General features: G+C 41.5%; 5 protein-coding genes and 3 long non-coding RNA genes across 15 annotated transcripts; 5 read left to right on the top strand and 3 right to left on the bottom strand.

Annotated features, from left to right (window-relative positions):
• The first annotated feature begins 3,508 nt into the window (after positions 1-3,508).
• Positions 3,509-12,766, top strand: tank (TRAF family member-associated NFKB activator). Of its 2 annotated transcripts, none has more exons than XM_049017381.1 (8): positions 3,509-3,531; positions 6,714-6,846; positions 6,930-7,041; positions 7,289-7,401; positions 8,831-8,892; positions 8,993-9,111; positions 9,643-10,043; positions 12,407-12,766. In XM_049017381.1, the coding sequence occupies exons 2-8, from the start codon at positions 6,757-6,759 to the stop codon at positions 12,551-12,553; spliced, it is 1,044 nt and encodes a 347-aa protein (XP_048873338.1). In that variant the 5' UTR covers positions 3,509-3,531; positions 6,714-6,756; the 3' UTR covers positions 12,554-12,766. The 2 variants fall into 2 exon arrangements, with proteins under 2 accessions (XP_048873338.1, XP_048873329.1); XM_049017372.1 differs by lacking the exon at positions 3,509-3,531 and adding an exon at positions 4,258-4,467.
• A 5,576-nt stretch (positions 12,767-18,342) lies between these two features.
• LOC125747064 (uncharacterized) lies at positions 18,343-38,973 on the top strand. 2 transcript variants are annotated; one of them, XR_007399165.1, is made up of 12 exons: positions 18,343-18,397; positions 19,966-20,144; positions 20,633-20,702; positions 20,820-20,969; positions 26,215-26,523; positions 27,184-27,275; positions 27,632-27,727; positions 28,691-28,786; positions 29,071-29,144; positions 30,198-30,418; positions 37,021-37,130; positions 38,341-38,973. It is a non-coding gene; the product is annotated as an uncharacterized LOC125747064 (long non-coding RNA). The 2 variants fall into 2 exon arrangements; XR_007399166.1 differs by having other exon boundaries at positions 26,215-26,378.
• Positions 38,001-40,672, bottom strand: LOC125747070 (uncharacterized). Its single transcript, XR_007399167.1, has 3 exons — positions 40,452-40,672; positions 38,270-38,448; positions 38,001-38,171 (listed from the first exon to the last, which is right to left on the bottom strand). It is a non-coding gene; the product is annotated as an uncharacterized LOC125747070 (long non-coding RNA).
• A 118-nt stretch (positions 40,673-40,790) lies between these two features.
• tbr1b (T-box brain transcription factor 1b) lies at positions 40,791-46,164 on the top strand. The gene is made up of 6 exons (XM_049021783.1): positions 40,791-41,614; positions 42,009-42,163; positions 42,410-42,531; positions 42,937-43,095; positions 43,198-43,259; positions 44,408-46,164. Exons 1-6 carry the CDS (start codon positions 40,923-40,925, stop codon positions 45,246-45,248), a joined length of 2,031 nt encoding a protein of 676 aa, XP_048877740.1. The 5' UTR covers positions 40,791-40,922; the 3' UTR covers positions 45,249-46,164.
• A 3,623-nt stretch (positions 46,165-49,787) lies between these two features.
• On the top strand, positions 49,788-90,603 carry LOC125747039 (sodium-driven chloride bicarbonate exchanger-like). 6 transcript variants are annotated; one of them, XM_049021759.1, is made up of 27 exons: positions 49,789-49,827; positions 51,795-51,852; positions 68,803-68,884; positions 70,264-70,407; positions 70,984-71,122; positions 71,711-71,871; positions 73,098-73,286; positions 75,692-75,780; positions 76,772-76,929; positions 77,529-77,616; positions 78,978-79,124; positions 79,233-79,333; positions 80,766-80,940; positions 81,108-81,241; positions 81,699-81,944; positions 82,521-82,626; positions 83,342-83,503; positions 83,930-84,043; positions 84,207-84,368; positions 84,619-84,870; positions 85,232-85,300; positions 85,408-85,581; positions 85,795-85,917; positions 86,838-86,902; positions 87,268-87,378; positions 87,844-87,881; positions 88,734-90,603. In XM_049021759.1, the coding sequence occupies exons 1-26, from the start codon at positions 49,823-49,825 to the stop codon at positions 87,854-87,856; spliced, it is 3,267 nt and encodes a 1,088-aa protein (XP_048877716.1). In that variant the 5' UTR covers positions 49,789-49,822; the 3' UTR covers positions 87,857-87,881; positions 88,734-90,603. The 6 variants fall into 6 exon arrangements, with proteins under 6 accessions (XP_048877678.1, XP_048877716.1, XP_048877725.1 ...); XM_049021768.1 differs by having other exon boundaries at positions 88,737-90,603; XM_049021721.1 differs by lacking the exon at positions 87,844-87,881 and having other exon boundaries at positions 49,788-49,827.
• Positions 90,604-98,957: 8,354 nt separating this feature from the next.
• On the top strand, positions 98,958-103,740 carry LOC125744638 (uncharacterized). Its single transcript, XR_007398466.1, has 3 exons — positions 98,958-99,422; positions 101,074-101,182; positions 102,766-103,740. It is a non-coding gene; the product is annotated as an uncharacterized LOC125744638 (long non-coding RNA).
• Positions 100,046-103,312, bottom strand: gcgb (glucagon b). Its single transcript, XM_049016662.1, has 6 exons — positions 103,231-103,312; positions 102,740-102,856; positions 102,073-102,228; positions 101,121-101,237; positions 100,381-100,527; positions 100,046-100,180 (listed from the first exon to the last, which is right to left on the bottom strand). The coding sequence occupies exons 2-6, from the start codon at positions 102,832-102,834 to the stop codon at positions 100,156-100,158; spliced, it is 540 nt and encodes a 179-aa protein (XP_048872619.1). The 5' UTR covers positions 102,835-102,856; positions 103,231-103,312; the 3' UTR covers positions 100,046-100,155.
• A 745-nt stretch (positions 103,741-104,485) lies between the features above and the next one.
• LOC125747356 (fibroblast activation protein, alpha) lies at positions 104,486-116,088 on the bottom strand. The gene is made up of 26 exons (XM_049022549.1): positions 115,575-116,088; positions 115,262-115,346; positions 114,494-114,589; positions 114,300-114,394; positions 114,047-114,121; positions 113,887-113,939; positions 113,507-113,579; positions 113,171-113,291; positions 112,750-112,904; positions 112,248-112,345; positions 111,397-111,526; positions 110,442-110,480; positions 110,211-110,309; positions 110,026-110,096; positions 109,732-109,785; positions 109,532-109,656; positions 109,282-109,332; positions 109,072-109,170; positions 108,249-108,318; positions 107,703-107,897; positions 106,906-106,960; positions 106,709-106,808; positions 106,554-106,612; positions 106,384-106,456; positions 105,940-106,013; positions 104,486-104,963 (listed from the first exon to the last, which is right to left on the bottom strand). The coding sequence occupies exons 1-26, from the start codon at positions 115,578-115,580 to the stop codon at positions 104,850-104,852; spliced, it is 2,265 nt and encodes a 754-aa protein (XP_048878506.1). The 5' UTR covers positions 115,581-116,088; the 3' UTR covers positions 104,486-104,849.
• Positions 116,089-117,443: the final 1,355 nt, after the last annotated feature.

The following is a 117,443-nucleotide window of genomic DNA, read 5'->3' on the forward strand; positions in this document are numbered from 1 at the left end:
GCTCCCTGGCCAATGAAATCTGAGGCTTCTACACAGACCAGGAACCGGGGACCACCTGGTCAGTCTGCTTTCCGTCACCATGCTGCCCCGCCCCTTTAATTCTGTTCGAAAACCCTGAGCAAGCAGACCGCAACAATCCGACTACACATTGCTTTTGAACATGTTGTTAATTATACTGTCAAACATTTGGCTGGTTATTTTTTATTTTTTTTTACAGAGCCCTGGGATAATCCAATATGTGACTTATCGTCTTCTTCAGCAGCTGCTCAACCAATCTTCGACGACAGACGCGAGAGGAAAGATAAACACAGTTGAGGAAGCTGAACTCAGAGTCGGGAGCCAAAGGAAGAAGTTTTCACGAATGTCACAAAACTATCTGCGCATTCGTTATTATGAACCATTGTATTTATTTAGCTTTTAATATAATAGGCTTTATGTTTGTAAGTACAAGTTGTCCATAAGTCAGATGTTCTTAACCGGGGAACTGTCAGTATCCATTTATAAACAGGAAATGGATATACTGTGAGACTATGCGTTAGGTTTGATAAACAGCTTGCAATAATAACAGTGATCATAATGTATATGTTAGGGTGAGTTCAGCTATCAACTCACTCACCCCACACTTCATGCCCATAACAGCCATTTAATCAAATGAAGAAGTCCGCTCATGTATACACAGTTCCGATTTCAGTTTCGTAAAAGATTGACGTAATTAACCTAACGATGATCCTACAAATCTTACAATGAATTTGAGCGGAATGGGTCGGTGGGCTAAGTCTCTGTGTCTGTGTCTGTGCTCAGAAAGTCACTGGACCGAGCCTCGACAGAACAGTCACATGTCCGTAGGCCCTTGAGCAAAGCGCTTAACCCCCAGCTCCAGGAGGGCTGCACACTGGCTGACCCTGTGCTTTGACCCCCCCAAGCTATGGTGAGCATGATGTGGTCAGCAAAATGAATCATTCCGATGTGCAAATATAGCATTCATCATAAAGGGATGCCTTTGCTTATATTGCTTCAATATATAAAAACATTAAAAGTTAGTTTAAACAATCCTTCGATAACAACTATGATTTCGTTAACAAAATCCACCAACGACCATTCAAGTCTACCCACTGGCCTGAGCCTACAACTCATATTAAGATAAAGTACCTGACTTGCAGTTAAATTTGACGACTCTTTAGTGAATTGTCTATGCACATAGTATATCTGTTTTATTATGTAATAAACATGCGAAGACTGCAGATCTTAAACGGAGAAGCAGAACAAAATAGATAGACATAACATTGATTAGAATTATATATAATGACTACACTTGCATTATATATGTATATAATAAAACTGCATGTAATTTTCATTTTATATATTAAACTAAGATGCAAATTGTCCATGCCTGTGTGGCACAGGCTTCTTGGAGATTTGGAGAGTGAGAATCTGGAATTTGTGACCTCAGAGGTTGAATGTTTCCAGGTTCCAGGTTCCCGCCACGGCAGAAACGCGGGCCGATAGTTGGGCCGACACCAACCAGCATGGATCTGCGGGAAAAAATGAGAAGGGGTCAGTCTGTGACTCTGCTCTGCAGTCTCTGTGGGCTCCGACATAACGAAGGCATGACTTTTTTTAAGGGTTTGCGAATAACTCATCCAGCTGTCCCGCAATATGGATATATACATCTAACAAAGGTATTTATTTTTAACAACTTCAGTTAATCTGTGCCGTTTTTGTCCTGCATTGATTATCTTGCTTATGTATTTCATTCAGCTGCAACAGAAAGTGAAGCACCTCAGACCTGCAGCAAACCTAGCACCTTTTGACCCAAATTACATGTCTCACGTGTTCAGACTTCAGGGATACCAGCCCATCTCTCGGGGGGTGGGGGGGGGGGGGGAGGAGGGAGGTGGCACATTCCTTTCTGCTGTCTGAGGTGCTATTTGTCTCACAGTGAGAGATTATTTTGAAAAAGAATCAGGAGGTGTCAATCATTCCCATGCTTTGTCCTTACCGATCACTTTAACCACTATAGAACGCAAAATAATTCAACCCACAAAATTACCGTTGAACAAACTGCCAGGTCCTCCAATATTTTATGCATATATAGCCTCTGATTTTCACATTAAAGTAGAAAAGACTCAAAAACTCTACGGTAAAACTTGTTTTGTTCTCAATGGAAATTATTCCAAATAAAATAAAACAAGTATTAAAACAAGTGTACCCCCCATAATTAGCTCAGTGACAGTGCGACAACTTTAGATGTAGCTATGTAGATGTAGTACATACTTTAAATTCCATATGACCTCCGTGTATTGACGTTATTTTTTCCGTTACCTATAGCTGCCACCTAGTGGTTTTTGTAGGACAATTCAATTAGCTACATCCATTACCGCCGATTTAAAGGTCAAGTAGAAACTCACGTAAATCACAACGATATAAAGTGTTTTATAGGCGAGATTCACTGATTGAAAAAAAGTCAGAATAAATACCTTATAACCTTTGAGAACGAGTATCTATCAATTGTCTGCAAATGATAAGCTATCTCGCAATTTTGGGAAACGCGACATTGTTTTTTAATAAGTTTCCTTTACAAATTTTACACATTTTATGATAGGACTATAGGCCTACACATAGACTTAGCATATTTCATGATTTAAAAATAACAACTTATAGCTGAACAAAATGAACAGTTTTCATATGGTAGCAAAAATTTCTAAGTTGTGACAGATGGCACGAAAATGTAATTAGTTTTACTTGGTTACTATTTGCGCGCTGTAAACTATGAAATTATGTAGCTCAGAGTAAAAATTTGTGCTTTATTAAGAAACAAAGCGTGATCTCTTTGGGCACATCTGCTCGAATTATTAAAAATCACACTTCAAAAACTCCTCTCATGTCAGCTCCCGATAGATTAATTAAGCATTTTGTGCAACATTTGACAGGGGATGCACTAAACACCTGCTACAGAATTGTCCACTGTACACACACACTGCTGGTCAGACATCTACCTGAACCAAACATGCTGTTCTATCGAGTGCATATTAAATCCACGATGCGAAGGAAAAAAAAAAAAAAAAAAAAAACTTTTTCACTTGTTTTTTTAGGTAAAAAAAAAGTCTTCTGAGATATACTTTTCAGACACATAGTTTCTAAACAATTTATAGTTTACAGGGAAATTGCTTATTAACGCGGTATTTTTTTCTAAATAATTTCCGCAGATTAATAATGTAAACTGCTATCACAATACGGGCGAAACTTTTTAAAACGCTTAAAGTGCATAAAGGCTTAACGTAGCGTAGCTTTAAAGTATAATATGGCTTAACGTAGCCTGAAGTTCTATAATAACGCCGGAAAAACAAATTTCTTTCACGTAGATACACCATATTATATCAAATATCAAGAAAAAGCCCAAAGACAATTACATAATTCGTGTTACGCTTGTTGTTACGCTCAGTAGAAACCAATTATAAGGAAATACTTCAAATTGACTTACTGCACCAACACAACTCAGGACAACGAAATTTCTCTCACACTTCGCTGATAGTAAGTACATTATACATTTGATATTCATGCATTTGGCAATAAATACTTAGGACCAGTGACATGCGTTGTTGTTCTGGTATGCTAAGGAACATTAACTTAATTTCACTATAGTGTCCCAAAACGTCTTGTACGGGCTACTCGAAACATTTACTAACGTATTAACTTATGTGTTTATGTTTCTGCTATTTGCACGTGTGGTATCATGACAGATCCCGTTTAATGATTGATAAGCCAAGAAACCGTTATCGACCACAGAAGAACTTTTAATACTAATACTCATAGAATGGCTCGGGTGCACACCGCCGCAAATGCAACCTACAAAAAGCCACTTTGGAAACCCAGTGTTTAACCGCCCGTTCATTTCCATTCCTGTTACATCCTTTGAATTATTATTATAAATGTGTGCACATGTGAATATTTGTATTTGCAAATACACACTTATGGCTGTTCATTTACTCCAACACTTATCTGCATCAGATATCTTTCCGCAAGCATGTTGTTCTGAACCCTCAATAGATCCCGCTCTTCGTTGCATGCAGCGCCGCTCCTAATCAATTTTTTATCAACGCTTTGCTTGTACATATGCCGTTATATGTTATAAACATGTATATTTGTGTATATATGTTCCATTGTATATAATATTCATATATGTTACATGCAGATATCTATGCTGAAACAACGGGCAGCACGATCCGGCTGCAAAGAAGCTGATTGGTGCGGCTGCGCCAAGGCGGAAGTCAGAGGCGCGCGGGGGGATTCCCCGTGGGAAGTTCCCAGCGCTTTATTAAACACGCAAAATGTACATTTGCACGAAAGGCGCCGCTTCCTCTCGCGTCTGTTGTAGAAAACTTTTCCTCCAAGAATAAAAACCGTGTAAGCAGTGTGAAAAGGGGGCACTTTCTAGATGTAGGTCGTTTCGATCGTTTTCGAGTTAAGGTAAGGTAGCCTCCAGTTTACTGTTGCCAGCTTCTTCTTTACGACCGAAAGTTTTCTACCGCTTCTTTCCGATCGCGATTACTATTGTGACACTAATATGCGTAGATGTTAATAATGTCACTGGCAAGGCCGAATTTTTTGGCACTTATAGAGCAGATATTCACAATTAATCTCCACTCGTAGCTCGCAATGCGGACACTAACTCCCATTGTATGAATATTAAGTCAGCTATATAAGTAAACTCGGCAATCTCCGATTGCTACAGTATAGTATGTGGCCATTAAAGAACAGGCCTGCTTGTGTTTAGTGTATCCGTGTATGTTCGTCGGATAATACTGTGGAATTTTACTGTAAGTCTATAGGCGGAGGACATTGCCATACGTGATGTAATTCTTTCGACTTTACTTGTTTACTTCTTGCAGTGTTTCCGGATTTAATATTTTAAAATATAACATTCTATTTGATATGTTGTTGATCTGACTTGGCGAGTCCCTTCCTGGTTCCCGGTTCCCTGAGGGATATATTTATCAGGAATAATTATTAAGACATGAGTTTGATCGCTCGGTATCACGTTAAAATAATTAACATCATATTATCATGGGTTCTAATACGTTACCTTAATTACTTGTCGTTTCTGACACTTTTTGCTGTGCTTTTTAAATTGGCTCTGTATCAGGTTACGCACTGTTAGACATAGAATGGTGGACGATGAAAATAACATTTGTTTCTCTTTCTGTTTATATCATCTAATCTCATTGCGTTCTAACTGAGTAATGAAGATACCCAGGCAACTTTTGGCCAGTGCCTGAAAAACCTAGTGTATAGTCTGATAGATACTTGCTGCACACATCTGCAGACATTAACTGATTTCTTAACAAATTTGCAGTAGGCTTGTTTTATAGCTATTATTGGTTTTTATCTCTCAAGGTTACATTTCTGTGAAGTAGGAGTTTACCATATTTAATAAGCAAATTGGCTTTTGTGTTTTGTGTGTGTATTTAGCCGTAGAGTTAACGTTTTGGCATTGCTCGGTGTGTACTAGGCACTAAACTAAATGCAATATCTCTCTTCTGATCAAGGTTTGATGTAGGACTTTGATATGAAAAATGGTTATGTGATTATATTCATCGCATATGAATATCGTTATGTCAGATCTAGGCTGTTTCCTGGCTGTGCAAAGGTAATAAAATGCAGAGCCATTGGAATTCTACATTTGTAATGAAGTTCACTGCTAAAGAAACCTGAATGATTCTGAATGTCATACTGGCGAACTTAAGCAGACTTTATGTCCGGGTAGGCTCAGCCAATGACAGGAACATGTCGTTTGAAATGAGGTTCTTATAGAAATTGAATAATATTTGTGTGCGCAGTCACACAATTAACTGATGAGGTTTGGTAAGGGTTGGCCTTTGTATTTGATTTATTTGTGTTAAAAGAAGGTGTTCTGAAAAGGGAATCCTGTCATATACAGAGTTAAATATGAAATATCTTCAGAAAACCCTTCAGTAAACTTAAGTGATTTAATTATTTAACCTTCTCAAGGTTTTTTGGGCCATTTGTCGCCAAACTCTGTCCAATTCAAAATAGAGCCGCAATGTGCAGCTCCACACCACATGATTTATTTACTAATTATTTAGTGAAGAGCTGCAAGACATAAGAATACGCAGATCAATTAGACTCAAAGAGCTGTTAAACCTGTATGCTCTTAACTAACCTTATCAAAAATATTTTTAATTAGATCCAATTATGAGTACATTTGAAAACGACCTTGCATATATTTAATTTGAAGAACTATCCACCATATTTACACTGTATTTTGTAATAAGTGTGTTGTTACCGTCATTATAGTAACCACATCGTTGAAAGTAATACAAGTAAGATTAACACATTTTCAAAATGCAAACTCTCACATATATTGCATACTTTGCTAATTTAATTTAATAATTGGAACATTATGAATATATCCATCTTAAGTAAAATGTGTAATCCCCGCTTTCTTGACCTCTTGTGATAAGTGCTGTGTTGCAGTTGTCCTGTATACTTTATGCCTTTTCTCACAAATGGTTTGAAAACCCAATGCTTTGGGTTCGGTCTCATGCTTGTATTTGAAACAGAAATGAAGCCAGAACAAGGTCATATTTCATGTCAAAGTCCAGACGGATAAAGACTTTTCTTTACCGATGAGATTGCTGTAGAAAGGTTGTTTCTTCCCCTGTTACAATAACGGTTCCTGTCTGTGGATTCAGGGCTCCTATTGGCTGCGTCAGTAATGGTACCGGGGCGAAAGGTATGGAGAGAGACTCGCTCACCAAAGCCTTTGAAGCCTACAGACAAGCTACTATCGAGAGAACCCATGTCCAGCGGGAACTTCAGCAAACGGTACGAAGACTCGTGGTGTCGTGAGTCAGGCTGTGCCCCCCCCCCCCTTTTTTTTCTCTAACAAAACAATTTTGCTTCTTTAGACAGAATATTACAAACAATACACTCAAAACCTCCAGCAGCAGATAGAAGAGCAGAGGCTACACATCCTGAGGCTCGAAGCTGAGCTGCGAGTGGCGACGAGGCGCACTTCAGGTTGGTGCCACTCCTACTGGATCCTCCTGCTCCTCCTCTTCCTCCTCATGTGTCCTTTCATGTCCACCAGGCTTCCTTTATGCTGTAGAAGCAGTCCGAATGACTGTCTGCCTCTTAGCTTTTCCCCCTACATTAAAAAAACAAACATTAGACTTTTTTCCCCCCTCATTCAGTGTTACTGCATATAAAATACATAATGAAGTGGATGTGTATCGATGGTGGTTTAATTATTGGCTTGTTTTGTCAGGAGAAAAGTGTTGTGAGACTGCCCTTGGAAAACAGGAAGTAGAGACCTTGTCATCCTGCGACCACCACCCTGACAACACTCCATCCAACTCCCAGCAGAGAAAACAGTTCCTGGTACACTCTTTCTTGCACAATCTATAGCCCATTATAGCGCCTCCTATAATCAATTGCATTGCATGTGAGTGTGTTGAGTGTCAGTGTTGAATGTCACAGTGTTAAAAACATAGTGTTAAAAATCTGCCATGTTTGAGAAAGCTCTTGTCCCAGAGGTGCAAGAGCTTCTTTTTAATTGTCTATATTTCACACATGTGGTCTCTTTTGATTTTAGTATAATGCAAAGGCATAATATGCAACATACCCTAATGAATATTGTTGAACATCCTTTCTCTTCTTTTTTATATACTTCATAAACCAGGTAAAAAATAATTCAGGAAAAATGCATTTTTTTTGACCCAGTCTCACAGTTTGCTTAAGAAATCTCCCATGTGTCCATATATTCATCCTACTTCATTCTGGGTTGTGGTAGGAAATACTGATCAATTGGCATAAAACTAGTTGTTACTCCTTGTAAGCCAAGTTTGTATGCAGTAGTTGTGATATTAATTGTTTGTCGTGGTCTCAACTGTTGCCGTTAGTTCTGAGAGCAGTGGAACGACTTGGCATCATGGATACAGTACTGAGCTTGGAGAGAACTTTGGTTTCTTTACTGCACACATCCTGTGTAAACTCACCTTGTTTCCGGGTTAATGGTCATGTAAAGAAACACTTTAGGAATAGCTCTTGGGAAAGTAGTATAAAAAATTTTCAGTAGGTGGTGCTATAGGATAGCACCCTCTTGTGTCCTTCAGTATGCCCGAATCAAATGAGTCTCACTGAGCCGAGTCATATTCATTTGCGATTCATTTCAATCAGACATGGAAATCAATAGTTAAATACTTAAAAGTAACTTTTTTTAGGAACGTTTTGCTGTGTTTCATGGGTATGTATGTAATTTATCAGTAAAGATATTTATAGAAAGATACCTTTGAGAGAACATAATAGCAGTTTTTCTCAAATTTGCTAATTTGAGTGCATGTCCTAATCGTGTATCAAGAAGTTTGTTTTTCCAGAGTGTAAAGAATTAGAAAAATATGTAAATATCAGTGCTCGTTAAAGAGAAATTCCATGTCACAGTATTCTCTTTTGAAAGCATTTCTGAGAAGTTCACTTTTTTTGTGGAGTTTCAGGATTGCTTAAGCCCAGACGTTCCACTATCATGGCTGGGTATGTCTGTGAAACATTAGAAGTTCCACTGTGCATTTGTCCATTGCCCATTCTCTCGCTTCTCATGCTCTCGGACATTTGTGTGTTTTCATTCCCTTTTGATGTATCAGTCTTCTTTTGCTTTCAAAAATAGATCTTACATTTCTTTGTTTACTGATTTTTTTTTCTTCGCACTTTGCCAAAGAAACTTGACATCCTAACATCGTCTCTCTTTTTTTCTGTCTGAATCCGTTGCCCTTTGACGTGTCAATGGCGTTGCCCCATTTCGGTGTTAACAAAGGACTACGCAGAATCCTTGGAGATGCCCCCATGTGCGTTGCTCATGGCTAGCACTGCGGAAAAGTAAGTCGTCCGTCTTTAAGCTCCGCGTGCTGTTTTTGTATCATCGGCGAAGGTTTCTGAGAAAGCCTTCTATCTCACAGCTCTCTTCTCTGCTCCTCAGTGGCGAAGTTCTTGACACGTTTCAGAAACTTCAAGGAACGTTGCAGCTGATCCAGAAATTAACCAGGAAACAAAACGATCACCTGAAGAAAATGTATCGGGGGAGTGACTCCGCAAACGGTAATGCTGGTACTTATGTATAGGGTACCTTGAAATTATGTTTATTTATTTTTTTAATTATTTGGACGGGGGGTCATACTGCTGTTGTTTCAAAAGCTGAAGACGGCAGCAATACAGCAGTAATTTAATTAGTTAAGGCAGGATATGTTGAGTAACAATTGCTTAAAGCTGTCATAGCCTTACACGAATACCTACAAATTTCTGCTTAATTAAGGGAACGCAATCACAGCAACACACAATGCAGGAATGCTTTTGTGTGAGGGTGCGGTGAATTGAGTACTTCCACAATTACAGACTTGAAAACAGAATATGTGGGAAATGCTGGGTACGATTGTGACATTTGTAGCAAGCTCTGTTAACAACGTGATGACCCGTCAGTCAGGGAAACATATGTCATTTGGGTCATTATCTAAAAAATTAGTTTGACCTCCGAAAACCAAATTCAGGATTGCTATCTGTGTGATGCAGTTGGAGGGACGAAGAATGTGTAGATATACTGTTTACGTTGTTGGGTTCGGATCGTTCGTCCAGAGCCCCAGTTCTCGATGCCCATCCAGTGCACGGATGGGACAGCCGAACAGGCCGAGGGCCCCTTCACATCCTCCATCAGGTCTGAAGTGTTGGGCGATGAGCTGGCCAGCAGCTCCTTGGCCTCCCGAGGAGCCTGTCAGGAGGACCCAGACTTCAACGACTCCCTGAGTAAATTGTCCGTCAGATTCCCCCCGCCAACAGACAGTGAGTACGAGTTCCTAAACAGCGCCCCGGAGAAACCCATGCAGCCCATCAGTGTCCGGAAAGGCCTGGCCGACGTCGCGGGCGTCTCCGGTACAAGCGAAGATGGCACGCTGAAGTTCCTGTATCCCAGCTCTGTGGTGAATGCAGCCTCCCCCTCTACCTCCCTCTCTCCGGAGGCCGTCCGTGGACCCCAGCAGGTAACAGTGGGTTGTCTTCTGAGCTTATGCTCGTCTCCATCTCAGCCCAAGTGGCGTGCATTCCACTCCGGGATCATTCTGACAGGGCTGAAAGGAACCACACCCAGTTTGCAGACCTCACAGGTCGGCTCGTGCAGATACCAGCGGCCGGCACTGCCACGCATGCTATAAATCGCATATTAAGTAGATTATTAATAATGTGGGGAAGCCGGTAATTTGGCTCGCAGTCAAATCCAGTGGTTTATGGTGGTGTGGGGCTTGATAACGATGCTGGCTATCACCTGTTAGCCTTAAGAAGAAGGATTGACATGGGGGGGGGGGTGTTTTAAATGTTGCCAAAAGGAACAGGAAAAATGTATTTCTGCGACCTAGTGTCACGGTGTACTTAAGGAAGATTCAACTGTCCAAATGTCCATTCTAGTGAGTGTTTGTTGTAGGAAATCGACCTTGAAGACTGTGATAAAGATGATTTAATAATTAATATTGTCATGAATAATAATGATGACGTTTGTGCATTATACAATCTGTACTAATGCATTTGCTTATGTCTAAGTGCTACATACAATAACCTTTTTCATATTGCAAACACGCACAGCACATAGGCAGAACAACTGAAGATGTTACTGAAAAAGATGAGGGTTACTGGGGTTCTTCTGCGGTCACCTGCTGCCTTTTTTCTTTAGTCTGAAATATTTCGCAGTAGGACAAATATGATAGGAAGGACTTCCCATGTTCAGTGGGTGCTTCACACTATTAACAGACGAGCTTAAATGAAAAAACGACCATTTATAGCTCAGCTTTGAGGCGCTGGAGCATTTTACGGAATCCAAAGCATCCCTCGGGTTATTGCACGTTATATTACAGTTAAATTTGTGCTTGAATCCAGTTTCTTTTCTACTGTTTAAATCATTTATTATTTTTCATCGGAATAGTTTTTTTTTTGTTTGTTTTCTGACGGCAAGGTCTGGCTTTACATTCTCCGAATATGAGTTATACTGCGAAAATCTCATATAAGATTTGAAGTTAGGAATTATATCTGTTGTCTTAAGCAACAAAGGGGGGGGGGGGATTGGTGTTGTGCCTTTTCACAGCGTGGGCTAGGGGGTTAGATAATTGACACATCTTTCGATAATAATGTGTTGAAGACCCCCCTGCTATGAAAAGACGACAGGTCACATCGAAAGCAGATGTTATTCTGCGATGTTATTGGTCGGCGCATGCGTCATGTGAACGCCACGCTGAAGACAACCGTGAGCTGGCGAGTGTAGCATTCTTCCAAAGTTATTTACCACCGTTGCCTCCGGTGGAAAACTACCGTTGTATTCTGATGGTCCACCACTTTAAGAGAGTGCTGATCCTGTTTTACGGACCTGATGCAAGCATCTTGTTTTGTAGTGATTTTGTCTGATGTGTTTGTCAAGTGTTAAATATAGTTATATAGAAATAATTCACTGAATTATTATCTGAGAGTGCTTGTAATATTTAAATCGATCACGAATGGCAGTTTACATTTGGTAATGTAAGGACTGGAATTCAATTATCCTCAGCACCTCTCCCACTAGTGTTCAGTTCGACTGTAAATGGTTAATCCACTGTGAAACATTTGCACACTGAATGCATAACGCACATATGACGCACAGATTTTCATTTGGGAGAGTGAAGATGTGTAACATAAGCAGAAATATAGTTTTGTTATTGATTTATGTAGTATTTCATCTGCTTTACTCTAACTTCCCCATACTGGTGAAGCAATAATGTCTATATACTGGAAGAATCAAAGTCCACTTTTTGAGTTTTTTTTTTGCATGCAACTGAATCATAGAACGTGTGTGAAACTTGCATTGATTTGTACTAAAATGGTAATGCCAGACTGACACAAATGAAAATAAATAACTAAAAAAGCATCTTTATGCAGTAAGGACTGGAATTATCTCCCCTGAAGGGGAAACATTAGATTAGTAGCTATTAAAACATGTGACGCTGAAAGAAAAATATTGAGGCTTTTGAAATGTAACACGCCACATCAGTGAAATAGGTGACAGAAGTCAGTTTATTATATCCTTGATGTGCCAGGGCCATCTAGGATAGGGGAAGAAAATTCACATGCACGTGAATTCAGTGCTTATTTGTTTTATTTTATATTTCCTTACATAAGCATGAAAAAATGAGCGGCATGTGGTCACAAGGGCGGCGCCGTGGAGTCATGGGAATCGCACCCCAGTCAGGGATAGTGGAGCGGACTCCCAAGTGTGAGGGGACCTCGGCACGGTTCTGTGCGGACGAACAGCGCGGGGGGGTGTGCTCGCGTGTCGCTGATGGGGTAGTTGTTGACTTGATAACCGAAGCGCCTGTCTGCCTTGCAGGCCCTGTGGAGCCCAAAGCCCTGCGATGCTGCGGTCCAGGGCGCGGACGACGAATACTGCACCTTCTGCGCCTCCACCGTGCCCCAGGGGCACATGTTAAGCCACCTGAACTCACACTTCCAGAAAAACGCAAGCAACGGACACTAGCGGGCCTCGTGGGCCTCCATGGGCTCCCTGTGGGGCTTTGTCCATCTCCACTCCCCGATGGCAAACTTGTGTGCCCCTCCCCATACCTATTTAATTTGTCATTTTGGTGTACTTCAGTGTCTTCAAAAACTGAATGAAATCTGTTGAATTCAATATCAGACTGTGGTATTATCTGATAAATTCACTGTGTGTAATAAAACTCCTAATGATCAAGTACTGCTTACATGTCACCCCCACCCTCCGTTTGTCATACATGTTTTTTTTTTTTTTTTTTTTTAACGTCCATTAAGTGAACTAGAATCATCTCACACAAGCCCATCCAACTGGGTCATGCTGAATGGTTTCAGTATGTGAACTGGATCCAGTAGATTAGCATGATGAATCACCACAAAAGGCTTCGCCATATCGTAAGCTTGTCTTCCACGGGCCCAGTTTCGATGGCAGTATCAACAAAATCAGCGTTTCTGCCGCGTTCGGTACGCGCTCGTCGTTTACCACCAGGAGGCTTCCGGGTCCAGGACGTCGACAAGCAACTCGATGGATCCGTTCGCCGCTGCCCGGTGGATCACTGGGTCTGAAGTCCTCGCTGGCCGCAATTAAGAGGTGAGACCTTTGTAATAAGTTGGACAATGCGTTTTGAGATGTGATACCACAGAAGCAACACATTGTCACATGTTCATTTCAAGTGATTTCCCCCCCCACCCCCATCTGCGATTTTAGGTGGAAAGTGTTTTGGGAGAAAATATTTGAAATGATTGTGAATTCAGGTAACTGTTTTAAAGTAAGGATCTTTTTCTATTTATAACTGCATGACTAGCATATACAGTTTGTTTGATAATGGCTAATGGTTTTATTAAGTTTTAAAGCCCATATTGTATTAATAAGCTGGCAAGGCAAAGTCGATGCCAGAAACGGTTTGGGGTATTTGGGTTTTCCTCAATTTTGAGAGCCACTGAACTTGGCTGAATGTACACCACCAGTTTGAACCAATTTCGTTAGTTCAGTCTATTAAACAATTTATGGTAAGTAGCATCGCTCACTAGCCGTATGGTCCGTATTGGCCTGTTGAAAGCGTTCGTTAAAATCTCAATTATTTGAAAATTTGTTAGTAATTTCCCTCCAAGCCTCAACTCGGATGCATTTTATGCTGTTGTTTGCATTCCTCGTGTATTTAGGTTTAAATAATGTTTATTTTAATGCCTTTAATTGTAATGAAATACACCATCGAATTTTACTCGATAATATCATAATACCTATTGTAAATTCGTGTTTCATACTGATTCAAAAAATAAACGCTCCAGTGCAAATAGAAACAAATGTTTCATTTTAAATCTCACAATAGACATTGTATTTAAGTGTTTTCTATTATATTCTGTATTAATATTTTTAAAGCGGTAGACAGAGAAGACATTTGTTAATGGTGTGCGGTAGCATCTCGCCTACAAACAGCCTTTGATTAAGGGGTATGTTTATTAACAGCTTCGCAAACAAATGTAATAATTTTCACAAACTTGCAAGATGATGTGTTAAAGGAATAGAGGGGAAATGCGCGTATTTAAAACGCAGTCTCGTACAAAGAAGACCTTGTAGCCCCTCGATACGGACTGGTAACACTTGCGCTGAGTCGATGAGCTGGTGTGAAGTTTGGTTGTTATTAGGTTTGTATTGAGCGCAGCGATCGTATTTCATGGGCGTGTTTTCTAAAAAAAAACAGGTTGTCAGATTTTCATTGTAATTTGGTTTGTTGAAATTGCTTATCATTATAACGGACTTTTAAAATATCGGATACAGCGTTCTTAATGCTCTATGCAACGCTGTTTTACGGATTCCGAATATATTACTTAAGCCAACAGATGGTGGAACATACCATGAAAATAGTTGAATAACTGAACAATATTAAGCATTTATTCAGAATACGTTATAATAAACATCCAAAATATAGAGATATAATTGCATTTTTATTGCCTGTATGTTTATCAATGCAAGGTAAGCCAGAATTGGGAGGGGGTTCTGGCGTTAATTAAGGGTACTTGCAGCACTCCAATGTGTGAAAAGATTGGGACTGATTGTTTATTACACGGAACGGTTTTATTCCTAGTTTGTTTAAACATAGATCGTCGGAGCTGGTGGGTCCTTTTACATTAATCTGCATCGATCGTCGGGATCGCGTTTGAATGGATTAAATTTTGTTTGAACCGCGAAATCAAATGATCGGAATGTAACACAATGTTTTAAAGCCTACAGAAACCTACTTATGGTTGTTTGTTGGATGTCACACGTCCGCGCAGACGGTATATTTCTTGAACATGTAGTTTGAATGCATAATTGATGTCGCCGGGCGGGGTGGCGATGGCGGGGAGCTCGTTTTACAAAACTAATAACATATTTTCCGACATGGAGGAGAAAATGCTGGGAGAAAGCACAACATGTTGAGCAATGTTGCCTGTGTTATGCATCGCATTTACAATTTCGCTCGCTCTATTTTAATTCCGCGCTATGTGCCATGCATAACGTAGGCCCGAAAACTTGAATCAACATACACGGCCTGATTTCTCATTTCTCACATAGAATTATGGCCAGTGAATACAGTATTTATTGTGAAAGTGTAGCGAATACAAGGAAAGCAGTCTCCCTAATGATTTTGCTTTGAAAATCTGTGAAGAGACGGTGAACATTGCGCAGACAGTATGGTGTTCTCTCTGGAACCAGGGACAGCTGCTTGCACATAATTATGTTGTCATTGCTTGTTATTTGGAAGGGATAAGCTACACTGACAGATACCGAGTCCATGTTTTTTGGTTAATAAAGTAATATAGATGCTACATAGTAAAATGGGCCTAAAAACTCACGGGAATATGCGTTTCTCGCCTTGTAGCTCTTGATCTACTTTAACTCATCGATTTATTTATTTATTCTGGAAAGGACTCCCATCTTTGTGCTGTATGGTATTTGTCTGCTCCAGCAGGTACGATTTGGTGGCGGGTTTGTGGAATAGAATAAGAGGAAAAAGAGGGACACGGATTGAAAGGGAGAAGCAGCAGGCTGATTACGAGGTGTCAAAATTGCCAGGAGCAAAAAGGTGAAAGCAATCAGGGGTGAGAAGAGTGCAGCATTCGTGAGGGGCAACTAATTATCCATCTCATTTGAGGAGAGCAGCATTGGAGGCAGCACTCGCCCGCTGAACGGTGACAGATTGGAGCGGAGGAGAGGGGAGGTGTTAGAACAATGGAGCCCAGCTCACAATCATTACTGCATGCTAATCAGAGTCGGTGCTGCACCGCGGTCTGAGCTGCAGAGTTCAGGGGAAAAAAAGTAAGACATCAGCTTCAGGGGAGCTCGCTTGCCTCCAGTATTTGGAAATGAAGGGGGGAAAAAACGGAAGAGTCCAGCGTTTTTACACGAAATCATTTTCCCAAAGGCCAAAAGTTCCTCTAAGATATAACTGAGAAGTCGACTGAGACCAGTGCTATTACCTTCCCATGAATTTGAGTGCAGCGATCCCCCCATAGATGATATTTTTCTGCAAGTTTATTAGATAGTGACGACTTGGAATTTCACAATTAAAACCAAAATAAACAGATATGGAAGCTTATTGACTCCCGCTCGTCAGTGTACATTTAAATAACGATTTTCAGTTGTTAGCACTGATAATAAAAAACGAGACAAGTAAATCAGACCAATAATATACATTTAAAAAATACCATATCAACATCCATATTTGATGTCAATCAGCTGCTTACATTTATCTCCTGGTAGTGACATTAATTGAACATGATTTTTGGGACATCTGCTGTACTGTAATTCATGCTGATTATATTTATTGATGCCACCTTATGTCTTACTATACAGATGAGAGATACTGAGATCAAGTTATTCCCGTTTTCAGTTTTTCAGAAAATCGAAATCAAGCGCAAACCAAAATGTTTCCGTTCCTCCCTTCTGGAGATCGGAGATGCATACCTATTTATATAATTTTGGGGCGCTCGGAACTAGATACTGGTAATTGCATTTTTTAATGCAGAACATGTTTAGATAACGCAAGTAAAACAATTTCATGTGCAAACATATTATTTCCGTATGGACTTTTGGACTTGTGATTTGCGCTTGCAAATACAACTGTATATATTTTAAAACTCTTGAAACAAAGTGTTTACTCAGTTATATTTTACTGACATTTCGCTTAGGTGACATTTCGCTTAGGCCAATAAGACTAAAATGTCGTTATATTTAGTAAGCCTACACAAAAATTCATCAATGTGATTTGATAATACTGCAACCTAAAAATTTCTGAGTAGCATATGAAAGAATTAAATAGTAGGCCTACCGTGTAGCGTATTTGAAACAAAATATTAAATTTTTGTTCGCTTCTGAAAAATGTAGGCATATTACCAAAATTAATTAAATTGAAAAACGCGCTATGAGTTTACACCAATGACCTTGATTGTGCGTATTATGAAAATGTTTTAATTTATGGAATTTACGGTAACGTTAGTCTATTATTTTTTTAAATGTTTACTTAGGAAAAAGAAACTAAAAATAAAGATTTTTTTAAACTAGCTTAAGCCTTAAAATACCCCTCCCACATACTTTAAACACATGTAAACTTATTAAAACACACTTTGTAAACACATGATATGTGAATGTTGGACTAAGGATATGAGTAACATAATAATTATATGTAGTGTGTGTGTGTGTGTGTGTGTGTGTGTATATATATATATATATATATATATATATATATATATATATATATATATATATATATATATATATATATATATATATATATATATATATATATATATATATATATATATATACACACACACACACACACACACAGTGATGGGCTGCCCCCCCGTCCTGGGTTGTTCCCTGCTTCGTGCCCGTAGCTTCCGGGATAGGCTCCGGACCCCCCGCGACCTAGAAGGATAAGCGGTTCGGAAAATGGATGGATGGATGTGTATATATATATATATACACACATCGCAGAAAACTGTGATGCTTCGGGGGAAAATCCGCGATATAGCAGGGGCGCGATAGCTGAACCGCGATATATAGCGGGGATTACTGTACACGAAATGTTATTACACCTACTTTTACTGCTTTGTTATATTGACAAAGGGTATTCGTTGTAGCAAAAATATTCCGCTAACATAAAATACTAACCGCCAATATAGGCCTATTCCATTACATACGGTAATTCCTGCTCAGTAATTACAATAAAATTATTTTACACCTGTCACAGAAAATGGATGGATGGATATGACCTTAAAATCGTTCTAAAGTTAGACTACTCATTCAATGCATTACATCTTCAGTTATCTAATTCAAATTATTAATCAACACTCTCAATATTTGTAAGTACTGTACACTTAGGCTAACGCATTTACAGAGTTTCAAATTTACTAGTAAAATGATCCTTATGGCAATAATCGTGGCTTAGGTGAATGAAAATGTTTAGGTCTATTGACTTTATTATACCACTATCTGACAACAGTGTCTCATTAGTGAGGCTCCATGGTGGCCGTGATACCTATATACAGTATAGGACTATATTTCATAGGTCGCTTAAGTCAAATATTTATGATGGGTGTAACTGCAATAACAATAATGCAAATTAACATACAAATCATCAAAAGTGCATATACAGCCCGTATGTTGTATCCGTTCCATAACACGGAAGCACTTATAATGACCAAACAAAGTGTTCAAAATACATTTACAAACATTTATGAGACGCGATCTTCCCGTCGTCTGCAGCAAAGCGGAATCAGTAGTGATGAGCCGGAAGTAAACGGTGCAATCGAAAGTCGCGAGCTAGGGGAAGGCGGGGTGTAAAATGTGAGTGCATATGTACTTTCGAGGTTATATGGATAACAGCAGAAACGGCGTGTTAATTTAAACGTAACATTATGATGGGTGACTGTTGTATAAACGCCTGCAAGCTAGTTTCTATAAATGGACTATTTGGCGTATTGTGCGCTTCGGCGCGCGAACTTCCGCTGACGTCATGCGGCGGTTGCATTAATGCTGCGGCGTGCTGGGTCCCCGTAGCAGGCGCGGTGTAAACTGCGGTGCATGTCACTGTACTGCTGTCTCTCATATGCTATGGAAAATGTGTATGAGGTGTTTAGGAAATAAGGAAAACGTTAGGAAACATGGAAATGTGCATATAATAAAAACATTTAAAAAATGAGGATAGTGGTCTGTTTATTTATTAATAATTATAAAATATCAATGGGTTATTCAAACTGGCTGACTGCTACACGAAGCATTGGTTTAAAATTCAGTATTAAGACGTTTTATTCCACACAATTTATGGATTGATGGGCAATTTGCATTGCTTATTTTTAGTAAAGGGTAGTAAGGGAGCAAGATCACACTGATGTCTTGAGACAAGTCATCACAGAAAGTACAAGTTACCTGGCTGGCACAGTCAATGAAATCTGAAGGATAAAGCTGTAATTTGCATATCTAATTTAGGGATGGTAGTTAGTAAAGTGAACACAGGAGCGCATCTCCCACTCATGTTGAGTTTACTGTGTGGAATTTGTAGAATAACACAGAGTGTTGGTTTATTTTTTTGTCGAGTGTTACTCAATGTGATAGATACATAAAGCTGAAAAATGAAAAGCAGCTTCCATCCATCCATCCATTTTCTAACCACTAAATAGGGATTATATATTATACTAGGTGTAATATATCTAAATTATACAGTGTAATAAATATACTAAATATAACAAAATATAAAATACCAAAAACCAATAATGCGCAAGGCAGTGTGCAAAAATGCAAGAGAGTTAACTGGGAGAGGCAGACACACAAGGAGAAAGACGGAGAGTTAGTATGAATGTGTGCAATAGTAGAACGTCCATTATTGTGTTGTCGTTGAGAAGTCATCGCTTGTGGATGAAAGTTTCTCTTGAAGTATTCAGTCCAGGCTTTGAGACTGCAGAGGCGTCTCCATGACCTCAACAGTCTAAGCAGTTCGTGTGTGCGGTGGGTGGAGTCACAGGTGATCCTGAAGGCTCGGGTTATGCACCTTGCAGAGTTTCCCGCTGGTGCATTCAGCTGAGCTCACCACCCGCTGCAGGGCCTTATCTTCCTGTATGGTGCAGTATCCATTCTAGATAGACAAGATGCTCTCTGTTATTCCAGAGTAGAAATGCTGTAAAATGATGGGGGAGACCTTGAACCTCCAGAGTCTCCGCAGGTGGTAGAAGTGCTGTCTGGCTCTGCCAGTGAGGACGTCCGTGTGAGTGCTCCAGTTGATATCTGCAGTGTTTTGGACACTGTTGTCCTTAAAACACCTCACTCTCCACCAGGGATCCACAGATCTGAATCGGGGTGTAGCTCCTCCTCCGTGGCCTAAAATTTATAACCATCTCCTTGGTCTAGTCCTTGTTCAGGGAGAGGTGATTCTCCTGCCACCACGTCACTAGGCTTTCCACCTCACTGAGGGAAGCCCTCTCATCATTTTGGGAGATCAGGTCCACCACAACTGTGCCATTGGAAAACTTCATAGTGGAGTTGGAGTCCCGTCTAGCCAAGCAGTTGGAGGTGCAAAGGGAGTACAGAAGCAGACTCGGTACACATCCCTGGGGGGCCCCTTTGTTAAGTGTGAGTGTGTTGGAGGTCACATCACCCACTCTTCACTGTCTGTGCTCTCCAATTTGCAGCTGCCAGTTTCCCTCAAAATTCTAAAGTTAAAATGCATCATGTATACTCTGTGCACTGATATGTCTTTTCAAACTTATGTACTATAATCGCTAAATTGTTGCTAGATATTTTTCTGCTTCTGTGTCAAATGGCATAGTTGGCACAGACAACGAGATTTCCGAGTCAGCTTGCACGAGCTCAAGTCAGACCTGTAGCTGTGGAAGCCTGCAGAAAATGCCCAGAATACATAAGTAAATGGAACAGAAATGACATCAGATGCACTGGAAAAATGTCACATTATTCAATGTGGCTCGATATCGTTAGACTGGATTAAGCAATTGAGAAATCCATTATGAAGATAAATCTTTGAGGTGCCTGTCATACATTAACAAACTCTCACAAATTCTGCACTTGTAGATAATCTTTATGCTGATTCTCATCCATCTTCTATATGGTGTGTCATGGTGTCAGCCTGGAGCTAATGCAGGTAAGCACAGGGAAGACCATGGATGGGACGCGACGTGTCATGTCTGTCATATAACGTACATAATGGGAAATTTAGAAATGCTAATTCATTTAAGCTGCATGTAATTTTGGACTGTAGGAGGAAACCTGAGCAAACAGGAGGAGAACATGCAAGCTGCACGCACAAAGAAATGGTGGCGGGAATCGAAACCCCCCAAGCTGGGAGGTGTGAGGCAACAGTGATACCCACTGTGCCAGCATGCTGGCCTCCTACAGTGAAAATGTACAGGTGAATTGTTACCTGCATGATGGCGAATGGTTCCTTGCATTTGGTAAACAAATATTTTCGGAGAGCCTGGACGACGTAACGTTGTTTTCTTAGCAAGTCTAGCAGTGTTCTAATTTTTGAGCCTTTTTAAAAAAACAATTCATAATTTTAACTTCTTGTGTTTTTGGTTAGTACTGCGCAGATGGAGTCTTTGTAAAACAAATAAGACCTTTTGTTTGCATGCTAGCAGCCTGTTTTTTTTGCATTTTTTTCTCCTCTTCAGCCAGAAACCTGAACTTTGGATGTGACGGTGTAGTTGAGCGTAAAAACAAAATTTCATTTGCCGGCTACTAATAATTAGGGTATGAAGAGGAGAAGCACATTGTACTTGGCAGGCAAAGTTATTCTGTGATTTTTTTTTGGAGCCAAGTTGGAAAGGAAGTGGAATGGGCCGCAGGAAAACTGGGGGGGGTGAATCATTGTAGCAGGTAATTTAATCTTCCACACAGTGGCGTGCAGAGCAGAGTGAGAGTACCGTCGTGCACACACCCAGCTGACAAGAATCCTTTCAGGTGACCATACTGTTTCACAACACTGGAGTTTACAGCCAATCAATGTTAGGTCCAGTTAATTAGATAATAGTTACAATTAACTGAACTCTGGTGACACTTTTTGTACCTAATAGGTAAAGGAGAAGAACGTTAAAATTTAAAACCGTAATATGATTAAAATATTCTCACATTTATGAGACGTTTTTTTAAACAGTGCATGTCCTACTGTTGGGAGAATGCAACGATGTGATTGGTTAAGCATGATGGAAAACTGGCAGTATACAAGTGTACCCTTCAGATAAACCAATTAAAACTGTAAGACCCAAGATTGGCCACAGTGATGTAACTTGTCTTTTGACATAAAGTGGGTCATCGTTGCTTGCAACACATAATGTGCAAATATTCTTCCATTTGTCATAAAGTTTTTTTTGTGTGTTTTCCAGACACGTGTGGACAAATGTGTCTATGTGTGGAAAGTCAAGAGGAGTGAGCAAATAGGGGCACGTTAAATGAGTTCTTGAGCCTCATTAGTCAGAAGATAGCAGTGACAGCTCAGCATATTTGTTCATGATGACCCGGGGGGGGGGGGGGGGGGGGTCAATGCACCTATGAATCTAGGAATTTGTGTTGCTCATGGACTGTACAGCTGTGTCCTCTGCATTTTACAAATGAACAAGGAACCACCTGATGAAATGAAATAGATTGATTGGTTGACTTATGGTTTATTGCTGCCATAAGGCCTAAGATTATCGTATTTCATTATTCCAGATTTGTGAGTAATGCATGGAGTACCTGTAATATGACAGTTTTGGAAATGCAATAGTCCACAATTCTCCACATTGTGTTTTATGTTTTATTTGTTCTCCATCTCATATCCAACATCAGCTACGTACTGAGAAAAAAACGTCGAAAAGCATGGAAACATCTTTATTTATTCTTGGTCAATTTGTTTAGCTGCTTTATATGGACACAAATATATATTTATACCATTTTTTGGTCCAGTTTGGGATCTGGGTGGGATGTTAGCGAAGTGGGTTTTTACAGTCACGTTGAACAAACAGTGATGAGAATCTATGCTGCGGTATCGTCCTGCTGTGAACTAAGGCAGTCTGGGGATTAAAAGGCAAAAAACAAAGAGAATGCTGGTTAATTAGAAAGGAAGACACATTCTTGAATTAGTATGTGGTGTTAATTACCAGGAAGTCTGGAGTAGTCCTGTAATTACCACCAATATTTTTGACGTTTAAAGAGTGGAGGTGAACTACATGCGTAGTTGCTTGGAAAGTTTAGGGTGTGATAATGCATTTTGTTGTTCGATCTGCAGGAACTCTGGTCAACTTCGAGACATGGCTTGTGGGGGCTGTCTTGGCTGAGGACCGTAGCTTTTTACTTAACCCTTTGATTTATCATCTATTTATTAAGTTGAAGGCTGAAGTTGAAGGAAGATGCCCAATGAGGCTGACCACTCAGGACAACTGACCTCATTATTTATGTAGTATGACAAGAACTATGTCAACCTATAATGGACACTTTGCTCTAAGTGGGTCTTCATTGTATTTGTGCGTACTGGGACCAAGTGAGCAAAATTTCAGGATAGCCCTGACGATAATGCGCTCATTAAAATGCCAGGCGCTTCGTTTAGGCTCTGAGGGAAGCCAAAACATCGCAGCCAAGAAGGATGAAGGGAACCACAGATTTTTGTGTGTGACTCAGTACACTCGCCCTGATCCTCCTACAGTAGCTGCAGGATTTTCCTCACGTGAGGCGGCGTGTTGTGGCCGCCTTTGATTCTAACAGGACTAGAAAGTGCCCTCCCCAGAAAAGTGTTTGTTTCCCTGGTGATTCGAAGCCCCCCATTTTTTTTTTTTTTTGGAGAGCCGATCTGGCGCCCGGCGGCGAGCTATGACAGAGGCTGTGGTGAGATCGCACCCAGGGCCCCCAGAGGGGGGAGGTTGGGGACGAGGGGGGCTCCCAAGTTCGGCGGGAGTGGTAGCCGGACGGCATTTGAAGATCTCGCCAGGCTCACCGAACCGGCTCATTTGTCGGGTGTCACTGCGTATTAAACGCAAGCGGCCACGCTGTTTGCGCGGACACTTCGCGGCCACGAAACCCGGTGACGCTGGTGCCGGGGCTCCACATGGTACTCCTGCGGGGAAATGAATGGGGCTTGGGTTTTTGGGAACGAAGCACGACTCCTAAAATATAATAAAATTTCAATTTCCACTTAGGACAATTAATAATAAAAAAAACGGAACCAAAGAGTAATACTATAAATACTTTCATGGTGTGTTGCTGCTACCTCGATAGTGGGAGAAATGGCAAAAATAAATTAACCGCGGCAATGCTGCTGTTGGAGTCTCTGATTTTCGCCGGTGGGGCTTTTTCATTACAGCGGCTGAAAACTGGGGAGGATGGGGGGGGGGGGGGGGTGAAAATTGTGCCTCGCGAAGCAAGGGGTTAAGCCAGCATGAAAGAATTCATTCCCAGTTTAATGACCTTGCCTTACTGGGCGAGGACGACGCGGAACATGCTTCTGACTTGTACTGAATTTGCCAATTAACACCTCCGCTAACAGGCTGCCTCTGTACATCAGAGGGGAGAGCTCCGCCTGCAGCTTGTTTTTCCCCCCACCTCCTCCCTTAATATTCAGGACTTAAATAAACTGTTAGGCAATACGACTCCGCTGCCTCCAATTCACAAGGAATCGAGCATCTGAATTAATGGCGCCTTTAAAGAATTGTTTTAAACATCTATTTGCGAGACGGGCGTTAGGCTTCGGATACGATCTTTTAAAATCAGATAAAGCGTGTCATGTTTTTTTCCCTCCCCCTGAATAAATCCTCGTGTACTTCATGAAATTTCTATTTTCACACATGTCCATATGGCCTTGCGTAGACACAATTAGAACAGGGACTGGTTTCCAAGATACTCGCTCCGATAGTATGCTTTCAGTCTTTTGTTTTCTGTCGTATAGGGCGCGCAGAAAGGGAGGAATCACGGACGTTCAGATGTTTATCGTGGGATCGAATAAACACCCAGTCTTTTACCTTCCCTCTTTTTGCACAATATGGTCCTCCACCGTGTCTGTCCCCTCCAAAGCCTCTCTCCTGTGCTGCCAGAAAACACCTTGCGTGGTGTGAATCTCCAGCACCTAGCAAAAACCTCCAAGGAGATTGTTTTCCTTCGAGTCCCTTTTGCAGGTAGAAGTCATCTACCCTCCCCTCGCGGGTCTCCATGATTAAGACGTTACAAGATCATAAACACCTTTGGCTGAGTGTAATGTGGACATTCTCACATCAGGTTGAATTTAAAATGCCCAGAAAGGGCATTCTACACCAATATGAACATACAGTATAATAAATCGCCACAGCGACTCCAGTCACACACTAACGCCTGGGTTCACAAGTCATTAGCAGGTATTTCAATGAAATGTATTAATGGAAGGATAGCTAAATAATTGATACCAGTTCACACCATAGGAAAGGTGGAGTAATCTATCTAATTGTGTTAACAAATTTGCAGAGGAGGAACTTGGTGTATAACACATTGTGGTTCGAGCAAAGCCATTGTTACAATGACAAATGGCTTCTCCTAACACTTTGTAAACAAAAGAGCCTCAAATTCTGATATGTTGTTGGTGGCCCTGCCTAAACAAGATCAACATAATTTCTTGAAAGCTCCAAATCTATGTATTTTTCTCTTTATTTAATCGTACATGGCGTTTCCTCAAAGGTTATCAGTGCACAGATTAAAAATATATAAATATAGCCATTTGACGACTATACAGTTGTCCCGTATACATGCGCGTGAACCTTGTTATTGAGGTTTGCTCACAAATCAAACTATTTATGCAGTGTTAGGAAACCATCTGGCTTGGGCAAAGTTGATCCGCATGCTGGCAGAGAGGGTCTCTGACTGACACCTCTTCACATCAGTGGGTGGACGACTTCATTAAGCGCCCAGTTTCGCGGCTCCAATCTGGAGATCGCGGCTGAGCTTTCCGCATCTACCGATTCTATATAGTGTCTTATGCATAGCCTACATATATACTGTACATGCGCACTTGCATCCACGCATCTGCACTTTAATATGTAGATACGCGCGGAGTTTTAGGTAATGACAGCCTCATGGATGTTTTCTATCCGAATTCGAGTGAGGTGAAATGTGGGCGGGGTGATTGCAAACCTGGATTTTCTCCTGTACTCGATGGTGTGCATTGGGGCTCTAACTTGTTTTGGTGCAAAACCTGTTAAAATGGCACACCATATGTAATGTTCCCGGTTTTCGTGCCCCCCACCCCCCAGGGCTCCAGCTCGTGTGCCAGTGCGCCCAGTCTTTCCTTGTCTTTGGGGTTTTGGTAATTACTTCAGTAGAACAGATTTTTCTATTAAAAAACTCTTTCATTCAAGGACAGCTGTCTTTTAATTGCAGTATCTATTAAAACGGAAAAGAACGGGGGCCCCATATTTATGTCTATGGGTCTTAAAACGAAGACGGGCCGAAATGAGGTGCTCAAACACGGCGAACTTGATAAGATTCCGGTCTCTATTATTCTCCCATTTTTACCCACGTAAATAAGACATTAATATAACCTAGAATAATAGGACAATTACATGGAGGGGTGGAGTTGCAATAAACGACATGCAGTTTATGACAGGTGTACTGATGATCTGGAAGAAATTTTGTTAATTCCTTTTTTTCTGCTTTTAATTTAGCGCAAGACAAATAGTGGGCGTATTTTCTTCACAGCTTTTTCTACCTGGGGACCACGAACGCAATTTTCTCCTGCCGCACCCGTGACAGCTACCTGCGAAGTGTTCCCAGTGCCCCAATCTGCAAGTTATCTTTGGATACCGCGATAAAGCCCATTGTCTGCAAGGTGGCTGTTTGCTTGTTGCCTTGCCCCGCAACCCGCCGCTGTTTTGCTTTCACACCGCCATTACAGTCACACGGATAATTGGAGGAATCAAAAGGGAAGACGAGAGCAGACTTTGTCACCGGTTAGCCTCTTGCTGTCTTATTAGGTAACCATCCATGTGTAAATCCAAAATGAATTATTTCCCCGCACATATTTTTTTTTCCGGCAATAAACTTGTGGTTGATTTTGAGCGTCGGTGTTTCTTTTCTCTGCATATACACTGGCAAATAAACACGACAAATATGACGCCTTCTAGATAAATCTTTAGCTTGCAAAGTGACCTTCGCCATTCATTTTATCGGTGTGCATTACTAAGCAGCAGTCCACTCGCCAGAATTGCTCCTCCGACTTTCAACTTCTGGAAGTACGTATTGCACACCTATTATTAAGATCAAAATTCAGAAGGGAGTTACTGTTTAAAAAGAAAATTATTGAGTACTAAACTCGGAATTAATGGAGGGATTGCCGTGTGATAATGTCAGGTGTTTAAGATATTGGTAGACACCACAGCCAGACATACTTAGCAATAATTACTCTCCCATCTTGAAAAATATGGAACACTGCTGTGTAATGAGGATGTGCTTTATCTCATTTTAAAAATTATATTGGTATATCTAATGACTTAATGACTGCTTTTCCATGTCTGTGGTTAGATATTTGAGCAGTAGATGCAAATTAAGTCCTGCAGCTGTGGATTTTCCTTATGTCTGATCCGGGGTGACTTTGGCGTACTCACTGTCGTTTCCTTTTCCCCAATGCACCCCAGGCCCCTCCTAGCAGATGCCCGGGCAACAGTTGCAGCTGGGCAAGAGTGCGTCTCCCATGCAGTTCTCATGCCCCTCATTTAATAGTCAACAGGTAAGACGGAGAAGCGTCCAGGCAGAATGTAACACCATCATTACGGCGTGAGCAGCCCCTGAATGTAAAGGAAACGTAGGGTGTCCTTTGAATGATCCTGTTCAGTCAATCTGGCAACCAGTTTGCACTAGTCTGGTGCTGTATATTTTTATGAGGCGTAATAAAAACCCTTAGTAGATATATCAGTAATGCATCTCTTATGTCTTGCATTTTAAGTTATAGCTTATGATGCACGTTGCATCTCTTTCGCTTACAGTTGCGTAACATGACCGCGCGAAAAGGCTGTGTAAAAAGTGATAGACGTTTTCAGTTTTCCTAAAAACTACTCTGGTTTTGTATGTTTGTCGCTTGTCCAGGCTTAAAGAAGAGGAGAGGAGTGTTTGTATTCTGGGGCAAAGGTGTTGATGACCGTAGAACAGGAAATTTGCATCGATTTGCACGTCATGCCTTGCGTAAGGAAGCAAGCTACCATTACAACTGCATATAAATTCACTTAGATGTGTTGTTTTCTGTGAATTATATAATTAACGTGGGAAAAATATATTTTTTGACCGCGTCATACTACTTGAAGAAAGGAGTTTTGAACGTAAACATTTTGTTTGATGCATTTTTTTTTAATTGATCATAGTGACTTTTATGGAAGTACATATTGTGTTTATAACGCCAATGTTAGTGGCCATTTTATACTCCCATATACTGACGAAACTGGTGTTATTTGACATAGAGGTTAAAAGTTTAACATAAAGCCAAACGAGGGACAGACGCAGCATTGTACGAACGTGTAGGACTTTGGATGATGCGCCAGTACGTTTAGCTGTAGCACTACAGTAAAAAAATATAGAGACTGGGGTCACTTGCCTTAACCTGTTGCGAACACAGTGATAGCACTGTTGACTGATGTCCAATAGTTAATGTGTTTGAGCCCATCTTCCATCAAAGTGTGAAATAAACATTAATTAACAGATGTTTTCATTTAATTTCTTTAATAAGTAGAGTTGTTAAATAAGTGTTTTGGTGGCCCAATTACAGTGTGTTAACATTTTTTAAAAATAAAAAGCAGCAGTTATGGAGAATATTAATAAATGATATGTAAAATAACATAAATATATAATCTTAATGATACAGGTATGGCCTTCTTTCCTTACTGAAATTGAAATGTTTATATATATCGTGCACAGTGAGAAGAACACAGTTTGGTTTTAAATAAATGGATTTTGAATATTTTACTAATTATTTCGATTTTTTTGTTTTACAGTCAATAGTGTGTGTTTGTGTGGGTTTTTCTTGCCCAGTAGACTATGTACAACTTCCGACAAAGGTTTGTGTCACTCTACAATGAAGTTCTGGGCTTGATCAGGTCAGCGTTCACTCAAGTCTTTGGTATCTTATTGTCATTGTTGTTCCATGGAGTGTAGGGGCTCGTTATGGTACTTGATGGCCACGAGATGTGGGAGTGTCTGCCTGCTTGGTAATGATTGGTCAGCTTTACTGCGTGAGCGACGGCTTCCTAGGTACATTACAGTCACGCCTATCCAAGTAACGTCCACGATTTCATGTTTAGTCATCCATCCCTGTTGGCACGTTTGTTTGTTTTGTGTGGGCAAAATATTTTTCATACCCATCATTAATAAAGATGTTGTTAATGCTAAAAAAAGGCACGGTAAATGTGGGTTTTTAAAAATGCAGATGCTTGTTAGTGTGGTCGGCGTCGAGCACACGTATCAAAAATATCGACTATGAATAAATACTGGGTTTTTAAGGTCTGCGTTCCCCCTCCCAACTTTCTCCGTTTTAGGGTTTCGGCTTTGAATGAGGCAATGGAGCCAGGCCTCTTGCGAGAATGTAGCACGGACCTGAGCAGGCAGAGAGGTAAGGATGTGCAATGGTTAGTGTGTATATGCTCCATGGCCGTGTGGCTAGCTACCCTCAAGCTACCCATGGGTAGGGCCTCCTTTTGCCTCCAGAGCTGCTTCAAGGCTCCTACTTGCCACTTCGTACACCACTGTTGGACTGAGCTGTTAATTTTGCACTTGTGGCCTTTCCGTTAGCTTTAACGAGTCTGGCCGTTCTCTTCTAACCTCTCTCATTAACAAGGTGTTTTTGGCCACAGAACTGCTGCTTGCTGGATGTTTTTTGTTTATCGCACCATCCTCTGTAAACCATAGACACAGTAGTGTGTGAAAATCCCAGGAAGGTGGCTGCTTCTAAGATGCTGGAACCACCACGTCTGGCGCCAACAATCACACTATGTTAAAAATCACTTAGAACATAAATCTTAGCCATTCTAACGCATATTCAAACAGTAACCTCTTGACCCTGTCGGTGTCCTGTTTGTATTCAGTTGTAACCACCTGACTTGCTGCACTTAGCGTTGACCGACAGGTGTTCCTAATAAACTGGACAGTGAGTATGTATATATATAACATAATACAGGGATGTTTACATAATATAGCAGCTTCCTTCTTTGTTGAAGCACTGGCATCACAGCAGCTACCCCTCAGCGTCCGAGGTCTTCCACGCTACGGCGGCCATTTTGTGGTGACACCTTTGTCTATTTTAGCAGTTGTCACCCGCTTAGTCAAATACCTTTACTGTGAAGAGGGGAAAAAAGTATAAGGGAAAAAGACAATGTTAACGAAAGGCTCAACGGCTTCTAACACTCCGCAAATTGCTTCCTGATCGAGCCCGGAGGCCCGTCGAGGTTTTAATTGATATTTAAAGTGTTGGTAAGTCAGTGTCGAGTGATGAAAGGGTAAAATGTGACTCAGTCAAGGTGTGGTAATAGAATGAAAAGCTGAGAGCTGGCTTTATCCGCCGCTAACGATGCGCCCCTCCGAAGATAGCGGGAAGCTATAGGCGCCTTATTTTATTTTTAGTCCGATGTTGCGCTTAAGCTTCCTTCATGCTCTGTGAGTCTTACAGAGGTCTTCGTCCTCCGCGTGGGCAACATCTCACTCAGAAGAAGCAGGAGAGGTCGCCCATCAAGGGGCCAGGAAGGGACCAGGGCCCCACTGCAGGGACCCACAGACCTACGGCGGGCCTGTTGGACAGTACCGTCGCTGCAGACTATGGATCTGACCTCCTGCATCGAAAGAAGGTTACAAACATCTCATAGGCTTTTCCCCAGAGGGACATCTTCCTGGGTGAGAATTAAAAAAAAAAGAATTAATTGTGCTTTTTGCTTTGTTTATATGGATGAATTAATAGCCATTAATAATCATTATAGCTCTTTTTAGTATAACTTTCTGAATGCAAAACTGAGGACCCAAAGTTCATTTAAATGTGTCATGTGTGGCGAGTAGGACCTGATCTGCTGAGGTTATTTATCTGTTGCCTGAGTAATATGATCACATGTGTTAGTCCCCTTAAGTGGCCTCTCTTTTTTGACGTGAGCAAGTAATGAGATACTGACATTTTATTCACTGTCTGGGTGGTGGGGGGGCGACAGAAGGAAAAAGAAAAAAAAAAACAAACCTGGGATTTTTGAACTTAGCCTCTTAACTTAGCTGAGTTCCTCGACTCGAATTCCAGAATGATCATTAACCTTTGGATTCATGTGTGTGCTGCCCCCCCCCCCCCCTTTTTCAGCCTGGACATTTTTTCGTTTTCTATTTGCTTCCAAGCCCCATATGTCAGTTTCCTATTTCCTGCCTACAGACAGCAGGGAGCGGTTCTATTATCACCCTCGCAGAGCTGTCTGTGAATGTGAGACGCAATTCCATTTCACTTTGCCACAGGGAGGCCGACCAAGAGACACCGTGCGACATGCGGAAATTGGCTCAGGGCTCCCCGTACTGCGGCCGGGCTCCAGTCATGCGACAGGATGCTTTTCCGGGCGAAAGTTCGGCTTCCGTGTTCAGAGCAGATCCGGTGCTCTGAGTGAACGTGAGGGACTAACGCATCCAGTCGCGTAGGATCCCATAAACCGCATTTCGGCGTCCTGGCCTGCCGGTTCCGGGAGGCAGGCCGTGGGGTGCGTGCGTCGCGTTCCGTCAGTGGGCATCGCTGCTACCCTTTAGGAATTTTCTCCTGGATCTCATCACGTTACCTCTGTAAACGAGACCAGGCGACAGCCGCTAATCAGTCAGCCTGACTTTTCACACTGTGTTGCCAATGAGAACCACGCCAACCTTCCGGTCTGCTCATGTAACGGGGACACTTACATGGCCTTTGCATCCAGCATCTCCAACAGAAATTTCCTCCCTTCATCCTCTTACTAGAACTGGGCATGAGATTGTTTCCTATCATGCAAAATGCATCAGAGGAGTAACCGCGTTCATTACTGTGGAAGTCTGAAGTCATCAAAGAAAATGTTTAAAGCTATTTGTCCCTGTACCAAATGTACATTTGCTCAAAAAAAAAACACTATTAAATTGCATGCAAATGAACAGTAATACACTATACAAAATAACAAGAATTTCTTCTTCTCTCTATAAAAGATACTGATATCTTGTCGGATGACTAGAAGATCAAAGCTTTGGTTCCCAAACCTCTCCTCAGGGGCACCCCAACCATTGTATTCATTCAATTTCACCTCTTAAATCATTAACAAAGTCAGTAATAAATAGTAATAATTTGATGAGGTAAAGATCACTCAAACATAGTAAGCTAGGGGGCAAGTGGACGAATTTCGATTCACCTCCGAATTGTCATCTTAGCATAAACAGCGAAATAAAATAAAACACTTTGCTCTGTTTGCATACAAACAGCTATGGGATGCTGTGCTTTGGCGATCATTGTTCCGTAGCGCAAAAGTTCCCTGAACCGCACAGCTCTTCGCCTTTTATTTTGGCGTAAATATCTTATGCAGATTTCAGAGCTTTAGCAGTGTCTGAGTTGTGTGAGAAACGCCGTATCATTTTGACCCCCCGGCACAGACATGCTTCACAGAGACTTTCCTGTTTTTTTTTTTTTTTTTTAAATCCTCTACATTTCAGGCCAAATAAATAGAAATTCTCTGAGGGCCTGGAACAGAAATGCACACACCGGACGCCATCTCCCTTCTTAAGCTCAAATTGATGTTTTATAAATAATTCCGTCGCTACAAACATCAAGGCCACAATCACAACGGTCCAGTCATATTCATCCGTCATAAGTCAGCGCGGTCGGACCGGCGCCTTTCATCGGAAATGGCCTTAAAAAGTGCGGCTTTCTTGAATTTTTTATGCCGTACGCACACCGGGGAGGCCGGCTGATGTTCCTCAGCTGTGGACGGGTGCCGGCTCATGGCAGCAGGGGGAACAGAGTGGCCGCGGCCCCCGTGCTCATGCGGACCCCTTAATTTTTAACGAGACCCGGCAACACGTCGGACAGTCGATAATCGGTCATTTGCAGGTGATAAAAGTCACAGTTTTTCAGGCCGTGCTCTCGTATTCTTCACCTATTTATCAAGCTTTACATGATAGGCATTTATCTCACAGGACTGAAGTATGAAGTCACAGTCTGCCTGATTGCTGGATTTTTTAGTCCATTTGTGGGTCGTGCTGTCTGAACTCATGCTAGGTATCTAATATGCTAGACCCCCTCTTTTCTCTGCTGGCACTGGAAGGGACGTCTTTCCAGTTAAGGGTACATCGTTACCACATTGTGGGGACTCACACAGCCTCACATAGCTTCCCATCAATAGTCTGTAAGTGCCCAACCAGTGCAGGATCGCAGTGGACCTGGAGCCTTTCCCGGGAAGCACAGGGCACAAGTCGGGGGGCAGTCTGGATCGGATGACTCAGCACCTCATTTTATTATCATCATCACAATTTTTTTGCAGTGAAGATGGTCGCTTCTGATTTTTGAGACGTGCTTTGCGGAATCCAGGTTGTTGCGTGAAGGAACGTAATGCGACATTAATAAATCAGACAGAGTCGTCACAAATCCTCCTTATTCTCAGTCTAGCTATCACAACATTTAACGTTGATTCTTTCGAATTTCGCACTTTGCATTTTTCCCCTTCGGATTCGGGGCTACCTCTTTTGTTTAAGTTCTTCTTTGTCATTGTTACTTTATATCAAAACAATCCTTTTATTGGGGGAGACAATTATAGTTTGGAAGAGGGGGCTGAAATTGTGAAACAATACAGAATTAAGCAGGGAGGGGAGATATATACCAAATGGACGGAACAGTTGTGTCATAGTTGTGCTGTAATTTTTTTCATATATCGAAGCGGCCTGGGATTTCTATGTTTTATCGTCTCCTTCCCAGCTACCGCATCTGAATGCCTTGTGTATAAAAGTGTTAATTGAAAAACATTTATTTGAGGGGTCCAGAGAAAAAGACAGCAGGAATAACACATGTAAATAACATTTGGCCCAATAGCGGGGCTTCTGCTTTCATCCGAGAGCCAACTGTAGATGGAAGGAAAAAAAAAAGATGCAGCCGAAATATGGATATCCACGCTGGGAGATATTAAAACACAGGAAGACATTTGCATACGTAAAGCCTCAATCGCTGCTTAAAACTTAAACCCTTATATTTATACGCTGAAATGAAACGGATATTTATTCAGAGTTAGGTATATTAACAAATTCTATATTGTGTCTTGTAATTAACTTTTTGGATTTTTAAGGTCAGTTTTGTTTGTGCTTCCAAGCATCATCAGCCCCAGATCATGATTATTATTATTAGTGTGTTATGATTTTACACCATGATCAGGCTGCAGGACACGCTTATAAATCTATACACAGTAAAAGCCTCTTCTAATGGAGGGGGCTGATTACTCAGAGAGGCCACGTTCCCTTTTTAATTAGTCTCTCTGGGCTGAGGACGGGGGGGGGCTGTGCTGGCCGGGCCTGTGACTGTATGATGTGGTGACCCAGACGTGCTCTTAAACCCCATCCGCAGCGCTACGCCATCAAGCCGTGCACCTCTGGGGTCGGCGAATGGGCGGAGGGACGCATGGCGACTGTCTGCTGTGACGGCACTCGATAATGTTATGCATTTTACTGTTACGTATGAAATACAAAACAAAACAAAAAAATTATGGGCGAATTTAATTACCTAAAACACACTTTTCTGTATTGGGTAATAAATCTAAGCTGTAAGTTAGCTTAACCTGAGCTGTATTCTGTGCTTTTTTAACTTGTAATATACTTATGTGCTTATAAATAATGTATTACGCAAATAGAATTTTCTGGTACACATTACCATCACGCTAAAGCTGAGTTATTTGGTTTAAAATGATGTTGTTTTTCTCCCACCATACCAAATGGTCAGTAGTCTCCACTCTAGGGCATTATAACCAAGTGGCTGTAAGTGGTAACTGCTGTTATGGGTAAACCTTTTAACTGGGTGACAATGACAGGTCAATGCAGTCATGGGTGAATCACAGCAGCACACGCAGGACCTCAGACCTTCTGTAATCCCTAAGCGGCATTTTCATGGCTTTTAAATGCAGTGTTTGTCATTGGTGGTGATTTAATAGTGGAGCACCTGGTGAATACACGTTCTGTGACGTCATAATGAAACTCACACAAAGGCAATCTGCCGTGCGGTATCCACAAGACCGGATGGTCACATCTCCTGCATTGTCATGAAGGTGTATCAAATTGTTACAATAATGGATAGTCGCGCGAAACATTCTTTAATTTTTTTTTTTGTCTGTGATTTCATCTGTGATTTTTTTTTCTTCTGCAGGCATAATTATGAGAGAAAAGAAAGTGCCCCCCCAGGGACAACATGGCCATGCTTTTGGGGGGGGGGGGGAGCTAATAAGGGTTTAAAAGCCACAACTGCCCAGGCAGCCTTCTGTAGACCACCAGCTGCCTTTCTTTCCACACAGAACCCTGATTTTTTCTGACAGTGGAGTTCTGGGGGTGACGAGAGACAACAGGGGTGAGAGGTCGTGTTCAGATTCGGTTTAAACAAAGCCGCAATTACGCAGATTCTCTTAATAAGAAGTGGACCGTCCTGCCACACTTCCTTCAACTTAATAAAAAAGACTTTGCGTTGATTTATAGGTACAGCTGCCAAACTGACATCTGGCAAACAACATATAAATAACTTAGATGCCATCTTGAATGCATCCCCATGAAAATTTTAGTGACACTGTAATATAAGCCACTACCTGTCATGAATCTCTAATAACCTTGGCGATACGCTTTTGGGTTCAGTACCCAACCTCGCCTCTGCCCTGACAGCCACATGTTTATCCATCCGACATGAGAGGGGCTATTTTATAGTCAGAAAAAGCAATCGCATCTGACTGGGGCAGCGTTCCCGGTCTCCGGATCCTCACTGGCTGTAATTTCCTTGTCATTTTCCATGCCTGGTCACGTCATTGATAGTGACAGTGCTGGGCATTAGGTAAATTCCCTAAGGCTCGCGCTTTCTTTCAGCCCCACCCCGAGTGGTCGGTCAGGACAGGCGGCAGCGGCGGGCGCCCGGTAAGGTACGGCGGAGATTCGGATCTGGCCGGGAGCGACGCCTTTTATGGGTCGAACGTCCGGCTGAGGCGGACGCGGGCTGGCAAGCAGACGTGTCGCCCCTCAGTCAAAACGTCTGTCAGTGACCGTGTGACCGGCGGGAGTGTCTTTCATTAAGGACTCTGGCACGGAGCCAGAGGTAGATATGCAGGTGCAAGATGTGCAGAATATTAGGCCTCTGCTTTAGGGGGGTGGGGGGCGGGGGTGTTTACTGACCAGCCTGACACTTTGCAGCTGTGCTGTGTTCGAGCTCGTTATCGACGTCCCCGTACTGATCAATGCTGGTACAGGGCTTGGTTCTGGGATGGGGACCAAAGCAATCGTCTGATCCTGGCCAATTGAACAAGCCGCCCATCTGATCCTCTGGTCATATATATATATATATATATATATATATATATATATATATATATATATATATATATATATATATATATATATATATATATATATATATATATATATATATATATATATATTCTATATATATATATATATATATAAATATATATATATATATTTTCTATATATATATATATATATAGAAAAAAAAAATATATATATATAGAAAAATATAGAAAAAAAAAAAACCAGACCTGTTAGCCATTTTGGTGCCCAGCCCCCCTTATATATAAGGTGCCCAACGCTAATATAGGTGTCTAAATCGGTGCCTGAGCCTTCCCTTCATCCAGACTCACCAGCCTTTGTTTATGCCCAAACTGAGTAGTTAAGTCCTCTCTAACACACACAAAGAGGTCCTGAGGGATGGAACGGTCTTGCCATTAATGATGACTCTGGCTCCTGGGTGATTTTGACCACAGAGCAGGCTAATATGTGCAGTGCACTGGAGCAAACGCTCATGGAGGACAACCTGCCACTCAGTGGTTTACCTCGTGAGCAGTTAAAAAAAAAAAGAGCCCTGTTTGCTTATTATATGATAATGCCCAAAAGTGAAGAATAATCCTGTAATGAGTGGTAGATGGCCGCCTGCTTTGATTGGGCACAGGCAAGTCCATGCTTGTGTGTTTCAGGAGAATAGATTACTGGACCTTATTCCACTGCGGGTAATGACCTCTCTCGTTAGCCTCGCAGATGTAAGCCTCATCATTAGGACGGCAGCCCCTCCACCTCTCTGCGGAACCTGAGTAACAGGACACCCCCGAATTTCACACTTTCCGGCCTCTGTGTTTACACATAATTTCAGTACGACGTGGTGTTCGCTTGTCGTCGGCCGCCGAACAGGAAGTCGTATCGGAGATGGTCATGTGACGGATGGTTATGACACGGTTTTGCTTTCTTGCTGTTCATTTATATTACCTATTTTTTTTAAGGTTCTAATATACGGACTGGGCATGATTTCTGAATGCTGTATGTCTCAGGAAGGACGACCTAAAGGGCCATGACACTGCCACTTTCCGGTGCTTTCCTGGGAAAATTCCAGGTACTATGCCATGCAAGTCACTGTTGCCATTCAGGAAAGTCATTTGTTTAAACCATAAAATGACTACATAAGTAGATAGGACCCAGTCGATTTGTGTTTTGTGGCACAGCTGTTCACTGCCCACGAAGGATGTGTATGCAGATATTATCCAACAGCTGTAACAATTAATGAACGTAATATTGACTAAGAGGTACTTGTGGGTAAAAAATACCAGCGGTGTACTTTTTCGTCGTCGATCATGTGACCATTTGCTGAGCACATTAGACTGTACATTTCTCACTGTCACTACCGTGCCAATCTTCTCTCATCTGTGACTTGCCCGGACAGATGCTTTCAAACTTCCACTGGAGGGCTGAATGGGGGGAGAGGGGAAGTGATGTGGGTGACCTCAGTATCACTGTCAGATGATGTCAGATGGAGACACCAGGGCTGGCTAAGATCGGAGGCCTTGTCTGTGTAGCCAGTGCTGCTTGGCGGGTTTGGTCATCACTGCTCCAGTGTGTCAGTTCCTCACTGGAAAGTAGCTCGCCCTGAGCTGATTTTAGACTGCAGTTGAACAGGACATGAGTTCTCCAGCCCCCACACAGCAGCTCACTGGAACACCCGTGGGTTAGGATGTACCTTAATCTTGCCAGATAATATGTATTCATTCTGCACCTCCCTTCCACCAAAATGCAGCCCCACAGTTTATTCAATACAAATCACAAAAATGGCTTAATTATTCTGGCAGAAACATTACAAGGCTGTAAATGCAATGGATCTTGCACGTTTCACAAAAAAAAAATGGCTTAATTATTCTGGCAGGATCATTGCAAGGCTGTAAATGCAATGGATCTTGCACGTTTCATTTTTCCAGCACAGGGAGAAAAAAAAGGAGATGGGTCGCAGACAGGTTGATAAATCCTTGGAGTTGATTTTCTGTGCTACTATAGTTATAACTAGTTATCTAACGCGGACTGTCAAACTGCGTGAGTCATACAATAAAAGATGCAAAAGCTGTCGTCTGTCACCACCCAGAATGCGCAGCCAGAGACTCGAGCCCTGCATGTGAAGGATGCATTAATCAAACCGTTTCGTTGACGTCGGCGGCCAACCTGAGTAAAGTAGTATAAAAGTGATAATTAATTCAAGCGTATTACCCAATGTGCATATTATTGGGTCCTTCCCTTCCATTCCTTTTCATTGATATTTTTTCTTGTTTTTCTTGCAGGATGCGACGATCTTTTGCAATGGAGGCTGCGACGACTTCTGATATTGCCCGCAATATGTTGGATGTGGGGCTCCCGCAGTGAATCTCATGTCTGTGTGGGTTCATATCCTGTTAGGGTGAATCCATTTTAAAATGTTTACTGAAGCAGGGCCATCTACAAGGACAGAACTTTGTCTTGCAAATAGACTTGATGTCCTTAACAGCAGTGTACAGTATTGCGCTGATAATTCCCAGTATTGTGCCCATTTTGATGTTGCTGTACTGAATCAAAATGTTCTGTTATTCTGTCATTTTGTTTTCGATATTTGTTTAGGCGAGAAAATGTATATCAAAAGACATATGTAATGCAAATATGCAAAATTATATGACGTATCAAGATCTTGTATTAAAATGCATTTGCCCATACCTGTACACCTGCAGAGTCCGTGTAATGTTGTGAAACTTGTCTAGCTGTGAAGAGTCTTTTTAAATTGTCATTATTTTTAACTTATTCTGGACATAGCTGTTTTTTCTGCGACATGCCTGTGTTACAGTTTGCTGCTTTTTACACCGAGTGCGTACAAAGGTCTCCATATTTAATCTCAGTTTCGTGTCTTTGGTTTTAAATATGTGGTTTCACAATTAAATATACTACGCACCAAGACTACTATTAAGTCTATTTTATAACGGCCTGCAGCGCAAAACTAAATATACAGGCTGCAACAGACAAGCGGAATAAAGCGAATGCGCGACTATAAAAAACCCCCACATCCAACATGCTTAAAATCGCCAGACTTCATTTTCGTGTTTTTATGCCTCAAACAAAAAAAATCATGTTGTGTCTATAACGGTCACTACTATTACTCAACAGGTATTAGACATTCCTAGAGGTGATAAATCATTTTTTTCCCGAAATTAAACATCACCTTGAAACATCTGCGTTAAATCCGTATGCATCATTTATTTTCTTACATCACACTCATGAAGGTCCCACTTTAGTAATTAGCAGGTGCTCATTTACACGCACACACACATATATATTTGCGTATATATATATAAAAAAATTACATGCATCATATTTTTCTCTTAAGGTCCAGGGGCCATTCTTACATTATTATTTCCATATTTAAATGGAAAATGCACAGCGACAACATGCTTATCTTGAGCATGTCTAAGCGCAATCGTAATACATTTTAAGGTAACCGCACTTAAAATCCACAATAAAACCGGGGGTTCTATGGCGAGGGATGAACAGCAGTCTGTTTTCCGGGATTTTGGCAAGGATCCTGTCACAGTCCCCTATACATCATGAAGTCTCTCGCTCATAAAAATAATTGGCCTATATCGTGCTGAGAACATGCATTTTTCCCTCGAGTATTATCCCCCCCCAGAAATGAATTAAACTTAAAGAATACCAGCTTTAGTTGACCATGTTGACAAATTGAAAATATGCGGATGCATTCATTTGGACGTGATTTGGATTAAAGCTGAATACACAAAATGTTTACGTTTATGCTGAAGAGAAAATAATGCGCTGCGCGGCTATACCGGAGGCGGTCAAACCGTTAACAAATTTAAGCTTATGGACTTTTGCTATTTATGTCTATATTTAGCAAACTCATAAAGGATTTTGAAATTCATGCAAAGTCATTTAAATGTGACCATGTATTCCGATTAATCGGCCGCTATAACTGCACTTGGATAAAATATTCTACTTATTGCTTAACATTTCATTGAGCACGACTTTTTTTTGCATGATTTGCTAATAAAAAATGTGTTTTTTGTTACGATGATATAAGTATTCATTTGGCAAATGCATTTGGTACGAAAACCCTCTTCAGTCATACGTCTAAGTAGCCTGTTTGCATTAAATATTTATTTGTCCTGGGACCAGTAACCTATCTTTAAAGGTACTGGGAGATTTCACGCTATATCACAAGCATTTTAAGGCATGAGCACTAGCTCTCATATTCGGTGTTTTAATAATAAATTATTATCGTTTCACTGCGTGATCAACACACTTCGCTACTTCTACTAAATGAACAGACACATATTTACCCATAATCATAAAAAGTACACAAAATCTAAGAAGTGTCAGTAAACAAATCGTTCACAATACAATGATTACCTACCATTTTAGAGTTTTATCTTTCATATCCTACGAACATGAACATAAAATACTAGTATTGACATAACTAATTTGCCAAACTACTGGAAATACATATAGCTGAAAGTCAGTTATATACATATAGACATAACTGAGGATCGAAACGACCTTATCGCATCCAGAAGCATCTCTTGATATTTGCTATATGCATTGAAATGAGAGCTCAGATGATTATCCTAATTAAAGTCCGTCTAATTAAATTACTGTCACGGGCTAACCAATAGCAAAAGTCGTTTCATTAGCGTTGCTGGCAGAAAGATCAAAAGCGAATCGTTCCTGATTGCAGCGTAGTGTCAATTGGCTCATTTGTCGTCTAACTGAAAACCTAGTTAAAACCGCAGGAAGGCGTTTTCTCTCTAACTCGATTTGTGGGGCGTTGAGTTAAGCGAGTGGATATTTCACAAAGGTTGCGTGAGTCGCCGTTTGTAACTGAGCTATGCAGCTGGGGCATTGTATCTCGCCGTCCATCATGCTCTCCAAAAAATTTCTGAATGTGGGCAGTGGTTTTCCCAACTCAGATGGATCCGAGCTAGCCATACAGGACCACCCTGTTATGTCCGCTAGTGACAACCTGGAGAGTAGTTCACCTCTGAAAAAAAATTCCAGTGGGATGACGAATCAGTCGGAGGGAGACAATTTTCCTGACTCCAAGGACGCACCGGGGGACGTCCAGAGAAGCAAACTCTCTCCTGTTCTGGAAGGAGTCTCTGAAATTCGTCACAATTTCGATGGATCTGCAGCAGAACGGTATCTCCTGTCTCAATCCAACCAGCCTCAGCCAGTATCTGCGTCTCCCAGTGCCATGTTCCCCTATCCGAGTCAACACGGACCAACGCATCCCGCCTTTTCAATCGGGAGTCCGAACCGCTATATGCCTCATCACCCGGTGATAACCAATGGAGCGTACAACAGCCTTTTGACCAACACCTCTCCGCAAGGCTACCCAACAGCGGGTTACCCTTACGCGCAACAGTATGGACACACTTACCAAGGGGGGGCTTTTTACCAGTTCTCCTCGACACAAGCTGGGCTCGTGCCTGGAAAAGCTCAAGTCTATCTGTGCAACAGGGCTCTGTGGCTGAAGTTTCACAGACATCAGACAGAAATGATTATCACGAAGCAAGGAAGGTGAGTGAATACGAAAACACAAAATTAACCGTTTTTATTGTATTTATGGTAGTTGTTTATTTTTACGTTGTATTATTATTATTGTTGTTGTTGTTGTTGTTGTTCTCATAGGCTTCTGTATCTACAACATTATTTTGGGAAATATTACTTGGTTTATCATCAGTTTAATAATAATAAAAATGCCGAGTAAATTACCTGAAGATCCGTCGGATGTTTTCAAATACGTAATGCATAAAAATATCAATACATAGTTTTAAATGAATTGTGCTTAATTGCTCTGCTTTAAATGAATATATGTAATATTTCAAAAATATTTATCGATCGAAATTATCTCTATCTGTGTCGGTATATTTTACAATCGACTGACAATTTGTTCAATCGCATTTTGTTCTAGGCGAATGTTCCCGTTTCTTAGTTTTAATATTTCTGGTCTGGACCCGACGGCTCATTACAATATTTTTGTGGATGTAATTCTTGCCGACCCCAACCACTGGAGATTTCAAGGAGGAAAGTGGGTTCCGTGTGGTAAAGCGGATACAAATGTCACAGGCAAGTTCTCCTAATTAAGTTTCTAAGCAAGTATAGTTCCGAATTGTGTGTGCGGTGGCGATATTGATTATTTTGTCGAGAGTCAGCGCTCCATCATCCCTTCAGTCTGAAAACGAGCTTCATAAATCTTGCTTCGCACCTTTCCTTAAATACTAAAACGAGCTAAAAGCTAATGTCCATATAGATATTTATATTGTTTTAGAAAAAGGTAAATAACAATATTTCCGTTATACTGTTGCCCTCCAGGAAACAGAGTATACATGCACCCAGATTCCCCGAACACCGGCGCCCACTGGATGCGCCAAGAAATTTCCTTTGGAAAACTTAAATTAACAAACAATAAAGGCGCCTCAAATAATACAGGACAGGTAAGTTTCGGCTCTTCAAAACTTGCAAATGAAACACAAGCTATTACGTAGGCCTAACGTTTTATTGTCAAATTAAAAATTCAGAAATGCGCGTATGCTGTGTAATACAAATAGCCTATTTATAATGTATCGGAATGATTTCGGTCCAATTTATATATTTCCATAAAAATAAAATCGCATCTCACAACGCCATAGCAAACCAGTATTTCCTTGAGCAAAAAAAAAAAAAAAGATGCGATGTGAAAAATTCAGATTTTCACACTATGCCATATTACGGTTCGCCAAGCGAGTGGCCTGAAAGTATGTACACCCTTTTCTGCGCTCGCGAAAGGGACTGAAAAGGATGTGACAGTCGTTAACACCTACGTCTTTTTTTATCCCCGTCTCCTCGGCTGCTCTCCGCAGATGGTCGTTCTGCAGTCCCTCCACAAGTACCAGCCTAGGTTGCATGTGGTGGAAGTAAACGAGGACGGGACGGAGGACTCCAGCCAACCCGGCCGAGTGCAAACGTTCACTTTTCCCGAAACGCAATTCATCGCCGTCACCGCCTACCAGAATACCGATGTAAGAAAAACTATTTACCTTTTATTAGTTTTTAAACGTATCAACTTGTATAAAATGTATAATTATTTGAAATTCATTGCATTTTTCTCTCCCTCTTTACAGATTACACAGTTAAAAATCGACCACAATCCATTTGCAAAGGGTTTTCGGGATAACTACGATACGTAAGAAACTTATAAACGGGTTCGCATGCTTATGGCGTGCGATTCTTTTTTTCATTGCTTTTTCAATGTTGTCATAAACATGAAACTGACTTGGCGTTCATTAATAATGCTTTCCGTTAGTGTTTCAAATAGATTAAAATGCAGGCGGCATGACATTGTTGGCCAATGGAAAAAAAGTATTAACGGTCTCTGCGCTACTAACCCTAATAGCGATATGAGATGAAACACACACATCTTGGATTTCTCTATGATAAAACTATACGACGATCCAATGAATGACATAATAATAAGTAAACCTTAAAAATCCTACTGCATTAATTCAACAGCCTATAGTTTAACCGAATTTTCTTAAAGGATACTTATAAACACCAACACAAAGTGAAAACCTGTGCATTCCAAATTATTCTGAATCAGCGTTTGCTTATTTACATAATAACGATGCCCAACACAGAGTTGTATCCGACTTTAATTAGAGGTATTATTCACATATGGAGAATGAAGTATATACTTTTAACTGATTGTGTATGCTTTTTAACTATTGTCTTGTTCTGTTTAGAAAGTTTTGAATATTTTTTTGCTGCAAATATACATGCCAACACTTGGTGAAAGACTTCGCAGCATTTAAAGTTCGACTTCGCAGTCGTTTTATTTGCTTAAATTTATATGCCTTTATAAAATATGGCTGTGTTTTTAATATTTAAAGTTAAGTGTTAGCGAACAATATTTCGGTCAGGTCTGCCGCCGTTATGCATTCGTATAATCGAAAGACATTGCCATCAAAATAAAACTGGATAGTTTTAAACAACATCTGCGCAGATATCTCTAGTATGAAAGAATAATCTATGTGACACAAAGGGATATGTCGAAGACAATGCTTTGTTTGTCGTGTGACGTAATAGATATAAAATATATTTCTTATAGCCTGTATTGTAGCCTAAATGTAGGTAATAAAGTAAGAAACTGAGTTAAAATAATTTTAAACTCCAATTTCAATAAACGTTGTCAGGACAAAGTAACGTGATTATCATTTAACCATTTTCAGCTTAACAGTTTGTCAGTATAATACATCCATCAACACGTAAAATATATACGCACATTTACTAAGCAAGTGTGTGTAATTTGGCGTCTTTGTGTGTTTTTTTATTCAGCATCTACACAGGTTGCGACATTGATCGGTTGACTCCGTCGCCTGGTGACTCGCCTCGCTCTCAGATCGTGCCTAGTGCGAGATATGCCATGGCTGGTTCCTTCCTTCAGGACCAGTTTGTCAGCACTTATGCCAAATCCCGCTTCCACCCTGGCACCGGGACCGGTCCTGGCACGGACCGCAGCGTCCCTTTAAGCAACAGCTTGCTGTCCCCGCAACAAGCCGACGAGACCGCAGCGGCCTCCCCGCAGCGATGGTTTGTCACCCCTGCCAACAATCGACTGGACTTTGCCACCTCGGCATACGACGCTGCCGCCGCTGCTGATTTTGCCGGTAACGCGGCCACCCTGCTGTCTTACGCAGCTGCTGGAGTAAAGGCACTTCCACTCCCCGCTGCAGGGTGCTCTGCTAGACCTCTGGGCTATTACGCCGACCCCTCGGGGTGGGGCGCCCGTACGCCACCTCAGTACTGCAGCAAATCGAGCTCGGTTCTTTCCTGCTGGCCACCAAATTCTGCCGGGAGCAGGACTAGCGCCTCAAACTACGTGGTGGATGAAGGAGACACCCTGGCAACGGAAAGATCTCCGCTGGGTTCCTCCGAAGACGCCAAGCCAAAAGACCTGTCGGAATCCAGCTGGACAGAGACGCCTTCATCAATAAAATCTATCGATTCGAGCGACTCTGGGATATTCGAACAGGCCAAGAGAAGACGTATTTCACCGTCGGCCACGCCGGTGTCGGAAACGGCGTCCCCGTTGAAAAGTGAAATGTTACCGACTCGGGAATGCGAGAAGAACTGCGCTAAGGACGTTGGTTACTACAGCTTCTATTCACATAGTTAGATGATAACGGCGCGGCCTCAACAGACGGGCCCCACCTACCCTAGTGCGCTCCGAATTCTTTCTTTTATAAGGGAAGTTGACATAAGTCAAATATTTGTTTATTTGTAGGCTAGCCTATATTTTGACATGACTATTGAACCCGACATTGCATGCAATCACTGTACTTTCACGATTAAGGCCACGATGAATCCAATCACTGTTGAATTAATTCTTACCTTTTATTAACAAATTTAGTCATTTTTTTCCCCAAAATTGCCAGTAGGTTAAATCAGTCTTCATCCAAAAATCATGGTCCATAGGTACCTTTTATTGAAATGATCATTTCAAATGCTACGCTAAAGCACAGTTAAATGAAACATACCAAAATACCCTCGTTTAACTTTTTTTTTCCCTACACATTTTCTTAATCTATTTTTGTTAATTACGAAAAATATCAATGTACAGATATATTTAGCTTTTAGTAATTATTGTGTCAAATGTAGGGGTATGTTAAACTATTGATCGTTTTTTTTTATATTTATAAATCTCCTGACGTTATCGTTTTCTGCAAATGTATAGTCACAAAGTGATGTGTGAAATTTATGGATAACGATCTAGCAAACCACAATTTAGATTAATTAAATCGTAAAATCGGCTAATTTATTTGTGCTGCCAATTTTTAATTTCATTGTTAGGTTTTAGCGGCGGGGGTGTCAATGCGTATTTATCCATGGTGAACATTATTTTATCAATACCTTGAATATGTCTTAATATTTGATATATTTTCTTTTACCTATCTGTCAATAAATCCTGCATTTCGGTCGGTATTTGTAGGCCTAGAGCTTGTGTTTTAATATTAATGTTGTGTGACATATGTTGTAAATGTCGTTACAATGTGAACGTGTGTTTTATTTATTTATTTAATATTATTTTTTACGAAATTAAAAGCCTGTGTCTGAAAATGTCGCAAAAGTCTTGTTATTCCATGGGAAATGCTTTATTAATTTATTAGTTACCTGAGTCTAATGTATGTAGTATTTATACATTTGAGAAGTTATCATTTGCTTTGAAATGCATCATTTATTCAAAACGAGGAATACAACTCGAGAATTACAATGTAAATCTAAGAACTTCCAAGTATTAATAATTTCCTGTGCAGGTTACAGACAGTGACTTTTTTTTTTTCTTAATGAGATTTCATCCGCTACATTATGATAAAGCATCGTTTGCTGTTGAATTGCTGACAGGAAAAATAGAATTATATATTCTGAAAAAGCAGTAACATTCGTAAATGAGCGCCACAGAAACAGAATGTGTTAAACTTGCTTTGCATTTCAATCCTCATAGATCGTAGACGCTGTAACATTATGTTCAGTCTCGATTTAGATGACATAGATCTTGTATTTTTTTCCCCCTGAGTTTGATTTAAAGAATCGGGCAGCCTTAATCATATCGGGACAATCTAGACATTATGGGAATTTTTTCCACAGCCATAATATTGCTTCCCTTTCATAATACTCTGAAAATATGTTAGTCTCATAAAAGCTGGTATTTCATTTTACTAATTTTTATTATTAAGATTTTCAGGGAAATCCATAACAATGCAATTACTTTTGTATTTTATGGTTTAGACAAACACAAATATGCCAATTAAATTTAAATATGGAATCTGACACCTAAATTTATTCTAGAAATTATTGCTGTGCTCTTGGATTCCATATCACTACAGATTACTGTACACATGGGGTGTAAGTTACAAAATTATTGTCTTTTCCAGTTCATCCTGATTATAAATAAAACCTATTTTTAAAAAATATTATCTTGAGGATTGTAAAGTAGAGAAATGTAACTTTTTCTGTGACAGGCATCCCAATGCATGCAGACTGGATAAATGCAACTGACTAACAAACACAGACCTACTTAATGACTTTTTGTTAGATTCGTTTTTATATAACTATACATGTATAGCACATTTCCACCAGAAAACGCCTTGGTTAATTAGAATACCGTTCCAACACTTAACCCCCCAAAAAATGTTGTCAAATTGATTACATAGTTTTAAACTAACATCAGAATTTACCTTATAAAATATATGGGTGGATGGATGGATGCATGTTTAATGTATAAAAGGCCTATTGAGCCTATTGAGTACATGGCTATTTAGTCACGCTTTACTGCCATCTTGTGGTGACATTAATTTAAACACTTGCACATTGTGCACGAAATATCTGTCGCTCTCTATCCACATGCACGTACAATAACAAAGACACAGTTGGTTAAGATTTCAACTAGCGCTACGTGCAAATGGAAATACATAAAACACAATAACGTCTGTTTTTCGTTTGTTGTGGTGCGTTTTCGTATTTCGTGCATTATATTTTCTTCTTAATCAAATACTTTTAGTAAATACTGTTTTCAAAACAATCAATTATATGATTATTCAGTGCAAAACTTTGGATAAAACCTTTGAAACCTGTCATGTATATTATATTGGGAATATATCATTTTGTTTTGAGCACATGAGGTAATCATATTTTCCTATTTAAAACTTAGATTTTAATTAGGCCTAAATAAAATCAAAAATTATAAATGTAAAGTTACGTGAAAATTATACAGGTCTACAAAAAAGGTTTTTTTGAATGCATTTAGGGTATTTTGAGAGTGCTGAATTCAAAAATCCCATTACTTTTGCTGAATTGGTTCTAGTTTTTGAGATAATGGACATCCATGAAAATAATGCATTCCCCCAATGTGACTTTTGTGTGACAACATATGCAAAGATTTTGGTCTGTTTTTGACTCTTTAACAGTGTGTTAAGTAATGGAATATCCCATATAATTACTTTGTATTTCAATTTGTAGGCCTACAATGCTATAAAAGCGACTTTTTGAAGCCAGAATTCAACTGTGAATTTGCAAAGGAAAGAAGTTGGCAACAGTATAAGTTTGTCAACCAATCTTGGTTTATACCCAAAAAGTTCAGTCTTAAGAAGTATATAAATACATGTAAAAAATATGACTTCATCAAGAAGAGCCTGCATCAGCAATCCTGATGTATTCTGCTACATCTGTGGAGAGAGCATGGTTCAAAAACAACAAAACGCGTAATTGCTTCAAGTACATTTGTAGATCATTCCCTGGACTGAGCATGGAAAAACTAAAAGCTGGAATCTTTGGTGGTCCTCAGATTCATAAGCTCAATTTTACCAAATGTATGAACGACATTGAGGCTTCGGCCTGGAAGAGTTTTGTCTCTGTTTTGAAGACCTACTTGGGTAATCACAGAGCAGACAATCATGAAGAATTAGTGCAAGATGTGCTTGCTAACTTCAGAAATTTGGGAGTTAATATGAACATAAAGATGCACTCCATAGCTTCCATAGCCATTTAAACAGATTTCCAGATAACCTTGGAGACCTCAGCGAGGAACAAGGCGAGAGGTTCCACCAGGATATGAAGGTGATGGAGGAGAGATATCAAGGCAGATGGGACATACACATGAGGGCAGACTACTGTTGGAGTCTCCAACATGATTGCCCTGATGACATATATAACAGGAAATCGCATAAACAGCGTTTTTTTAAACCATTGACATTAATAACAATTAATAACTAATTAATATTGTATTAATTAATTAAATCATACATAACTTTTTCCTGTCACTGTTAGATATTTTTGATTTCTTTTCTGTATGATGTTAGACTGCTGACTTACTAGTTGTAACTAAAATAAATATATTCTTGCAATTCTCAATGCTTTTCAAACATATCGCGTTAATTAATTAATTAACTATCAAATATATCAGAAACTAAAGCCAATTTGGCAAAACTGGAGTCATATTCTTAATCAGCACCATAGACTTAATATAAAACTGTTCAGACATCGTTGGCACCAAAATCACTGTATACCAGTGTAATTAACGTCTACCTTTGTAACCATGGAGTACTACCTTCTGAAGGGTGTTCAAATACCTTCAAAACAAAGCAAAACACATTTGTTTGTATCTGAACTGACTTAATAAGTATATTACATTGCAGGGCAGTGGGGGCCTAATGGTTAGAGACATGTGCTTGTGATTGGAAAGTTGCTGCTTCAAATCTCTCACCAGTGAAACACTGTTCCCTAGACGCTGAATAATAGCAGCCCACTGCCATATTAAATATGGGTTAAAGGCAGAGGGCACGTTTTGTTATTGTGTGTCAACAATGACAATTAATCACTTGATGACGTGGAAACTCAGTATGACTGAAGAGAGCACATATATGTGACTGTTTATTATAGGAGAGATAAAATGCGTGTAAAGAGGAATCCTGTCTATGCACTCTTCAGCAGCGTGTGAATGACTCAGATCTCTGGTACATGCTGTTCTAGTGTTTTGGAGGCTGTTAGTCATTTCAAAGCCCAGGCGATGAGTGGCTCAGCACGTTAAGTCTCTGTGTGTGATCAGAAGATTACTGGTACAAAACCCAAACCTCAGCAGAAGAGCCACAGGTCCATGAGCCCTTGAGCAAGGCCCTCTAACTCCCAGCTCCAGGGGCACTGCACTGTGGGGTCCAGCAGACCCCGCACTGTGACCCCCAAGCTAAGGACAGTAGGATGGGGTAAGTGAAGAGAAGCCTTCCAATGTACTAGTGCAAATAAAGCATGTGTACTCTACTTTTTCCACATCCATATATCTTCCATTGTGGCGTGTCTCCCTCTATACACTCATGCGCCTTTCAGCAAATATTGCCAATGATCATAAATTATTTGCATGTTGGGTGATACCTGGGGTTTATAATTCATTGCTTTTTTTTGCTAGGTGGTGTTTCTATGGTGACATTGTGGCCCTATGGGTGGCACTGTGGTCTCACACTTTCAGGGTTGTGGCTTATAATCCCACCCTGGATCTGAATCTATGGACTCTGTATGTTCTGTGCTTTTTTGTCTATCTTTGGGTTCTTTAAATTTTGATACTGAGTGTACTGAGTGTGTTTGGTTCTGTATGTTTGTGTCATGTAATGGACTGGTAAGCGATTCAGGATAAACCCTGAGTGAACCCTGGAGATTGTGTTCACCAGTATTCTGAATTCATTGCATATTAAATCCTACATGGGATCAATGAGTCCATGGTAATATTGTACACTTTCTGGAATATCACTTTTGTTTTTGCAAGCAGATCAGCGAATTGTAAAGAATTACACTATAAATGACCAATCTGCTACAATTCACCTGACAATTAGGTTTTGCCTTTGCAATTAATGAACAGAATGAATATGTAATTAAAAACATGTCTTTGTTTCGCTTTTCTGGTTGTGGGAAAAGTGAAGACCACCAAAAGAACTGTAAGTCATCAAGAGTCTTCAGTAACAACCGTTTGGTTTCTCCGTTGTTATGACAACAGGACGCCCCAGTCCTCTTGCTAGTATAACAATGACTCTTAATTAGGCCAACATAAAACGCATAGTTTTCATTTACAGAACTAAAGCGCTTCTAAGTAGCATGCAGGATTTTATTTATTTACAATCCGCAAGTATCTAATTTAGGTGAATATTGCATGTAGTTCATTAAATGGCAATTTTCGGCCACGAACTGTTTAACTTCAATCGCTTCTGCCCCTGTAATTAATTATACTTTTCGCAAACATTCCAATATATGCAGTTTAAACGTCAAGAATCAAGTGAGTGAAAACCCAGAAAGAATCAATGACACCTCTCCATTCTCCTGCAGTTCTTTCCTTCCCTTTATCGTTTTGTGTCGAATTGTGTTTACTGTCATAGGATGCAATTAGTTGAAGAGGTAATCCATGTCATATTGCAGTTGCTTCCAGGTCGAAAATTGGGACCGCTATTGCTATTACAATGCCGGAAAGCTAACGGTAAGTAGACGGTGAATTAGCACATAACGGAACCTTGGGTTTCCCGGGAGGACATTTCACGATGGCAGATCGGCAGGGAGACTATCAGCACGTCTGAAGCCTTTGTTGCGTTTAGCAGATACAGCATAAAAGAAACACGTCGTTAATGAATGTCATAATCGCTATGCATCTCTCAGGTCACTACAATCTCAAATTATGGAGCTAAATGTGTCGTGTTTCGTTTCAATGGCCATCAGTCTTTTTTCCCCACCAATGGAATTAACAATAATTCTATTCGGATTCGTTCTTGGGCGCGCAGCACAACTCGCACTTCCTTTGTATAATCTGATCGGGCGATAGCACCAGATTATATGCGGTGTAATGAAAGTGCCGCTTATTACGGTAAAGCATTACTAGCAGTAGTAGTAAATGGGCGTAATTTTTTTACGGATACACGGGGGCTCACGCTGCCTGGCGGCGTCATGAAGGCGCAGCTCTGTGCACTTTCGGCTTTAGGCTAGTGAGTCCGAAACCCTCTTATTCAATGCAGGAATTACATGAAAAAGGGGGTCGGGGCTGGACGATGCTTAGACACATGTGACCGTATCTGCTCGGCCTTTTTTGTTACCTTTTTATTTATTACTTTCTGTGTGTGTATGTCTTGCTCCGGAAACACCTGATAGGAATACCGTGAAAGAGTAACAGTCCGACATCGTACAAATTGAATTGTAGGCGGCTGAAGATGGACATGAAGGACCAAGGAGCTCAGATGGAGCCTTTGCTGCCCACGGTGAGTGTAATTTTTACTCCGAGATAGGTGTTGCTTCAGCGGTACATATAATGGCTCTTCTGCTTGAGAATTATAAATACATGTAACTTCTATGTGGATCGTATACGTTGCTAATTACTAAGTACGAGAAGAGTTGTGTTAACGTACACATACCGCATTTAGATATAAAAGTGGATCAGTCACAATTAATGTTAGATTTTATTTAAATAGTTAAACCGAGGATGTACGAGATATACGTAGGCTGAAGTCGATCTCAGTTTTCTATATTACAACATGGAATTCTAACAAATAAGGTCATTTTCAAAGGAAACACAAACTGGGTCATTTAAAGTAAAATCCACGGCTGTGCACGACTTGCGGTCGTGTCTGGTCGGATAAATGGATTCATCCGTTTGCTGCGAATCCTACGGTGTAATAGCGCACTTTGCTGTATACACAGTTTGTTCACACGACAATAGGCATACTTGTATGTCTGATTAAGCAACCAACATGTTCTGATATGTGTGAAATATTAAATAGCAAAAAACGTTTTGTTATACACTAGGACACTCAGTTTGCAGTTAATGCCTGGTTGCTTCATATTATAGTTTGCGAAAATACCGATAGGTCGCATATGGACATGGAGTGAGCTTTAATTTGGACATATAGACAATTCAAGATTGATTCTGAATAAGCCTGCATTAAGTTATCAAGGCATTTTTCATCATTAGCATTTAATTTCCAGCTGAATGTTTCAGTGGGTTTTGTTACAGCTGAGATTTTAACAAAATTCTGTCCGTGGGCCTCTCTCTTGAAGGTGTTAAATATATCTGAGTTAAGGTTGTGGCCTTGACGAGAGAATCATGGCCCACTTTGATATCCAGGATAATACTGAGCAGTCTGTCATTGAGAAGATCTGATATGGAGGACAAGGCCTGTCTCATGTCCAGAGTGTTATCAATGGCTAGATGGGGATTCTGGGTACCTAGAATACCAATATTTCACCCACTGCCTTGGTCAGCTCTGTGTCAGCTATCCGTGCATCTGTGGGTTATCTGCGACTCCACCGATGAGGTTCCAAGACGCCAGGGAGATTTAAACTGGCTGCCGTCTCTAAGCAGAAGAGCAGGGTTAGCCGCCGAGCGGAGAGAGCTCTTCCAGAGTGATTCGCAGGCCATGTTGAGAAATAATTGTAATGTGTGCCGTGCTGTTGTCATTAGAATTCAGTAGGCTGAAACCGGAAAAACTCAAATGCCAACTCAAAAAGAATGAAACAAGCAAATATGTCTTGGTTAGTAGATTTCAAATATTTATATTTACTGGGTAATTTCAGGCTGTTCAGTTTTGCAGGCATCTTGGATATTCTCTTAAAAAATTAACAATCTAAAAAAAAAAAAAAAAGCTCCTTCTTAAAATGTTCATATTTATTTATCCAGTACAGAATTTCAGTGAGTCTGGATCTCAGGAATAACAGGTGACAATGCTGGGGACACCTGGGGCGGAATCCCAGTGCACTGGAGAGCAGACGGAGACAATAAGGGCAACTGAAAGACAGAAGTTCACCTAACTGCCTGATTATGTGCAGACAGTCCCCAGGATAAGAACATCTGACTTGCAGACAACTTGAACTTATGAGGGGACGGCTGCAAATGATTATATTTCACCCATTATATTAACAATTCAGGTTAAATACAATGGTTTGTAATAATCATGAGAATATTGCACGGCTTCAGTGGTTCGTCGGCTCGAGGCACAGTACAGTACTGTATGTAGTTATTTTGCATATATGTATTAGTACTGTATTATTGTTAAGTACTAAAATTATTGTTCCAGCTTAGTGAGCGGTAACCTGGGGAACGTCTATACTGTGGAGTACCTGCTGGGAATCCATGCAAACCCCACAATATCATGGGGGGATTCAGCCCCAGGGCCTTCCGGTGTGACTCGGCAGTTACGGTGCTTTCCAATTCAGTTACTTTTCATTTGATATGAAGGGTAAGAATCGTTTTATTTGAGAAGTAAAATTCTTCGTCCTTGTTTTGTGATATGTGCAGCACTTGGGCGGCTGACCAAATGATGTCTGACCAAAACCTTGTAGGCGGAGCCCAGCATAAGGTGTCTGCTAAAAGTTGCTACAACTATTAGTGTAAATGCTACAGGAAAAAGGCTTTTCAATGGTCCAGCGTTCATGTTTGAGCCATATTGGTTCAAAATGTTACCCTTCATATAAACGTTGTTTAGGCCAGTGGAATTGGGAGCCAATTGCCACACAGCTTTAAAAATTGAGCCCATCTTCTTATTGGGGCGCATGGCACATTAAACCGCTGTGTTTGGAACTAAATACAGACATGTAATGTTTAGCTATCAGGAAGCCACCAAATATTTCCAACCTATAATGGCCTATAGTAGCTTTTATAAACCTGTGAAAATGCTTTGGCACTGTGCACTGACTAGAGGAAATGCTCTTTTGATTTGCTTCTTGTGTACTGCAACTCTATTTTAATTGATGCGTAATCTCTGTCTCTTCACAACTGCACAGCAATCCTCTTGACTATGGCAGATCATTATACATAACCACCTTTAACATGTTTAACATAAATGATGTGTCCATTTAATTGTCTTTTTGACATGACTGGAGTATGGTTATGACAGTGACCTTGTGCAGTTGGCATGAGAAATGGATGGATGGATTAAGGCCATATTATTCTTATGAAAAAGCTTTTAACGTAACACTGCGTTTCAGTGCTTGTGTTGAATGAGGTAACCGGATTTTGGCAGGGCAAATGCTAATCCTGCATTCGTGTTATAAATGTATTACTAATTCATTACCACAGTTCCTTGAAGTGTGGGATACGACAAGCAATTTTACGCTTTTATCAAGTGACAAAATGCCAAGCCTCACCTAATTACAGCGTAAGACGAGTGCCTCATTCAGGTGTCCGATAGGAATGCCCAGGGCGTTTAGACCTCCAGTTTGCAGTGATCTGACCACTAACAGAAACACAAGCTTCATTCACTTTTCAAACCCCTACACTTTGGTCAAAATGTTTCCACCATTATGCTCATTTTATCGAATTTATTTGGTAAAAGTGTTGGATATAATCAGAATTATTTTCAAAGCTAACTGAAGGTAATGACTTTTCCCGTTGGCTGATATATTTATAGTTCAATCCCCATAAACCTCTCAGGAGGAGGAAAAAAACTGACCCTATTAGAGTATGATTTGTAGTCTGATGCTTTTTAATAATGTAACAGTATTCCTGAAGTAGATTTTAGAGATTTAGATTTAGTTTGCTTGATTTATTTTTTTTGAACTGGGACAAGATAGCATGAGAGCTGCTTGTCTTCCATCCAGGGTTCTAGCATGAAAAGCAGAGCCGCATCTTTCCATTTTCCCAGAAGCTTTTCTCCAGTACAGGGTCATAGGTACCTGGAGCCTTTCAAGGTTACAGGACTCTGGACAGGATGCCAGTGATAGAACACATATGGATGCAAACACACAGGCAGTTATAGGGACACCTAAACCGCACGTCTTTGGACTGGAGGAAGAACTCAGGGCTCCCTTGGGAAATCATTGCAAATGTGGCGAAGACATGTTAATTCCACACAACTGGGTACAGAAATTGAACCCATAACCTTGGAGGTGTGAAGCTACAGCCTCAACCTCCAAGCTGATCCATGTATGGTTAGTATCTATAGCTGTCAAAGGCAGAGTTGTGAAATGTCAGTAAATTTGACCTAAACTATGAAATATGAAGCAGTTCATGCTTTCAGAGAGCAGATGTACTGTGTGCTGGGCGGCAGGTTTATGGATGTAGCGCTTATGATGAGAATTACGTACATGGTCTGGGAATGCTATCAAACAGCATATATGCGCTATGTGAAGCCTGTAGCTTTGATGGCCTTGTGCCCTTTGCAGGTGATAACGCCTGTTGGAGGCAGACGTGTGGTGAGTTTTAAAGATCAGCCGTGCAGCTCATGTCTCCTTCAACATACAAAAATAAGGAAGATTCCTGTAAAAAATGGTTTATCCATGTTTTGGTTGTCTTGTTTTGATTTTTTTCTGGCTTTCATTGTTAAAATGGGAAGGGTGATGTCCATGATTCTGAAAGGGCACGTCTTTCTTTACTGTGGATTTACAGAGATATTCCTAAAAAAATAACCTTCTGTGCAGATGCTACAGTCTCCACTTATTAGGCTGGTCCTTGATTTTCCAGGATGGGTCATGGTTAATGACTATTTTGAACAGTGGTATACACAATGTAAACATCTGAGATCCTTTGAACATGACCAGAGTTGGGGCGGCATGGTGGTGCAGTGGTTAGCACTGTTGCCTTACACTTCTGGAACCGGGTTCGAGTCTCCGCCTGGGTCACATGTGTGTGGAGTCTGCATGTTCTCCCCATGTCGCTGTGGGGTTTCCTCCGGTTACTCCGGTTTCCCCCCACAGTCCAAAGACATGCTGAGGCTAATTGGAGTTGCCAAATTGCCCATAGGTGTGTGTGTGAGAGTGAATGGTGTGTGAGTGTGCCCTGTGATGGGCTGGCCCCCCATCCTGGGTTGTTCCCTGCCTCGTGCCCATTGCTTCTGGGATAGGCTCAGGACCCCCCGCGACCCGATAGGATAAGCGGTTTGGAAAATGGATGGATGACCAGAGTTGTGTTTGAATATTACTGAAGTGAAGTTGGCTAATAATCCCCCAGCAGACAGGGAACTTTCCCAGAACTTTACCCCATGTTACGTAAAGGTCTTCTGAAAGCTGCCAGAGAATGTTCTTATTGTAGCATTTTACATTATAACAAAGGTTCTTTTAACATTATTGCCTGAATATCATTTTAATGCAATGAATGTTGAAATATTGTTTTTATAATACTGTAGCGTTACTTTATAAAAGTGCTATATGTGAATACTGTGAATTAACAGTCTAGCCTTGAACCCATTATTGTCGAGGGTATTATTGGTCTTAGTTGTAGCAGTGGGAAAACTGGACACTTTGAAAGTTTCCATACCTTAATTTTAACATTCAGTAAATGATCCTAGAATGAAAATTTAACAGGGCCACTAGAACGGTATGTTCCTCACGTCTGATAATGAGAATCGACTCATTTCATTTACTGATTTCATGTGGTAATAAAGGAGCATTCTAATGGGACTATTTGTTGTGAGTGTGTGAGATGACAGCTGTAGATTAATGCAAGCTTGGTTGTTTTTTGTCGATATTGCTGCCTGTCACTGTTATTTTCTAGGGGCACCCAGAAATTGATCGACAAATAGAACTGCCTCAGTTGGTCGACGCCCTCTATTTGTCTTCAGTAGACTGAAGTCAGGAAGGGCGAATCTGAACCTCCTGATTAAAGCACCATGAGGAATGATTTAAGAAACAGGCCTTGGGAAAACTGTGGATGGAGATACATCCAGGAAGCTCAGGGGCAGCGCGTGGCTCAGTGGCCTAAGCCTGTGTGCCTGTATAAGCAGAAGGTCACTCCAACAAATAACATCTCCCTGGGCGCCCCAACAGGTGGCTGCCCTTCACCGACAGCTTACTCTACGAAGAGCAAGTTGAGGGAGGCTCAAAGACAATTTCCCCATGGGGATCAATAAAGTATCAATTATTATTATTACACTGCAATTGTCAGCAAATGGGACCAAAAAGCAGAATCTATGGATTTTACTTCAGGTCTATGGATTTTACTATTAAGGGCACAGAGCCGCATTGTTTCGTGTTACTCAACAAAAGCAGAAAACTAGTTCACACAATTCCTTGTGTTTTAAAATTGGTCTTGAATTAATGATATTCTGGACAAATTGCAAACATGGCCCACTATGCACCAGGGAGCTACAGTAGCTGTGAGAGAGGTGGGATTGTAGTTAGAAGCGATACCAACTGCCCCGACTAAACATACAGCCTACAGAGAACCGTTTCTCTTTGTGTTTTTTAATTGAAATATGAATGCTAGTTTAAACAAATGCTAGCTCACTTTAGCTGGGAAACCTTCATATCAGAGGTCTGGCAGGTTGTATCATTATCTAACAAATGTTGTGGGAGTCCAGCGATTACCTCCAGGGTTGGGATTTGTATCCCCTTGCATGTGGAGTCTACATGCTCTCCTTTTGTTCCTTTTTCAGGGTTGTCCAAAAACAGGCAGCTGAACGACATGACGTCTTGGAACTATCCATTGTGCATGTGTCCTACACTGCACTAATGTCCTGTCTAGGGGGTGTAATTGTACTACCTGTCTATGTGTCTGTAACATATATCACAGGGTGGGTTCAATTCAAACCCGTTATTTTTCCACAGGGCTACATGTCTGCCCTGTACTGGATATGTGGACGGCGGAGGGTTTTGAACACTGAGATTTTATAAATGTATTTTATACATTGTTTCAGAGTAACCAAGCAGTGGATGGTTTTCATGCAGTTTTTCTTACCTCCTTTTGTTGTATATGTTCTCCACAATTTTCGCATGTGTCGTCAATGCGGGATTACTGGCTAAGCGTGTAAATACTGAGAGATAGCTTTTTGTGATGCGTAATGCTTCTGAGACCCGGATTCCTCTGGAGAGATTAGCATCTGCCATGTGTCCATTAGGGCACGATAAACAGGAAAGAGGAGCACAGAGGGGACGGCTGCAGCTTGCGCAAGGAGGAAGAAATCTGCAGATGACTTTGTAATAGTTCTCTGTTAATCTGTTTACTGTTAATCTGTAGCTTTATTAATTGCTGTGAAGCCATATGAATATCCCTTCTGCCCTTTTTAAAACAAAACAAAAAAACTTCTCATTGATTGATTTCTTTTCTGGTGAAATTTAAAATAAAAAAATAAGCTTTATCACTATTGTTTTGCTCCATGCGTTTGTTTTTTGTGATAGCTGGTCATTGAATGTGTGTGTGTGCATGTGTGTGTGTGTGTGTGTGTGTGTGTGTGTGTGTGTGTGTGTGTGTGTATATATATATATAATATATATATAACTATAGACATACATATACACACACGCATTTCCTGTTTATATTTGTGAGCTGCAGTTTATAGTTGCGGCAGCACATGGGTCTGATGCAAATGCTACGAGCTATAAATAGACATCGATGCAGCGCGGTGCAGTATCTTTAGAATGCATCGGTATTAGTTTACCTGCACTTCGGTTCAGAGACAAGGTCAGGGAGAAATCAATTCGCTGACAGGTCAGCCTGTGAAGGCGGCATGCGGTCCCCGCATGCCCGGGAGAGATGCCGCAGGACGGCCGTGACGATCTAACTGCCAGGGCTCTCCATCCTCGCAGGCAGCGGCACTCAGCGCCGGCCGGCTCCGATATGAGGCAGTGTGTTTGACGTCACTGTGCTAATCTTTATGCCGATTGGCAGAGAAGCCCGCGAGTGTCAAAAAGATATTGAGGTTGCCTGGATCAAAGGACGCGGAGCGTTCTGCGGGGGGGTTGGGTGCAGGCGGGTGGCGGAAGCTGGCATGGTGAGCAGGTACCCGCTCCGCAGCACGCCTCACATAGCTGAGGCTCATCTCGTTCGCACTGCTGAGCCTCACCAACAGACTCCCAGCAGGAAAAGGGGACATCTGCAGAGGGCGAGTCGAGGCAGCAGCCATGAATCCTGGGGGCTCAGACCGGTTTAACTGTCAGGTAGGGTCCAGTGTTCATCGAGAGCATGTCTTCTGCTTCGGCTTGTTAAAGAGAACTCGTCCGGGGGTGACATTGACTTGCCTTAGTATGTAGCTCCCCCGGTAATCTATGGGAGTGATGACCTCTGGCTGAAAACCACGTTCAAAAGGAGTTTCATTTAACAGACTGCATGATTATCAGTGGAATTTCATGCATGCGTGTCTGTAGTCTCTTCAGAGAGCAGAATCATGCTGATCTTGCATTCTGGACGCTTTCATGCGATAGTATTGTACGTGTATTGGGTGGCTGGACTGGGAACAACACAGTGATCGGTACTTTCTTTCTAGATGCTAGCTACTGCATTATTTACTAATAATGTGAAGAGATTGTTCTGTCTCGCTTAACGAAGAGGGCAGAAGAGTGGGCTGACAGATGGGGGGATGGTGCTCCTGAGGTGGGGGGGGGGAGAAATGTCCCGCTGACATCAGCCTTTCATCTTTCTGGCAGAAGGAGAATGAATTTAGTTTAATGTTATTCTGTGTCAAGGGGCTTGCGTGCTTGCAAGGGTGTGTGGATTGAAGGGCAACTGGGTAACAGAGATGCGAGCGATTTGCCCGTTTATCTTTGACACGAGCATCCCTGTGGACCTCCAGCTCATTGGGAGGCAGGACTGCAGTTGAGACATGGAACAGTCCACCACGGTGCTGATGTTGACGGCCGCCATAGTGGTTACAATCTGTGGCTACCAGACCCATGTCATGACAGACAATCCAATGCCATCACCACTCCAGCTGCCATTAACCCCCGCCTCCACCTTGTTTGCTTGTATGGCAATTTTTTCCTTTAAGTGCTTGGAGAGGCCAATTGACCAATCAATGTGCTGTTTGTGCTGACAGTACCCTCCCGGATTGAACATTAATTTGGTCATCGAATCTTTTGAACAGTCGGCTGTAACATCTTACTGCAAACCTGGGATCGGTATGCTAGAGGTAGGAATTGGGTCATGAGTTAGTCCCGGAAAGGAATGTTGTGGTGTAGATTAAAGAATTTTACAGTTCACATTTAAGGTCTGCCAGAAGGCAGCACGCAACACTTAGGCTTGCATGACTGTAACACTCCACTTTCATGGAGCATCAGTGTGAATAAAGAGTGTTAAATTCAGACCACGTGCTGCGTTGTGTGCAAAATTCCTATGTGAAATTTATTAATTCTCTGATCATTGCTGAGTGTGAGAGCGTCTGGCTTTGCCGAGTGCACTTGTGTCCTACCCATCAGTTATTGCACACACTCTTTCAGCTCTGGGGGAGCTCGTCCAATGAATGAATAATCGATGGATGTAAGAATACGGCACACAGAGTTTGGGGGGGGGGGGGGGAGAAAAAGGAAATTCAAGGAAAAAGACTGTCACAGGTTACTCCAACGTGCAAGTCGTCTAGGGAACGTTGAGAAAATGCTGCTTGGGGATTGGCTCACCTCGATCATGTGAGCGTCGAGTAGGGAGCCAGGCGGCCCGACCAGCATCACCTGCCTCAGCAGACTTTCAGACTTAAGGCTGGATGCTCATCTCTCCTAAATGATTATTGCACAGCATGGTGCCGCTTATTGGCAGCCCTCGCTCTGCAGTGAGGGCACTGTAATAAATCCCAGCACCAGATGTTCTCAGCACTGGGGACTCGCAGCTCGAGTTTACCCAGATGTGGCCTGTCTTGCTACAGCATCTTAAAGCTATTATGATGTAAACATTACTTTTGCCTATGGTTCTTTGACGCTTCTGGAGTAATTCAGTAAATATGAGTATTTTTTCCCTAAAAAGTGTAGTACAGTAAAGATTCCTGATTATGTAGTTAATGTAATTTTATTTTTGGTTAATTTAATAATTATTCATGTAACATATTTAGACAAGGGAATGAATTTAGCAAGGTGTCGCTTCAAAAATAACCCAGTATATTTTGTGAAAGTTTTCCATTCACACATCTTTATCGACTGACTGAGAGGGATGACATGACACGCCTCTTAGCTAACTTTAGCTCAGGTTAGCTCACCTAACTTCGGTCTTCAGCTTAACATATCTTTGATGATCATATATTTTCACCTAATATTTTCTGTCTTGCTCTATATTGCAGGGTACCTTAGTAAGAAATGGCCAGTTAGCTGTAATTAAGAAGCTTTATCCACCAGCTAATTTAGCTAACCGACCTACATGATTCTTTGTCTTGGAAACCGCTCCAGTCTATTTGAAATCATTGAAGTTTCACTAAATGCTGTTTTGATAATTAGCCAGCTGTCTGAATATTAAATGAGCTTCCACATAATAGACCTTCATCACTATAAACCTGACTGTTTTCATAGCAGAATCATTTAGTGATGCAGCTAACATTTTCCCAACTTTTCCTTTTTTCAATCCGTTTCAACTTTCCATTAATAAAATTCCCTGACTGAATAACCTCTTAACGAGTAACTGGAAGATCTGTTAACGGTGAGTGTTATATGCACTGGGGCATTATGTAGCTCAGGTCTAAGCTAGGAGATTCACGGAAAATGGTTGATCTGAACCTGGGCCCAGAAATTCTGAACTGGGCAGCTACAATTCCATTACCTTGGCTCAATTTCTCTTGAACAAGTTTTAGAAGAAACAAGCAGCTGTAATCACGTGAAGGGTGTTCATCAAGTCTATAAAAGCTGAGAAAATTATATATGACTTACTCATGGCATGCTGCACCTCATGCTGTGGGGATGAGCACTCGTAAGATGGATAGACAACATGCATTTATACTTTTGAAGAGTCTAACGTTCTAATATTTCGTATCACTTGCACCAAAGGCGGTCTGTAATTTGATTTATGTGGATGGGATTCATTTGATCTGTTTGCCTTCCAAGTACAAAGGAGACCTGACTGAATGACCACCTGCCTCATTACCGTATTCACCCAATGCGCAGGGACATGTCTCAAGCTCACATTGAAACATTCACGGTACCTCCTTCATATAGCTTTTCAGTTTTTGATAGACTTAATAATTGTAAGACACACAACATTCAGTTGAGCCTTTTACTATTCTGGAGTTAGTTTTAGCAAATTATATAATGTTCCTTGTTGCTGTAATTCAAGCAGTTTCTAATGCATTTATACATATTTACTAAAAATACAAAGTGTTTGCAATAATACATATGTTTTAATGGGTGCAACAAATCAACTTTATATAACGTACAGAAATGTTCCAATATTAAAATAAAAGAAGCTAATTAGATTCCGTAATATCTCATAGACTTCTTGTATAAAGCATTGCCATTATCATTAATATCAAGATCCCAATCTCCAAAACTAATCCTCTTTAATGAACAGTGTGCTTCATGGTACTAACAACAAACATTAATTATAGATTTGTATGGCATTCATCCATCCATGTTCTATTTTGTTTACACAGTTTAAGCTTTTGGTCTTATGCTATTGATACTTCGGATTAGCAAGTGAGAAACAATTTTTAAAATACACAGGACTCTCGATAGATTACGAGGTCTGACACACACACACACAAAAATTACCTACGAAATAGTTCCCTTCTGAACTGACACACAGATGCAAACGATGTTGCCGAAGTTCAAAGCAATACCGCAGGTCAAGTTCTGTAATACTGTTCGATCGTTTTTGGTTTTCACATTTTCTGCCAACAAGAACTGGGTTCCTTTGAGCACTGACTTGATCTTTGGGAAGAGGCAGAAGTGGCAAGGAGCGAGGACTGGGGAGTGGGATGGGTGCTCATTCACAGCTACTGCATCGAACACCCAAACATCGATCTTGTCGAATCACATCTCGCACTTTTTTCAATGTTGCCATCAGTAACAGCTGTGCGTGGACGGCCAGGGCGGTCATCTTTCACGCCTTTCTCTGCCTTCTGAAAATTGTTTGCGCCCTTCAGAAACGTGTACACCAGGCGTGCAGTCCTCACCGTAAGCCTCGGTGAATAATTGAACAGTTTCCATCACGGATTTCTTCAGTTTAACAAGAAACTTGATGTTAACTCGTTCACCTTTGCAGCCCCACATTTTCTGACCGAGGGTAAGAAAGTAACCCTATATTTGGAATGTACCTATATGTCTCGAGCCCCGTAACACTGACAGGTCAGAATGTTTTCTATAGTCGTCTGTTTGTCTTTGCCCTATAGGATTAGCCTTGTCTTGTTGTTTCAGACCTTGTATACCCAATATAAAGAATAATCTTTTGGTCATGATCTTGGTGCGATGACATGGTGTACATTCTGATTTAGCAGGATGCTATGACGGCCTAGCTACTACAACTAGGTTGTGCCATATTTGTCAAGCCTTAATTTGAACGCAATTACATTTTTTTTCTTTTATTCTATTTCTTATTTATCACACCTGTGGAGAGCTCATGATATGCGAGTAGGACATTGAGTGGCATTTCTTTTGAAGGGCACTGAAGAGCAAAGAAAATGAGTACGCTCACTCCCAAATGTGCGGTCCGACAGTGCGCTGATGTCACCTTGGGGTTTGGCTCCCCTCTGGTTTTAACTAGGAAGGCAGGAAGGAAACTTGTAAATTATATCAGGCAATACGTGCACGCCTGCAGCTGTTTATTAAAAGATCATGACGCTCCTGCATGAACATGAGCCCCCCCCCCCCCCCCCCCCCCCCCCCCCCCGCTCATCTGTATGCACAATAAAACCCCACTATGGGATTGAGAAGCCTTTCTTTCTGCTCGCCTTTCTGTGGAAGGTGACCTGCTGCCGGCTTGCAGCGCCTCAGAGAAAACTGAGCATTGTTGTTCAAAAGACAACCCCCCACTCCTGCTCCCCAAGCTCTGGCCCCCGTGATCCCCTCAGCCACCACGCACAGTCCCAGTTCTGCTAGACGCTGTTCGGCTAAAGGTTCATACTAGTATGGCCCCCGCAGTGGTGCATCTACACGTTGCTGTGTAGCCTCCTCCTCCACAGGATGCGGGTGGTTATTAATAGCATGACCGCTAAATCCGACAGTGATGCTTCATCAGAGAAATGGCGTTTCCTGCTTCTTTAGGGTAATGTATTGGCATTTATTTCTATGCCATTTCAGCCTCTTAAACTTTCTGACATTACGGAGCAGTTAATTTTGAGTTGAAAACACTCATCACTTACACTAGTCTGACACTGTTGTTTGATTGCGTGGAACTGTACTGAAGAATGATTTAATGATTCCGTCTTTCAGCTGCTTTTCATGCAAACTCTACACACACAGAGCTGGAAGCGGGACTCAAACCCCCAACCCTGGAGGGGTGAGATTCCACTGCTACCAAGTGTGTCACCCCTTGACAATATTTTAACATCATTAGCACTGCATGATGACTGACAGAATTTCCAGTCTTGCAGTGATATTCAGTTCATTGACACTGCTGAATATTCTTTCTAGATTTCCTCTATCATCCTGCTTGACCACTGAAATGAATTTTATCAGAAACCAGCCAGTAGTATGATCCCACGAGGACTGATCTAGTTACAGATCTCTTATTGCATCAGAATTGCAAATCCGCAGCCCCTTGTTTTTGCCGTTACTTCTGTGTATGTCATCTTACTGCCGGGGGATGTTCCCAAAAAGACTGTCAATGGCAAGGAGGTTGAGATGCAATTTTTGTAATTTAAATCTCATTTATTACACATCCAGCTTTGTCCTCCGTCTTCAGACCATCTTCAGTAGACTGGAGGCTGATTGGACCATGGCTCAGCTGGAGAAGTTCCTGGTTTGGGTGGAAATTAAAGTGCCCTAGAGTAACCTTTCGTAAGCTTTTTGGAGACAGCATAGGAGCAAAGGCTGGGGGACGTCAATGGGTGGGACGCACATTCATTACATGATGACACATGCACAAACTAATACAGCCAATGGGCAGTTTAGAGAAGTCAGGTAGCTTGATCACGTATCTTTGGACTGCTGCAAGAATCCAATGTACCTGGAAGAAACCCACGCAATGGGGGGAGAAGCAGCAACCTCCACGCGCAGAACTGGGGCTATATTTGAACCCACAACCTTGGAGTTTTGGGGTGACAGTGCTCCCCACTGAGAGCCTCCAAACCAGGGTTCTCCAGTTCGAGTCCTGGAGGGACAGAATGCAAAACAAACTGCAGATTTCCCTGTACAAATACACTTACTTAACCTGGTAATTAGCTGATTTTTCAGTAAGGAAATCCACAGTGTTGGATTCTAGCCCTCCAGGACCAGAATTAGAGAACCCAGCCCCAAACCATTTGACTGAAATATTTAACAATTTCCTTGTTTGTTTCCTAGTATTTACATGCTTATTTTAAAACCTTATAACTAGACTTTTGTCATTACAAGATTGAATTATAGATCTTTTTTTTTCTTAAAGGTCAGCTTTTAATTTCTAGCGTTCTTAGGAACTTGTTTTTGTGATTATTGGTGTGAAGTTTTCCTACAGCTAGGTTCAAACGGAGGACACAGCCATACAGAATATGCCACAGCATGGGGGATTATCTAACAAAGATCATTATCCGTTTTCTAGAAAGGTGTGAAAGATTATTTGCTCTGCTGGATTGGCGACAGGTAGGAAATTGGCTGCAATAATATTCCTTTAATATCTTTAAATAGCTCCCCTTACTAACTAATTTAAGGAAGGTTTCAGTTATATCCTGTAGAACTTTATTTTAAAAAGTAAGCCGGTAAAAATAAAATCGGAATATCCATTGGATACCAGATGTCTCTTCTAGTTCAGAATTTTACTATGCTTAATTAGGAAACACAAGCATGACATGACTGGCTGTTTTTGGCACCAAAAAAAGTGGTGGTGGGGGGGGGGGGGGGAAACAGATTTTTACTTACCAGTCAGGTGCACTGCGAGTCCAGGCTAAAGTGACTCATCTTGCAGGCTGTCATGTTCCTCCTACACTTTTCTGTATGTCGAGCACATACCGTTGGCCTTTTGTATGTCGAATATCTCCAGCTCCACTCAGGGTCTGGGAATCACTGCCACTGGCCTGCTAAATATCTCCAGCGAAACATGCCTCTTCCCAGCGTGACTTCCAGAAAATGGGTTCGGCATAAATTTCTCGCGAATCCATCTAAGAGTGATTTAAACAGCAAAAATGAAAATGATTATGATTATCTCGGAGAAGGCGTGCAGCGCTCATTTAAAAGCAGCGGGGGTTAACTTAAAACTGATGTCTAAACATATAGTATGCTAGATAATCTTGAAAAGGAATGATCATTAAAATTGCAAAACTTAGCTAGGCTTTTTCCTATGGAAGTGTAGAAATGTTTTGCCGAAACTTAACCTCATTGCACTATAATATCCATAATAAACTGAATGTTAAGCCTGATCTTAATCTATCTGAATAGCCATGTAGGAATTGGATGTGCATAACATGCGATGTTGGTATGAATATCATCCAGCCCTGTAATATACTAGAGTCATTTTTTGAATTCAGTACAAAATACCCTGCTGATGTCATTTGGTGCCGTTACTAGTTTTTACGCCAGTGGAAAACCAATACCTTGAAATACCGTACTTTTGGTGCCTTCTTTAAGTACCAAAAGTACAGTACCTGGTGCTGTGGAAAAGAACCCTTTAGCTGAATGGTGAATTGGACAGTTTTACAGCGCTTTAAAATATACTTTAAAATTCGTTCACTTACATTTTGCCCAGACCACCTTAAATCTGACAAGTTGCCCCAATAAGCCAGTAATGCCTCTTCGTAGTACAGGCCACTGGATTACTAGGAAGGAACTTTAACGTACGCAGGAAGAACATACAAACTCCACATGTGGCTGCCACTACATTGCACTGCTTCCTTATTAATATTATTACCTAGCAAATACTCACTCTGCTCTTGGTATGTATGGGTGTAATGCGACGTCGCAATGCATCGTCACTTCATGTGACGTTACAGCCCGCCAGTGATGCTGCAACATGCATGCGAGACAGTATAACCTGCTGCAAAAAAATGCAAAAAAGCACTAGCGTATGTAAACGCAGCTGTGTAGCGTTTTGCTGCCAAGAAGGCAGGGGTGCAACGAGGCGTGGAGTCAGCATGCTGCCTAGGGGCTCTTTGAATTATTATTCTTCTGCATGGAAATGATCCAGTTTGCACCCTGTTCAATTTGCACACAGTCCACCTTGGCAGCAGTGGGATGCTTCGAGGTTGTGAAAGCCACACAAATTCATCTTTGTGGATATGTGGGGGAATTCCGCTGAAATCTCAAAATGTCATGCATCCGTTTGCTCTGTTCATTTCGTCAGGAATCTTCCAAGCATTTCACTTTTCATTTCAGTCATGTTTAATCCCCGACATCTGGATCACAGTTTGCGTTTGAAAGTTCCATACATTTGCCTGAGAGCTTTTCACCAAAATCTGTACTATGTCATCCTCAGTAAAAATGTAATACGGAAATCCATCCATCCACCCATCTTCCAACTACTTATCCTGGTTAAGGATGCGTGGAGCCTGCAGTCTATCCCATCCGAGAGGTTCATTCTTTGGTAGTGTGGAGTTGCAATATCTCTGTTATAATAAAATACATAATCTTTTTAAAAATTAGTTTCATTGCTTTAAAAGCTGTATACTTTACTGCTTCCTATATTATTCATAATTTAAATTCATGTCTTGCCCAACAAGCATGATATCTGCTATGCGATTTTGCTCCTCATATTCTAAGAAGCACTTCATCACCAGTTTCAAGCAGCCAGGTATAATGAGCCTCCAGATATAGCCGGGTGCCCTGTGTTCCCTTGTTCCCTGCGTTCTGGTCACCCCTGTCAGATTAATGGTGGCTATATTACAAAAAAAGGATTGATTTAAGGAACCCAAAAGTCACGACTAAATTGAGTAGCATGTGGCCAAGCAGTGATTCTGGAAACATGTTTGTCATTAAGCCAAATGCAGACTGCAAAGAAAGGCTCATGTTTATCGCATTTCAGAACGTAGTCCTACGAATCTTCACAGGCCTTCAAAAGCTGCGTTTCATGTGGCAGATACACCGTAATGTTTCTGAGTGAAACGCCGTCAGCCCGTGTTGCGGAAAAGAGACTCTTGCTTGCTCTCGACTACATTAGTTTCCATGGAAACAGGCCGGTGAAGTTATCCACAGAAAGTACTTGTTTTTATTCCTGGAAATTCTCTCAAACCGTGGAGCGCGAACACAAAGGTCAGCTCTGTGTTTTTGATCGCTCGATAGTACTACGGAGAGCCGGATGTGAGGGTTGTGTTACGTCAGGTGGAGATTTGGTCTGGGTTTTATATTTTTAGATGACATCATAAGGGATGCAGTGCTAACGGTTTAGCATACTCGGGTCTCTCTTTCAGAAAATTGTTTGTGAGTGCTTGAACAAATTTCAACGAATGTTTTTTATACCGTCTGTTTCACAGAGACACGATGAGGAAGCTGTGGTGGATAGAGGAGGGACACGCACCATGCTGAAGACCAACTTTGAGAAGGATGAATTGGAAGGTAAATCTCTCCTCCCCGCCATGCTTTAGGTGACGGACAGAGCGATGTTCAGCTGGCAAACGTGTTTGTTGGAGACGCGGGGACTTTTCACAAGCTGAGTACAATGAGAGCAAAGCAAGAAGACTGCCGATACTGATCTGTGTCACATTTGTCATCTGTATGCAGGCCTTCGGGATTTGTAAAGATTGTTTGATGGAGCATTCTGCTTCACGAAATATCAATCACTTTGTTTACATTGAGCCATCCGTCCATCTTCCGTAGCTCTTTATCCAGTAGAGTGTCATGTTTATTTGTATTAGAGGTAATATATATTTTTTTCTTGCTCAGAAACAGCTAAGTTCTCCCCATGCTTAGAAAAAATGAATGCAGATTATGGATAATCTTGGGCTGCTCATTAAGAGTCTTTGTATAAGAAAAATAGAGGCTATGACTGACTAGTTTCATTTAGCTCAGCAGGAAAGAGCCAATTTGAAATGACCTCTTGCTAAAACTCTTAGCTTTCAGGATGAGAGATAAGGAAGCCTGGTGTCTATAACCTGCCAATGAAGAGCTGATGTGAGATCTCACACGACCTCATCCCCCCCCCCCCCCCCCGATCTGTTAGTGGTGCAGATGGGTTTTCTGGGTAAAACCCAGCAATTCATCTGCGGATGATGTGGCCCATGTCATATCAATGGGTCAGACGAGCCAAAGGGACGATTTGCGCCGTAGTTTTTGGCCTCAGAGTGCATTTTTGCTTGCTTGAGGAGGCAGTGATTCTGTGATGGGCGCCTTTGACATGGAGGTTATTGATTGGACCATCTGGATGGATCCCTCCAGAGGCGTTGGGCTTACATGTAGGTGAGAAATCGGGAGGTTGTTATCGACTAGCCTGATGGATGACCTTTGTCTGATCCCTTCATCACTATGACGTTGGAGAACTGGCTCCATCAGTGCCCCACACATTCCCCTCTCTGGGGAGTTTGCAGATTGAAGCCTAAACATTATGGATCGTTATTCCGCGTAAAATCCTAATTAGTACCTAAAATGCGCCAAAAGCCAACCTGAAAAACACCTGTGCATCTGCGATATTAATGATTACGTTCTGAGGTCCGCAGAGGTTTACACGAATTAATCTTACTATTCCCACTATATGCTGTGTGTAATTGACAAAGTGCCATTGCATCCCGCTCAATGGAAATGCGCAGATACCTGCAGCATTGACAGTCCTTAACTTAAATTACACATTATTCCACTGGGTAGTATTTTTTGGTCTTGTTTTGGAAAGGATTTTAATTTGAAGAAGGGTTGGACCAAAGAGTCCTATTTGGGTTATAAATATGATTATTATGTATGTCATCGCCCTGCCTTTATAAATAAGGCTGTCGCTTGTTCTCTAGGTCACCGGACGCTCTACATTGGCGTGCATGTTCCTCTGGGGAGAAAGACTCATAGGAGACGGAGACACCACAGTCATCGTCACCGGAAGAGGGACAGGGAACGGGACTCCGGGGTGGAGGATGGGCGAGAGTCTCCGCCTTATAGTATGTGAAAGTTTCCTTTGCCATCTGTGTGTCGCCCCACTTCCCGCCCAACCTTTTTCCTCGGAACGGGAAAAATCAGAGCCCCCTTTTTTACCCCCCAAGTGGATTTACATCACACTTCCTACAGGCATGTCGGGAACGGCGGTGAATCATGCGGCCCGTCTCTCCCACCTGCGTGTACTTTCAACTTTTTTTTTTCTTACGAAGTTCTGACTCATCGGCGGGAGCGATCTGTTACCGAATCGCTGATAGAGAGAGGGGGAGGGGAGAGAAGGAGAGAGAGAAAGAGAGAGCGGCAGCCCTCGAGGTGAAAATGTTCCACTCCGCTGACGCTGCGTTGATCAGCCTGTGCTCCTGGAACGCTGCCTGCCGACTTTCGCGAAAAAACACATGAAAGCGCCACTTAATCTGGCAATCTGAACAGGCTCTGAGCTGTCTCCTGTAATTGGGACAGCGTGTGGCCAAAGGGCAGTCTCGGCTATATCCCTAACAGGTTCTGCAGAGTTGCGTAAGCTCACCAGGAACCCTTAGTTTGGGATGGGCGCTAATGCTCGGTATCCTCTTCTGCGAGTACAGACACTCCCTCGCAGAGGGTCCAGTTCCTGCTGGGCACGGAGGACGACGACGAGGAGCACATCCCCCACGACCTCTTCACCGAGCTCGATGAGATCTGCCTACGCGAGGGGGAGGATGCTGAGTGGAGGGAGACCGCCAGGTACTGTGTCACATGACCTTCCAGCCAGCCAATCACATAGGGCGACAGTGTCATCGCCCATTGCTTGAACTATACTGCCCTAATTTAATGATCAAATCCCTAAAAAATATCTTTTTTTTCTTCCTGAAGTGACCATTTAAACGCAAGCTTAATAATGGTGATACAACAGTCAAGAGCTTGTCAACTAGAGATTGACAATTTCACCCCTCTCAATATTTATTTTTTTTATTTGACCAATATATATATAGTACATTACTTTTTATGCAGTTTTCTACTTCATCCATTTTCTGTTACTTTTGCAATTTAAGTGAAAGAATTAAAGACACAAAATTCGTGTCAACTTCTGGCCAGTTACTTGGTAATGTTGCAGTTTGACTTTGACTTCGGTTAGTTGTTCAAGGTTGCTATTTAAATCTCCTGCTCCGCTGACAGTTGTAAGGCTGAATGTCGTATCAGTTCCTGGTTGTCGAGCCCTGAGCCTCCCCCTGTGTCTGCTGCTGCGGTCGTGGCTGATGAGGGATGGTCCTGCAGGTGGCTCCACCAGGGTCTGCCTAGTAACATTTGTGCATGTCTCCTGTGGATCCGCAGATGGCTGAAGTTTGAGGAAGACGTGGAGGATGGCGGCGAGCGCTGGAGCAAGCCCTACGTGGCCACGCTGTCGCTACATAGTCTGTTTGAGCTGCGCAGCTGCATCCTCAACGGCACCGTGCTGCTGGACATGCGCGCCAACTCCCTGGAGGAGATCGCAGGTGGGGTGGGGAGGGGGGGGTGCGGGGGACAGAGGCACAGCCATCCAAAGCCACACAGCTTGGCACGGAGCGCTCCCGGTGCCATCTGCCGCTGATATTACCATAAACTGCCGGAGGGCGGGCGCTGTCAACCAACCGCGGAAAACGGGCGCGTTGCTTAGAGATTACAGAGTATCTCATCACCGTAACACGTCACAAGTCACTGTACAAAGATCCTAAAAAAGTGCTTTGAGTGGGAAAAAGGGCATTACCATCCTGATCCTGATAATAAATTATTGTAAATGAACAGTCATTTATAGGGCTAATGCAAAAATGAGGGCATGTTTGGTGCCATCTGCTATTTTTCGAAATGCATTTTACTTCCTATTTAGCACTCATGTGCTGGTTGTTTGTTTGGACGCCCGGGTTCACCAGTGCTGAGACCCGTCTCGGCAAGAACTTGAAGCTTGCCATGTCCCACTGACAGTGTTGTGTGCAGAAGGCTTTAAGATTTAATTTACTCATCCAGAAAAAGCTGTCGTGAACTTTTTTCCCCCATCTATAAGTAATTATACAGCATGTTGATGGCTATGGACTGGACTGAAAGTTGGATTTTTTTTCAGACACATGAGATCTGGTTCCTTGCATTAGGGTCAAATAAGTTTCTATCGTTCATTATTAGGAAAATATCAGTCTTCATGGGCAGTAATACATTGTTATACTTTTTTTTTGCTTTTAATTTGTGTGGCAGGTTATCATTTCTGTGTTTGTCTCATATTCCTGTGCATTTAGAGAAAAAGCCCTTGGGTTTTCTGCACTTTTTATCATATTAGAACTTCTGTGTTTAATTATTATTTGTGTCACCTTTTCATTTTGTGTGATACAAGTGGAAAGACGTTTACAATCATTCATTTGATTTGTTGCGTGAAATGAGGAAACGCATCATCTCTACAAGACGTCTGTTTTTATCGTTATCTTTGTCAGCTGTAAAAACATGGTTGCCTTGCCTCTAGATTAAAATAGACTTTTTCATTCCAATTTAATGGCAGAGTTACACGTTGCATCTTATTTGGTGTTGGCCTGCCCTAGCTGGTTTAAAGGCAAAGTGAACCAATGAATCGAAGGTTTATGTAGCTAGAAAATCACACCGAAATTTCTCCGTGCTCCACTTAATAGCTTATGAGCTACTTGTCATCAAAGTGGATCAGAATCTAACAGTGTTCGACATTCACAACTGTTTTCCCCAGACATGGTTCTAGACCAGCAGGAGGCATCGGGTCCGTTGGGTGATGATGTAAGGCGGAAGATTCGGGACGCACTCCTCAAGCAGCACCACCATCAGAACCAGAAGAAGTTGGCCAACCGGATCCCCATAGTCCGCTCCTTCGCCGACATCGGCAAGAAGCAGTCCGAGCCACACTCCATGGACAAGAACGGTGAGGGCCATTGGGCCGCTGTCCCACTGCACCATCTGGGGAGATCTTCTCATAGGTCCATGTAGCATTATCTAACTTCTTCTGAGATGATAAATATACATAAACCCTCCAATCTGCAAGGAGATTGTAGGGTGTGGCTCCTTCTTTCTAGAAGGCTTCTGTAAGGTGAAGGCCTACTTCAGGGTCTGACCAGTGCCATCTGCATGCAGACATTTGCAAAATATGTTAATTAAATACCATTAGCATCCATGGTCCCTCTCACAATTCGTTGCGCAATGTTTATCGAGACATAAAAAATACTTGTGATTTTGATGACTGTTCCTCAGATTTATTAATTCTGTATTTACCTTGAGGATGCATAAATATTTATTATGGGCACTGCAGCGTGTAAATTGTTCATTATGGCTTTGATAAGATTTTTGCCATCTTGGTTGGTATGTAGTGTTTATAGCAGGCTAACAGCAGCAGCTGCATCTGTGCGTCTGTGCTATGCCCACGTCTATGCGCGTGTGCGTGTGTGTGTGTGAGATTCTCTGGCCCTCCTGTAGTGAAGCCCAAATTTAGACATGAACCTTGCCGGTGTCTATCCATCGGGCTGTTTCATTGATCTCTGCGTTTTTCCAGCATTTTATCCTCTTCTTTTTGTCTTCAGTGTCTCTGTTTCAGTCTGTCTCTCTTCTCTTCTCTCCACTCAGCGTGTGTGTGTCAAGCAGGCGACTCATCCCTCTTTTCTGCCCTTATGTCAGCCCTGCGAGCCTCATTAGTGGCGAGCGACTGTAGGAGTGACAGGCCGGTCTTACCCTGCACCACGTGGTTGCTGTGTTGCCCCCAGTGTGTCTCCATCTCCTCTCCACTCCCGACTTCATCTGACACTCACTTCCCCCCTACCAAACCATACCACAAGCCCCCGGCAAACAGGCTCCACCACGCCGCGGGTATCTCCGATATCCATCCCCTGGACAAGCAAGAAGACTCGGATCCAGGCAACTTAATCCTTGACAGACTTCCTCCCCTCTCCCTTCCTGAAACATAAACTTGTGAAGGTGGCATTTGTCGTATCTGCACCCATTTCATTCCAATGCGGTTCGAGGCCGGCCGGTGTCTCTGCTGCATTCTCGTAACGCGTGGTTGTGTAGAATCAATCTCGGGAGACACAATGTGATGGGGCCACATCTCTACATGACAAAAGAAATGACTTAAACGAATAAATGAAGTGGAGTGGCAGCTCGTTCGTTGTTTTATTTATGTCAGAATGAGAATTCCCTGACCGTGGTAGTCATGGAGATTGCCGTCAACAGAACATGCCCATATCTTCTGTATAATTAGGATTTCGAGATGGATTGGATGACATGTTGAAGGACCATGAATTGATTGATAGTGTATAGATAAAGAATACACATTTTGTTAGCAGAAAAGCTCATAAGAACTTAATGCAGCTTGGTGGTTTGTATTTAGAGTCTAAATTCCACACGTCCTTCCTGTGTTACCATTCTACTCATTTTGTGAAATTCTGAAACCTTTTACAGGGGTTATGTTTAGGAAGCAGCTCTGGCAACACTACAATCCACATGCTGAAGAAAACAAACATGAAGAACCCAATAAACCCTTTTAGTAAGCTACTTGTAAATTAATATGTTGGATTTCCTCAGTACGTTTGATCATTAAGATGTTTATCTTACCCAAAATCTGAGTCAAGATACCAAGGCACAAAGCCTTGTGTAAATAGTAGACTTTCAGATGACTCATCTAAAAGGGTTGTCTACGTGGTGTATCTTCATGGGCAGCAGCTACTCATTTAAAGCATCATTAGGCCAAAAATGTACCACTGATGCCACGAGGATTTCCGCAGATCAGTTACACATTTGTGGCATGTGTTTGGCTCTAGAAAACCACAGTAGAATGCAGATTCAGTTTCTACCAGCCTTGGCACAAATCTTCCTATTTAGCACTCATGAACGTATTACTTGCTTAGGATTACGCAGTGAATATATTTGACATTCATGCTTTTGGGCTGGTCTTGTTGCTATGCTGGCTCTGGACTGGTTGCCATGGTTCTATCAATTCGTTTTGAAGAAATAGCTGGAATCATACACTCATCTCTCTGAGCCCTGCCACCTCAGTACACTCATCCTTAACCTCCACATGTCACACCACCCATCCACACGCTTTATTAATTTATCACAGAATGATGTGATGTTGCCAATCTTAAACACGCCACAATTGAGCATCTATTCCAAAGTGGTGATGTTTTCCAACCGATTGGTCACCAGAATTGTTCCGACTTTGACAGAACTGTGACGCATTAAAATTGGCAAGTCAAGGAAGCACCTTGTATGAGCCCCATTCCCCTTCCTGTAGTGCTACCCTGGCAAGTGACTGACGCTAACCATTCATGTTTGAACCAGGTCAGATGGTTTCCCCTCAGTCCCAGCCCTCCAACATTGACGGGAAGGGCGATGTGAGCAGGGAGAACAGTGCGGTGGATTTCAGCAAGGTAATTCATCACTCCTAAAGCGCTGGAACCTTCATCCTCATGCTGTATTTGAAGTATCCAAAGCTCTTTTGTACTATGAAATTGCTTTTAACATCAACTTTGAAACGTTTTACAAACTCCATGACACAAAGGCATTTTTTAATAGGCTGCTTCAATAGGATCTCGCCAAGTTACAAACCAAAAGAGGCGTTTCAATAGTTTTTCAACACCAGCGCCAATCTAAATAAAATATTAATTATTTTAAATTAAAAATTAATTTAAAAGAAATATAAAGCGTCTTATTTTGTCTGGCATTAAGACGGTTGCCTTTAATATTTGCAAAATTTATGCTGTCTACAAATTAAAGTAGTTGTGTCATGAAAATGTCTGCAAACCATCCCTTTCTTCTGAGTATGACTGTGTAATCTGGGTATGTGTACTGATCCACAGAAACTATGTTTCTCCTTATCTTTGGGCCTCAGGTGACATGAGCTGACAAGGCCTGTATATTATCAGATTATCCTTAGTGTCACCCCCTCCCAGTTGCATGATGTGAAAATGATGACGTTTCTCTCGGCAGTACGAGAGTGCAGCTAGGGGTCTCTCACGTCCGGCACACTGAGCACCTTGTGACAGGAAGTAATTACTGATATCAGCTCATCTCCTCGGACTGTTATGGGTTATTTAATGGCATTAAAGCCCTAAATAGGAGTGAACACCTGCAGTATCATTATGGCAATGTGGTTGAAATCTGTTTTACTGGACGGAGTAGGTTACGCTCAGTACGTATCACATGTGGAAAACACCAGTTATCTGTATGCATATTTTAAGTAATTTCTGCATGCTTTAAGGCATGCTTACTGCTAGCCACTTATTTTAAACAATGGAAACTTGGCACTTAGTGATTTTTTTGATATGCATAAATAGTCCTACGCCGTCTCCCTCGTTTTTATCCTCCACGGTTTAAGTAATCCAACCTTGAGCTTACTTATTTCATGACTCGCTCCCACAGATTGACCTTCACTTTATGAAGAAGATCCCCCCGGGTGCCGAGGCCTCCAATGTCCTGGTGGGGGAGCTGGAGTTCCTGGACCGGCCGCTGGTGGCCTTCGTGCGCCTCTCGCCCGCCGTCCTGCTGTATGGCCTGACGGAAGTCCCCATCACCACCCGGTGAGTATGGCACTCTGGTCACCCATCAGCCTGGGGTTCTTTCCTCTCTTCCCCGCATGTTCTGCCAGCTCTGAATAAACACTGACACCTGCAAATTCGCACTTCGCATCACAGCTCCCCAAAGCACCTTTACAGGGCCCACCCCCATAATCTGGCTTTATTTAAACATTATACACATCGTTAAAAGCTCAATCTACTTAACCCATCCTGCTCCGTGTTCGGTTTTGATTGCAGTTAATATACATCGTGTATATGGATGACACGTTACGGGCATTATTGCCTTTATACATCACCGTTTTGTTAAGCATTATGCAGTGGATTGGGGTATGTAAATTACCCATTGTGAGCGACTGAGTGCATGCCATGCGATAGGCTACCTTCCCGCCCAGGGTTACCTGTGCCTTGTCCCATGAATTTCTTTAGAAAGGCTTCAGGTTTAATCGGTCACTAGATAAGTGCTTCTGGCAGATGGATGGATGGGATTAAGCGATGTAGACATGAAGTATTTTTGATTAACTGTACACTAGTTGTGTAACTGGGATGACTTATGGCTACAGGTGAGAGAGAGAGCTAAGCCTTCATTTTATACCACCTGTCAGGTTCTTGTTCATCTTGCTGGGGCCTTTAGGAAAAGGACCACAGTACCATGAGATCGGCAGATCCATCGCCACCCTAATGACGGATGAGGTGAGCACATGTTCATTTCAGAGGTGCCTGTAGGAACTCGGCTGCTACAGTAGCTCCACAACCTCTCGCCGGCTGGATGGAGATGCTATCCCTGTGTTTGTGTGGGTTTCCACCAGGAACTCCCAAAACTCAAAGCCATATGGTTTACGTGATTTTGGTGTGTCTAAACTTCTGGAGATTCACCCATGTTTGATTACATTTCATTTATGATAAAAGCTGATGCTTTCATCCTTAGTTAATATTTTCCTTAGAAAGTTGTGCCGCGCAGTCCCTTGAGCAATTGGGAGCTGAGGGCCTTCTTCAAGAGCCTGATGGTTATATCACTCTGCTGACTCTGAGACTTGAACCAGTGACCTTCAAATGACAGCATGGCATCCTAACTCACTGATCCATGCATCACCTTCCTCAAACCTGTGCTGCTTCAAACCAGGAGCAGTTATGGATGGATGGATGATAGGAACTCTTTGTGAGGTGTGAACTTTTCAGCCGCGTGGCATAGACTCGAGGCGTACGACACAGTCAAATGTACGCCAGAGCGTTAGTGTCACACTCAGATGTTCCTCACATTCGCCTGTACTGGCAGCCGGAGGCATTTCACAGCCCGGCGTAGAATCACACCAAACACTGGAGGTGGTAAAATGAGACGCGCGTGTTCGTGCCTCGATGCCAGTCTGCCCCGCAATGATGAGGGGAGTCACAGACCCGCTAATTAGCCATCAGCCGTTCTGGTGCGTGCCGCCGCCCTAATCTGCTAGCTTGTCTGGGTGTCGTCAGAGCGAGGAATTTCAATACTGAGGGAGGGTGGCTTGTCAGTGTGGGAACCGCCCGGGTCAGGATGGAGACGAGTACCATGTGGTATGGGGGTGGGATGCGGTAGGATGGGACGGGACAGGTGGAATCTGTGGTTTTGTCGGGGGGAGGGGTTCCCTCTAATAGTGATGAGGCAGGAATGAGGTCAGTATGATGCAGAGTGGATGTATGAGAATGAAAAATGAGCTGTGTGGCTTAGTGGGTTAGGACACTGTTCCTGTTATCAGAAGGTTGCCTGCTCAAGTCCCGCGGCCAGCAGAGAGATGTTAGTTTTGGGTCCCTGAATAAGGCCTTTAATCCTAGTTGCTCCAGGGAATGTCTGACTCTGATAATTAATGTAATTCAAAAATAAGTCAAATTGATGAATAGATGGTGGAAAACAACACATGGGGAGAAGAGCTTCAGTGGGCCGATTGAACTTTCATAGTAACAAATCAACTAAATCATCATGTCAAGTAACCCCACAGCATTCCACAGAGCATACATTTATGTCTGGTTGGCTTTTGATGTTCCATTGACTTGTGTGGTCATGTGATTTCGGTTCAATCCAGGTGTTCCATGATGTCGCCTACAAGGCCAAGGACCGCAACGACCTGGTGGCCGGCATTGATGAGTTCCTTGACCAGGTGACGGTTTTGCCGCCAGGCGAGTGGGATCCATCAATAAGGATAGAGCCCCCCAAGAATGTTCCCTCTCAAGTAAGCTTTGTGTCTTCTTAGTACGGATCGCCTGATGGCCTTTTTATCGTCAAGAACGGTTGAGGTGATGACGTAGGATTGACGGCAGGATGCTATCTCTGAAAACAGGAGAAGAGGAAGACTCCCATGGTTCCTAATGGCACAATGGACCTCAGTGAAGCGGAAGACCACGGGGGGCATGGGGGGCCTGAACTACAGCGCACTGGGAGGTAGGAGCTTGGGCCAAGTAGGGCAAGCCTCCTGGAGGGGAATGGTGGTGGGGTCCAGTGAAAGGCACCCCCATGAATGAGTGTGACTTGGACTCTTCCGTTGCCTGAGAAAGGCCCTGGTTGTAGGCCCCCTTTTCCAGAGCATTAAATTACATCTTTTTGCAAATTGGGCAGTCTCCCTGTTCCCTTATTTACACATGGAATTTTAAAAGGTCTTGCACCGTAACTTTGTATAAAACCGCAGATCCTTCTTCTTCGTGTTGGTAATTTAGCCTTTTCCATGCAATGAGTCAATCATAATGTCATTTTCTTATGTTAATTTGAGTATTTAGCATTTGGACCAGATTGTAATGGCTGAGGCATTAACGTTGGAGAGCCAAAGTCAGACTGTTGGACAGACGCCCAGTCTGACGCTGATCCATCTCCCAGGTGACAGGGTTCAGCTCAGCTGAAATATATGTCGGTGTCAGGGCTGTCGTTGCTACAACAACATCCTCCAGACATCCCACAAATGCCTGTGTTCATGTAAGCCTGGGAAATGTGGCCATTGTTCGGGGGTGGAATTTACATCTTACATCTCGTGGATCAAGAGTAGCTTGAGAAGCTTTATTGTATCGTGCTTTCTGAAGAAATCTCACAGGACCGGTACAGTTGGAATAGATACCTAAATGGTACAGATCCAGGAGAAACAGTTTGCATCCATTACATTTATCCAGATAAAGCTTAGTTGTACTGCTATATATTTAATTTAATTATTAATTATTTGGATTAGGGTGACCAGATAATCCATGCCAGGGGCCACTCTTTGAGTTAGGATAGAATTTGCAAACTACCATTTCATTTAAAAGGACCCAGATTTCACTTAAGCACTTCCAAAGTCTTGCTGTGTGCTGATTGGTCAGTCTCTCAGCATCATGCATAAGTCACTAATGTTAATGTGAAACAGCTGGATGAGTCTTTCAGTTAAGGAAACAAAACAGTCAAACCGTGGTCGTCCGCTTCTGTCACAAAAATTTAATTCCTTCAATGGTGAAAAGCCTACCAAGCATTAATGAATGCACTGAGCATTGAGGAAAGTTCAAAAATGTATGTGAAAAATGTATATATATTCTATATAACAGTAAGCACTGTAAACACACATCTTCAATGCCATAAAAGCAGTAAAAGTATCTTACAAACTATTTTGTAAAACCTGAAGTAGCTCAAAGTGTCCAAAGTGCCAGGTCGCCCTAATTTGGACTAATTTGGCTTCAGGGGAACAACAGCACTGAAGCAGTTACACCAGTGTATTGATCTAATTTATTTTTATTATATAGTCACTGGAAAATGCCATGAAATGACACAGTTGAACTGTGTCACCCTGAGTGCCTAATGGGACACAGTAGGTGTAAATGAGCACTTAGGTTTGCTCGATGTTTTTGGTGACTTTCAGGATCTTTGGCGGGCTCGTCCTGGATATCAAGCGCAAGTTGCCACACTACTTGTCGGATTACACGGACGCCATCAGCTTGCAGTGCCTGGCATCGTTTCTGTTCCTGTACTGCGCCTGCATGTCACCCGTCATCACGTTTGGGGGCCTGCTCGGGGAAGCCACAGAAGGCCGAATAGTGAGGACCCGCCCACCCAACTTTGCACTTCGCTATAACCCCCCTCAGATTGATTGATTAAATGATTGATGAAACGGCTATTGATTATTCATCCTGGCTTAGCAGCCATCTTTGTCGGTGATTTCAGTGTGTTCTTACATGCAGTGCATCATTTGTGTCTCTTACAGAGTGCAATTGAATCTCTTTTTGGAGCCTCGATGACTGGTATAGCCTATTCCCTGTTCGCAGGCCAACCCCTCACAATATTAGGAAGTACGGGGCCCGTGTTGGTGTTTGAGAAGATATTATTCAAATTTTGCAAGTAAGTCTTTATCCCTCTATTCCATGCTACCTCTATTTAACGCTACCTCAGTTTTGTGGAGAAAGTGCTTAGAAAGAAATCTGTGTTTCACGTACCTGTGATTAGATATGTTTGGTTTATCCCTGATTGGGATTTAGATTATAGAACTTGCATGGTTTTTGGTACAGGCCACCATGGGGTGAATGAAAGGATGGCTTAGCGTGCTCAGCTGCCAGCTGTGTTTATGAATGTATCACATCATTACGGTGATGAGCTTCTAGGTGCCTCAAGTTTTAGATTTGAAATTAAGTGCCTACAAATGTTATCTGTTTTTTTTTTTTTTTTTTACCTGACACAACCCCCTTTCGGGTGTTTGACCTTCAGGTCATAACATAGTTTCTGTAGATGACGTGTCACTCTCCTGGCCAGTACACAAGCAGAATGTCCTGCATTCTTGCTTTTGTTGCATTTCTTCCAGAGAATATGGGCTGTCCTACCTCTCGCTGAGAACTTGCATAGGGCTGTGGACAGCATTCCTCTGTCTGGTCCTGGTAGCCACCGACGCCAGCTCGCTGGTATGCTACATCACGCGGTTCACCGAGGAGGCGTTTGCCTCCCTGATCTGCATCATCTTCATCTATGAGGCCTTGGAGAAGCTGATCCACCTCGGGGAGACCTACCCGATCAACACGCACAACAATCTGGACAAGCTCACCCAGTACTCGTAAGTTTGCCGTGGTTATGATATCTTCCAAAGTATGGGCTTGATTGTTTTTAGGACATCGTCCATGAGAGGTCAGATATCGGAGGTGATCTTCCTCGCTGCCAGCTGAACTGGGAACATTCCCAGAACTTCAGTCAACCTTATGTAAAGGTCTTATGAAAGTTGGCAGACAACACTCTTCAATTTTACATTATCTGAACATACTCGTAACATAATGTTGACAAATATTTTATAATATAAATACTTTCATACAAGTGAGTATACTGCACTACAAACACACTGCCCAGCCTGTAGAAGTAGAAGAATCTTCTGGGAACATCAGGAACAATGGACATTTTGAATGTTTCCATACCTTAATCATAACGTTTTGGTAAACAATCTTAGAACAAAAAATTATGACCTGGGGCTTTGACTGCAGATCAATTGCCTGGACTGGAATGACATTTCCTTTGCATTTTCTGTTCGGAAGTTTAGGGCTGAGATTACTTACTCCTCAGCGTGTGCATTTCATAAAGTACATAAAGCAGGAAATTATGTCATACTTCAAGAAAGTGAATTTAGTATCCGATACTACAGGTGTATCTGTGTGGAGCCCCCAGATCCCAGTAACGCCACCATGACCTACTGGGAGGAAAACAACATCACAGCCTCGGAGATATACTGGGAGGGTCTGGAAGTCAAGGTATTGTGAATTGAGCATCTTTGAATACAGATCAATCTATTCACTTAAGGCGGGGGTCAGTAAATGCTCACATTTTGCTTTATGCCTTTTAAAGGATTTGCACTGATTGTAGACAGGCTCTGTAAACAAGATATTTCCTAAAGCTTTTACAAATGCGAGGGCTTATATTATGGGAGGGTGGGTGAGGTTGTAGGCTTTTTGACATGCAATGCCGGATGGAGCCAAAATAAGACAGTAGATTAGGGACTGGATTAGAGGATTAGAAATATGAAATCTCCCTAAACACTCAGAAGCACTGTTACATTTGCTATTTTGTGGCCCGGTGTAAGGTTAATAGCATCAGTGCACACTGCAGACATGGCAAAACGGGCCACCAAGTTAACTGGCAGATGTCATGTGGCTTGCGGAAGCTTGCAATCGTCCAAAAATAAAATGACATTCATTTACCTAAGATCTACCTACCTAAGCTTTAGCAATGCTGTTTCACTTTCAAAGCAAAAAGGTCACATCTGTCACTGTATAATTAGAACACTGACTTCCTGGAAATTTCTGATTAAATCCCGCTTAGCTTACATATATTAATTCTCTCAGAATAATTGGAACTGGGTAATATTTAACCGAAAAATGTAAAAGTTGGGATTGTGACTTCAGATATGCAGTCGGAGGTTTTAAGCTATGTATAAGCTATGATGTCGCTCTTGCTCTGTTCGTGCAGGACTGTGTGGAGAAGCACGGGGAGTTTGTGGGGAGCGCCTGTGGTCCACATGGACCCTACGTCCCCGATGTCCTCTTTTGGTCAGTCGTACTCTTTTTCTCCACCGTCGCCATGTCCTTCTTCCTGAAGGATTTCAAAACTAGCCGCTACTTCCCTACCAAGGCAAGTCATCCGGTTTCTTACACAGGCCTGCAGTTAGCAATGCAGTGTGCAGTTAGCAATGCAGTGTGCAGTTAGCATTTGCCTGGGATTTGGAGGCCTTTAGCTTGTAAAGCAGTTACATCCTACGTATTGTTTGAAAGTTCCAATGCAAGTAGTAAAATATCCACCTCAATAAATGGGAATATTCTATCATTTATACAAATAAAAATGAGAAGCCTCCTGTCCGTCAACAAAAATAACTTAAGGGTGTCGGTGCCCTCTGCTGCTAGATTGAATCTGAATTTGTTGCACGTGGTGAGACTGGCCTTGTTAGTTTTCCGTCTTTAGGATGAAAACATGAAAACACACTTATAAAGAAAATGATTACATGTGGGTTCTGACTGGTTCTTACTTAGTTCAACCTCCAACATGCGTTTTTGCATCCAGGTGAGGTCGATCATCAGTGACTTTGCCGTCTTCATCACTATCCTCACCATGGTGCTCGTGGACTATGCCTTAGGAATCCCGTCTCCAAAACTGAAGGTCCCCAACGAGTTCAAGGTTGGTCAAATTCACAATTGTCTTTCACACTCTGACTGAATGTAGAATGGACTCATATGTTGACCTATGCTATTAGTATTATGTTACACAGCACCCGAGCTCATAATTCCAGGACTTTCTTCCACTGTCATTTCACGGTGGGTGACCACCTGATTTTTCACAGCCAACCAGAGATGACCGCGGCTGGCTGATCAATCCCCTGGGCCCCAATCCGTGGTGGACCACTATCGTGACAGTCATTCCTGCTCTGCTTTGCACTATTCTTATCTTCATGGACCAGCAGATCACTGCTGTCATCATTAACAGGAAGGAGCACAAGCTAAAGGTATTGTGCATGAGCCTTGGGTTTAGAGTCAGGTTGTATTTTCTATACTTTTGCTGTTTTCATGCCAATGAAGATAACAGTGCTTAGTGTTATATAGTATATATACTATGGCATATTACTCAAAAAATAAACGGGTGACTGAAAACGTTGGGGTTGCATGCTTAATACACTAATGCTCGATAGACGGACAACTGGCTCCAGGACTTTGTTGGCCAGCACTTTTGGGAACCCCACCTTTTCTTGCTCACAGAAGGGCTGTGGGTACCACCTGGACTTGTTCATGGTGGGCGTGATGCTGGGAGTGTGCTCAGTGATGGGCCTGCCGTGGTTCGTGGCCGCCACCGTGCTCTCCATCTCGCACGTCAACAGCCTGAAGCTGGAGTCTGAGTGCTCGGCCCCCGGGGAGCAGCCCAAGTTCCTAGGCATCCGTGAGCAGAGGTTCACGGGCCTCATGATCTTCCTGCTGATGGGCTGCTCCGTCTTCATGACCTCCGTCCTCAAGGTCAGCATGGGCTGATTTCAAGGGTTTCCACGGTACCTTTCAAAGAGACAGAATAAGCTACAAAACTGGCCATTAGCTATAAATAAGAAAATCACAAATAGGTAGGAGGATGGGCTGGTGTTACGTCGAGGGGTGTAGAGGGGTGTAGGTGGTAGGCATTTAAAATATCAAATAAACATGGGACCATAAACCGATCATTATGGCCATCCCTCACAGGGATGGGCCTTTTTTTTGGGAATTATCCTTCAGAGACAATGATGGCAATTATGCAAGAACATCTGATGGTTCAAATGATCCCTTTTGTGGTTGATGGCTTTTGTGTTGATGTTTTTGCATGATCCTATACTGTTTTTTTTTCTAGTTTATTCCAATGCCTGTGTTGTATGGAGTATTCCTTTACATGGGAGCATCTTCACTTAGGGGGATACAGGTAAGATGTGGTTAGTAATTACGGTGTATCTAACCGGTTCAATAAGCTAAAGACTTGCATTGTGTAGCAGATCCTGTTGGTTATCCATCTTTCCTTTGCTTTTTTAGTTCTTCGATCGCCTGAAGCTGTTCGGCATGCCAGCCAAACACCAACCTGACTTCATCTACCTGCGACATGTTCCCCTGAGAAAAGTCCACCTCTTCACCATCGTCCAGCTCAGCAGCCTGGCGCTCCTCTGGATTATCAAGACCTCAAAGGCTGCCATCGTCTTTCCTATGATGGTGCGGTAATACCTCCCTCTGGCATCACAGCTAAGGCTACTTCGCTGCTGATTCTTGTGCAAGCAAGGTCAGGTGATTCTGACCCGTTGCTTGATAATTATTGTGGTTATCAGTCGATTTTCTTGAAATTGCTTTTGTTTATAGTATGTAATGGTTCTGTATTGTAGAATGGAGGGGGGTGTCTTCAAATCACTACTTATTTCTCTTCATTAGGTCTTGGCTCTGGTGTTTGTACGGAAGCTGCTGGATTTCTTCTTCACGAAAAGAGAGCTGAGCTGGCTCGATGACCTCATGCCAGAGAGCAAGAAGAAGAAGCTGGAAGATGCTGAGCGAGAGGTACTTCTCATTGGTGCAAGATTTTGTCACATGTACTTTAGTTCTTTGTACAGTGGTGCCTGCGGTTCACGAATGCTGTGGTCTATGAACAATTTGGTTTGCAACCAAAAATTTTCGTGGAAAAAAATGCATTGGTTCCTGTATAAAATTTGGCCAATGAACAGATTCTTCAACCAGATTCCTGTTTTTATACTAGTGTAGCACCTGCATGCATGTCCCAGCATGTCCCAGCATGTCCTGCATATCCCAGCATGTCCTGCATATCCCAGCATGTCCTGCATATCCCAGCATGCCCTGCATATCCCAGTATGCCCTGCATGCAATTGTAAGTAGAAGGACTACAACAGGCGCCCAATGAGCATCGAACCCAAATACACAGACGGGAACCAGAAGGTTGTCAGACGCCAAACTGCAAGATGCACACGGTGGAAGATCTACACATGATAAATACACACGAGGATTGAATCGGGTACACACAAGACACGGGCAAACACACGCACGACATTAGGGAAATGCAACCATGACCATTAACACCAATGACAATACGAGGGTTAAGGACTGTTAATAAAGAGCGTGATTTTCCCGGCAAGCAGGTCTTCACTGTCTCTCTCCGCTCCCGCGATGCCTCGGTCCGCCCGGCACCACACTGTATTGTGTTTTTCTTTAAAGATTTTACTATAAAAATCTGAAAATTAATTAACAAAAATTATTATTTGTTAGGCTTGTGAACGAATGAATCAAATTTCAGTGCTTTCTTATGGGGAAAAATTGCCGCGTACAAATTGGTTCACGACCACTTTCCTGGAACAGATTAATTGTCAAAATAGACAATGTGTAGCTATTAGGCTACAAATTTAATGTGCATATACTTTAAGTATGGGAGTTGACTGAAGACTTTCTGTTTGTGTTTCTCTATGCAGGAAGAACAGAGTATTTTAGCAGATGATGAAGGAATCGTTCAAGTGCCATTAGAGGGACATTACAAGTAAGCGCAGAATATATATTTTTGTTTAATGCTAAACAGTTTTTTTTTGTTTATCTTGTCATGTGAGATGAACATTTATTAGAGAATCATTTCTAATTGTTTTTGGGATATTCTACCCAGTCCATTAGATTAATTATGCTATATCTTATTTAATATCTGTAATGTATAATTCCATGCATTTTTAGCATTGCTTACTGTACAGCGACATTTCTTATAAACACCAATAATATCACTCTTTTGAAAACATGTAAGGACGAAATTTGAGATTCAAAGCATGCTGGAGTAAACAGGTGTTAAGTGCCAAAAAAAAATTTGGCATTGATCATATTTTGATATCTTCACTTCATTTCATATCTTGTTCTCAGGGATGACCCTTCAACAGTGAACATTTCTGACGAAATGTCCAAAACCTCTTTTGGAAACGTTTGGAAATCCCTTAACACAGAAAACTCCAGAAAGGACCCAACCTCGAAAAGGTTTTGAATTTGACTTATCTCTGTGCTTGTGGACGTCTAGATTTTAATAAGCTTAATTGCTACAACATTTATTACCGTTTTCTTACGATGCTATAACAGTGTAAATATTTTCAACCACAGAAATTCGACTGTCTGCCCAGAAAAATGCTATGTCAAGATAAAGACCAATCTTATGACACAGTCAGACTTGATTGTCCATTGAAGCTTAAGTGCTTGTAGTCTTACGAACAGAAAGTCACAGACTGAAACACCTGGGTTGCCCAGGAATGCCCGGTATAAAAGATGCCATTTTTCATATTTCATCTTGTAAATGAATGTAGGTACATCTGTGAAATGGCTCCACTAAATATGTAGGATTTGTTACACTAACACAATTCCTATTCTCTTTCATCCAGCAACGTACAGCAATACAGCAATGAATTTAACACATTCTTTATTGATTTCTCATCCCTATTCTGTCATAAGCTCCCTTTTTTAACCTCTTAAAAGCTGATTTCCCAAAGGTAAGTGCTTGTTCCTCTTTCATTATTCTTTTCAAGTATTTGCTGAACGCTGTGTCTGTGTTGCACTTTTGTCAATATTGGTCTCCCTCCGCATGATGAAAAAAGGCTGTACTGGGTTTTTGATTTACTCGGGCAGCGTGGTCCGTCCTTGTGAGGTGTTTCCACCAGATTTCCTATAATTCCTGAGATCAATCACCTTTCTTTATCAGAGATAAACTGCACCATAAATTTGAAGCTGATTTACATGCCCACGCCTTCTCCTTGGTTTAAAATGTTTTGCTTGTTTTTTTTTGTTGGGAGAATATAAATGCAGTGATTGTGGAGGTGTAGGGGGCGTTAGTGCATGTCGAGGGTGTGATTTGAGAAGGGCGCCGGTGACCGCAGTGCATGCACGTAAGGTTGCAGAGACGTTGCCGAATGGGGCCACTGTTTGCATGACACCATCGCCCCCTGCTGGGCTCTGTTTGCATGCTGCCACCCGCTCGAGGCTGCAATGTCAGTGAAAGGCAGTCCCCCCCCCCCCTTGCTATTTGTTGAACAACAATACAGAGAGGTGCTGTAGAGGTTGAGCAGATGAATCAAGCCTTAGCTTTGCTGCCAGAACTGTACGGAGGTTCTGACATTTCACAGATATGGCAACCCCCCCCCCCCCGCACTCCCCCCAAAGAATGCCCCTCAACTGTTTCACTCTTATGGCTCACATTCTGTGGAACATTCCAGAACACAACAGAAAAGTCTGGTGATGCTTCGCCAGAGAGTTGATAAGTGGCTTCATGTGTCCACCAATCAGACACATCGTCATGTGTGATTTTACTTTTTGTTCCTCTCCCCCTTTTGTCATCCCTTCAAAAGCAGCGTGAGGAAACAGGGGAGAGGAATGGACATGGGGAAGTGCTTCGACAGGGAGACGAGCCTGTGACGTTCCTTCTGTAACTGTACTACTGTTGAACGGATAGTGAGTGGTGGAGACCTTTGTGTGTTTTCCTGTGTATTTTCAAACATGTAAAACAGTTTTTTTTCTTTTAAGAAACTAAAAACCCCATCCCTCTATGGGGCAAATAAGCAACAATTAAGATAAGTTTTACTTACTGTGCAACTCAAAGTAATACCAGCAATTTAAGTAAGAGGTGTACATTTGTTCGCTGATTCACAGAGAGAGCACTCTATGGTGAGATGCTGAAGTTAGCTGTCCAGGAAAAAAAAAAGTTTTTAAAACTCCTTTTGTTTTAAAAAAAATTAATATGAATTTTGTATGTTTTGTATTTTTTTTCCAAGACAATAACAAGTTGGTAACCTTTGAGAATACAAATTATCTGTAGGAAACTCACTCAGTGTACATAGGAGCGCAGCCACCGCCAGTGAGCTGTTTAAACATGTAGTCAGGTAACTTTGGTGCATAGCAGTAAAGGCAAAGCTGGACCCGTAACTGCAGACTTGCATTATTAAGTTCCCACTGAGTTGCTTTGCTGAGAATATCTGGCCGTATTAGTAGGTGACGTTGTGAGACAGTGGGCTGCACTATCAACCAAAGCTGGTTATGGTACAACTGAATGAAGTAATGAAGTAATTATACCAGTAAGTGATAGTATAAATATTGAAGTAATTTCAGACATGGGCTATTTAAAGTTAATATATACGAACAATCAAATAACAAAGACAAGCATAAAGAGAGTATGTTTGATATCCAGAAATACCGCCAATGTCTGTGTGTGATCACTGTTTCAGTGTGACTGATTATTTTTTTCTAATCTGAATCGCACTTCACTAGTTACGCTGAAGCTATACAGTATGACATATTAGTAAATGTTCACATAATTTTTCTTTCAAACTACAATGCTTCAGAATGTTACTCGGTGTATTTCCATACAACACTGGCAGTCATTATAAACTAAATCAATGTTTGTTTTATTTGCGTCTGCTACATTCAAGGCTTAGCGAAGAACGAACGTACCCAGAAACCAGAGTAGACCTTAAGGCTTAAAATAAAGTGCAAAAATGACTACATTGCAGTCATGCTACGTATAATCTTAAGCAGTCAGAATGTAACTAGCCTATTTGATATTTTTTAAATACTGAAAAATATATTCATAAGACAATACAATAATTTGCTATGAAAGTGAACACATGTATATAATTTCATGAAAAATTAAGCTTTGTTATTGAAATCATAGAAATAATCAATAAAATTTCAGGATTTCCTGTTTCTAACAGGATACATTCAATAACTTTATATGAAAATTTACTGCAGGATTCAGTGTTATTAGAAACAGACACAACAGTTATTTTATTTGAAAAGATCTATAGTATAATTATAGTAATAATTTGAAAATTCTAGAAGTCCTTTATACATTAAATCAAGTTTTGTGTGGGTCTCACTTTACCAGTTGGGTAAAACTAAAGGGAGTGTTTTCTTTTGATATATAGCAAAGAAAAGAAAGACGACTGATTTCACTTGGTTGTGAACATCTATCTTAACTGCAATTGGGACAAAACACTGAGACCATTATATTTAAAAAGGAAATGACATAAAACACTAAATATAGCGGATGGATCTGATTCAAGGATGACTTTCACATATAATTTTAGATTATTAAAGTTATTTGCATTTCAGAACTTAGTGAATTCTTAGAAACTAGAACGGATTTATTGTTTTCAAATGTTGTAACTTGTAACATACCACAAATGTGTCCGTGTGAAATCAAATAAATAGATTTAAACACTCTTCACTCTCAATCGTGACTCCAGTATGTGGAACTATACTGGACAATATTCACGTCATTTGATGAATATGTATCGGTATGTATAAAATGAAAATTGAAATTGACTTTATTTACCATCAATATGCGTACAGCTGCATCAGCGGCTTCTTTTCACGTATCCCATCATGCTCTCCTTAGAAACACACACATACAGGTGAGAGTTTGGGGTCCAAGAGCAGAGTCAACCAGCACGCAGCACCCTTGAAGATGGGGGCTAAGGGTTTTGTTCATAAGTGCCTGAGGAAGGGGAATAAGGATACGATGCTATTCATTTCAATTCATCAGCTTGGCTGGTAGCTGGACCCAGAAACCTGGGTCTTCTGACAGAACTTCGGTGATGATGAGCAAGCAAAATGCTTGCGGGAGTTTTACTTACACAAAAATGTTCTGAGGGCAGAAGGAAAAAGGATTGGTTCAGAGAGATAACCAATCAGATGCTAGAGGAGATGGTCCAAGCATCTAGAGGAGGCGGAAACAAGACATCTGATTGGTTGGTCTCACCTCCTCTAATTGCTTGGACCCACCCCCTTTATCATCTAATTGGTTATCTCTCTGAACCAGTCATTTTTCCTACTGCCCTTAGAACGTTCTTGTGCAAGTAAAACTCCCACAAGCATTGAAGATGCTTCGTGTTTCTACTTCTGATAGTGAGTAATGAAGCTTCTCATGGATTGAGTTCTCTTACGGTGTCAATCGCCAACCAGTTTAACTGGCTTTGCATTTGCAGAGGGTATGGATGTTCTGGAGTGGGATGTGGTCAAGGAAACGGCCCCCCATACATTTGCTGCATACAATTGATTTTAGATAAAGAAGTACTTTTTCACAACAGGGAGGGAGAGACCAGAAGCTATCTGCTCTGGCAGCTCTTGTGTTGTTTTGTTGGAGCTGAAATGTCTATCTGGGATGTTTCTTCTGCTCGCCAAGCCTGGTGTATCCCGGGGGGCCTGATAAACTCCCTGCACCATCCTCCAGTCCTCATTTCACGTGGATCTGTCTTTGGCGTCCACACAGATGCAAACCTTACAGTTACCTTATCAGTTCCCATTGGAGTAAACTTGCTAATGACTGACGGCATGTGGTAATTCCGCCCCCAACATTGGTTTCCAAGCTGCATTTCCATCAGCAATTCTCACCCAACTGGATGGACTCATCCAGAGCCTCTGAGCAGAGCCTGACGAGGGAAAGTGTGTGGATGAAGCGACCCTTGGTGGCCATGCCCTTCAAACTAACTGGCAAGCCCATGCATACATCACGTAATGTCTCGTACAGCTTGCAGGTATCTTTCATGCCCACCATCAGGCACGACTGAAAGTGGTCGACGGAGGAGATGATCTCCTGTTGAAGGAGATTATGTAACACTTATATCATTTTCAGCACTTGCTAACCTGATGGGTGTTTACAAAAGGTCACAGTGTTTAGGGAGACTGTATATTTTACAATTGTTTTATAGGGCTTTAAGGAAAAACATGCAGACTTCACATACTCATGCCTGTTTTTCTAAGAGCAAGAGATATGGGTGCATGCATCTGTTTTCCAAAACTGATCTATGGGGGTGAGGAGGTGTAAGACACTAACAGACTCTGAACTCACCACAGTTGCATCTTGTGCCGTTCTTATCTATGGTGATGGCCAATGACGTGTGCAGCATCGCCCTCAGTGGACCGGCCACATGCAGCAGAGGCTGCAGATCTGCAGAGCTTCTTCTTCCAACTGGGCGACTAGTGACTTAAAGATCTAAGACAGTAGCAGATTTGTTTAATACAGATATTTTTCTTAAAGAAGATAACAGCATTTAAATGTTTATTTAATCAATTTAGTTTCCTTTTATGTATATAAAAGTAAATAGGTTATTACTCTGGTCTGCCTGTGTTCTTGGACACGTGGAGAAGGCTTTGATCTCCTTGGGCATCATGAAGCTGATCTTTGAAAATCTTTCAGGTGCTTCAAGACCGTGAGTAACACCTCCACCCCTTCATCTATTTGCCCACATACCTAGAATGGCACATAAGAATATTCCAGATATTCTGCAATCTCGTTTTGCTTTGTCTAACACTTAACACTTATTCATAGTAATCCATTTAAGAGAGGTGGAAAGTTCCGGTCCAGAAAATACAAATCCAGACCAAGGTTTTGTGTCAACCAACCCGTTGGCTATAAAGAGTCATAGTCACCGAGTGACACAAAACCTTGGTCTGGATTTGTACTTTCTGGACTGGAACTTTCCACCTCTGTCTGTAATGGATTACTTTTGTGAGTAACTTCCGCAACACTGCGTAGATGTGATGAATTTCAGGAGCTGTGACAGGTAACCTCTTCAGTGTAAAATGCCATGTTTAAAGAATCTGTGGCAAAGGTAGCTTGATGACTGGACAGTATTTATTTATTTATACTATATTATTATTACTATGATTATTCCAAAAACAGTACTGAGCAGGCAGGGAGCGAGCAGTGTTGGAGTAGAGAAATGCACCTCTCCCCTTAGATGAGACACACAGCACAGCTCACAGAAATACGACAGCACCTGTGAGGTTGGGGGCAGGGTAAAGTGCACCCGAACCTGGAGAGGATGTGGCTAGCCGGTGAGGGGAGGGGTACCCTTGGGCTGTCGTAGAGGTTGGCGTGGGTGACAGCGGTCTCCAGCTGGAAGTAGAACTCCATGGCAACATTCAGTGCCAGGCCACAACGTAGAGCACGTGCTCCATGGTCTACGTCCACCTGCGGTATTCACAGTCGCTAACGACGTTAATTTACGTCTATAGCAATCCAGCTCGGCATCCAGAGAGCCGGAGCTGGGAGGAAAGTTAAACGAACCTTAATGACAAACAGATGTTGTGATGTGGACACCCACACACCTAAACAATCTAAACTACCGGTGCAACAAAGGATATTATCATTATTTATCAAGTTAGTAATTAAATTACAAGATTAATTAAAATTAAGATGTTGTACCTCTTTGCGTGCAACAAATTTTCGAAGGGATCGTCTGATTGTGTGACACTGTTTCTAGGGATAAAAGAAGAGATGAAAGATGTGTATTACAACCAGTTTACATTTTATGTATTTTATAGTTATATAGTATAATATTATTATTCTTATGAGACACGGATGGTCACTGTTGGGTTAATCGGGCTGGGGTGCTCCTAGATGTTTTGGGCCCCATGAAAGCATTTCATATTGGGCCCTCAACCCAGACTAATTCATTTCAGGGGCCTTGAAATTGCTCCAACTTAATTCCCGCCCATTTACAGAGCCCATGAATCCAGACTACCCTTGTCAGAAGGCAGTTCCTTCTTGTCAGGCTCCTGTCCGCTGAGCTGCTGGGGGTTTAAGGTGACGGCGCTGCCCGTGGCAGCCCTGTAACGGCAGATGAACTCACTGGAGCTGCAGCTCGGGCAGCGGTGGGCCAATGGGAAAAGACACTGCACTCGCTTCTTGTGGAAGTGGCGCTCCTGCTCCTGCAGCCATGGCCCACTGGCCGTCTCCCTGACCACTGTGCTGCAGAAACGCATCCTGCTGCAATGCCAGACTCGTCTGCCGGTGCCTTTCTGACCTCTGCTGGTACAAAGGCAAGGCAAACATCCATATATCACACACCACTGATGCAGTACCTGGTTACAGGGAGCCTTTCACACAGGACAAGCACTTTAAAGATAACAATTCAGTGAAACATCTTTGGGTGAAACCCATCTGACTGAAATTAAAAGTGCATTAAATTAAACCGCATCGTTACTATGCTTTCTTTATGAGCTTAATCCAAACAAAATTGCAGACCAGTCTTGCTGCTCGCTTGTCACTGTTGCCATCTAGTGGTCAATAGCACCTCGACCGACCCCAGAGCATTACATCTATTGTTACGCAAATAAAATTGAATTGTACTGAACAACATTTTCGTCGATCAGCAAATTATTAAGAAATTCTGTGAATCTGTATAGTTTGTGTTAGACTAATATGTAATATGATACAACACATTTTCCAAGGTTTAGAAGATTCTAAGAAAATGATCAGATTTCTATTTATCTTGCCTATTTACCTATTTACAGTCGAAATTGGTGAGCATTTTCTAAAACACTTTAGAGAAATTTAGCATAAACTTCTGTAAACATTCTACACTAATCCTGGAAAGTGTCAAACCTGCAGAGGAACCTTAGCATTGAAACCCCAAGGTTAACAAAAGCATTTTGTTCTTTAACTAGTCTTCAGCTCGTTCATAGCATGTAAGCCTGTCAAAGCACTCACTACCTGCCTGCTACCTGCCTGATACCTGCCTGCTACCTGCCTGATACCTGCCTGCTACCTGCCTGATACCTGCTCATATCTCTTTGATGTTTCTTCCTCGTCGCCATGTCTGCTAAGCAAAAGCCATGTCAATGCAACTAAGCTGCAGCCCTCACAAAACCCGAACGTCTCGATTGCCAGTCCACACCCTGTCAGGACACAGATGCATTGGACCTGCAGCTCTGCGTCAGTGGGGATGTGGATAAGTCCAAGGATCTGACAGGGTAGCTGGGCAGTCATACTGGGATTCAGTGGGGGGAGCTTCAGGTGTAACGTTCTAGGGTTCTCAATGACCTGATGGGTCAGAAGACCATAAACACAAGCCTTGGAATTTTCTGAAAGGCCTCCATGATAACTGGCCCACAAAGTGTGCCTGGTTCAGGTCCACCACACTTCCTCTGCCTCCTGTTACAATGTAGGAAGCAGAAAAAATTAAATGAACAAATAACAGGCATTAATGCCCACGAAATGCTTACCATACTCCTGCTTGCAGCAGTATATTATGCCATTGTTAAAGAAAATTCATCTATTGCATCAGTCAACTGTTTCTGATTTATAAAGAAAAATAAATAAATCATTGTCACCTTGATACTGACATCTCTAATGTCTCCCATTCACACATAAATAATACACAATTATATGTGACGTATGTGTCAAATATTAACCTGTGCAATGTAAAGTAAGGTTCAAAAGCACATTTCTGAAAATATATTTATTAGGACTGTCAGCCTGAGCACAGCGACCCCTCGATTTCATTAAAGAAACCTGCTAATTTCTTTGACAGCCATAATATATAGAGTTTATAGCTGTGAATCCTATTCCTTCAAATGTATTCTAGAGTTATAAATGGGCTTGTATACCGACAATTAAAAACATCTTTGAAAGGAAATTCATAATTTCCTTGTTTTTGTAGTTTTGTCCATCAGAGAGATTGCGTTTCACAGTGGAAATGGTAAAACCAACACAAATGTTAATGCTTACAGAAATGCTTCTTGTTTCACAGTGGAGTTCTGTAGCTCTGATTCTCTGGACTGAGCACGACAGCAATCTGGGAAGTTGGAAATCCCAAAAAAGGCAATTATTTTACCTTGAGGGAGGTTCCAATCTTGGCGAAGACCAAAATTCAACCAGAAATGACTGACACATCCAGTCTACAATGTTCAAAACCTGGACATGCTGAGATGAGCCAATGTGCCGAGTTCCGCTGATCTCAGCTCTGGGGTTTCTGAGGCGTGAACGTTCCATGTGAAAGTTATTACAGTTTCTAACACCTTGACTAGAATGACAGTCATTGGGTAGACAGGGACTCTCCCTCAGGATGTGGTCCTAGACAGTATGACCCTCTCACAATCAGTACATCCCTTAAATTTCCCCACAGACAGCAACAAAGCCAGAAGTGACTGTATTGCATAGTTTAACCACTCGGCGTCTCTCAGCGCAAGAGAAATGTTTCTGCAAAAAAAAACGTTTCTCATTTTCACCTTGTTTTCTGCTCATTTGTGTGCCAAGGAGGATCATTGTAAGCTGTATGGAATCTCAGCCAGTAACAGGCTTCTTCTGCAGTCTCTTGCTCCCTCGTACATGACAACAGTGTTACAGGACCTGGCCTCCAAGAAGTCCCTCAAAGCGCTGGAGAAGACCCTGTCTCTGCCTGAAGGGAAAAACAACAGGAGTTCAGTGTAAGAGTCATGAGATCATTGATAACGGTTAGTTCATGTTTGAGAGAAACCGGGGTGTGACACCTAAAGGTGGACATTCTTCTTCTTCCTTGATTGACATACATGCTTTGGCAAAAGCCCTAAATAAATGAATAAATCAAAACATCACAAAACAGAGACTAGCACCTGGAAATGTTGTAATGTACGTTTAAGACAGAGGAGGAACAGATGTCCCGAGGGAGGGGGGCGAGGTCTGGGGACATGCTCTGTGACACATTTCTAATTGCTTATTATTATTTAAGGATATGTCATGGCTCTTCATGTTCTCCTGTTGGTTTGTCATTTGTTAAGGCTAAAACAGCAATCTTTGATATTCGCTCTTCTCACCCAGACTGCTGCACCCTGGGAACGCAAATAAATTTTCTGTTCCATCCTCCAGACCCTATATCCCATGGATCTATTCCCGACTTCAACGCCTACAACCCATACAGTGTGTTAGATGTTTTGGAAAGCACTCATCTATCAATTATTTACGTCAGAGTTTGGAATAATGGTAGGTCTCGCAGTCACGTGACTCAATTCTGGGGTATTATCTCATTAAACAAGGTACCAGGTCCATCCAATCACTTCAAGAGGGAGAATCACAACACAAATCACAAAGTGAAACACATTGCTTAATGTACTTATTCAAAGTATTAAATATACGTGAATTTTCTATTTTAGGAGTCAGGACCTGTGTATTCGTGCCTCACAGGGTTTCCTGCCATGTCAGAGAAGGCGGAGCATGTGGTCACACCCACAGACTGTTCTGCAGCATAATCGATCACACAATAATGAAAGCGCACACTCATTGCTGTTACTATAAGGCTATACAACGCGCTACCTTGACTTTTTATTAAAAACAAAATGACAATAGAGAGAAATAAATAGTCTACTGCATATAAACTGAATTAAACACCATAGGAAAAGAAGAAGAGTGGCTGCGGGAAACCAGCATAACCAAAATGACATCCTCGAAAATACACATCCTGTTTTACTCCAGGGTTCCCCTCAGGCTCAAAGCTTGGGCAGACTCCTCTTATCGCTCATCCAGGGGAAACCCGAAAATGGAGAGGAACGTGCGTCCCCACAATGGGACCAGTTTCTAGCAACGATCTGCCACAGAACAACACAGTGGATTCTGCCCATCTGCAGACTGTCACGACCAAAGACAGGGAAGGACTGATGATCCGAACGCAGCAAAGGGTAACCAAAGAGGACTTTATTGCGGAACAGACAAAGCATACAACAGGTAATAAATAAAGCCAGGGGTCAAAATAGAAGGCAGGGAGGATAATTCAGGATGGACTAAGGCTGACCCTAACACAGGTAAGCAATAAAAGGGAACACTAGGATTAACTATAAGCAGGAACCAACACAGAGCACCGACACGAACATCTACAGCACTAACAATGACAAAATTCAAGAACAATACACAGCCAGAAGCCTATATACAGAGGTAATAAATATCAGAAGAGGGACAAGTACAAATGATTTGGAACAACAAGGGAGGAAATGGGATGACCAGCAGAGACCTCTGCTGGCCAAATGGGAACACAACAGGATTAATAGATACAGATAACGACACAGCTCTCAGCGGTTTGGGAAATGGATGGATGGATATATATATATATATATATATATATATATATATATATAAAATTGTTTCTTTAAAAGAGATACATATGGTGCCCCAGGGAATTTAGTCAAACTTCAAAAAAAAAAATTTTATTGTCACTATTGTTTGCTGCTTGCCAACTTGTGCCAGCCTTTTGAAGCTGATATCGACATTTAAACAACAAATATGTTAGCATTTAAACAAAAAATATGCTGAAATTGATTAAACAAGTTAACAAATCTGTTTAATGACCGCCTGATTTCAAGTTAAAATAAATATTTCATTGTCTATAGTACACAAGACTGGCCACCCTGTCCAGTAGGATGGGTTGTAATACAGACAGACAGCTGACTTTTTAAGGAAACGATAAACACGTACTGTACTGGGTACTGAATGTGGTACGAACAATTTCGATATGAAAGAGCCAAATCCCTAAGACTGTGGACTCATTTTAGCTTGTAATGAATTTTCTTGGTATAATAAAATAATGGCCACAGAACCTACGACATGTGGGCAGATTTCCAGCATTATTTTTATTTACCCAGTGGCAATGCTATGTTCAGCGAAGATGCTGCATGGATGAATATCATGCATTATATCTACCCAGTATAATTATATATTATCTGTTATATAATAGGTTAATATATTGACTTAAATGAAATATTACTGGGCCTACATATTATAATTATGCTCCACCAACCCAATACTGCTATTGTGGAAACACGTGTAGCACAGATAGGCCTATGCAGCAATCGACGTGCAAACCAATAACAATCCACTAACTTTCCAAACCACAAGAGAAAACATTTGTAAATTTCTTATCTTCTAACGTGTCAGTTTTGCAATGAAAACTGCGAAGTGTAGGCGGCGATAGCGTGGAGTGAGCAAGCAGCAGTAGCCTATATACTCGGCGCGGCCATTCGAGATTAGGCTTTTAAAATTCACGATTTTAACTTTTAGGAAAACGTTTTGTTAGCAGCAGACAGGTGACACCGTTTGGAAAGACCAAACCAAACGCATGGTCCTCTGAGCATTGCTAAAAATAGTTACTTTAAATAGCATTTATTTGTAGGGGAGTTGCATCGTGGGATTTACCCACAGATGGCTGGAGGCGTCATATGACAGCTGAGAGAGGTACCAGCGTCCCAAGGCGTGCTTCTTGGCTGCAGCTTTCAGTTTGCAGTCTCCTCCGGTAAGATCAGAGACATGCAGCCTCACAACTAATCCCCGATTACGGTTATTAATTGTTGAATTGACTGTAGCGTTTCGTAGTTTAACACCCCACGGAAACGTTGAGTATAAGGTATTGAGACTGGCCATATTAACACAGATCGATACATAATTACGGCAAGAAAACGCTCGTTAGATCTCAGTATATTCCATATCGGAGTTACTCTCTTTACACTGTTTCTCCCTGTAAGGAAGATACATTGACAAGTTTTACTGATAAATATTAAGCATTGTATTTTTACGTCGGGTTGTATATATTTACGAATAAAGAAGCGACGATGAATATATATGTCATGAAAAAAAAAGTTTATTTTGCAGAGCAATACAACAATAAAGCATGTTCTTTGTTTTGATATGTTCTAAAACGTACAAGTTTTTAATGGCAGTCGCCAGCGAGCCCAGCGAAATAACCTGAGTTTTTAGTGGTGTTCGTTTTTCTTCAGTAGTTACATAGACATACAAAATAATCTCTCATAGAAAAATGTTTGTTAATGGGATCTTTGGAAGATACATTATTCATAAAATAAAACTAAAACATTACATAAAAGTTTTCAGGAATTGTACCGTCGCCGTGTCGTTTCGTTGCATGGCTAAGCAATATGGCTTTAAGTATTTTGTAGGATGCAGATTTTTAAGGCTTTTCAGGTAAAATACAGTACCTAGGTTCTCTTAAACAGGGAATAGTGCATCTTCATTCACTTATACCCATTTTTGGGGGCACTGAAAAACAAATGAATATACAGTTATTGATTCATAAAATATATCGTTTACATTGTAACAACATGTTTACTTACACTTATTTACAAATAAATGCAATATATTTACGTTATAAATTTGCATAGTACATTCTATTCCAGGTTTTACACTCAGTATCTTTGAGGTATGTATTGTAATGTGGTTTTAGATGAACACACGGTTACCTTGCATCTGAAGGCTTAGAATTCATGACCCATAGTATGTATTCCTTAGCAGCAATGCTGTCTAGAACCTTGTGTAGATCACTGGTGAAGCTCCCATCTACGTGTCTTCTCTGCATTGCATCAACCTGGCTCCATTCCTCTGCAAGACTGAGTATTGACGAGATATTTGGCTTTAGAATGGGGCATGTGCTCTGGGGTCGTCCTCCGAGTCCTGACAGTTACACTAGTGCCCAAAATTGTGGAAACACTTAGCATTTTTGGCAATACGCTTTGCCACAGGAATAATGCTTGCAATCAAAGAATGGTTCAAATATCATACAGTGGACAATTAAATAAGTAAACGGAGCAAAAGTTCAGCAATTTCTAAAAACTGGAAGTGTTTCCACAATTTTGGCTACTAGTGTAGGTGGTAAAACATTTATTTTATTTAAGTAATAGGTGTTGGATCAAACACAGTGTTGGCTTGATGTGTGCTTGTGCAGACCAGGTGTAATACAGGTTTTATATACCAAATTGTGAGAATGTTAACCATTGGTACAGCTGGACCACAAACTTGACTACCATGAATATAAAAAAGTCAGAGCTTAAAGTCACGATATTTATTTGAATGACCGGTGAAATAACAGTACAGGTCATAAAAAGGGAATACCGTACAGGATAATTATGCAAGAGCTAATTTTATATTTTATCTAGACAGGAAGGAAGAAGCTGGTCACTCGTTTAGAAGCAAACGGCCCTACTGTCTTCTGCCTTGTCCTGATTTCAGCCATGAGACAAATTCTTTAGCAGCCAGGTCCTGCAGGTACGAGCTGAAATCGCTGGTGTAGGTGCCATCAGTGTGACGTCTCGCAGGACCACTAGGGAAGAATAGAGTATCTGAGGTTATAGCTACCAGGGACACTTCTGTAATTTGATAATGTCATGCCTAATACAGCATACATGACAGGGGTCTTTGTGTTAAAGTTTTGTCTGTTTATTAAGTGATAGTTAAATACTGTAAATTGTTATTATAAAAGCTTGTCACAGTATTATGACTCTAGAACATCTGCTGAGTAGCTTTCATCTGAGCCATTCTGTTCTAACCAAATATTTCAGGTATAGGATCTACAATGTAAAAATACAATGGGGAGTGTGGGTTTGTATTATATACATTGCTCAGTGATTTTTATTTTTTCTCTATCAACTTGAATGTCTCTTTCATAATGAAAATTTACCCTTGGATCATTTTAAACAATTTGAAAAGGTGGAGTCTTCCTGTTTTCTTTATTGCCAACAGTCTAAAGAAGATTCACCTGCTCTTCTCATATGATACGTGCTGAAAGTCACACCTGATAATTATTTGGGAGAAGCCAGTTTAAGTAAGAAGTACAGTTCAGTTTACAAGGGTGGCTTCGGGAAAGTTCCAAAGGCAGAGTGTCTCAGATTGTTCTAAATGTCTAAGTCTCAATTGACTCAGTTATTTCAGAGCAGACCTATGAGAATGATGAATTACCACGAAAATCCAGATTCTAACAATACACAGTGACCTTGTTTTTCTTAAATTCCCCATATATTAGATTTTTTATTTTACATTTATAACTTTGTTTTATTTATTGATATTTATAATTTACCCAAAATCAATCAACCCCACAAATCAAAACAAAATATTTTGTTAACCCGTATGAACATAAGACGCCTTGGTGAAAGACTCACCCATTCGCTTTGGAGTTCATCAACCACTGAACGAAGTCTTGCGCCCGTTTCGTCTCCAGATATTTACTGTAATCGTTAGTGAATGTACCTTGCGAGTGTCTCTTCGCAGCTGTAAGTTCCTTTCCTTCGCTTAACATTGTGTCCTCTGTCAGATAGCTGCAGCATTTTATTTAATGAATTAAGTTTCACAACTAAATAATCATTTGACATATGTATATAAATATATAAATCAGTAAGAACATGTAAAATGTGTTCTTGTATTTATATACTGAATATACTAATACTTTAATTTGTTAAATAAGGTTCTTAACTAAAGAATCACTTTAAATATGTATCATTCACATTAAATATATATCAGTATCAAAAAAGAACGATAAAATCTTTTTGTAAGATAAAATCTTATTTCATTTTACATATATTTTATAAGAAAATCCAAGATATGTTTGCTGTATTAAAATGGTAATATACAAATTAACATTTTATTTAGTGAAGCTTCATGTATGTAATGTTTAAGGGAAGTTCCATATATGCATGCAGTGTTTAACAACATGTGAAACGTGTGATGTATACATATAAGAATATGCTAAGGACACAGTGAAAAGCACATAAATGTTGCCATATGTGGCCTTTGACGTGTGTCCGAGGCCGGCGAAGGAGTGCAGGTCACCTGGGGCTGTCGTCTGTGTCCTGCAGGGGAAGCTGCCAGCTGCTCTGGACGGTGAAGAGGAGCAGCAGCCCGGCCACTGTGCGCACGCCAACCATCTTGCTTCCCGGCGAAATTCAGCTGCCGCAGAGGAACACGAACTGTCACATGTGGAACATGCAACCTGGGGGTGGGGGGCACCGGGGCGCCTGCCCGAGTAACTTTTGGAGCATCATTAAGAATGCGGCAATGATCAGCTGTGAAAAAATTACCTACAAATAACTTGTTGTAAACTGATTAAATTTAATTGCTAAAATCTTGAATTATACATGTTTTTTTCTTTTTTTAACAGATTAGTTTTGTTGTTTTTCAAAAGCAAACAGGGCAAGTGGGCAATAATTTATGCCCTCCCCTCCCCAAAGAGGTGCGATAATAAGTACTCTCCACACGTGCTACATTACCGCCTCAGATTCCCCGGTTCAAGTGGCTTGGTTGAGACTTTTCCAGAGGCTCACCTGTGTCCCTGTCAGAGAAGAAGCGCGAGACCACTACCGTGTGGAGTCCTCTGTTGGCTACTCTTGTCTGGCTCCCCAGAGCAGATTCCTAGTGTCCTTGTGGAGCGCCCATCCTTATATAGTGCATTCCCATGACAGTCTACCCAAGTGGTACGCCCCTCGCAAGTCATTTAGCCCACTCGTTACTCTCAATCCATTAGACAAGGCTCTCTTGCGCACAGTGGATGATTTTAGTGCACCCTTGTTTAGACTGGTCATCGCCATGCCCACAGGTGATAAGAGCTGGTACTTACGTGTAGAAATCAAACAGGACGGCATCCTGTTAAAAAGCAAAGAAAAAGCCTTATTTCCGAAATATGTCTGGTTGTCGCAGCCGATTGAGAAGCTGATTGACTAATTGTAGGTTTTATGTGGGAAAACATCACTGGGTTCCACCCCCCCCCCCCCCACATCAATCAGGCTCTGGTGTCAACTTGTAAATTTGCTCAGTGCAACAAAATTGTACGATGAATGCCGTGTAAAAGCTATTCTTTCTTTTTGTTTCACATTCTTCAGGGGATTTTAAATGTATTAAACCCATATTACACATTTGTGATGAAGATAAAATGTGTTGCATTTTTATTTAATAAAAAAAGCTATGGCATATCTTCTGTGGCACAAAGGCAGGAAGATCAAAACAAGATCAATTAAATAAATGCTCTCAAACACTCATAATTAAATAGTGACATGTTCCATTGGAGTTCCATGGGTAGCACTGTGGCTTCACATTGCCAAGGTTGAGACTTAAATCTTATCTTAGCATGTATGGTGTTTCTTCCCATACATGCATGATGTTTATGAATGTTTTATGAATACTTAATGAATACATTATGAAGGTGTACTGAACGTTTTATGAATGCAATATAAAACCATTATGAAGGTGCAGTTAATGTAAAGCGTTACCCAATAATGTATTTTCACTCAGCCAATCAGTTAATAAATAGGTAAAAACAAGTCTATGGAAGTAATAAACTTGCAAGTCATGAACTGTCCTCCACAGAATCTTTGCTGGTTAAGATGACATGCCTAAGATCGGAAAGTTGTTGGTTCAGATCCCAGGCTTGGCAAGATGGCTTTGCTCTCGGCCCCCTGGACAAGGCACATAAGCCCTATGTACTGCTGGGGATTGATGGACACTGTTCCCTCTGAAATGTACGCTGTGGATAAAAGCGTCCTTTACTGTAAGTGTAAACAACTAAGAATGCAGGACAACAAATAAATCTGTAGCAGTTTATTGATTCTTAAAAAGTACAAAAAGTGGTATCTTACCAGAACATAGAAAAATAAAGAACATTAAGAATGGCCAGTTATTGTACAACAGCACAGCTACAGCATGTAGTGTTCGAACATTTGGCTTGTTAATTTAACACTGCACTTGTCAGTGTACAACAATAATTGTTAGTGGATGTAAGCGTTTTACAAATTACAAATAAAACAGAAAAGCAGTTCATATACCAAACACACTAAAATAAACCCCATCAACCCATTTGGAAATTAGCACAGTATTATAAAATAGGCAGATCTGGTGACGAGTTATATATGGACTGGGTGCATGCGGCTGGGAGACCCGGCCGGACGCCTCAGCTGCCGACCCGCTTGGTTTTGCCAAAGCATTTCTGGAGGAAATGGCTTATGTGGGTGAAGACGTGGCGGAAGGCGGAGCCACTTAGCTGATGGTTCTTATCAGCGTACCACTGTCAAAAGACAGAAAAGACAGGAACTATTATTAGCACAAGATGTCAAAGACGAACTCCCAGTACGAAATGCGACCAGGACTGAAAAACAGGAAAGAAATGACACCTGTAATATAACGTTGAGCATTCATCAGAATGAGACTATAAAAATACAAAACTGAAGTAATATATTAGAACAATGTTTCCCAATCCAGTCCTCGGGAACCCGCAGACATTCCAAGTTTTTACTGGGAGCTGGGAGAGAGGAAGAATATGGACAGTCTGGCAGGGAGCTGGGAGGAATCAAAATCGTGGACCGGCTGTGGGTCCCTGAGGACTGGGTTGGGAAATGCAGTATTAAAATAATACTCAGCTGTAGCTGGGCATTTGAGTGCAAATTTGCATGGCTTACTATTGCACATCTAGTAGGTCATTTGGTTAAATTAAAAGGGCTGCAAGGTCTGTGGGGCGGCATGGTGGTGCAGTGGTTAGCACTGTTGCCTCACACCTCTGGGACCTGGGTTCGAGTTTCCGCCTGGGTTACATGTGTGTGGAGTTTGCATGTTCTCCCCATGTCGTCGTGGGGTTTCCTCCGGGTACTCCGGTTTCCCCCCACAGTCCAAAAACATGCTGAGGCTAATTGGAGTTGCTAAATTGCCTTTAGGTGTGCATGTGTGAGTGAATGGTGTGTGAGTGTGCCCTGCGATGAGCTGGCCCCCCATCCTGGGTTGTTCCCTGCCTCGTGCCCATTGCTTCCAGGATAGGCTCTGGACCCCCCGGGACCCAGTAGGATAAGTGGTTTGGAAAATGGATGGATGGACGTAAGGTCTGTGGGATTTTATTTACTTATTTAAATTTTATTCCTGCTTCCAATTTGATTTATTAATGTATCGAACAAAGACCATGAAGCCCCCCAGCTCTACCAGTTAGGGTGCCCTGCTCAGTTCCTGCTGCCCATCTGCAGTCTGTGGACCTTTTCGTCGCTGTGGATATTTACCATGGCTTCAAAGTCCACCTGCTCCTCAACAAGAGCTTTAGATATCTGTGCAGCTTGCTGGAAATGCACATTATCTGCAAGAAAAATATATTACTATAGGAGTTGGTTGTTATCCTTTCTAAAAGATACAAGCAGATTTTATGTACTACAATATTTCTTGCAAACTATTAAATGGTATTATCTAAGTGGAATGGCAGAGTAATATCATACTGGTTTTTGTTGGTTATGGTAATTTGAATCATCCTATTGATCCCTCAATGTTATGTGACTTACAATTTTGCAAGTATACACTATTTTTTAGGCTGTGTGTTACACTAGCAGAACCTCTAGGGTCTTGATCTTAAAAGCTAATGTCTGTAAAACACACAAACTACAGGGATGATGCATGTTTCATAACTGAAAAGTAGGAGTGCTGGCACTAGTCGTCTTAAGAACAGCGCTTACCATCTGCTGTGCCATGAATCAGAAGGTAATCCACAGATTTGAAGTTCTTGGCTCTACTTGTTACTGTGGAGTTCTAGAAAAAATATGGACAATTAATATTAAAGGCCATTGAAGGAATACTGAGTTGTCGATAAAATTCCCTTTAGTCTTTAAAATCTTGATGGACTTACTTTGTAGAACTCAGCATTGTCCGACGGCCGGCTCATATAGCGCTCGGTGTAAACCGCGTCTGAAAGATTTACCGAGCAACCCTGGATTTAACGTTTTATTAACCGATATGTCACTTGAGGCAGCAGCCTACGAGAATCAGGAATATCAAACATACCATAATATTCCCAGCTAGATACGGGAGCGACTGCCACGCCGCATTTGAAAAGTCTGCTCCCGGACCCCAAAGCCATCGAGGTGACGTACCCGCCGTAAGACTGGAAAGGAATCCACTGTTCAGCATCCAGCTTAATGTTTCTACGCTTAGCCATTTCATTCATAAAAAACAGACTTCCTACATAGTATCAAACTTACCCATCCCCAAATAGCTATTCTTTCTGTATCTATAAACCCCATATCAATGAATTTCCTAAAAAAGAAACAAAAAACAAAAATGGTAAATGGACTGCATTTATATAGTGCTTTTCTACTCCTACTAGCACTCAAAGCGCTTTACATTTCATGCCTCACATTCACCCATTCATCCGCAGACCGGTGGCGGAGGCTGCCATGCAAGGTGCCAACCAGCTCACCGGGAGCAATTTGGGGTTCAGTGTCTTGCTCAAGGACACTTTGATGGGGTCAGGAGGAACCAGGACTCGACCCTGCAACCCTCTGGTTGCTGAACAATAGCACTACCTCCTGCAGCACCATTGCCCAAACAGGGCTTTTGTTATAAACATTTTGAAATCTGGGGCTCAGCAGAATAATCATAAAGAAACTTGCTGTTTAATTGTTGCTGCTTTCCCTGACTATACGAATAAATGCTGGTTTTTATAACACACATTGTTTGCAAAAGATAAAACGGAAGATCATTTTGTAGCTTGATATCTGGCAGTTCAAATTCATCCTGACATCAAGTGCGAATCTCTAAAATTATGTACAGAACAGACTTACGTTAAAATGTATTTTTTTTTTATATATATATATATATATATATATATATATATATATATATATATATATATATATATATATATTTATATATTGATCTTCATAGTTGGACAAAAATAATCAATTGGATATTAGGCCTTTAGCAATTGCATTGTAAACGGACAATGTCAGGAATATGTTCCCGGAGAGGATTTTCTCTCCCTGGTGATTTATCTTACCTCACGGCTGATATTTGATCTTCCACCTCATATGTTCCCAGACGGTGGTAGATTGAGTGCATTATTTTATCACCTTGGTAACCACTTCCTCTTCCGTCAAAGCTAGCGACAATAACCTTCTCTGTGCTGGCAAGATATGTTCCCCAGTTCAGCTTGAATTGATAATTTACTCTTTGACTACATGGCCCAGCATACCTATGGAAAGGGACACCAAGACGTAGATTAAATAACTAAGTTTCCATTTTGAACCAGCAATCAAGTCAAGTCAACTGACAGTATCTTTACTGTCAACTCTATGATGTCAGTTCTACAGTATGATGTCAGCTCTATGATGTCAGCTCTACAGTATGATGTCAGCTCTATGATGTCAGCTCTACAGTATGATGTCAGCTCTATGATGTCAGCTCTACAGTATGATGTCAGCTCTATGATGTCAGCTCTATGATGCATGGGTCATACAATTCAAATATCGTTCCTCATACGTCATTTTGTAATAAACAGAATATACATGTAAGACATATAAACACAGGTATGTAAAGCCCTTACACATCAATGAGAAGGGGATACTTCTTTGATTTATCAAAATGAGGTGGTAGCATCATCTGGTACTGGAGGTCTAAAGAAAAGCCACAAAAACAACAGCTTAGAAACAAACACACAAAATGATACCAGGAATGACACTGACACATATCTCTATAGACAAAGACCAAATCATTTCTCAGAAGACTTTTGTGTCGCTATGGATGTGAATGTAGTACGATGCAGAAGCTGGACAACAAGATCATTAGTGCCTTTAGTATTGGTGTAAATCTAAGAATATAATCAAGCCTGAACTGACCAGGCTAAAGCTGTCTTACTTTAGGCATATTATAAGAAGACACTAGTAGAGAATCTACTAGTGAACTGTAGATAACCATAACTGGAAAAGCTGAAGGAAAAGGAGGAAGAGAATGATGCACCGCAAGGTGGATGGACTCCATTATCATAGCGATGAACATGCCATTAGGAAACCCGAAGGTCCAGACAGAAGAAACGCTTTCTGGAGGAATGCTGGCTATACAGCAGGGGTGGATAGTTCAGGTCCCAAAAGTAAAGATCTAATCTAATATATGATGCACAAATCAGCAAAGCATTTTTGTGTTTTTCCTGTGTAATTAGCAGTGGTGAAAAGTTCAAGTCCAGAGAGTACAAATCCAGACCAAGATTTCCTTTCAACCCACCAGCTCAGTACTTACTCTGTGACTGGGACACTTGATACTCAACTGCTTGGTTAAACCAGAATCTTGGTCGGGATTTGTACTTTCTGGACGTGAACAATCCACCTCTGCTATATGGTCATCTAGAGTTGATATCAACTAGAGAATCTTACCAAACCCTCCAATGCTAAAGGTCCCATATCGCATGGTTGGCATCTGGAATTCTGTCAGAATGTTTCTCAGGACATCGTTGTTTTCAAGAACCTGAATCTCTAAAACCAAAACAACAAAGAAGATGAGGACCAAAAATGCTGGATTATTGTTGATCTGTAACATTGCTGTTGCACTAATTAACAGTGTTTTATTTAGCTTATGCTACATACCTGAGCCTGATCCTCTGTTATCCCTTAGAGTAAATACTGGGAGTTCAGGCCCTTTCAAGCACAAAAAAGTAATACAAACTTAATATTCATTTTGATTTAATTAATGAGCTTATATTCATCTGCAGATCATTGACAAATGAACCACTGCATTAACATAAAGGCCAGAACAGACTTTAATAGTCAGATCGACTCAATAAAATAATTTCTACATGTGGAATTTTGAAGTAAACGCATTGTTGGATCAAAGCACCATAACAGGACAGGCGGTAGTAGGCAGCGTCTTGACTGAAGTAGGCTGAGTTGTACTGACACCTCTCTTCTTGCAGGCCACAGGTGAGGCACTCGGGAGCAGAATGGCCGGCACCGATCCTGATCCTGAGAGACAGATGTCAGTTTAGGATGCAGTCGGTCAGATACCGAGCTTCAACGACACCGTAAGCGATGCCTTACTTGTAAACGTTCCTCTGCCCTGGACGTTTGTGGTATTCATTACTGACATAGTATCTACAAAAAAAGGAAGGAAAAAAATAGACTTATACATTACTGCTGAAAATTAATTTTAGGTGCACAGAGCTACAATATGGAGTAGTGGTCACATTGCTGGGGGCAAAAATATGAATGGGATGAACATTACTGAAATTAGTAAGACAATCAAGGAAATAATGTGGTTACTATATGTTACTCTAGAATGAGTATTTTCATACTTCAATCCTCCACGCTAGCTGCTACAATATGGTTACTTACATAGCATCTTTCGTTAACTTTGAAATGTAGATGACCTCCCATTGTCCTGATGTAATAGGTGTCACCACACCCTAAAAACGGTTGAGACACACTTTGTGACTGACTGCCCATAATGCAAAGCATCCAAGTGACTGAATATTGAATAGATGCATTGAGTCTATTAATTCTATTGGCGAAACACTTACAGCATTAACATAATGTATGTGTTTATAGCCGTCAGAGTCACTCATCACTTTGTAAAAGCTCAAGGTGTCTGCAGCAAAAAATGGATGCAGGGGTGAATACTGAAAAAAAGGCACAGAGTTAGTTGAGAAAATATTACCGCTGTGATACAGTCGCGTTCAATATCTTTAGTTAAAGGCTGATATTTGGTCATCTGTTCATTTTCATGTTAATACAATTTTAAAATGACTTACATGCCCAACCCAGCCTGTCTTGCTTGTCTCTTCATGACTCTGGCAACAAAGAAAAGGGATGACTAGTTATAAATCTCACACAAAAAAACCTTCGTATGATAATTTAACAAGTAAGTTATCTGTCAGATGCCTTTATTAAGACAGCAGGGTCAGCCAAGCCCTGGGACGATTGAGGTTAAGAGTCTTGCTCACGGCGGAATTGCAAGATAATTCTGCTGATGAGGAGATGTGAACCGATGACCTTCTGATCAGGGGCAGAGAGTTCTAAGCCACAGAACTGGACACCAGGCCTTCAATACAAATATAGGTCTCTGTATGCTGTAGTAGTGGCCATATTGAAAGGTCTGTGCGTGTGGCGATATAAATAACAAATGTAATTTCCTTTCGTGCTTTCTGGCAACAAATGTGAAGAAGCATGGGAAATGTTTTATGCTAAATGAATGAATGAAACAGGCTTTTCCTTATGGCCCAGTCCAAAGTAATTTATACAGCATAAATAAGGGGAGGCTTCGGACCCCCCGCGACCCAGTAGGATAAGCGGTTTGGAAAATGGATGGATGGATGGATAAATAAGAGGTATATATGGGTATATGGTGCAAGTTAGGTACATGTAGCATTTTCCCAGCCAGAGTTACACAGGGGGCCATTCTGTGGCAGGGTGGCCTGCTATAAAATGCCCCCCCCCACTATCTATCTATCTATCTATCTATCTATCTATCTATCTATCTATCTATCTATCTATCTATCTATCTATCTATCTATCTATCTATCTATCTATCTAACAGTATGTATGATGTATATATGCATGCACTCTATATAAACACTATATATATTTATATTTTGTCACTTTTAATTGCACATTGTAATCTGCCTATAGAGCTGTATTTCACTGCATACTTTGTATGCATGTGTCAAATAAAACCCGTGACTTAAAGCATGCTGGGAAGACACACACCGACTTCCCATTCCACGCTCGTCCGTCAAAGTCATAGGTCTGCATGAGGACATAGTTCTGGCTCCTCTTGGCCCACTGGACAGCGACGCGCTCATCGGTCACCCAGGTCACAGAGCTCAGGTAGTGGTCGCTACAAGGGAAAAAAGCAAAGACAATAACCACTGAAGAGATATATCTCAGGAACCGCTAATTAAAACATCTCAGAGGGAGAGAGTGTTTTTATATATTGGAGCAGGCATTCTGTTAGATTTGCGTTAATGCTGGCTGGATACTTCAGACGAAATCGACGGAATCGGTGTTGTTTTTGCAATAAGATATCGTTTGATGCGTAGTAACCATGGTAACCACCGTTTCGGCAAACCACCTCTGCAGATTTGTGAAGGCAAACTTTTTAGTTTTTCCTGATCCCTCCCACTGTCCTATGCAGTTACCAGCAGGATTTACACCACACGGCACTTTAAATTGTGTAAATTAATATGTGTATTCGTGGATTTATGTTAATAATAAATGACAGATATGTATTAATGCATGTCATAGATTGTGTGTGCTTTGTTTCAGTCTAACCATGAGTGTCATGTAGCTGTTAATGAAGACAGTAACTTCCATTTTAAAAGAGCTGTCATCTCTATTGGAATTATCCACAATATTTGCACTCTGAATGTGGATCTGCTACACAGAAAACATTCTGCGTCCTCTAGGGTCATAGCGTGACATAGAACGACTAAAGTGGAAGTGTCGTTCTATGTATGAGACAGATTTTTGTCACTGACGTGTTCGATTTCGTTTTGTCTGAACGTCGTTTGAAGTATACGGCCAGCGTTACTGTAAAAAGCAGCACCTCCATACTCTACCTTTCCCCTACTGAATTTGGCACTACAACTTGTGTGATTCCTGATGTACCTGTGGAATCGGCAACGAACAGCTTCACCTTAGGAATTGAGGACCCAGCCTGCGTAACAGAAATACATCAGATTCCGAACCCTCAAGCCGATTGCTCAGTCGTTTCGTCATATTCAGCACATATTCCAGCAAAGCTTCTCACAATGCTTCACAATTGATTCTCCACAGGAACGCTGAACTTAGAAAATGGAAACTAGAGGAGGATGTAAATCGTGTATTCCTGTACTGGATACGTGGTTATGGCACATGGGCGGGTGGATGGATGGACGGACGGATGGATGGATGGACGGATGGATGGACGGATGGATGGATGGGTATTCCTGTACATGTTTCATTAGGCACAACTTATTTTAAGTTCAGAACATCTTTTATCGACTTTTGCAATTCATGTGTGGCACGTTTTCTATGATCCAGCAGCTTTCACACAGGCAACGTTCCTCATAGACACCCTACCTTAGGGTACGGAATGGCCACTGTTTCCGGGTATTGCCCAGATCCATACCACGAATACTCAATGGTGTGGACCTCTGTGTCATTGAACTCAACGTAGGCCAGATACTTGCCACCGGGTGACCACCACATTGCATCATTGGAAGAGAACATCTCCTCTAAAAATAAGTTTGAATATTTGGATTTCAACTTCAATCTAGAAATACACCTTAATATTCAAATGATACATCTCACGGATTTACTCTGGAAAATTAGTTCAATTAGTTTGTGGTGTTTTAAAACAAATCGGCTTATTTATACATCACGAATGCTGAGATGACACAAAATTAAGGCACTACATCATATTAATAATGATGTTAATGTTGTTTAAACATTCTAATCTACAGTAGGTTGTACAGGAATAATTATTTTACATAATACTCACCCTCATATACCCAGTCTGGAATACCATTGAGAATTTTATTCTTCTCTCCATTTTTAGTTATTTGTTTGGCATTAGACATTGCAGAGTCTTTAATGTAAATGTTATATTTCCAAACATAAGCCTGTAAGGGTAAACATGCCTGAGATGTGACGTCAGATTCATGGCACATGAAGCATAAACATGAAACTGGAAATTCACTTTTTTTTAACCAAAATGACATATTTAATTAACACCAGAACTATTGTCTAGCACTGTTGATAAAATCACATCCGGGAGTTATGGGCTGAATAAAACTACAGTCCAAACCACAAACATGCTGCAGCAATCAGCTCTTACCAGCTTATTTCCAACAGGAGCCCATAAAAGGTATTGCACTTCTTCTGGGATGTGTGACGGTGTGACAAATTCCCTGAAAGATGAACACTACTGCTTAAAACACTGCCCTTGCAAACTGAATTTGTCAATTCATTTGTTAATTAAGTAGAATATGCACTCTTTAAAATAAGAGCACATATGTAGAAAAGTGTGTGCAGGCCCGTGGAACAGCGGTCATGAACCTATTCGAGACAGAAGATTCTTAGGTCAAGGTTGGACCTATACACCTGTACAGCGGCTGTATCAAGCATTGTCCCAAAGCCCCAGAATCAGGGACAAAAGTAATTATCATGCAAGCAGTCACAAACTGGAGACGCTGCAAAGAAATGCCCGACACTTACGAGGCTTCCAGGTTGTAGAGAGAGTAAGAGGCTGTGAATGAGTGTCTCCATTGCTATGGAATCACAAACAAAGCTGTCAGCCACATGGGTGTGTGCTAATGGACTGTTTAAGCACTAATGCCAGCACAAAAAATGTGCATCATTGTATCGATGTACTTACCTTTGTATAATTGCTCTCCAAACAAACATATTTACGGTCAGCAGACATCAAATAGTCAGTGGCATCCACTTGTGCCTATTTAACATACAGTACATATATAATAATATGCTACAGTATTGGTAAAGTATAATAATATTAAAATCAATATTTATATTATTAATAATAAGATGTCTTGGCCTTTGCAGACATATCTAATAAATAATAATAATAATAATAATAATAACAATAATAATAATAATAATAAACAGCTTACAAATGTTTTGTTGTTCAAAAATTCTGTGGCACTTCTTGTGTCAACATTGTGGAGAAAAACACTGCCTTCTTTTGTTCTATGTAGATATTCATTGTCTGTCAAAAAAATCACGTTAATAGATTGATTTAGATGAGAGCAGGCTAACGCTTCTTACACTCACTCACGCTCATTAAAGCGTTGCGTTATTACATTACCTGATATCCATCGCAGATTGTACGCCTTATATCTGATGGTGTCATTGAAGTAGTCTTCGAGGGTGAAGGTTCTCTTAGAGTCCCATTTACTGTCTTCTGAAGTAGTAAAAATACTTCAAATATTACGTCTTAATTAAATGCCTCAAAAATCACTCGCATCATCAGTGCCATGCGTTAATAGCTTAACCATGTGCAAAATGTTCTAAAGAATATGCTGAATTTCAGCAGCCTGCTAGTGAAATAGGCCATGTTAAAAACATGCATTCGTAGCAGTGTATGTTAATAAAATAATTGTCGCCGTATATACTAATAATACTTCAATAACTACAAGTTGTCACTTGGTGGCGCCAAGTCAATATCACGCACGAGTACAATCATTTGATAAATGCCTAGGGTCTGAATTAATACTGCAATCTTGTTTTCAGGATTTAAACAGAGTTCGGTGGAAATAACCTATGATCCACAATAATCTTCTATCTAGTATAATTTGCTATAATTCTTGCAGTTCGAAATTACGTTCAGTTGGAAGTATTTTGTAAGTAAAGGTGAAGACTTTCCCGCTTCCTGGATTACACGTGTCGCAACATGATTAGACTATAAGTAAAATAATCTAAAATCACCGCGGGCATGTCAGATAATGTTGACATTTAGTTTCATTAACGGGAATGTCATAGTTACAAAGAAAAAAAACAGTTGAACATGAATTATTAACTGTAAAGATTATAATAGTAAATGTAGATTATATAGGCACAAAGACCGTGCACTTACTGTTTGCAATTATTGTTGCAAGGATAGTTATTAATGCGATGACGACAGCAACTCCAACCAACCCCAGGAGCACTTTTCGACTGTTCTAAAGTTACGATTAATGCAAAAAAAAGGTCGAAAAAATAAACACACTCACACACATCATAAGTAGGAGTATCTTCCTGGTATAATTAAAACGACTGAATACACTACATCTGAGTAAAGTTAAACTGGTAAAACAAACTCAGGAAATAATCATTTGCTTTAATTTTCTACACGCAAGCTAGTTACGGGGTCTATGCTAATAAAAAAAGTTAAAAGACCAGGTACTGACCGGCATTATTGTACCGGGACGGTGGATATTCCCAGATGAAAATACTTTTCAGTCCGATGGATGGGAAGCGCGTGTTTCGCGATTGTTGGGCCGATGAGTATTTTCTCCTTAAGTAGTCAAGCCAACAAAACTGAGAAATGTACACCTTTGGAGTCCTCGACACGCATATCTTGACTTTAAAGCACCGCACAATTCCGCCTCTTTGCCAGGTTATTTTAACTTGAAGCGACCGAACTTCTATAAGCGTCCCGAGTTACTAAGCAGCCCTCCGCAAAAAGACGACTTAAAAAACCCACGACAGACTGCTAAGTTATTCTTAGCGGGGTATTCTTAGTTATTTATTGCACGAATTATCAACTTACTAACAAAGCATTTTTTTTTTCTAAAATGCATTTAGACGTACGTAAATTATGCTGGGTTATGGGGTCATATAAAAATGATTTAAAGGAATTTTTACACGTCCTGTTACGTATTTTAACATGATATTCGTTATGGGATGGACTAAGTGGAATGGGCGTTTCTGAAAACTACAATATGCATGCTTGTATTTTACGCAGTCTTTCCAGGTTCCATCAATTCACAAAATGAAATCATTAAAATTAAATGAGGATATAAGGTTGTATGTTGAAATATTAGTCCTTATAATGCACTGTATGGCATGAATTACGCTGCATGCTAACTTCATCGAGTCAAATACACTGCCTGCCGTCTATTGTCCGTATAATGAAATTATTTAAATATAAAAACTGAACATTATCCGCAGCCTAACGGTACACGGTGGGTGTAACTCTACAGCGCCTCGAATACCTTGTGATGAGTAGGACTGCGCGAGGCGTCGCTAGACTAGCGCATTTGGGGTCGAAGCCCCGTATGATTTGTTTAGCAATCCTACTGGCTACTGCTTATGTGCGGCACATGCACCCATGTTTAAATAGGCCTACTTAATAAAAAAAAAAAAAATTTTGTTTTCTCTGTATTCAGTAGGCCTATAGAAATATAATTCTATGAGCATAATTAACACAGTTAAAGTTATTGTAATGTGACAGTGTTATGATTTGACACCTATACCATATTATGGTATATATTTCCATGTAATTTCATATCCTATAATAACTTATAGAATTTAAATGTAGAAAACATGTACTCATGCAATGCATGTAAACTGAAGATGGGTTTGGAGGCGCTGGCGTTGATGCCCGCCTAGGGCGCCGCATGGGCTTGGAGGCGGTGGTGTTGATGCCCGCCTAGGGCGCCGCATGGGCTTGGAGGCGGTGGCGTTGATGCTCGACTAGGGCGCTGCTTGGGTTAGGAGGAGCTGGCGTTGATGCCCGCCTAGGGCGCCGCATGGGCTTGGAGGAGCTGGCGTTGATGCTCGACTAGGGCGTCGCATGGGCTTGGAGGAGCTGGCGTTGATGCCCGCCTAGGGTGCCGCATGGGCTTGGAGGCGCTGGCGTTGATGCCCGCTTGGGCACCGCATGGGCTTGGAGGCGCTGGCGTTGATGCCCGCCTAGGGCGCCGCATGGGCTTGGAGGCGCTGGCGTTGATGCCCGCCTAGGGCGCCGCATGGGCTTGGAGGCGCTGGCGTTGATGCCCGCCTAGGGCGCCGCATGGGCTTGGAGGAGCTGGCGTTGATGCTCGACTAGGGCGTCGCATGGGCTTGGAGGAGCTGGCGTTGATGCCCGCCTTGGGCGCCGCATGGGCTTGGAGGAGCTGGCGTTCATGCTCGACTAGGGCGTCGCATGGGCTTGGAGGAGCTGGCGTTGATGCTCGACTAGGGCGCCGTATGGGCTTGGAGGCGCTGGCGTTGATGCCCGCTTGGGCGCCGCATGGGCTTGGAGGTGCTGGCATTGATGCTCGACTAGGGCGTCG

This window comes from Brienomyrus brachyistius, chromosome 1 (genome assembly GCF_023856365.1).
Source record: "Brienomyrus brachyistius isolate T26 chromosome 1, BBRACH_0.4, whole genome shotgun sequence".
NCBI lineage: Eukaryota > Metazoa > Chordata > Actinopteri > Osteoglossiformes > Mormyridae > Brienomyrus > Brienomyrus brachyistius.

Coding starts and splice junctions, on each gene's coding strand:
- LOC125747039 (XM_049021721.1), top strand. Junction 79,334..80,765: donor GAACTACAGCGCACTGGGAG/GTAGGAGCTTGG, acceptor GGTGACTTTCAG/GATCTTTGGCGGGCTCGTCC. Junction 82,627..83,341: donor GGGAGGGTCTGGAAGTCAAG/GTATTGTGAATT, acceptor CTGTTCGTGCAG/GACTGTGTGGAGAAGCACGG.
- LOC125747356 (XM_049022549.1), bottom strand. Junction 109,786..110,025: donor AAGTTAACGAAAGATGCTAT/GTAAGTAACCAT, acceptor CTTTTTTTGTAG/ATACTATGTCAGTAATGAAT. Junction 108,319..109,071: donor CTTTAGCATTGGAGGGTTTG/GTAAGATTCTCT, acceptor GCTTTTCTTTAG/ACCTCCAGTACCAGATGATG.
- gcgb (XM_049016662.1), bottom strand. CDS start 102,834: ATGGTTGGCGTGCGCACAGTGGCCGGGCTGCTGCTCCTCTTCACCGTC. Junction 101,238..102,072: donor ATGAACTCCAAAGCGAATGG/GTGAGTCTTTCA, acceptor ATTCTTCCCTAG/TGGTCCTGCGAGACGTCACA. Junction 100,181..100,380: donor TCTAAGCCTTCAGATGCAAG/GTAACCGTGTGT, acceptor TTTGTTTTTCAG/TGCCCCCAAAAATGGGTATA.
- tbr1b (XM_049021783.1), top strand. CDS start 40,923: ATGCAGCTGGGGCATTGTATCTCGCCGTCCATCATGCTCTCCAAAAAA. Junction 42,164..42,409: donor AGCGGATACAAATGTCACAG/GCAAGTTCTCCT, acceptor GTTGCCCTCCAG/GAAACAGAGTATACATGCAC. Junction 42,532..42,936: donor CCTCAAATAATACAGGACAG/GTAAGTTTCGGC, acceptor TGCTCTCCGCAG/ATGGTCGTTCTGCAGTCCCT.
- tank (XM_049017381.1), top strand. CDS start 6,757: ATGGAGAGAGACTCGCTCACCAAAGCCTTTGAAGCCTACAGACAAGCT. Junction 6,847..6,929: donor AGCGGGAACTTCAGCAAACG/GTACGAAGACTC, acceptor TTGCTTCTTTAG/ACAGAATATTACAAACAATA. Junction 7,402..8,830: donor AGCAGAGAAAACAGTTCCTG/GTACACTCTTTC, acceptor GTGTTAACAAAG/GACTACGCAGAATCCTTGGA.